We start from the raw sequence: 144,179 nt of genomic DNA, 5'->3' as shown, positions 1-144,179 counted from the left end.
CGGAGATGGGTCAAAGAAGACGCAGACAACAAGCTTGGATTGAAAATTGGGCCACATTTTATTGAAATATTTGCAAAGGGGTAACTAGGACGGGCATCTTAACTGTGTCAGTGGCTAGCTGACACTTCATGGGCGAAAACACACCCAGCCTGAGGGGTGGCGGTGATCTCGCCATCCCTCCGGACTGCCCCTGGTGGGGGAGGTAGACCTTCCGGTGTCACCCCCAACCCGGTGCCGCACAACACCTGGGTGAGTGAGTAGGGGTGGTCTCCCAGGCAACCCTTATCCCCCCGCCAAGCCGCACAACCCATTCGGGGGGCCTCAGGCGTCACCTGTCACCATAAGGTGCCTCTGCATGCACACCATCCCTACTCCCTTTCCAGTTTTGCCCGTCCTAGCCACCAAGTGGAATGTGACCAATGATATAGACTAAATTCCCTTACAGGACACACTCAACCCGCATAACAGTGTGACATAGGCAAAAAAGACTCACAGTCTTAGGCCAATCAGACTGTGAGCCAAAAAATTCCTACATGGCTCCCAAAGGGGCAACCGGCAACAACCCACACTGCTAAGGGGAGGGTGAGAGGGAGCTGCGTCGCGCCAAAGAGCTGAGATAAGGAGGGGGGTTGAGTTTAAGACAACTCGGCCTGCTCCTCCCCGACTGGTGGTGCGACTGGGGTGCACCAATCAGAGGCCCATACGTCTTATCACCCCACCAGCCCTCAATGCCCCCCCCTTTCAGCCAGACAAGCTGGTGCCGGGTAGGGCATTTGCGAGCGGAGATGGGTCAAAGAAGACGCAGACAACAAGGTTGGATTGAAAATTGGGCCACATTTTATTGAAATATTTGCAAAGGGGTAACTAGGACGGGCATCTAACTGTGTCAGCAGCTAGCTGACACTTCATGGGCGAAAACACAGACAAAGGGTGCCTGGAGTCTGGCGGGGCAGGAAACATCCGTGCCCAGCCTTGCAAAGCCCTTCTAATTCAGAAATCTGAGGTGGAGTCCTCTACCCCTCGCACTTTGGCCCAGAAGGCCAAAGAGGAGAGCTTCCCCGAAATGGTCCTAGCAGATAGTCCCTTGTTATGCAGATGTACGCAAAATTGTAACAAGTGGTCCACAGGTAAGGGCCACACATCCTGCAACTGAAGCCCGCACCTGAAGGCGCCAAACTACCTACCTGCTCTCTCGTAGGCAGCTCTAGTGCTGGGAGCTATAGAATTCAGGATAGCGTGTTCGACTTGAGAGCGCCAATCTCCCACAGTTCGTCTGGTATGGGGTCTGGCAGTGGACGGGCCCACGGAGCCAACGCACGGAACCTGTCGATCTGGTTTCATGACAAAGCATCGGCTACAGGGTTCCCCAGACCCGGCACATGGCGGGCACGGAACCATATGTTGTGGCGTAGGCATTGGAGGGTAACTAACTCCATGACCCTTTGGTTTCTAGAGGATAATGTATTAATGACATGCACTACAGCCAAGTTGTTGCACCAAAAAAGGGCGACAGAGTTGGCCATCAAGTCTGCCCAAATATGTACAGCCACATAAATGGGGAAGAATTCCAGAAAGGTGAGGTCCCGACAGATACCGCCGGCAGCCCAGGTCTCCGGCCACTGGCCCAGGCATCACCAGTCTCACCAAATTAGCCCAAAACCAAAGGTGCCAGCCGCGTCCAAATGGATCTGCATGTCGGCTCGTAGAAGTAATTCGCGTCTCCAAAAGGAGATGCCATTAAAGTCCCTCAGGAATTTAAGCCATACCCGCAGGTCCATTCGCATAGCAGAGGTGACTCTGGTGTGATGATGCGGGAGTTGAAGACCCCGCATTGCCCAGCAGAGCCATCGCAGGAATGCGCGGCCGGGGGCAACCACCCTACAAGCGAAGTTCAGATGGCCAACGACTTCCTGTAGTGCTCTAAGGGAGACTTTACGAAGGTGCAAGATGGACTGGAGCTTATTTTTAAGTACCAGCAATTTATCATGAGGGAGACGAGAACACTGTGCGTGGGTATCGAGCTCGATCCCCAAGAACGTCAAAGTAACAGCTGGGCCCTCTGTCTTCTCGTGTGCCAAAGGGACACCCAAGTCTGAGGAAAGGGATATGAATGCCCTAATCAGGTCAGAGCATTGACTGCTGTCCCCGGGTCCAGCAAACACGAAGTCATCCAAATAATGGACCACATCGCCGCAACCCGTCTTGTCCCATATGGCCCATTCCAGAAAGGTACTAAATGTTTCAAACATGGAGCAAGAGATGGAGCATCCCATAGGGAGGGCGCGGTCGATGTAAACTTTGTTCTGGAAGGAAAATCCCAGCAAATCAAAATCCAGAGGATTGATAGGCAAAATGCGAAAAGCGGATTTAATATCACACTTGCCCATCAATGCCCTGCGGCCCAGAGCTCTTATCATGGCTACTGCAGTGTCAAAGGATGTATAACGCACGGAACATAGGTAATCTGGAATTTCATCATTAACCGACTGGCCCTTGGGGAAAGAGAGGTCATGAATTAACCTGAATTCACTGGGCAATTTCTTGGGTATAATTCCCAAAGGGGAAATCCTCAGGTTGGGTAGCAGGGATGAGGAAAAGGGGCCGATGACCCGACCTGACTGAACTTCTTTGTTAATCTTATCTTGCACCAAGCGCCGCATGCTAAGAACAGACCGATGGTTACTGGTCAAATACGGCCTGCACAGGCCCGTAAAGGGGATCCTGAAACCCAATGTAAAGCCCCGTTCCAAGTATATCGCTGCCCGCCGATTTGGGCAACGACCTAGAAGTTGAAGGAGTGGAACAATCTTAATTGGGCTGGGGCCCTTTAGGAGGGGGAGGATGCCCAACGCCCTGTTTTCTGCCACCCCGGCCATCCTTTGGGGGACCTCTCCAACCTCTGGCTCTCGGGGAAGAGGAGCAGGAGTCTTGACCACCACAAAGGGAACACTCATGCCGGAAGCAGCATGGGTTATGGGAGCAGGAACCTTTGGAGTTGAACTCCCAGCACAGCCAGCGGTGTTGAACCCCTGGACCCGCAATAGTCTTGGTGGCTATTGCGGGCGACAGCTTGGCCAGGATGTGGCCGCTGTCGGACCTGTCGCCGAAGCCTGGCCTAGAAGGGGTCATGAATTGGAGCCAAAGGTCCTGGTCCTTCTAGGAGTGCTCGAAAGTCACTTACCTCGTCTCACAGCTTGCTTCGCAGTGGGGGGGAGGCGCTTCTCTTCTCCCCCCAAAATTCAGGCCGGGGGGGGCGCCTCGCCTCGCCCAGCCAAAATTCAGGCTGGGGAGGAGGCGCCTCGCCTCGCCCGGCTGTGAAATAAAAAGTTAAAAAAAAAACGCTCCCGTGATAGGCTACGTGACGATTAACGTAGCATATCACGGCTAGATCTGCAAAGTCAGCCATGACAGGCTACGTTAATCGTCACATAGCCCATCACGGGTGACTTAAAAAAAAAAAAGCACGTACGCAAATGGCAGCCCCCATAGGGAGCCGCCATTCGCGTTCCTTATTTGGTCGCTGTAGTCTATGTAAATCTTTACGTAGACTACGGTGAAAATAAGGGCAATGAAAATAGCGTGTGTGTTTTTTTTACTTTTCTTGGAATGGCGGCGGCGGCAGCCCCTGTCGAAGCCCTGCCGAACCGCCGCTGCGACCCGCCACCAGGAGCGACATTCGGGAAAGGTAAGTCCCATCCCGGGGGGGGTGCAGGGGGCGGGGGGGTGTGGAGAATTTCTCCCCGAAACTACTTCGGGGGGCCGAATATGTTGGCACTTGGCCCCCCGAAGTTTCGGCGAGAAATTCTCTGACACCCCTAGGTCCTTCAGATCCCAGTGCATGGAGGGATCGATGGTGGCCCTCCTTCGGAACGCCTCATCGTAAGCCAGCCATGCGCTCCCCTCATATTCGGAGTAAGCCCTGAATATGTTGAGGTACTTGGTGAGAACCCAAGCCCTCTCAGGGAACCTCTGTTGGAGGATGCCAGTGTAAATTAAAAAGCCTGGCAACCAGTTCGCCCAGGTGCGAGGCACTTTGCGAGTTCTGCTCCGCTCAGGATCCTGGTCACGGGATCTTTGTTGCTGGGTTTGGGCTCATGAAAGAGCAGGGCAAAGACATCGATAAATTCACCCTGCAATATCTTTTCTCTAGTGGCAATGGTTAAGTGAAAACCAATAGGGGAGGACGTAGCACCAGTGGGCATAGATCCACGACTCAGGTTGGCGCATGGGTCAATTGAGGACAACTGTGGGGCTAGCAGGGAAGGAGGTAGGGAAGCTAGGGGGTCACTAACCGAACTGGCAGGCCCTTGCCAAACCCATTTTAGTTTGCTGATTCCCAAGATGTCGATGTTCAATCTTGCCATCTCATGTTTGATCACCTCCAGCTTACCTTGATTCATTGATCTTACATTCTAGGTTCCTAAACAATATTGTTCTTTACAGCATCGGACTTTCTTTTCACCGTTGAGTACTTAGCCCTTAAAGGTCTGGATTTGAATCTTTGTGTATTCAACCCTGCTGGTTATGACCCATAAAGTCCTATATGGGTTGGGACCAGACTACCTTCTCCCATACAAGCATGCCCAGTTCTTAACATCTTTTTTGAGAGGCCCTTCTTTTGAGACCACCATCTTCAGAGGTGCGTGTGGTAGTGACCCATGATAGGGCCTTTTTCATGGCTGCTTCCAGGCTGTGGATCTCCCTCCCAAGGGAGGCTAGGCTTGCTCCCTCTCTGCTGCCCTTCCACCAGCAGACAATAGGCACTTTATTTAAAAAGGTCTTTCGCATATAACTGGGTAGGTTGGGTCGGGTGCTGTTTTTAATTCCCCCTACCCCCTTAATTGTTATGGGTTTGTTTGTTTGTATTTTAATGTATGGTTTTATTGTTTTAATCAATTTGAATGGATTTTGTAAATGCCCTGAATATCATTTTTTGTCAGAAAAGGCGAGGTATGAATAAAATCAGTCAATCAATCAAAATTTTTATGGTGCTGAAGTAAGCATGCCACCAAATTATTTTTTCCTGACAGACTCCTCATGTAGAACAGTCACATGGTGGGCAAGAACACCATAGCCCTCTCCATGCTGGGAGGAGCTGTGCCTACTGAATATGGCTGAAGCAAATACATTAGATTCTTTTTTTCAGTTCATGTTATATCACATTTTACAAAACTTTGCCAAGTTATTCCTATTTAGGAGAGAAGAAACTTGAGACTAGTCTACGCTTTTCCCCTACTTAAGCCAAGACCCAGCAATGAAAGAATTTCATCATATCCTAGGCCTTTGGATGTGTAGCTTCCAGGCTTTTTGCTTTCAGCTGAGCGTCTTAAAGAGACTTAAAGTGCAATCCCAGGCATGCTTAGATGGGGAAAAAAAACTCCTACAAGGCTGGCTGGGGAATGCTGGGAATTATAGGACTTTTTGTCCATCTAAACATGCCTAGGATTGTGCCCTTAGTCTCCTTCAGTACTCTGTGTCCTGGCTTCTTCTGATCTCTCAAGCAACCTTCTTGGCTTCACCAACAACAATATTTTCCCTCCTTGCCAGCTTGAAGAATACACTGTTTTAACTCCCCCTCCCAACCTAATGGCCAATAAGAAGGAAAGTAGAGTTCTATTTCTATTCTATTAAGTTCTGCTCCTTATAAATACTAGATTTTTTTATCCCACTCTTAAGTTTCAAATTCCTGAGCTAACACTGTGAACCTGCTCTCCAGAATAGTCTCTAAACAGAATTCAACCTTTCAACGACTTAGATCAAAACACAGAATGGCTGAAGAGAATCATTCCTTCCTATGAACAACATGGAGAGTGCATGGCATATCTAAATTACTTCTGCATTACTGATGATATTCAAGACTTTCAAGCTTTGTAACAGACCTTAACAAAAGAGATTGTTCCAATTATCTCTGTTTTTTTTTTTAAAAAAAAATGCAAATTGAGATTTCTTGATGGGTAACATAAAATAGAAGTGAGACCACATCAAGAGTGCTTTTTGGCACTCACTGACATATCTTTAAGAAGGCTGGTTCAACGCACCTGTTCCTCCTGAATCTTCTTGAATGTGTCTCTCTCACACACTTTGTTTTAGTTTCTCAGGTTTTTAGCTATGTGCAGATGTGCTTTGGTAACATAGAGGGGTGGAAATATGCAAATGAAGGGACTTTAACACTCTGGAAAACTGTGCAGGCCTTAAGTACAATTTATTTATTTATTTATTTATTTGATGGCATCTAGGACATGCGCACTGATGAACTACATTCAGTGAACAAATTCCAGCAATAGAGAACTTGGATTAGTTCCATACTGACCTCTGTTTAGATATATAGTGGTAAAACCCTTTCATTTCAAATTAAAAGATCGTAAAAAAAAGGAAAAAAAGTCAACTTCTTAGCTGCTTAGCGATATTGGCTGAAATAATTTCCCTGTCTTTTGGTTCAATTTTGTTTAGATATCTTCACAAAGAAGTCTCTTATGAAAATCAATGCCTCCAGTTTGGGGATCCCATCCCCCCTCTTGTCAGTGGTGTGGCAAACATTTGGTAAGTTCATTATGCTATTAAATAATTCTTTGGGGAGGTATAAGCCAGCTATCCAATACTCTGAAAAACACACCCACCTTCTGCTTGGCATGGCAGGAGTCGTAACTGTAGTGGGTGGGCATAAGTTAACCCTATCATCTCCATGTTAGAAGACTGTAAAAAAGAAAAGTCAGCATCTTGACTGCTAAGTGATATTTAACGAAATAATTTCCTTGTCTTTGGGTTGCAGTTTTGTTGAGATATCACAACAATGTTTGATATTCAAAACAATGATGTGGTAGGCATTTGGAAAGTACATTGTATTATTAAGCAATTTTATTAGAGGAATAGGCAAGATATCCAAGAATTTCATAAAATTCTGGAAGAAGACAGCCATCTCCTGCTTTGCACTGCGGGAGTAGTACCCGTAGTGGATGGATTTAAGTTAACTCGTTACACACTTAACCAGATAACAACTTGCATTTATAGTGCTGATCAAGATGGTAGTGGAAATTAGAGAGGTATTTTGTTTTGTTTTTTAATGCATGTCCTGAGGCATCAACTGGAGACCAGCCTATTTGAACTTCGAGGCTTAGGGGAAGCGACAAAATATTGAGCCTGACTGTGATGCTTGAGACCTGACTGTGTCGCTTGAGACCTGACTGTGTCACCCACTAAACAGTTGTCGATTACATCTGTTCAATTTGTAATTGACTGCATGTGTTTGTTTTGAATATGATGTGTAAAAGTGTACTAAGCGAAGTGAAGCCAATGAAAAAGTGTTTTGAAAAACATGCAAAGCTTTTCAGCTTTGAGACTTGCTGCCTCAAAGCAGAGCTGAAAATTAATACTCACCCCCTCTCTCTTATATCAGCCTGTTCCCTTCAAAATCCGTGCAAATTGTGCGTCTGTGCGCGCTGTGTATGCTTCCAAAAAAAAAAAAATTATCTGGCTTCGTAATAGGAACTGTTTCCCCTTGATTTATTTCCCGTAACAGGCGTGTGTATCTCTCAAGAAACAGACTGTTTGTCCAAAAATAAATGGGAGTTCTGGAATTGGACATCCAATTAAAATCACAAATGGGCTACCATTTGATAAATTATCACAAAATATTATCAACAGCTTCACTATCATTATCTGCCTTTTGGGGCTTGTGGGAAATGGAAGTGTCATTTGGCTTCTTGGCTTCTGCATTAAGAGGAATCCTATCACCACCTATATCCTGAGCCTCTCCATAGCTGATTCTGGTGTCCTCATCTCTCTCATTACTACTGCTATATTTGTGATTGTAATAAGTGTGTATAAGAGAAGTTATGTTCTCTCCCTATTCTTTTTATTATTTTTTGAACGATTTTTCTTCACATATTCTACTGCTCAATTCTCCTGTCCGCCATCAGCATTGCCAGGTGTGTGGCTGTCCACTTCCCACTGTGGCATCGATGCCACATTTATCCGCTATTGTGTGTGCTCTGATATGGATCCTCTCCTTCCCGCTCTCTGGAATTCATTTCACTCTTGAAATGACTGAGAGGAAATGCCCTCCTATTACTTCAGCTTATTGAGAATGCTCTGCTTTGCACTCCAGTCATGGTCGCCTCCACTCTGACCTTATTCACCCATGTCTGCTGTAAACCAAATCAACGCCAGCAGGGAAAGCTTGTCACAGCCATCTTTCTTGCACTCCTCTTCTTCCTCCTTTTTGCTTTTCCAGTGAATGCTTTCTATGTAATTCACTCTTGTTATGCTCCCCATCACAGTCTAATTGTAACTGGTTTTGCCTGTGCCTCTCTGATCAGTAGCATCAACCCACTAATTTATTTCTTAGTTGAGAGGAGACAGAGGAAGGGTCAGGCCAGGGTGTCCCTCAAGGCTGCACTCCAGAGGGTTTTCAAGGATGACCAAGACTGTGTGGAAGAGCAGGAGGCCAGAACTGAAACATTATTATGAAGGCCCTTTATGCGCCTAAGACAGTAATAGCCAACTGTGATGAAACGGTATATTGTTCTATGGTTTAATTGTCTATTATAATGTCTGTTTGCATGGTTGATGTGTTATAACATCTCTTGTCTCTTTAAGGTTTTGGTAAGTAGGTGGAAAGGGGGAATTGGAACGCTCAGAATTTAGATACTGTCTCCTGACTAGCTGTGGGGTTTTACTTTGGGGAGAGAGGGAGAATTAGGGATGTATGAAAGTCACTTACCTTTCCGTGGATTATGTTGATGGTGGGGCGAGGCGTTCCATCCCTCCACCCGGAATCCTCGACGGGGGGGAGGCGATCCATTCCTCCCCCCCGGAATCCTCCATGGCCAGCTGTGCTCCGCGGCAGCTCCATGGAGCAGCCAGCCAGCCAGGCCCAGCCCAGGCCAGAGCCATCCGCAGCCAGATTTCCGGCCGCGGAGGGCTGTGGGGGGGGGGGGAACCGTACACGCAAATGGCGACGGCTACAGCCGCCGCCATTTGCGTTCCTTATTTTTGGCTGTCTTAATCTACGTAAATATTTATGTAGACTATGATGGCGAAAATAAAGGGGAATGCAAATAGCGTGGCGGGCGCTATTTGCATCCCTTTTTGATTCACCATTTAAGGTGAATATTTACATAGAATATTTAAATATTTACGTAGGCTAAAATGGCGAATCAAAAACAGAGGCAAATAGCACCCACTACACTATTTGCATTCCCCTTTATTTTCACCATCATAGTCTACGTAAATATTTACGTAGATTAAGACGGCCAAAAATAAGGAACGCAAATGGTGGCGGCCGTAGCCGCCGCCATTTGCGTATGCAGTTGTTGTTTGTTTCCCCCCCAGCCATGATAGGCTACGTAAATCTTTACGTAGCCTACCACGTCTTGTAAAAAAAAAAAACCCACAAGACTGCAAATGGCGGCGGCGGCAGCCAGTCGGAAGACCAGCCGCCGCAGCTGCCGCCGCCCGGAAGATCCGCCCCAGGTAAGTCTTGTCCCAGGGGGGATCCGCGGGGGGGGTGGCAGGCCGTTCCGCCACAGATTTTTGGGGGCCGAATGCACTGGCATTCAGCCTCACAGAGATCCATGGCAGAATTCTCTGCCATCCCTAGGGAGAATAATTGGAGCTGGGTTTGTCTTGAGTGGATAGATAGGGTTTGGTGGCTTGAAGGTTTGGAAGGACTCTGGGCTCTAGCATGGGGGTGAATATCTTCCCCGGGAGGTGGAGGGAGGTTTAATTATTATTTTAAAGACTATTATTACATTGGGTAGAGTAGGCAAGGATTTAATAAAAATATGAAACAACAATTCCTTACCACATGTTACACTAGCTTGAAACATCTTATCCTTTGTAAATAAAGCTTTTTTATTTTATTTTTTTAATACAGACAACATTATTCTCGGTCTTGTTATTAACAGGGAAAAAGTTTGATGATAATAAAAATGTAAAAACCTAGAGTCACAATATCCACAGAGAGAGAGAGAGAGAGAGAGAGAAACTGAAGCTTCTCTCCTAGCAAAGAGGAGAGTGGTGGCAACGACAGTTTTAAAGATTTGTAAAATAAAATAGGTTTTCTCAGCAGTAGGAGAAAAACTGAGAAAATCCTCTGTGGAAGATTTTGAGGTTATTATGGTTGTATCCCTTTTTCACACACTTGCTCTGTGGTTTTCCCTAAAGGAAAAGGTTGAGGGAATATAAATGTATTAAGAATTTTAGAGTGAGAATTTGTACCTGAACCTGTGGAGGTAATAATCACAAGAGGAGAAAGAGTGGATATGCCACACCAACTCCAATATTATACTTTAGTTAAATGATAAATCATAATTTGATTTTGTAAAATAATAATAATAATAATTTCATGAGCAACATCCAAAACTGATGTAAATTACAAAAGGAAAAAAAATGCAGTTTGTGAAAAGATATTGTTATACAGTATTTAAAATTTCTCCATATTCACAATATTTCCCCTTTCCTAATTTACATCAGTTTGGGGTGCTTATGAAATTACTTATGAAATTCTTTAAAAAAATAACACATTAAATAAAAATGATGAACTTTGCATACCATTTCATAAGTTTTTGTATTCCAATATATCAAAAAAGCTTTCAAATGTCCAATACTAAAGATTGTTTCTTCTGATATACTTTTGAGATGTGTAAGCATTATCACTATTACCATTTGCCATGAAATTCTTAACCGGTTTCCCACTCTTGCTTTTTCTAATACTTTGCAACAAAAATGCATTCTGAATTTAACAGATTATTGCCAAGGCACTGTTGATCTCTTCTTTCCAATTGCTCACATTATCTTAATATTATGGGCTGTGGTTTCAGTGGGAAACCTGCCTGTACAATTTCTTTCATTATTTTTACCATAGATTTACAAGATGCAGTGATGTACTTCAAATACCCAAATATTTTAAATATGTTTAAAACTAGGGATGTCAGAGAATTTCGCCACGGGTCTTGGTGAGGCCGAATGCCAGTGCATTCGGCCCCCCAAAATCTGTGGTGGAACGGCCTGCCACCCCCCCGGGCCCCCGCAGATCCCGCCGGGACGAGGCTTACCTGGGGCGGATCTTCCGGGTGGTGGCGGCTCCAGCGGCAGCTTCGGCGGCGGCCGGTCTTCCAACCGGCTGCCGCCGCCGCCATTTCCAGGCTTGTGGGGGGGGGGAAGACATGATAGGCTACATAAAGATTTACATAGCCTATCATGGTTGGGGGTGGGTTTAAAAAGAAACGCGTACGCAAATGGCGGCAGCTACTAGGGATGTCAGAGAATTCCACCACGGATCTTGGTGAGACCGAATGCCAGTGCATTTGGCCCCCCGAAATCTGTGGTGGAATGGCCTGCCACCCCCCTGCCCCCCCCCCGTGGATCCCCCCCGGGATGAGACTTACCTGGGGCGGATCTTCCGGGCTGCGGCGGCTCCGGCAGCAGCTCTGGTGGCGGCTTCGGCAGTGGCGGCAGGCGGTCTTCCAACTGGCTGCCGCCGCCACCATTTACATAGCCTATCATGGCTAGGTTTTAAAAAAAAGAAAAAAAGATGTGATAGGCTACATAAATCTTTACGTAGCCTATCATGGTTGGGGGTGGGTTTAAAGAAAAAAAACACGTACACAAATGGTGGCGGCTACTAGGGATGTCAGAGAATTCCACCATGGATCTCAGTGAGGCTGAATGCCAGTGCATTTGGCCCCCCAAAATCTGTGGCGAAACGGCCTGCCACCCCCCCGCCACCCCGCGGATCCCCCCCAGGATGAGACTTACCTGGGGCGGATCTTCTCGGCAGCGGCGGCAGCTCTGGCGGCAGCTTCGCCGGCGGTGGCAGCAGCGGGCGGTCTTCCGACCGGCTGCCACCGCCACCATTTCCAGGCTTGTGGGGGGGAAAAAAAAGACGTGATAGGCTATGTAAAGATTTACGTAGCCTATCATGGCTAGGTTTAAAAAAAAAAAGAAAAAAAGTGAAAGGCTACGTAAATCTTTACATAGCCTATCATGGTTGGGAGCGGGTTTAAAATAAAAAGTGTACACAAATGGCGGCGGATACGGCTGCCGCCATTTGCGTTCCTTCTTTTTACCGTCTTAATCTACGTAAATATTTACGTAGACTATGACGGTGAAAATCAAGGGGAACGCAAATACCATACCCAGAGCCCTCCGTGGCTGGAAATCCGGCTGCGGGCAGCTCTGGCCTGGCCAGGGCGGGCCTGGCCGGCTGCTCCGCGGAGCTGCTGCGGAGCACAGCCGGCCGTTCGAGGATTCCGGGTGGAGGAACGGAGTGCCTCCCCCCCGGCCAGGATTCCAGGGGGAGGGACGGAACGGCTCCCCCCACACACCATCAACATAATCCATGAAAGATAAGTCACTTTTGTACATCCCTATTTAATTAAAACCCACTTTTTGGATAATGCAATGCCGGTAACATGACTTGGCAAAACCATATATCTTCTTCAGTTTTACTGGTGTCTACTATCACCACATGTATGAATTGTTGTTCTTAATTGTGTAGTTTGAATTATGTGAAGGTTTGAGTCCTACAGAGGCAAGGGAAAAATGGTCAGGCTTAGAGGCCTGGAGCTTTCTGTTGGGACGGGATAACTCTGAGAGGAGTAGTTTCATTTCTCCACTTAAGTTTCATTTCTTCAGGTTTGAAGCAGTACTTTGGTTCTGAGGGAGGAGGATATATAAAGAGAGCAAGAGAGCCAGTAAGAGTCAGAAAGACCAGGCTGCACCCAGAGCATGACCAAGAACAAGTCAGAGAGACATGCAAAGCCTGGAGAGCAAAGACGAAAGAGTGAGCAGGAAGAAGCAGCCTAGAAAAGTCTAAGGCTAGCTAGGGTAAAGGAACTTGCATTTCACAAATTTTATTTTCTTTAATTCCCTTTGTATCACTCAGCTCTATTGTGTAAATACCTTTAGTTGTGATTTGCTAGCTTTAAATTTACCAGTAAACTGTTGTGGCTAAACCCTTCATCTAAAGTGTCTATCACCCATGTCTACAGCCTAAAACCCCACGTTACTGGGAAGGGAAAGTTTAGGGGAAGCTTAGGGGGTCCAGGTCATAAATGGAACCTTGACAGTGGATGAAATGTTTTGTTTCCTTTGCATAAACGTAAATTCTTACAAGTTCCTAAAAGATCATTCTTCATTGCAGCTACTGGGGGAAAAAACACAGAAAGATTTATTTCAGGTCAGAATTCCATTCAAAACATGTGATCATACTTCAGTTCTCACACAAATCCTGTATTTCTTGTTATTATTTCAAAAATATTACCCAGTTCAAAAGTGATAAACTACAGCTAATGGCTGTGGTTCTTAGTTATCCCATGTTTTCATATAACAATACTTAGGGAAATCCTCCTTTCCTCCTTTTTTAATCAAATCCATTTTTACTCAGCCTCATCACTTAGCCTAAAGGAACAACTGCAATTCAATCATAATTCTTTTTTCTCATTTAATTGGCACACAGTAGTAACTTGACAATATCTGATGGGTAACTTCCAACACATAACTCTCTCTCTCCCTCCCTCTCTCTCTCTCTCTATATATATATATATATGTGTGTGTGTGTGTATCTCTCATATATTTAACCAATCAGAATAATCAACATTTTAATCTTCATTCCAAAATGCAGATTGCAGGGGCTGCCAGAAGCTACTCTGTATCAGCACAACCCCCAACCTGCAACAGGGCTATAACTAAACTGCACTGCAGGGTTCTTGTATCCTTCTAACTCTGCCCAACCTGCAATGTGGGGACAAAAACTATAGTCAACCATGCAGGGTTGTTGCAGCACTGGATTCTGAAAGTCCTAGATTAGGAATAATGAAATGAGACGGAGGACAACCATGAAGAACAACGGAACCCCGGGCAACCTCTGAGAGCCAGGAAAACTACCTGTGAGTCAAAGTGGCTTCTTTTGCTGAAGCTAATATGACTGACAGCATGCAACCGTGGTCCCCGCCGATAACAAGAGCACTTTGATAAGCTGTAGAACAGCCGCAGCACAGTGGATGGTGTGTCTGCAGTACCTTCGGAGAAGAAGATAACAGCGGTCTAGAAAAAGATACTGATATGACATATGCTGAGAGAGGAATAGAACGATAACTTCAGTGGCAATGGTGACACTTTCCCCTAGAAAGATGTTGGGGTGGAAATCCCCACCTATGGACTCTGTTCTAAAATGATGCAAACAGTAGAAGGTTTGCTCAAGAGATGGCCGGAGGGTAATTTCACTTCTCTTTCCCATACTATTGTTTGCTTTTCCCTTTCTTTCTTTCTTTCTTTCTTTCTTTCTTTCTTTCTTTCTGTTATTCCAGCTCTGTCTTCCGACCGGCTGCCGCCACTGCCATTTGCAGTCTTGTTAAAAAAAAAAAAAAAAACGACGTCATAGGCTACATAAAGATTTACATAGCCTATCATGGCTGGGTTAAAAAAAAAAAAGACATGATAGACTACATAAAGATTTACTTAGCCTATCATGGCTGGATTAGGTTTTAAAAAAAAAACCGCGTACGCAAATGGTGGCGGCTCTGGCTGCCATTTGCGCTCCTTATTTTTGGCCATCTTAGTCTACATAAATATTTACATAGACTATGACAGCGAAAATAAAGGGGAACGCAAATAGCATAGCGGGCACTATTTGCGTCCCTTTTTGATTCGCCATTTTAGCCTACGTAAAGATTTATGTAGGCTAAAACGATGAATCAAAAAGGGACGCAAATAGCGCCCGCTATACTATTTGCATTCCCCTTTATTTTCGCCATCATAGTCTACGTAAATATTTACGTACATTAAGACGGCCAAAAATAAGGAACACAAATGGCGGCGGCTGTAGCCACCGCCATTTGCGTATGTGGTTGTTGTTGTTGTTTTCCCAGAGCCCTCCACAGCCGGAAATCTGGCTGCGGATGGCTCTGGCCTGGCTGGGCCTGGCTGGCTGCTCCGCAGAGCTGCTGCGGAGCACAGCCGGCCGTTAGAGGATTCCAGGGGGGAGGAACAGAGCGCCTCCCCCCACCATCAACATAATCCGTGGAAAGGTAAGTGACTTTCGTACATCCCTACCCCCACCCCACGAAAGGCACACGGGATGAAGTCCCCACCGCCCCCACCCCACGAAAGGTGCACGAAACGGAGCACTTGCCTGCTCCCGTCCGCACTGCTTTGTGAATGGCGGCTGTCCTGAAGCCGCCATTCGCTTCTTCCTCTTCAGCCATGATAGGCTACGTAAATACTTACATAGCCTATCATGGCTAACACAGGGATGCCATTTGTGTCCCTGTGGAGGCCGTGATAGGCTATGTAAGTATTTACGTAGCCTATCACAGTGGGGGGGGGGGAACCCCAGTGTACACAAATGGCAGCGGCTACCGCCATTTGCGTATGCTGGGTTTTTTTCCCCCTTATCGTGATAGGCTATGTAAATACTTACGTAGCCTATCACAGGAAGGGGGGAACAAAACCCAGTGTACGCAAATGACGGCGGCTACCGCCATTTGCATACACTGGGGTTTTCCCCCAGCCGTGATAGGCTATGTAAATATTTACATAGCCTATCACGGCTCATTACAGGGACGCAAATGGAGGCAGCTACGACAGCCGTCATTTGTGTCCCTGCAGGGCTGCCCAGTGGCTGGATGTACAGCTGTGGGCGGCCAGAGCCGGCCAGCAGCTCCGCAGCTTGGCCGCAGAGCGGAGCCAGCCGGGCAGGATTCCGGGGGGAGTCATGGAGCGCCTCCCCCCTGGTGAGGATTCCAGGGGGAGGGACGGAGCACCTCCCCCCACCTGCGAAGCCCAGCAGAGCTGAGTAAGCGGGGTTTCGTACACCCCTAAATTTTAGTACGGAGATGCAGGGTTATCCTTATTGAAATACTTTTCATTAATTGCTTCATCAGTGTCATTGTTATCATATTATATCCTCATTTCTTAACTGTTTCTTTTGTTTCCTTGTAGTCTTTGCATAGTCTTCCTTACCGTTTCTGCATTGTAGACCAACACTTTTTTTCCCCTTTATTGTTCCTACACTGAGCATTCTCCATCAATAAACCACTTAATTTGATCCAGTTACAACCTTGAATCTCTGGTCCTTCACACTGGTTCACTTTTACCTATTGGGGTGGAACTTCAAACCCAGAGAAACATCCCCAACTTGCAACATGGGTCTAATACCTCTGGGCTTCCGTGTCTGTGGGATTTTTGCAACCACTCAGAGGCAGACCTGCGGCATACAGAGTTGACTACGCTGCAGGGCTGTCATAAGCTGCTCTCTCCCAGCCCTTGCACCTTTCATCCAGCAACATGGAGACAATCAACTATATTTGCTTGGAATTTGCACAATCAGAGCTGTCTATAAACTTTGTCACACTCAGTGGCGGAGTAGTACTTTTTGATGTGCTTCACTCTTCTGGAGTTTGGGGCTGTGCTGGACAAACTGGTGCTCAATCCCAGCTATATTAAAAACTTAGATTCCCTCATGTATTCCTATGGCCAGCTCGTATTTCCATCTCTGGGGACACTCAGACAATCTTCTCAGTGTGTACCAGGAAACTACCTATCCAGAAAACAAGATGGTTCTCTCTAGACTGTATCCATGTATCTCATCATTTATCATCCTTTGCTCATTTCTCTTGGCAGAGTAAAAATGGAAGAAATGGAACAAAGGTCAAAGGACGAGGGCCGCAAACTGCCCACCTTCCACTCTCCTCCTTATGCCCTCTACACTTGTTGCCTTCACTCTCAGTTGGCCTCTCCTCTTCATCTACTGGCTGATCAGTGGTGCTTTGAAGCCTCTGGCCTGCCTTAGCCATGCTGTCCTTTTCACAGATGCTTGTACCCAGCCAGCAATTTCCATTCCACCTTCCTTGTTTTCTTTTACAAATGATCAAACAGCCCATAGCTACTGAGAATTCTCAATCATCATTGGGCTGTTCACTCCCCTCCTATTTAGCTTCTTTTTTTCCTGAAGATTTTTTGTATTTTTTCAAACTGGGGGTTCTCCCAAGCCATACCTATTGGCATGCACCTGAATTTCCTGAATTTTCCAAAGAGAGGTAATTCTATCAAGTCATAGCCAAATCAAAACTGTATTGTAACATTACATTATAGTTGAATAGCCATCATGAATTTGTCCTCTTTGTATACCACAGGTCAAGAAAAGTAGCATCAAGTTCAAGAGATCACCAGCATGGTTAATGAGCAGGGTCAAACAACTATCAGAGAAAAGAAGGTTTCCTTCAGAAAATGGAAGTCTTGCCCAAATGAGGAAAACAAAAGGGAGAGCGAGTTTGTACAAAGGAGGTGCAAGCAGACAATAATAAATGCAAAAAAGGATTTTGAAGAGCATATCACTAACAAGATCAAGACCAATGTAAAGGATTTTTTAAATATATCAGAAGCAGAAAACTAGCTAGGGAGACATTTGGACATCTTGTTGTTTTTAAATTCATAATTTTATTTTGTAAGAGAAGTAGTTTCATAAATAGCATCCAGAACTGATGTAAATTACCAAACCAAAAGGGGGAAAATGCAGCAAAATGCATGTGGTGGGGTTAGGGCAGGGGTCCCCAACTCCCAGGCCACGGATCGGTACCGGTCCATGACCTGTTAGGGACCGGGCCGCAGTAGGGGTATGGGAACCCCCCTTACCTTGGTTCCGTGGGGCACTACAGAGGGGGTAGAAAGAACTAAGACTGCCCTTAAAGGTGACCTAAAAATGATTTTAAGTAAATAAATAATCAGTGCTGGGTCACATTTACAGTGCTCAAATAGAATTTTTCCACCTAATAAGCTAGCTCAGGAACCAGTTGGTGTCCTTTTTTCTTATCAATTACAAATCTGCATTTCTTGTAAGTGCCAAGACAGAGTCTTTATGCTTCTAAGTCTATTGATGATTATCTTGACAGCCAGTAGGAGAAAAAAATATATTCTTGTCTTACAATGGTTGGAGAGCAATTAAGCAAAGACCAAATCAGAGGAGGTGGGGTCTCCTGTAGATCGTCCACTGAGTTTGGAGAGACATTACATTTTTCTTCTGGTCTTGAGGGATGCAAAATTTTATTGGCAAGTTACCTGCCATTCCAGCACAGGACATTTTGCCACTCTTGTCTTCCATTCACTTGACCTGAAGATTCCTGATCAGCATTTATTCAGAGGTATGCAAACATTTCAACTTGAACTTGCCTAAATTTTCACCATTCTTCCCTTGGGGTGCTTACTTCAACAGAAACTAACCTTTTTTTTTTCTTTTTTTTTAACCAAAGTCACTTTCTTCAATCAGCTATCTCTTGACTATGCTCTGTTAAGCTTACAGCTTCACATATCAGGAAAGATCTCCCATTTTCAGTACTATTGGCTATTTCTGTCCCCCCTGCTTTAGAAAGTGTGAGTACCCCCAGCCACTGTTCACTATTGGCTAGTGAGATTGTCTGAGGGGCCCACCAGGATGGCACTGCTGGGAGAGTCCACTGAGGGACAGCTTGCATAAGACACTCTTACACCTGCCACCGACCATGCTGTGGCATTTGTCTTTGGCCCCTTTACATTTGAAAGGTGGAAGGAAGCAAAGGGAACATTCAAGTGAATGAACAATTTAAAGTTATACCTCTAAGCAATAAAATAACATGGTGTGTGTGTTGGGAGGGGGGGGTAGAGAGAGTCAAAAAGGATATGATCGACAAGTGTGGAGTGATCTTTCAACACAAGTCACTGGTTGTGCAGTCCAGGATTCAGAGGTAGCTGTAGTAGGCCTCAGTCATTGACTAATAGTTGGTGATCGAGCAACTGCTGCATGGCAACTGTGGGAGGGAAGAATGAGGCCAGCTGGTTGGCTATTGGGTGAACAGAATGCTGGACTAGTTGGATTTTTGGTCTGATCCAGCATGGATCTTCTTATGTTCTGATATATTTCTATAATACTATTGCTGCTGCAGTAGTTTTTATTTTTATTTTTAGTATTAGTATTATTTTAGACAGCACACTGCTGGCAGTGAAGGTTGTAGTGATTCTGCAGTGATGGGACTCTGCACATGCTCAAGGGCATGCCTTCTTTAACATTATTTCACGTTATGTTCCATACAAAGTAGCCTGACACTACGAGGGTGGGAGAGCCTGTGTGCCCTTGGGGGTTGTGTTTGCAACATCACATATCTCCCCTCCACCACCACCCGTTTTTATGGAGGTAGACTGGAAGCCATCTCCTCACTCCTCTCCCCTCCATCTAAACATATTGCTTTCTTTTAAAAAGATTTTATTAGTTTTCCAAAACAAGATTAAATAAACCAACAGAGGAAAAATAACTAACTAAATAATAAAAAAAGACATTGGATTTAAATCTAATTATTGACAGGGTAGTATGTTTAACATATATGTATATTTTCCCCTTTACCTTACAAACCATGACATAGGTGGAATCGTTAGGCTGCTTGGAGGTTTTCTGTATAATTCTTCACCATAAAATATTAAATTTAATCTATTTTTCATAGCTAAGGGAAGGTTTAACAAATACTGCTGTGTATGTCTCTGATTAGTATATAAAACGAAATCCTGCTATATTGTATAAAATTCAGATGTTTTGACTCTGACTTTGGCTAGTTCCAGTTGATATGTCAATATACTTTCCATACAATATGTCAGTAATATACTTTCAAATTTTGTCATATTTTTACTAGTCACACTTTGTTTTACTAAAGGATTTGTAATAAGGTAATGTATTTGATGAAGAAGCATCCAATTCATTTATATTCCCTGAAGCTCTTCTTCTAATTTTGCTACACTGCGAGGGGTTTTGTTTGTTTTTATAGAAATCTCTCAGTCTATAAAACCCCCTTTGTTTCCATTTTGCATATTGCTCTTGTCTATCTATGTAAGCAAAATTTGGAGGCAACAAAAATGGAAGCCTTGGGGATATTTCCAAGATTTATTTTTCCATGTTTTCCAAATTTGCAAAGTAGCGTATAAAACGGGGTTGTCTACCCATTTCAAATCTTTTCTATTTTTCCCTCCAAATAAAATTTGTTCAATTAATAGTGAATTTTTTCCTGTTGTTTCCATACCTACCCACAGCTTCTCTGATGTTCCTTCTAAATGTGATACCACACTTCTCAACTGATTTGCCTCATAATATTTATGGATACTTGGCTCTCCCCATCCCCCTTGATATAATCTCTTTTGCCTCAGATTGTTTTTGCAAGTCTTGGTCCTTTCCATTGATGAATAAAATTTACTTCTTTTTTTGCCAATGTGCAAAATAATTTAATTTTGGCAGTACTGCTATTTTTAAAGCACTGATCCTGCCCATAATTGTTAAATGTACCTCAGACCATCTTTTGTTATCCTTTTTTATTTGCCCGATCATTGGATGTAAATTTAATTCCTGAAATTTATTTAAATTTGGAGTAGGGATGTACGAATGTCACTTACCTGTTCGCGGATTATGCTGATGCTGGGGGGGAGGCGCTCCATCCCTCCCCCCCCCCGAATCCTGGCCGGCCGGCTCTGCTCCACAGGGATTCTACGGAGCCACCGGCCGGCTCCGCCAGCGGCCGGACATCCGGCCACTGGCTAGCAGGGATGCAAATGGTGGCGGCCATAGCCGCTGCCATTTGCGTCCCTGCAGTCAGCCGTGATAGGCTACATAAATGTTTATGTAGGCTATCACAGCTGATTAAAAACAAAAACAAAATGCGCGTACGCAAATGGCGGCGCCCATGGGTGCCGCCATTTGCGTTCCTTATTTTGGCACGTCTTAGTCTACATAAACATTTACGTAGACTACAGTGAAAATAAGGGGAACGCAAATAGCGTAGCATCTATTTACGTCGCCTATCACATTTTTTTGTTTTTTGTGTTTTTTTTAACTTGGAAATGGCGGCTGTGGCAGCCGGTCGGAAGACTGGCCGCCGCCCCTGCCAAACCGCCGCCGCAGCCGCCACTGCAGCCACCACTGCCAGGAAGATCCGCCCCAGGTAAGTCCCATCCCGGGGGGGCAGGGGGACATTCTGCCACCGATTTTGGGGGGCCGAATGCGCTGGCATTCGGCCTCCCCGAGATCCGTGGCAGAACTTTCGTACATCCCTAATTTGGAGGGATAGTTACTCCTAGAACTGCTGACATTTATTAAATTTGGTTTACTCCTAGGTATTTAAATGATTTGTGAAGTGTTGGGATGACTAAATGACTTTGTAATTCATGTTGCACTTTGGGTTTAATATTTATATATAATATTCCAGCTTTTTAATAGTTAATTTTTAATTTTACGCAACTCTGCCACTGCTCCACACTTGTTGGTCACTCTCATTAATTCTGACAAAGCTTCTTTAGGATTTGTAGTAAGTATTGTGACATCATCAGCAAACATATGTTGATCATATGTATTTGGCCATTTATTTCTAAGCCTCTAATCTTATTATTATTTCTTATGGCAATTGCCATAGATTCTAGAGAGAGAACAAACAGCAGGAGTGATGGGGGCAGCCCTGCTTTGTTCCTCTATTCAGAAGAAATTTTCTTGAATCAAATCCATTTATTCCAACCATACCTTTTGATTTCTGATACACTGACTGTATTGCTTTCATAAAATATTGTCCTATATTTAATTTTTTCATGAGTCCAAATATGAAACCCCATTCCAAATGAGCAAATACTTTCTGAGCATCAAGAAAAAAGATTGCTAATGGCTAATTTTATTTATTTATTTTTATTTTATTTATTCCATTTCTATACCACCCAATAGCCAAAGCTCTCTAATTGGGAGGAGGGGAGTGGGGGAAGGTGCACCACATAATGGCAGATGTCTAATCTGAGTGTTCCATACCTAGATGCTTGGAAACCCTCTAAAAATACAAATCTGATAGCAATGCACAACAAAAACTAATTGAAAAATAAGGACAGCAGATAATTGGAGTAAAAGATCTCGCACAAATCAACCACAGCAAAATGGAACTGATAACATGGCTGCCAAACCTGTACAGAAATAAAATAATAAGAAAACTTTAAACCTCCTACAAGGTAGGGCAAAACTATTAGCATAGTTAAACAAGAGCTGAAGCAGGAATTAATGGAAGGGTGGAGGGAATTACTGCAACCCCAAAATAATCAAGTAGGGATGTCATGAGCACTAAAGGGCAGGTGGAGACTGATGGACTCCCCCATGCTCAGCCTTCTGGACCATGCCTCCTGAGCCGCCACCCCCATTTGCCAAGCCGTGTGAGCCCCCAGCACTTATTGGATCTGTCCACGAGTACTCAGTGCCATCCACTCCCTCAGGGAGTCACCATTTTACAAAAAAAAAAAAAAAATGCCCCTCGTTCTTTTCCGTAAATCTAATCTTATGCAAATGGACCATTTATGCCTGTAATGTTGTGAAGATGGCCCTAACATGGCCACCATTTGTGAAAGATTAGATTCATGGAAAAGAACAAGTCACCATTTTTTTCGTAAAGTGGTGACTCAACTCCCTGAGGGAGCGGATGGCTACCTGACCCACTCACATGTGGCTGCTCGGCAAGCAGGTCTGGGTTAGCGCAGGGGCTCATGACTGGGTCTTGGGGGGCAAGCAGGGGCAGCTACTCAGTGAGCACTCTCAGATCCCAGACAGAGGCGAGTCCGTCCATCCCTATAATCAACTAATGAAATGGGAGATGACATAAAAGGTGTAAAGGGATAGTGAATGAAGCACAAGATCTGAGCAAAGTGCGCCACATGCAAATAAAAGAACTGGAAAAGCAAAATCGAATGATGAAACTTAAAATAACAGATTTAGAAGACAGAAGCAGACATGCAAACATTCGCGTCTGTGGGGTGGTGGAGTCTGTGGAGGGGGATGATAAGATGGAATTCCTTATTGACTGGTTTAACTCCATAGTCCTAGACTCTCCCCTGAATAGAGCAGATATTGAAAGGGCCCATATAGTTCTAGCTCCAAGATTAACAGGCACTTAGATTAACAGGCACTCAAAAGAATCTGCCCCCCCAGAATCTGTGGAGGATCAGAAGACTTACCTCCGCCTCCAGGAGGAATCTTCGCTGGCCTGATCCTCCCTGCCTGCCAGCTCAGAAGTGCCAGTGATACGGCCGCCATTGCCGTATCACTGGCTGGGCGGACTGACTGCGGCTGCAAATGGCATCCAGGACACCATTTGCAGCCCTAAAGGCCTTAGTTTAAGGTAAATGCAGCCAAAAATGGCTGCATTTACCTTAAACTAAGGCCTTTACAGCCGCTATTTGCGGCCGTGCTCTTAATTAACGCGATAGGCTATGCAAATATTTGCATAGTCTGTCATGTAAAAGCAGGGATGTAGCCTATCACATAAAAGCAGAAACTAGGGATGGTCCAGGTGCCCGCTATGGGGGTGGAGTCTGGCAGACTCCTCCCTGCTTGGCCCCGCCAACCCCCATTCACAGACCGTGCAGCACTCACCCGACCCATCCGCAAGTGCTGCATGGTCCACGAATGTCTGACAGCTGCCCACTCCATCCCATTCATGCCTGTAATGTTGCTTAGATCACCCTTTTGTGGCTGCAATCTGCGCAACATGGGAATTCCAGAAAGACCCAAGCCTCTGTTTCAACACAAAATGGTGGCTTGAGGAAGGAGCGGGCAGCCCCAATACACTTACCAGTCGTTCACCAAGCCGTTGAGGGGCTCGCACAGTGTGGCAAGCAGGCGTGGGTGGCAGTAGCGGCTCAGCAAGCAATCAACAACCCCAGACAAAGGGGAGTCCATTCATCCCGAACAGAAACTGATGTTTATGCAAGATCTGAGCTTTGGAAAACTCAGGAGAAGATGCACTCTGCGGCTGGTCACACGAAAGCTGCAGGAAGATAAAATTAAAAATCTCTGGGGATCCCCTTTTAAACTGAGTGTAGAAAGAGAAGATATAACCTATACTGTCACTTCATTCAAGGAGTCACTGCAAATGCTGGAAGATGTAAATGTGGAACCTCCAAATAAGATTGCCACTTGCCTTCTTGGCTTCCACATTAAGAAGAATCCTTTCACCGGCATTGAGCAGGGGGTTGGACTCGATGGCCTTGTAGGCCCCTTCCAACCCTACTATTCTATGATTCTATGATCCTACGTCCTGAATTTCTCCATAGCTGACTTTGGTGTTCTTATCTCGCCTGTGATCATTGCTCATTTGTTATTGTAAAGCTGTATTCTTTTTAGTATTTCTTGATCTCCTTTTCTTCACTTATTCTACTGGTCAGTTTCTGCACTGACAGGTGTGTGGCTGTTCTCTTCCCACTTTGGCATCGATGCCACCAGCCACCACACTTATCCACCATTGTGTGTGCTCTGATATAGATCCTCTCCTTCCTGCTCTCTGGAATTCATTTCACTCTCGAAATGACTGAGAGCTTTGGAAATTTCTCCCTATTGCTTCAGCTTATTGTGAATAGCCTGCTTTGCACTCCAGTCATGGTCGTCTCCACTCTGACCTTATTCATCAAAGTCTGCTGTAAATTGAAGCAATGCCAGCGGGGAAAGCTTGTCACAGCCATCTTGCTTGCACTCCTCTTCTTCCTCCTTTTTACTTTTCCAGTGAATGCCTTGTATGTAATTCAATCTTTTTATTTTACACATTACAGTCAAACTGGTTTAGTGTGTGCCCCTCTGAACAGTAGCATCAACCCGCTACTTTTTTTCTTACTCAGGAGGAGACAGAAGAAAGGACAATCCAGGGTGTCCATGAAGATTGCACTCGAGTTTTCATTGATAAGGCAGACTATGTGGAAGAGCAAAACACCACTAGTAAAACCCAGTCATGAGTCATGACATCCCTTCATGGACATAGCAGAGCAGTGGCAACCATGTTGTTTCTTTAATTCATAATTTCAAAAATAATTTCATAGATTGATGTAAATTACAAAACAAAAAAGGAAAAAAATACAATGTAATCCATGTGGTGGGGTTACTGGGGTTAGATGCTTTTGTAGTACAATGTTGTTCCCTAGAAAAGGATAGATGAAAAATAAAGGACAAGAACTAGAATTTAACAGTGGGGAGAAAGAAACAAAAGGAACATTCAATTTATTTATTTATTTCTGCATGGCCCAATAGCCAAAGTTCTCTGGGCAGTTCACAAAAAGACACATCATAATATAAGAACATAATATAAATCTCTAACATTTAAAAAAAAAAAACCCTTAGATTGCTAAAACATTTACAGTGAGTTACTGGACCTGATAGAAACAACTGATATAAATGCCCCATCATATTGCATCAGATACCTGGGAGTAGAGGACAGTCTTAATCTGGTGCCAAAAAGATGACAGTGTCTGTGCTAGCCAGGTAGGGATGGCGGAAAATTCCACCACGGATTTCAGTGAGGCCAAAAGCACTGGCATTCGGCCCCCCGAAACCCATGGTGGAACGGCCTCCCACCCCCTGCCACCCTGCGGAATCCCCCCGGGACAAAGCTTACCTGGGGCGGAGGCGGAGGCAGCAGCGGCTCCAGCGTAGGGATGTATGAAAGTCACTTACCTTCTGACAAAATTGATTCGCGGTGGGGGGGAGGCGCTCTGTCCCTCCCCCCGAAATTCTGGCTGGGGGGGGGAGGCACTCCATCCCTCCCCCCCTGAATCCTGGCTGGCCGGGTGCACAAATGGCAGTGGCCGTAGCCGCCGCCGTTTGCGTCCCTGAAGTCAGCCGTGATGGGCTACATAAATGTTTACATAGCCTATCACAGCTGAGTAAAAAAACAAAACAAAAAATGCGCATACGCAAATGGCGGCGCCCATGGGTGCCTCCATTTGAGTTCCTTATTTTGGCACGTGTAGTCTACGTAAACATTTACGTAGACTACGGCGAAAATACGTAGCCTATCACGGTATTTTTAAAAAATCTAGCTGTGATAGGCTAAAGAAATCTTTACGTAGCCTATCACTTTTTTTGTGTTTTTTTGTTTTTACTGGAAATGGCGGTGGCGGCAGCTGGTCGGAAGACCGGCCGCCGCCACCGCCAAACCGCTGCTGAACCGCCGCCGCCGCCGCCGCCAGGAGGATTCACCCAAGGTAAGTCCCATCCCGGGGGGGCGGGGGGGCAGACCGTTTCACCACCGATTTCGGGGGGCCGAATGCGCTGGCATTTGGCCTCCCTGAGATTCGTGGCGAAATTCTCTGACATGACATCCCTACTCCAGTGGCAGCAGCTGGTCTCTTGGCCAGCTGCTGTGGCCACAAATGGCGGCCATCGTAGCGGCTGCCATTTGCGTCCTTCCAGGCTGCTGTGATAGGCTACATAAGTATTTACGTAGCCTATCACTGCAAAGAGCAGGTGCACAAACAGTGGCCACTACGCCATTTGCGCCTCTCCTCTTTGCCGTGATAGGCTACGTAAATACTTACGTAGCCTATCACGGCAGCCTGGAAGGACGCATATGGCGGCTGCTACGACGGCCACGATTTGCGGCTGCAGCAGCCCAGCCAGTGGCTCCGCAGACCTGCCACAGAGCAGAGCTGGCCGGGGAGGATTCTGGGGGGAGGGACGGAGCGCCTCCCCACCACCACAGATGCCCCAGCGCGGAACCAGCTAGGTGTTTCATACATCCCTAGTGCCAGTTGGACCTCAGTGGGGAGAGCATTCCATAATTGAGAGGGGGAACACCACTGAGAAGGCCCTTTCTCTTGTTGCCATGTTCTGTTTCTCCCTCGGGCACTCGGAGGAAGGCCCAAAGCCTACTGTAGTCTCTAGGAAGGTTGAATTTGGAAGAGGCGCTCTATCAGGTATTGTGGTCCTGTGCCATGTAAGGCTTTATGTGTTAAAACTAGCACCTTGAATAAGGCTTGGAAACATACAGGCTTTAACATTAAACATCTCAACATTAAAATGGGGCGGGGAAAAGGAGTATATGATCCAGTCTGGGGTTATCTTTCAACCTGAGTCTCTGGCTGTGTGATTCAGGCACAGAAGTAACTGTAGGCCTCAGTCACTGACTCTTAAGTTGGTGGAGGAGCAGGTGCTGAGCGGTAACAGTGGGAAGACAGAATGAAAGTGCTACTGGCATTCTCCTACTGTCTTTTCTCAGTATTCTCCAGGAGCCTTTTCTCTGCCTCTCTCTTCCTCACTGTCCCCTCAGGAACTCTTGGATCAATCTCGCTCTTCCTCACAGTCTCCTCAGGACCTCTCTTCTACCACATCTCATCAGAGACAAAAGCAGTGAGCTCCTGGGATTCCTCCAAAGGGTTGCAGTGCTCAGGGTGACATAGCCGAAACAAATCCCTCACATATCGGAAAACCATCTCATAGCATTAGTTACCAGCTGAGGAGACATTATCTGGACTTTCTGGGAAGGTGCCTGTGGGAAGGAGGACCAGCCAGCTGCACCAGGTGGATCCTGAGCCTGCTTCTGCCCCCGCCCACAGGTACTTCAGGCGGGGCTGCCAGAGGCAGCGCCTCGGCGTCGCGCCAAGTGCAATGCTAAGCGCGCACTTAGCGTCGCACTTGGAGTCGCATAGGATCTGAAGACCTACCCACCTGCCTCTCCAGAGACACCAGCAGCCACAATACCAGCATCAAATAGCAGCAGCAGCAGAGGGCAGCAGCTTTAAAGACAAGGGGAAAGGGGCAAACGTGGACTTTATCTGCTCCTTCTTAGCTGCTGTTCTCTTTTATCTCTTTTATCTTTTATATTCTTTTACACTGTTGTGCTATTTATATCTTAACATTTTAATATGTGCCTGGGAGGACTATTGGGCAACTCAGGGAGTCAGAGAGGTGCCACCATAACTGTGGTCACAGGCAGGGGGAGGTATGGTGTTGGGGGATTAACAGGCCAGATGAGGAGAAGAGGGGCTAGACACCTTACAGCTGTCCCCTCTTCTGGTTCTTCCCCCAACCTGATGGTTCCTGGCGGCCTTACCAGTCTGCCCTCGGGTCTGGTGCTGCTGCTGCTGAATGCCAGGTCGGCCCAAAATAAAATCTCCCTCATCCATGATTTGATTGTGGATGAGGAGGCTGACCTGGCATGTATTACTGAGACCTGGGTGGGGGAACTGGGAGGGGTCACTCTCTCCCAGCTGCGCCCTCCTGGGTACTCGGTGCAGCACCAACACCGACTTGAGGGTCGGTGAGGGGGGGTTGCCGTGGTCTATAGGAATTCAATCTCCCTCTCCAGGCTTCCTGCTCATTCGAGTGCAGATCTTGAGTGCTTGTACCTTGTGTTGGGTACCCGGGACAGATTAGGTATTCTGTTGGTGTACCGCCCACCCCGCTGCCCATCAGACTCCCCGCCTGAGCTGACGGAGGTGGTCTCGGACTTGGTGTTGAGGACCCCCAGGATGATGGTCCTGGGGGATCTCAACTTCCATGCCGAGGCCGCTGTATCCGGGGTGGCTCAGGACTTCATGGCCGCCATGACAACCATGGGGCTGTCCCAACATGTCATCGGCCCAACGCATACAAAAGGACACACGCTTGATCTGGTTTTCTCGACTGGGCAGGAGGATGGTGATCTGAAAGTGGAGGAATTAACATCTGTCCCTTTGTCATGGTCAGATCACTTCCTGCTGAGGTTTAGACTCCTGGCGGCCTTTCCCCTCTGCAAGGGTGGGGGACCTATTAAAATGGTCCGCCCCCGGAGATTAATGGATTCCGATGGATTCCAGAGGGCTCTGGGGGATTTTCCTACTGGTATGGCTGGTGCTCCTGTCGAAGCCCAGGTCGCTCTGTGGAATGCAGAGATGACTCAGGCAGTTGACACGATTGCGCCTAAGCGCCCTCTCCCTCTGAGCAGAGCCCGGCCAGCTCCTTGGTATACACCTGAGCTGAGGGCAATGAAGCATGAGGGGAGATGGCTAGAACACAGGTGGAGGAAAACTCGTGCTGAGTCTCACCGAACACAGGTAAGAGCCCACTATCGAGCCTACTCTGTGGCAGTGAGGGTGGCAAAGAGACAGTTCTTTTCCACCAGCATTGCATCTTCTCAGTGTCGTCCAGCGGAGCTTTTCCAAGTGGTTCGCAGCCTGTTACATTCTGGGCCAGGGAGAGAGACGGTTGAATCCTCGGTAGCACGCTGTGACGGGTCTGCACGGCACTTTGAGGATAAAGTCACTCAGATTCGTCATGAGTTGGACACCACCATTAATGCAGTTCCATTGGTAGAGGCGTTCAGAGCACCGTCTGGTCCAGTTTTATTGGATGAGTTTCAGTTACTGAGGCCTGAGGATGCGGACAAGGTGCTTGGCCAAGTCCGATCGACCACTTGTGTGCTTGACCCTTGCCCTTCATGGCTTATTAAATCAAACAAGGAGGGGTTGTCCGGCTGGGTCCAGGGGGTTGTAAATTCCTCCTTGAGAGAGGGAGTGGTGCCTGCCGCTTTAAAAGAGGCAGTAATTAGACCACTCCTGAAAAAGCCTAACCTGGACCCAGAGGATGTTAACAATTATAGGCCAGTGGCCAACATCCCCTTCCTGGGCAAGGTGCTTGAGCGGGTGGTTGTAGGATAGCTCCAGGCACTGTTGAATGAAACGGATTATCTAGATCCATTTCAATCGGGCTTCAGGCCTGGTTTTGGAACGGAAACTGCCTTGGTCGCCCTGTGGGATGACCTCTGCCGGGAGAGGGACAGGGGGAGAGCGACCCTGTTGATTCTCCTGGACCTCTCAGCGGCTTTCGATACCATCAACCATGGTATCCTTCTGGATAGGTTGTCTGGGTTGGGAGTAGGAGGCACTGCACTACAGTGGTTCCACTCCTACTTGGATGGCCGATTCCAGAAGGTGGTGCTGGGGGATTACTGCTCTGTGCCATGGCAATTGTGCCATGGGGTTCCACAGGGCTCTATTTTATCCCCCATGCTGTTTAACATCTACATGAAACCACTGGGGGAGGTTATCTGGAGGTGTGGGCTGAGGTGCCATCAATATGCAGATGACACCCAGCTCTACCTCTCTTTTACATCAAAACCAGGTGAGGCAGTGACTGTTCTGAATCAGTGCCTGGGCACAGTAATGGACTGGATGAGGGCTAATAAACTGAAACTCAATCCAGACAAGACGGAGGTACTGTTAGTGGGTGGTTCGTCTGCCCGGCTAGGTGATATTCAACCTGTTCTGGAGGGGGTTGCACTCCCCCTAAAGGATCAGGTTCATAGTTTGGGGGTGCTCTTGGATCCAGAACTGTCACTTGAGGCACAGGTGAACTCAGTGGTACGGAGCACTTTTTATCAGCTTAGGCTGGTATACCAACTACGCCCTTATCTGGACAGAGATAGCCTAGCTACAGTTATCCATGCTCTGATAACTTCTCGTCTGGACTACTGCAATGCGTTATACGTGGGGCTGCCTTTGAAAACGGTCCGGAAACTTCAGCTGGTCCAAAATAGGGCAGCAAGATTGTTAACAGGGACTGGCTTGCGAGCTCATATTACACCAGTACTTTTCCAGCTGCACTGGCTGCCAGTCCATTTCCGGGCCCGATTCAAAGTGCTGGTGTTAACATTCAAAGCCCTTAACGGCTTGGGGCCAGGTTACCTGAAGGATCGCCTCCTCCCATATGTGCCTGCCCAGACCTTAAGATCATCATCAGCGGCCCTTCTCCGTGAGCCCCTGCCAAAGGAAGTGAGGCGGGTGGCTACTAGGAGGAGGGCTTTTTCTGTTGTGGCACCCCGGCTCTGGAATGAGCTCCCTAGTGAGGTTCGCCTGGCACCTACATTGTATTCCTTTCGGCGCCAGGTGAAGACCTTTTTATTTTCCCAGGCATTTTAGCATTTTAGCCTTCTAAATTTTTATCTTTGCTGTTTTAAATCTGTATTTTAAACTTCTGCACTGCTGCTAGGTTTTATTGTGGTTGTATTGTTATATTGTGGTTTTAATGTTCTGTATATTTTAAATTGTTTTATTGTGTGTTGTTTGGATTTAATTTTTGTGAACCGCCCAGAGAGCTTCTGCTATTGGGCAGTATAGAAATGAAATAAATAAATAAATAAATAAATTTCTGAACTACTCGCCAGTAATTCTCAAGTGTCATGAAACAGGAATCCAACCCCTATTCCTCAGAGGAGCTGAACCCTTCCCCTCAGAAGAAGTGGTTCCTGAGAAGAGGTTCAGGGAGAGGATTCAGTCATAGAATGTTATCAAGAGGCTTCTACCTCTCAGGACCCAGTTGCCCAGAAGGATCCCAGGGGTCACCTCCTCCACATCCAGAGGAGATTGCATTGCTGCCTTTGGACTCTGAGGGCTCCAGCCATGAAGACATTAACATGCTACAGCCACTCCCAAGTCAGTGCAGTTTGAGGCTGCTAAAACCAGCCAGGTCCCTTTTAGAGAAAAACCCTCAGTCAGTGTGGAGGTGGAGATAACCAGCCTAAAGGAAGCCACTCTTTTATTTTAGGCACAGTCTTGATCTGCTCCTTCTTGGAGCGATGTACAGACAGCTCTGTCTGGCTTCCAGCCTCGATTCCCATCTAGCCTCCCTGTGAAACGTGTCTTACTCAGACCTTGGCTGATGATCTGACCCAACGTACTTCAGTGCCCAGCAACATGAATCTGTCACCATAACTGAGGCAGTGTAGAACATCAGCAGGACCCATGGCCTGAAACGGTAAACTCTGGCAAATAAATACTTGGATAGCAGCTGTAATGTGCATGTGTGTCTCCAGGATTTGACTGAAATGTCCATGACGAAACCCAGAGGGGGATTTTGGCTATTGTTCTGAGCGAGTGGCAAATGTCAGGGTGCCACTTTCCCCATGGTAACTGTACACATCCCTGCCCCCATTTCTCAAGACAGGGATGAAGCATCATTCCAACTTACATTCTAAGGAAGGGGTATTACTGCCCTCTCCCCCACTGATGGCCAACATTTCCCCTTCAAAACGGCTTGAGATCATATCAATGTTGGTTTGTGCTGGTCCATTTGGGAGTGGATGCAAACAGCAAATGAGACTGCAGGTGCATTTTTAATGTTGATTCCCCAAGCCCCCAAGCCCATATTTTGCTCAGTCCTCCAGAAAGGGAAAAGAGGGAATGCATTTTCACCACCTCGTCTTTTGACCTCAAAGCCCTTGCAAGAATTGGGCTGAATTTGAGATGTTTCAAAAGATGGACTGAGCAGTAACATGCACACATTCACAACCGAGTCTGATGAAGTGGACTCTGACTAGGGATGTCAGAGAAATACACAACAGAATCAAATGAGTTCAGATTTCTATGAATCCGGCCTGTGGATTCTGCAACAGAGTAGCTTTTTGTGAGTTATGCAGAATCTGTGGACTTGCAGACTTTTTTAACTGTGTGTGTGGGGGGGCTGGATTTGTGCAAATTCACACTTGTGTTAATGTGCGTTAGTTGCAACTGTACATTAGCGGTAATGCACACTCTCTCTAATGCACATTAGCACTAATGCAGTCTTGTGCAAGTGGAATGAAATTCTTGTACATCTGTAAAAAAAATCCAGTTCGATCAGTGAGTGGATGACGGAATGACAAATTCCTAACAATCTGCAAAACACAGAACGGAATGGATTCAACAAAATCCATAGATCCCTAGCTCTGACCCACAAATGTTTATGCCACAATAACATTGGCTAGCTTATCACAGCTCCCTCTCAAAAAGAGGAAACTATGATCCTATCATAGGCTGTGGGGATAGCAAAACAAAAACCTGAACGAACACTGTAGTATAGCAATGCTTTCAGTTCTGCACTGTTTGGGATTAGTGGAGCAGTCCCCTCAGAATATGGAAATGGCTGGAGAACAGAAAACATAGGCAGGGAAGGGAGTAGGTTGATTTTAAATTTAGCAGTTTTTCAGAAGACATCTGCTCCCTGCCAATACAATCAGTTCTTCTGTAGCATCCTCTGTGTGGCATTCACAGCAGTGGTTTGTCTCTTTAAGTTCAGAGGAAAATATTTTTAAAGTTCCTCTTTTCCTCCCCTGTGAATGTCAGCAGTTCCCCCATAATAAATCCTGCTTCCTGATAAGAGGCACATCAAGATAAGGCAAACACAGAGACTAGATTCATGGAAACAACTATTGTCTGGAGTCCCTTGGATCTGAAAAGAGACTGCGGGACCAAACCAGGTATTGTCACCATAACCATGAGGCACATTTGAGCTTGTATCAATGTAACTGGGAGAAATTCGTTTCAGTTTGGTTTTGATAAGCATTTCCAAATTTGTAAAGTGCCCTTCAGAGGCACGTTCGGTGGTGACCTGAGAGAGGGCCTTTTTGGTGGCTGCTCCCAGGCTGTGGAACTCCCTCCCGGGAGAGGCTAGGCTTGCTCCCTCTCTGCTGCCCTTCCACCGGCAGACAACAACTACTTTATTTAAGAAGGCCTGTAAGTAGGTCTGGTTTTTGGGGTGCTGTTTTTAATATTTTTTCCCCTGCAATTGTTATGTTTTCATTGTATTTTAACGTTTTATTAGTCAGTTTGAATGGATTCTCTAAGCTGCCTTGAGTACCATTTTTTGGAGAAAGGCGGGGTACAAATAAAATTAATCCATCATAATTTTTATGGTGCTGATGTAGGCATGCCACCATTTTTTTTTTTCCTGACAGACTCCTCATGTTGAAAAGCCTCATGGCAGGCAGGAACCCCATAGTCCTCTGCATGCTGGGAGGAGCTGCATCTACTGGATTTGGCTGGTGCAGATATAGTATAATTTTTTTTCACTCACGTTTTATCGGATTTTACCAGAATTTGCACAGTTATTCCTATCTGGGAAATAAAGAACTTGAGACTAGTCTACATTGTTTCCCTACTTACGCCAAGACATAGCAATAAAAGAACTTTAACTAATTTTAGCCCCTTGGATGTGCAGCTTCCAGTCTTTTTGCTTTCAGCTGAGAGTCTCCAGCAAACTCTGTCCAGGCTTCTATCTATCTCTCTATCTCTCTATCTATCTATCATCTATTTATTTATTTATTTTCTATACTGCCCAGTAGCCAAAGCTCTCTGGGCGGTTCACAAAAATTAAATTAATTAAGAGCACACAATAAAACAATATAAAATATATACAACATTAAAACCACAGTATAACAATACAACCAGAATCAAACCAAAATAAAACCTAGCAGCAGTGCAGGGATTTAAAATACAGATTTAAAACAGCAAAGCTAAAAGTCTAGAAAGCTAAAATGCTAAAATGCCTGGGAAAATAAAAAAAAAAGTCTTCACCTGGCGCTGGAAAGAATACAATGTAGGTGCCAGGTGAACTTTACTAGGGAGCTCATTCCAAAGCCAGGGTGCCACAGCAGAAAAGGCCCTCCTCCTAGTAGCCACCCGCCTCACTTCCTTTGGCAGGGGCTCACGGAGAAGGATTGCTAATGATGATCTTAGGGTCCAGGCAGGCATATATGGGAGGAGGCAATCCTTCAGATAACCTGGCCCCAAGCCATTAAGGGCTTTGAATGTTAATACCGGTACCAGTATTAACAATCAGGCCCGGAAATGGACTGTCATCCCACGGGGCAACCAAGGCAGTTTCAATTCCAAAACCAGGCCTGAAGCCCGACTGAAATGGATCTAGATAATCTATCTTGGTATATCAGCTAAGCTGATAAAAAGTGCTCCATGCACTCCATTCTAGTCTCAAGCAATCCTCTCAAATTCCCCAATAACAACACTTTTACGTGTTTGCCAGCTTGATTAATACACTTTTTAAATTCCTCCTCCCAACCTCTTTGCTGATAAGAAGGGCGGTAGAGTTTTGTTAAGCTCTATTTCCTATAATTACTAGATTTCTGCCCCCCTCTGTCAAGTTTCAGTTTCCTGGGCTGACATTGTGAACCTGCTCTCCAGAACAGTCTCTAAACAGAAATCAGCCTTTCAACAACGGGGATCAAAACACAGAATGGTTGGACAGTATCATCCCTTCTCAGGTCTGAACAACGTGGAGACTGTATGGCATATCTCAATTGCTTCTGCACTACTGCCGATATGGAAACATTCAAGAATTTCAAGCCGTTGTTACAGGCCTTAATCAAAGGGATTGTTCCAAATTCTCTCTGGGTTTTTTTTTTTTTAATTTATGCAAAATCATTTATCAGTGGGTAATATAAAATACAGGTGGGACCATAGGGACAGTGCTTTTTTGCACTTGGTGACATACCTTTAAGAACGCTGGTTCAGCCCAGTCCCTGTTCCTCCTGAATCTTTTCAGGAGGAATCTGAATCTTTTAACCACTAAGCTGCGGTGGCTTAGTGGTTAAGACGCTGAACTGCAGACTGGAAGGTTGGCAGGTCAGCAGTTCGAGACCCGAGTGCTGCATGACGGAGTGAGCTCCCGTCTTCAGTCCCAGCTTCTGCCAACCTAGCAGTTCGAAAGCAAGAAATTGCAAGTAGATAAATAGGTACCGCCTTGGCGGGAAAGGTTACAGCGTTCCGTGCACCTCGGTGTTCAGTCATGCCGGCCACATGACCACGGAAGCGTCTTCGGACAGCGCTGGCTCTTCGGCTTAGAAACGGGGATGAGCACCGCACCCTAGAGTCGGACACGACTGGTTGGGGACACCTTTAATATAAAATACAGGTGGGACCATAGGGACAGTGCTTTTTTGCACTTGGTGACATACCTTTAAGAAGGCTGGTTCAGCCCAGTCCCTGTTCCTCCTGAATCTTTTTGAGTGTGTCTCTTTCTTAGACTGTTGTAGTTTCTCTGATTTTTAGCCATGTGCAGATGCTAATGAAGGGACTTAAAGCTCTCAAAACTGTGTAGGTCTCAAGTACAAGATATCTATCTATCTATCTATCTATCTATCTATGATGGCATCTATGTACATGTCCTAGATGAGTTACGTTCAATGTACAAACTCCAGCAATAGATGACTTGGGTTAGTTCCATACTGGCATTTGTTTAGATATATAGGTGAGTATCCAATGGTACTCCTACACAGAGTAGACCCATGGAAGTGAATGGGCCTAGTCTTGGTATGACTGCCATTTGATACTGCCCACAGTGCTAAAAGCTTTTCATGTCCAAGTTAAAACATTGTATTAAAAAAAAAGTCAGCATCTTTGCTGCCAAGTGATATTGGCTGAAATAATTTCCCCGTCTTTTGGTTGCAATTTTGTTCAGATATCTCAGCAATGTCTGATATGGAAAACAATGCCTCCACTTATGGTGACACCTATGAAGTAGTCTACAGTGATGTGGCAGGCATTTGGTAAGTACATTACATTATTCGATAATTTTATTAGAGGTATAAGCAAGATATCCAATAATTGCATACAATTCTGGAAGAAAACAGCCATCTCCTGCTCTGCACTGCAGGAGTGGTGCCCATAGTGGATGGATTTCAGTTAACCAGTTGCACACTTAACCAGGTAACAACTTGCAATTATAGTGCTGGCCAAGATGGTAGTGGAAATTAGAGAATTTTTTGATGACTGTCCTGAGACATACATTGGAGACCAGCTATTAGAACTTTAATGCTTCAGGGAAAGGACAAAATATTGAACCCTCTTGAGACCGGACTATGTACCCACTAAAAGCTTGTAGATTACATCTGTTCAGGTTGTGATTGACTGCATGTGCGTACTTTGAACAGTGTGTGTAAAAGTGTATTAAGCAAGTGAAGCCAATGAAAATTGTTTTGAAAAACATGCAAAGCTTTTCAGTTTTGAGACTTGCTGCCTAAAAAGCAGAATTAAAAATGAATACTTCTCTCCCTCTCTCTCTCTCTCTCTCTCTCATATCAGCCCATTCCCTTAGAAGTCCTTGCAAATTGCATGTGTGTGCGCCGGGTATGCTTCAAAAAGTTGGAACTTTATAAGGATGATTTTTGATTCAACAGATGATGAATTTTCCTGCCAAAGACAGTTGGCCTCCATAGTGAGCACTGACCTGATATATTCGAAACTGTGCCCCCCTTGAAAGCTGAGCTTGGTGGGAATAAAGAGCTATGGGATGTCATGGTATTTCATTAACAACTTTGTACTCTCCAGATGGTTTGGATAACAACGCCTTTCAGCCCCCACCAGCATGAGTAACGGTCAGGGATTCTGCAAGTTCTCATCCAAAATACCTGGGGCCACCAGGTTGTCTACCTCTGCTCTGTAGTCAGGGGAGGGCAACTTGTGCGGCCATCCAGATGTTTTGTCCTACAGCTCCAATGATCCCTCACCATTGGCTGGCTAGGACTAATGTCTTCTGCGCTGTCTAGCTGCTATTATTTTTATGGTGTAATCCTGTCACTCTATATTGGAGGCTTACTGTCATCCGGTTTAGAGCAGGAGAAGTGGTGGAGGCGAACTTCACCTCCCTGCTCTTCCTGCTCTGCATTTTTGCTAGACGGGCTTTTTTGCCCATCTACCTGGGGTGCATCCTAGGATGAGGGATGGAGGCTGGAGAGCCCTGGGGTTGCCACATAAGCCAGCTTCTCCATTCCCCTCCATGCCCATTGAAACACCCTCTTTTCTTGACCTCTGGGGTCAAGTTCCCAACCTTGGAGAGCAGCCAGCATAATTCTTTCCATGCCAGCTGAGAGGGGTCAGACAAGGGGGGAGGACTCAGATTCCCAGCTCTGAGGCTGCAGCACTGTCTACAACCTTGGATCTGGGAATCCAAAATATCCTATGGCCCTGCAGATGCTGTCTAAGGGCCATAGGATTGCTCCCCCAGTTGTTTTTAAGTTTATTGTCTGCTTTTGATATTATTTAACTTAAAGAATGCAGTATTTCTCTCTTTTTTAAATGCCATCTTAAAGGATAGGTCATGTCTTGACTCTTTCCTGCTTTTGCATACATTTTCTTCCCTATAATATAATATAATATAATATAATATAATATAATGACCTAACATCCTTAGCAAAAGGGAAGAGGTATTGTATAAAATAGCAGACAAAACTGGAACAAACTGAAGGGCAGACTCCTCCCTTCCCTTGATTTGTGATAAATAAATTGTTGTGGCATTCTGGGCAATTGATTTTATCTTCTAATTTCCATTTGGGGGCTGTGATGTTTTCACAAGCACTCTGCAGGTCTTGTCTTCTCCATACACTGCAGCATGCTTAATCCAGTTGACATGGTAGATTTCTTGAAGTTACATCAGGATAGCACTGTGGTTGCCTGCATCTAAATACTCCGCCTAGTGAAATGGCACTCTCAAATCTAAATCTGTAAATGGATTGGAGACATTAGAGGAGCTATTTTCCTTCAGCCCTAACCTAGGTCCCAAAACATGACAGTATTTCAAGGTGCTTTTGAACCATACTTGGAAATGGACCAGAACTTCAGAAGTCAGTGGAGCTCTTTAATCACAGGGGAGTTCTGTTCCCAATAACCACTTCCAGTTATCTACAGTTCTTAATCATAGCAGTCTCCAGCACACAGAAGTGGCAATCACCCAAATTAGATGGCGGAAAGCAGGCTTAGGGCTGCTCTCATGCTAGAGAGAGCTCAGGCCACTAGACAGGAACCAGGATGCTGAGCTGGAATGCAAGAGGTTCAGGAGCCTTTAGGTTCTGATCTGGAGGAGTGAGACGGAAGCCCATTTTTCTAAGTGATACAACATGCCGGTTAAAGGGACAGCATCTTTTGGTGTAGCTATTGTCTCCTTCTAGCCAAATTTGGGGCTGTAGGACTTGAACGCAGAGCACTTTGCAAGGATTTAATGATCTCCAGGGGTCAGTAGTCCATCGGTGTCCATAGGGTGAGGTACTGCCTTGTGGTTTGAACAGGGTCTGGATGTAAAATCCGATGCTGGCAGGTCTACTTTAGATGGGAGGGATGTGAATCCCCTTCTTGAAGCTACTACTACTCGGGGACTCTGAGTCTTCAGACACAGGGTCTGAGTCATAAAACCCCCAAGCAGCTATGTTCTACATTGGCAGTAGTGTCCAATCCATGCAGTCTTCAATGGCTGCCCCATGTGTAACACATTGCAGTAGTCAAAACTGGAGCATATCAAAGCATGGATATTGTGCCACACACCACCTACCAATTTAATTGTGCACACACACACACACACAGTGACAGAGACACAGAGAAAGAGCCAGTGATTTTTCTGTGGTTTTCCAGGGAAGGATTTCAGTGACGCGGGAGGGGGGGAGATGGAGTTTGGCACTAGAAGCTTAACTTAATAATTTTACAAAGTGGCTGAATGCTATACTTCCTTTTTACCTTAGAAAGAGAGAGGGGTGGGGGGAGAGAGCTATGTGCCCCTAGGAGTCTGGCAGCCTCCCTAGGCAGCACAATTCCTGGGATGCCCATAGGAAGGCATTCCAGGGCATTCCAAGAAGCATGGCAGGACAAGGAGGCTGCTTCCAAACATACCAGGGAGTAGTGCAAGGCATTGTTTTGTAAAGGGTCATTTTGGTATGGCCCTGCAATGATTTCTTCCCCCACTCAATTCCTGCTCTATTGTGCCAGGGTCTAAGGTGAAGGACTGAGGACCACCACCACCCTGCAAAGAGGGATTGAAGAGCCTCCCGCCCAATAGGAAAAAAAATGAAAGTGAAATTAAAAAGTGATATAAATGGTTCTTCAACCTAATTCCCTCAATACATTGTAATGTGAATTTTATTTATCAAATGTGTATTCCATAAATATCAGTTAAGTAGACCCTAAAGCAATATGACTATTTTGAAACATCATGGATCAAAATGGTTTCTATGGCTTCATCATACGAAGTATTTTCCCTTGATTTCCTTCTCTTAACAGGCATAAGTATGAAAGAAGATTCCAAATCCTTGGATGGAATCCTGACATCTCTTTTGTTGATGTTGATCCTTATCCAAAAATAAATGAGACTTCTGGAATTGGACATCCAATTAACCCCACAAATGGCCCATACTTTGAGACATTATTGCAACATACTCTCAATAGCTTCATTGTCATTATCTGCCTGTTGGGGCTTGTGAGAAATGGAAGTGTCATTTGGTTTCTTGGCTTCCACATTAAGAGGAATCCTTTCACCACCTACTTCCTGAACCTCTCCATCGCTGATTTCGGTGTCCTCATCTGTATTATTACTACAGCTACATTTGTGATTTTATTGGATTTGTATAATATAAACTATATTGTTTTCCTATTCTTTTATTATTTCTTGATCTCTTTTTCTTCACATATTCTACTGGTCAATTTCTACTGGCCGCCATCAGCATCGACAGGTGAGTGTCTGTCCTCCTCTTCCCACTGTGGCATCGATGCCGCCGGCCACCACATTTATCCGCTATTGTGTGTGCTCTGATATGGATCCTCTCCTTCCTGCTGTCTGGAATTCATTTCACTCTCAAAATCATTGGGAGCTTTCAATATCCCCCCCCCTGTTGTTTCAGCTAATTGTGAATGCTCTGATTTGCACCCCACTCATGATCATCTCCACGGTGACCTTATTCATCAAAGTCTGCTCTAAATTGAAGCAACGCCAGCGGGGAAAGCTTGTCACAGCCATCTTGCTTGCACTCCTCCTTTTTGCTTTTCCAATGAATGCCTTCTATGTAATTCACTCTTTTTATGCTCCCCATCACGGTCTAATGGTAACTGGTTTTGCCTGTGCCTCTCTGAACAGTAGCATCAACCCACTAATTTATTTCTTAGTTGGAAGGAGACAGCAGAAGGGCCAGCCCAGGGTGTCCCTGAAGGTTGCCCTCCAGAGGGTTTTCAAGGATGACCAAGACTGTGTGGAAGAGCAGGAGGCCAGAACTGAAATGTTGTTATGAAGGCTCTTCATAGGCCTAAGATAGGCATAGCCAACTTCAATATTCTTCTTTTGTTAAATCATCATTGAATCATGTAAAATAAAAAAAAAGTAATGTCATGACCAATATCCCAAACTGGTGTAAATTACAAAAGGGGGAAAAAAACTGCATACAGGTAGTGAAAATATACCATTACACAGTGTTTACAATTTCCCCCTATGCACATTATTTCCTCTTTTCTAATTTACAACAGTTTGGGGTCTTTTTCTTATAAAATTACTTTTTCTTATAAAAGATAAATGGTTGAATTAAAATGCTGAACTATGCATACCATTTCATAAGATTGTGGGTTCCAACATAAAAAAAGAAAGCTTTCAAATGTCCAATACTAAAGATTGCTTCTTTTCTGAGAAATGTTTACGCATTATAATGTTTAAGCATTATTGTTACTAGCATTTGCTATGAACGTCTTAACCAGTTACTCACTCTTGCTTTATCCAAAACTTTGCAACAAAAGTGTATGCTGCATTTAACAGATTGTTGCTAATTCATTGTTGATTTCTTCCTTCCAGTTGTTCTGGTTTCAATGACAAATCTCCCTGTGTAATTATTTCCATTATTTTTACAATACAATATGCAGTGATCTACTTCTAATACACAAATATATTTAAAACCCATTTTTTTTATATATTACAGCACCAGCAACATGACTTGGCAGAACCACGTATCTTCAATTTTACTAGTGTCTGCCACCACCACATACATAAATTGTGTTTTGTGTTTTGTTTTTTTTCTCTAGATATAATGTGTATGAAATGCTCTGTTTTCTTCGTATAAACATAAGTTCTTACAAGTTCCCAAAAGATCATTCTCCATTGCAGAAACTTAAATAAAGGGAAAAAATATTCCTTTCTGGTCAGAATTCAATTCAAAACATGTGATCATACTTCTATTCTCACACAAAGCCTTTCTAACACAATTTCTTATTGTTAATAATCCATATTGAACATTTGCATTATTTCATGAATATTACCCAGTTCAAAAGGTAAGCCCACTAATGATGTGGTTCGTAGTTATCCCATAGTTTTGTGTGTGTGTTTTTAATTGGCATGCGGTATTTATTTGACAATATCTGATGGGTAACATTTGTTATAACTTAATAAATGTATATCAATGTTTTTCATATATTTAACCAATCACAATAATCAATATTCTGATTTTTATTCCAAAATTGAAGTTCCCAGTGATTTTTTGACATAGAAACATAACTCGAAAGATTTTGAATTTTCTTGAAATTATTTTCAGCATGCTCTAACGAATGGACATGGAGGATTACGAGGAGGAATAGCATTTGAGGTGGAAGGTCCACCTAGGGCAATTGATCTAATACACTGAAATGTCTGACCGCTCTTTTAATATATGTATTATGTGAGACATAGGCTATGGTGGGACGTGGGAGAGGGCCTTCTCTGCTGTGGCAACCCGGTTGTGGAATGCCCTCCCCTTGGAGGCCTGACTGGCATGTACATTGGTTTCATTTTGGCACCAAGTAAAAATACGGTTTTTTACCAAAACCTTTGAGGGTTAAATGCATTTTCTAAAGCAGCACACTGTTTTAACTGTTTTATTGTTCTAGATTTTAATTGGTATTAGCTTGTTTATTGGTTTAAATGTTTTTAGCTCCCTAAATTTATTGTTCTATATACTGTTCAAATTGATTTTATCAGTACACTGCCCTGAGATCTTAATAAGATAGGGCGGGATACAAATATTTTAAATAAATAAATTAAATAAATATATGGACAGACCTTTTTTCTCAAATCCACCAACCCAATAAACTCTTGAACCTCTTTTTTCTTTCATTTTTCATTTTCCCATTGAAGTGAATCCCGAACTCATATTTCTACTTTTGGGGGGCTAGCTGAGATGTGTGTTTGGGGGGGAGTCAGAATGTTGTTTTTAATTAATGTATGTATATATTTTAGTATTTTTATTACACCATGCATCCAGCTGTCTGGATGAGAATCCATATTTATTATAAACTTGTTTATAAAATATAAAGTTACAATTTGGCCCCCAGAACAAAATGTTGCAGTGATTCCCCAGTTTGCATCAGTTACCTAAGTAGGGACATCATAGAATTCTGCCTGAATTTTAAATGGGATCGAATTCTGACAAACCCAGTCCGTGGAATCCTCCTCGGAAAAGGGCGGCCCAGTTGACCTGGACTGGAGCTCACACAGACCCTTTTTTTCTTTGTCCACCGAACGGCGGATTTTATGAAAATAATTACAAAAATAAATCCGTAAACAGGAAATGGAGGAAGAAGACCGTGAACAGCTTTACCCTTTTTACAAGGCATTTTCCGGAATCTTTCTTTCACTGGGGCTCAGTCGACAATGGAAATCCTCCATCTTTTCTGTTTAATGTCTGTGGAGGTCAGGTCAGGTCAGATGAGGAGTGGTGAGGTGAGGTCAGGACAGCTCTGGTGAGGTCAGGTGAGGTCAGGTGAAGTCAGGTGACTGGAAGTTATGTGGGGAATCCCCACAAAGGGCTTTACTCTTACAGAGACTGAGGGCGCGCGAAAAGGATTTTTTGGTGGTACTTACAAAATTATTTATGTAAGTTTGGGGAGCCGAAAAAAACCCAGGGGGGAATCTGGGGCAGGTGGACGGTGGAATGGGGCAGCCCTCAGCTCTGCAGAATTCTGCGGAGCCACTCTGCAAGGATTCTGGGGGGAGGAATGGATCGCCTCCCCCGACTCTAGGGATGTACAAAAGTCACTTACCTTTTCGCGGATTGATTCGTGGGGGAGAGGCACTCCGTCCCTCCCCCCAGAATCCTCGATGGGGGGGAGGTGATCCGGTCCTCCCCCCGGAATTCTGCCTGGCTGGCTCTGCTCCGCAGCAGCTCCGCGGAGCAGCCAGACAGGGCTGTCTGCAGCCAGAGTTCCGGCCGCGGACGGGCTGCTGCAGACACAAATGGCAGCCACCGTAGTGGCCGCCATTTGCGTCCAGCCAGGCTGCCGTGATAGGCTACATAAGTATTTATGTAGCCTATCATGGCAGGCAAAAAAAAAAAAAAAAAGCATACGCAAATGGCAGTGGCTACGGGGGCCACCCTTTGCGTTCCCTATTTTTCGCCGTTTTAGCCTACGTAAATATTTACGTAGGCTATTACGGTGAAAAAAAGGGGAATGCAAATAGCGTAGTGGGCACTATTTGCATTCCTTTTTTTTCTGCCGTTTTAGCCTATGTAAATCGCTGAGAATTTACACAACACCACTAGAATTTCTCCACCAATTTCGGGGGGCCAAATGCGTTGGCATTAGGCCTCCTGGAGATTCGTGGAGAAATTCTCCGACATCCCTACCAGAGAGCTTTGGCTATTGGGCAGTATTGAAAATAAATAAATAAATAAATAAATGAGGCGGAGGACAACCATGAAGAACAATTGAACCCTGGGCAACCTCTGAGAGACAGGAAAACTGCTTGTGTGTCAATGTGGCTTCCTTTGCTGAAGCAAACATGACTGACAGCATGTAACCTTGGTCCCCGCTGATAACAAGAGTACTTTGATAAGCTGTAGAACATCTGTAGCACAGTGGATGCGTCATCTGCAGCAGCTTCAGAGAAAAAGATAACAGCGGTCTAGAAAAAGATATTGATATGACATATGCTGAGAAATGCCCTACCCGACGCCAGCTCGTCTGGATGAAAGGGGGGGCCATTGCGGGTGGGTGTGGTAACAAGACGTAGGGGCCTCTGATTGGTGCATCCCAGTGGCACCACCATGAAGGAGGGGCAGGCTGAGTTGCCTTAAACTCAGCCCTCCTCGCAATCTCAGTTCTCTGGCTCGACACAGCTAGAGAGAACTATAGGTTTGCCGAGAAACAGCGAAGGACACCTGCCTGCTGGAGACCGGCTTCATCATCTTCCCAGCCTAGGGATGTACAAAAGTCACTTACCTGGTCTTGCAGCTTGCTTCGCGGTGGGGGGGAGGAGCCTCACTTCTCCCCCTGAAGTTCAGGCCAGGGGGGGAGGTTTCCCGCCTCGCCTGCCCGAAATTCAGGCCGGGGGGAGGCTTCCCACCTTGCGCGGCTGAAATTCAGGCTGGGGAGAAGCGCCCCGTCTCCCTGGCCGTGAACTTCAAAAGAAAAGTTAAAAAAAAAAAAGCCCCGTGATAGGCTACATAACGATTTACATAGCCTATCACGGCTAGATCTGCAAAGTCAGCCGTGATAGGCTACGTTAATCGTCACGTAGCCTATCACAGGTGACTTTAAAAAAAAAAGCGCATACGCAAATGGCGGCCCCCATAGGGAGCCGCCATTCGCGTTCCTTATTTGGTCCCTGTAGTCGACGTAAAGATTTACGTAGACTACGGCGAAAATAAGGGCAACGCTATTTGCATTGCCCTTAATTTCGCCATAGTCTACGTAAATCTTTACGTTGACTACAGGGACCAAATAAGGAACGCGAATAGCGGCTCCCTATGGGGGCCGCCATTGGCCATACAAGCTTTTTTTTTTTTTTAAGTCACCTGTGATAGGCTACGTGACGATTAACGTAGCCTATCACGGCTGACTTTGCAGATCTAGCCGTGATAGGCTACGTTAATCGTTACGTAGCCTATCACAGGGGCGTTGTGTTTTTTTTTTACTTTTCTTGTAATGGCGGCAGTGGCAGCCGGTCGAAAGACCGGCTGCTGCCCCCACCCCTGACGAAGACCTGCCGAACCACCGCCGGGACCCGCCGCCGGGAGCAACATTCGTGAAAGGTAAGTCCCATCCCAGGGGGGGCGGGGGGCGGCGGGGTGGAGAATTTCTCCCCGAACAACCTTCGGAGGACCGAATGCGTTGGCACTCGGCCCCTCAAAGTTTCGGGGAGAAATTCTCCCCCAACCCTATCCCAGCCACATGAACTCGGCATGCAATCTGCGCACCCAAAGCCTCGCTGACGTTGAGGCCTAACCAGTGCTGAGTAGAGGGGAACTAGTACTTTACGGCGGGGCGTATGTGCTCTGGCACGGCTCCATCGTGGCCGGCACCTCCCCTGCCAGCAGAGGCGCCAGCGTTGGTGACGGAGCACATTGGGGCGCTGCGCCTATGGGCCTCGGCGGTTGTGGCTGGAGCGCACCCACCCCCCCTTCCTCGGCCAGCGCTTGCCGCCCCAGTCGGAGCACTTGCGGCTGTGCCAGCACGTGTCTGGAACGGCGCTGTCGTTCCTCTCTCCTGCAGGGGCGCAGGCGCTCGCGGAGGCCAAGCGCCTGCCCCTCCCTCTCTCTGGTTGCGACATGCCCATACCACCGTGGCTCCTGGGTTGCTGGCCCTCGCAGCGGGGCGCATGTGTGTTGGCTAGGGTTGGCAGAGAATTTCTCCCCGAAACTTCGGGGGGCCGAGCGCCAACGTGTTCGGCACCCCAAACAAGTTTCGGGGAGAAATTCTGTGCACCCCCCCGCCCCCCGCACCCCCCCCCCGGGACGGGACTCCCAAATGTCCCTCCTGGCGGCGGGTCCGGCCGGCGGTTCGGCGAGTCTTCGTCCGGGGCAGGAGCGGCACCCGGTCTTTCGACTGGCTGCCGCCGCCGCCATTCCAATAAAAGAAAAAAAAAACACACCCCCGTGATAGGCTATGTGACGATTAACGTAGCCTATCATGGCTAGATTTGCAAAGTCAGCCGTGATAGGCTACGTAAATCGTCACGTAGCCTATCACGGGTGACTTTAAAAAAAAAAAAAAAGAGCATGTACAGATAATGGCGGCCCCCATAGGGAGCCGCCATTCCCATTCCTTATTTGGTCGCTGTAGTCTACGTAAAGATTATGTATTTCTTATACGTAATACCCCTATTACATATATAATACATATATATTACGTATATAATATATACGTATTACGTAATATATACGTAATATATAATATATACGTATATATTACGTATATAATACCCCTATTACGTATAATGCCAAGCGCCTGCCCCTCCCTCTCCGGCTGCAGCGTGCCTGCGCCGCCGCGGCCCCAGGATTGTTGGCCCTCGCGGTGGGCCGCTTGTGTGTGGGCGCCGCCCCCCCTCAGCCGGCGCTTGCCGCCCCGGCAGGAGCATGGGCAGCTGTGCTGGCGCGCGCTCGGATGCGACGCCAGTTGGCCCATTCCCCTGAGTGGCGCCGGCGATTGCGGTGGCTGGGTGTCCCCCCCCCCTTACCGCGGCCCCGAGTCCCCGGCGCTCTCGGCAGGGCGTGCGTCTTCGTGCGCCGCCCCTCCTGGCTGCAGTTGTGGGGCCGGTGTGAGTGCCGTGCGGCATGAGCGTGCACGCAGCGCTGGTGGCTGCCGGCACTTTCCGGCCTTGGGGGGGTGCCGGCGCTTAGAGTACTCGTCCGCCCCACCACCACCAAAAAAAAAACCATGCGCCCCCCCCCACAAAATTAAAATAAAATAATAATAATAATAAAAAATGAAAAGAAAAGAAAAGAAAAGAAGAATAAATAGTTATTAAAAATGGTGATGATGATGATGATGATGATAAAAATAATTTATATATATATATATATATATATATATATATATATAAATAAAAAAATAAAAATAAAATAATGATTAGAAAACTCACACAGACACCCCCGGCAGCCGCTGCTCCCCGTTGCATGCCCACCGTGACTCCTGGGTCTCAGGCACTTTTGGCAGAGGGCGCCTGTGCTCAGTTGCGGCTCCCATGGCCATCGGCCCTGGCTGCGCCTCTTGGGCAACCCTTTGCGGGCGGCAACCCTTTAAAGCCACTGTGGCCTAGTGGCTGCAGTGTTGAACTGGGGCTTGAGAGACCCTGGTTCTAGTCTCCTTTCCGGGGGTTTAGTTCAGTGCTAGTCCCCTGCTGGACATGCAGAAGCTGCCAGGTCCTGTCCCTGGCATCTCCAGGTAGGGCTAGAAAACCCCTACCTCAATCCCTGGCAGAGTCATCGGGGGGGGCCACAGATTCTTCACCCCTGCCCTATAAACGAATAGAAGTTAAGGGCTAGACACACGGTGTCTTAAATGTAACACACAGAGCCATACAGGAAGAGGATGAACGTTGTGCGCTCACCTATCTAACCGCTGCCAGACGCAGAGGGTCCCCCTCCTGTCTAGCGGTAATGGAGGCGCTGCTGCCTGCTGTCCTGGGTGCCCTGCAAGTAGCCCACTGGAACCTCCTGCTGTGTGCTCCGACCCCTGCCACTTCTACTGTTAAGGGTGGTGGTTTGAGTGTTGGACTGGGTCCAGGGTCCCGGGCCCTTCCTTTTTCTTGCCAATATCGTGCCAGCCTTACCTCAGTTTCTACAGCATGCCCCCCAAGAATGGCCAAGGTTGAAAGAACGGGAAGGGTAGGGCTCTGCCTCCCCTCCCCAATAGATTGCGGCCTAGGCCGGAGTCCGAGTCTGATGATGAAGCAGTCCCGGTAGTGGCGTCAATTCTTCTTGTCTGGAAACTGCTGAGCGTTCTCCAGGGATCCCTTCCCCCTCCCCCGGCCAGGCCTGAGAAACACTCGGTGGTCCAGCTTAAGTGATCGCGACAGCCGACCCAACGCTCACTACTTATTTCTATTTCAGCTCGTCTGGACCCTATTGAAGCCTTCATCTCCTCTTCCTCGGCTTCTGGATGGCTCACCGCCTTCGGTGGAGCTCCTCCATTCTTCGGCCTCCTCTTCCTAGGGATGGCAGAGAATTTCTCCCAGAAACTTCGGGGGGCCAAGCGCCAACGTGTTCGGCCCCCCGAACAATTTTCGGGGAGAAATCCTCCAAAACCCCCCCCGCACCCCGCACCCCCCCCCCGGGACAGGACTTACTTTCGCTGAATGTCCCTCCCGGTGGCGGGTCCGGCCGACGGTTCGGCGGGTGTTCGAGCGGGGCGGGAGCGGCAGCCGGTCTTTCAACCAGCTGCCGCCGCCGCCATTGCAATAAAAGAAAAAAAAAACGCCCCCTGATAGGTTACGTGATGATTAACGTAGCCTATCACGGCTAGATTTGCAAAGTCAGCCATGATAGGCTACATCAATCGTCACGTAGCCTATCACGGGTGACTTTAAAAAAAAAATAAGCGCGTACGCTAATGGCGGCCCCCATAGGGAGCCACCATTCCCGTTCCTTATTTGGTCGCTGTAGTCTATGTAAATCTTTACGTAGACTACAGCGACCAAATAAGGAACGCGAATGGTGGCTCCCTATGGGGGCCGCCATTAGTGTACGCGCTTTTTTTTTTTAAAGTCACCCGTGATAGGCTACGTGATGATTGACGTAGCCTATCATGGCTGACTTTGCAAATCTAGCCGTGATAGGCTACGTTAATCGTCACGTAGCCTATCAGGGGGCATTTGTTTTTGTTTTTTAAACTTTCGCGTTCGCAGCTGGGCAAGGCGGGAAGCCTCCTCCCCGGCCTGAATTTCGGCTGGGGCGAGGCGGGAAGCCTCCCCCCCGGCCTGAATTTCGGCCGGGGCGAGGCGGGAAGCCTCCCCCCCCGGCCTGAACTTCGCGGGGGGAGCAGCGAAGCGCCTCCCCCCCACCGCGAACAAGCTTCGGCGAAAGGTAAGGGACTTTCGTCCACCCCTACCTCTTCCCCGAGTGCACAAGCAACATCCGTTTTCCAATTGGGGATCAGAGCACGGCCGCAATGGATTCAGTCCCGCCTGCTCGGGCATCCACGTAAGTGGCATATCAGATCCCTACGCTAATCTGGCAAGTTGCAAGGCCACTGGCGCTACTCCTTCTTGTAATGGCTTTCACCTGAGGAGGTGTGTGGCTGGCTTATGTCGAGGCCTTCCACAGGAGGGCCGCCATTGACCCTTCCCTGCGCAGGGACCTGATGGACCAGGACTTTTTCGCTCCACTTTGACTCCTTCCCGGCCGTGTTTCGGCGACGGATCTGACAGTGGCCACATTCCCCAGGCTGTCTCCTGCACTGGCCCTCGGCCTTTGGCAGGTCCGCTGCTTCAGCACCACTGTTGTAATGGGAATACAGCCCCCGGGCACATACTCCCAGAACCTGTGCCTTTCTGGCATGAGTGCTGCCTTGTTGCAGTCAGCACTCGTGCACCTCTTGTCCAATGCCTGGGGACTGTAGGGTCCCCCTTGGAAAGGCCGAGGCAATAGAAAGCTGGGTGGGCATGTTGCAGAACCCAGAGTCAGAGAGACCACGGAGTGAAGGAAAAAGAGATTCTTTATTTAACGCGCGGGCTTAAGGCTGGAATCATTTTCAAAGAGCCAGAAGCCTCGATTTACATTAGCACATTGTTTTTATAGACATTGTGACACATATGAAACGGCTCCTCCTCTCCCTCCCGCGTGGGGTTGCAGTCCTCAACATTTCTTCTTTTAGCACCATTGTTTATAATACAAGAACTGGGTTATAAGGTAGCCATGATAAGGAGAGAACAGAAGAGAACAGCAGAGAACAAGATATACAATTGTATGACCTTTGACAAGATAAGGAATTCCTGTGTCTCGTCAGCTTACAACAATATATTTAAGGGAGAAAGAGCTCAGCATGAACATGAAGCATGAGACTGCATGAGGCTACTTAGTCTGACCCCTTCATGGATCACTGCCTTGTTGTGGCGAAGGGGCTTGCGTAACTCAGTGAAGCCATAAGCTATGCCATGCAGGGCCACCCAAGACGGACAGGTCATGGCAGAGAGTTTTGACAAAATGTGGTCCACTGGAGAAGGAAATGGCAACCCACTCCAGTATTCTTGCCAAGAAAACCCCATGGAACGTATCACAAGGCTAAAAGAGATGACGCCGGAAGATGAGCCCCTCAGGTCGGAAGGTGTCCAATATGCTACTGGGGAAGAGCAGAGGGTATTTCCAAGTAGCGCCAGAAAGAGTGAAGCGGCTGGGCCAAACCCGAAAGGACACTCAGCTGTGGATGTGTCTGGCAGTGAAAAGAAAATCCGATGCTGTAAAGAACAATATTGTTTAGGAACCTGGAATGTCAGATCAATGAATCAAGGTAAGCTGGAGGTGGTCAAACATGAGATGGCAAGATTGAACATCGACATCTTGGGAATCAGCGAACTAAAATGGACAGGCATGGGCGAATTTAATTCAGGTGACCATCATATCTACTATTGTGGGCAAGAATCCCTTAGAAGAAATAGAGTAGCACTCATAGTCAACAAAAGGGTGGGAAAAGCAGTACTGGGGTACAATCTTAAAAATGATAGAATGATCTCAGTACGAATCCAAGGCAAACCATTCAACATCACAGTAATTCAAGTCTATGCCCCAACCACTGAGGCCGAAGAAGCTGAGGTTGATCGGTTCTATGAAGACCTGCAACACCTTCTAGAACTAACACCAAAAAAAGATGTCCTCTTCATCATAGGGGATTGGAATGCTAAAGTAGGAAGTCAAGAAATCACCGGGATAACAGGCAAGCATGGCCTTGGTGTACAAAATGAAGCAGGACAAAAGCTAATAGAGTTTTGCCAAGAGAACATGCTGATCATAGCAAACACTCTTTTCCAACAGCACAAGAGGCGACTCTACACATGGACATCACCAGATGGTCAATATCGAAATCAGATTGATTATGTCCTTTGCAGCCAAAGATGGAGAAGCTCCATACAGTCAGTAAAAACAAGACCGGGAGCTGACTGTGGCTCAGATCATGAGCTGCTTCTTGCAAAATTTCAGCTTAAATTGAAGAACGTCGGGAAAACCACTAAACCATTCAGGTATGACCTAAATCATATCCCTGATGAATATACAGTGGAGGTGAGGAATAGATTTCAGGGATTAGACCTGATAGACAGAGTGCCTGAGGAACTATGGACGGAGGTCCGTAACATTGTTCAGGAGGCAGCAACGAAATCCGTCCCAAAGAAAAAGAAATGCAAGAAAGCCAAGTGGCTGTCTGATGAGGCTTTACAAGTAGCTCACGAAAGAAGGGAAGCGAAAAGCAAGGGAGAAAGGGGAAGATATACCCAACTGAATGCAGAGTTCCAGAGAATAGCAAGGAGAGACAAGAAGGCCTTCTTAAATGAACAATGCAAAGAAATCGAGGAAAACAAGAGAATGGGAAAGACTAGAGATCTCTTCAAGAAAATTGGAGATCTCAAGGGAACGTTTTGTGCAAAGACGGGCATGATAAAGGACAAAGAAGGCAGGGACCTAACAGAAGCAGATGAGATTAAGAAGAGGTGGCAAGAATACACAGAAGAACTATACAGGAAAGACCTGAATGTCCCTGATAGCCATGATAGTGCGGTCACTGAACTTGAGCCGGACATCCTAGAGAGTGAAGTCAAGTGGGCCTTAGGAAGCATTACTAGCAACAAAGCTAGCGGAGATGACAGTATTCCAGCCGAGCTATTTAAAATCCTAAAAGATGATGCTGTTAAAGTGCTGCATTCAATATGCCAACAAATCTGGAACACTCAACAGTGGCCACAAGACTGGAAAAGGTCAGTTTACATTCCAATTCCAAAGAAGGGCAACGCCAAAGAGTGTTCAAACTACCGCACCATTGCGCTCATTTCACATGCCAGCAAGGTGATGCTCAAAATCCTACAAGCTAGGCTTCAGCAGTATGCGAACCGAGAACTACCGGAAGTACAAGCTGGGTTTAGAAGAGGCAGAGGAACTAGAGATCAAATCGCCAACATTCGCTGCATCATGGAGAAAGCAAGAGAATTCCAGAAAAACGTCTATTTCTGCTTCATTGACTACGCTAAAGCCTTTGATTGTGTGGATCACAACAAACTGTGGCAAATTCTGAAAGTGATGGGAGTACCAGACCACCTTACCTGTCTCCTGAGAAACCTGTACGAGGGTCAAGAAGCAACAGTAAGAACCAGAGATGGAACAACCGATTGGTTCAAAATTGGGAAAGGAGTACGACAAGGCTGCATATTGTCACCCTGCTTAGTTAACTTATATGCAGAGTACATCATGAGAAATGCCGGGTTGGATGAATCAGAGGTCGGAATTAAGATTGCCGGGAGAATTATCAACAACCTCTGATATGCAGACGATACCACCCTAATGGCAGAAAGTGAAGAGGATCTCAAGAGTCTCTTGTTGAGGGTGAAAGAGGAGAGTGCAAAAGCTGGTTTGAAACTCAACATTAAAAAAACTAAGATCATGGCATCTGGCCCTATCACTTCCTGGCATCTAGAAGGGGAAGAAATGGAAGCAGTGACAGATTTTACTTTCTTGGGCTCCAAGATCACTGCAAACGGTGACTGTAGCCATGAAATTAAAAGACGCTTGCTCCTTGGGAGGAAAGCTATGGCCAACCTAGACAGCATAGTAAGAAGCAGAGACATCACCTTGCCGACAAAGGTCCGTCTAATCAAAGCTATGGTTTTCCCAGTAGTAATGTCTTGCTGTGAGAGCTGGACTATAAGGAAGGCTGAGCGCCGAAGAATTGATGCTTTCGAACTGTGGTGCTGGAGAAGACTCTTACGAGTCCCCTGGACTGCAAGGAGGTCAAATCAGTCCATCCTAAAGGAAATCAACCCTGAGTGCTCATTGGAAGGACAGATAATGAAGCTGAAGCTCCAATATTTTGGCCACCTAATGCGAAGAGAAAACTCCCTGGAAAAGACCCTGATGCTGGGAAAGACTGAAGGCAAAAGGAGAAGGGGACGGCAGAGGATGAGATGGCTAGATAGCATCACGGATGCAATGAATATGAACTTGAGCACGCTCCGGGAGAGAACGCAGGACAGGAAGGCCTGGTGTGCTATGGTCCATGGGGTCACGAAGAGTCGGACACGACTGAACGACTGAACAACAACAACAGAGATATGTGAAAAATACATATCTCTGCACAGAAATACAGGAGGAGGAGCTTGGTAGCCCCATCGAGAGCATCTGGGTTGAAATAAATGGAGCAAAGAATAAAAGGAACCTGGTGGTCGGAGTCTACTACCGGCCACCCAATCAAGGAGAAGCCAAGGATGAAACTTTTGAAAAGCAAATAGCCAATGTTTTAAGGAAGCATGATGTAGTAGTAATGGGGGACTTCAATTTCCCCGATATTTGTTGGGAGACAAATTCTGCAAAACATGGCCCCTCCAGGAAATTCCTGACTTGTGTGGCGGATAACTTCCTCCTACAGAAAGTAGAGGAAGGAACTAGAGGATCGGCTATCCTTGACTTGATCCTAACCAACAGAGATGACTTAGTGGATAAAGTAGCAGTTACAGGAACTCTGGGGGAAAGCGACCATGTTGTACTTGAGTTCTTGGTTCTAAGGGAAGCAAAAGCCGAGTGTACTCAAACGCGTACCCTGGATTTTAGGAAAGCTGATTTTAATAAACTCAGAACAATGATCAGTAAGGTCCCATGGCAAACAATGCTAGCGAGAAAAGGAGTCCAAGATGGGTGGGAACTTTTAAAAAAGGAAATTCTCAAGGCACAATCACAAACAATTCCAACAAGAAGAAAAGGTGGAAGACAACAGAAGAAGCCAATGTGGCTTCACAAAAAGCTTAGGGATGACCTGAAAACAAAAAAGGACACATATAAGAAGTGGAAAGAAGGCCAAGTAACAAAGGAAGAGTACAGGCAGGTAGCACAGAATTGCAGGGATGGCGTCAGGAAGGCTAAAGCGGAGAACGAGGTGAGGTTAGCGAGGGATGCTAAAAACAACAAAAAGGCTTTCTTCAGCTACGTGCATAGTAAAAGGCAGAGGAAAGAAATGGTTGTTCAGCTATTAAATAAGGATGGCAAAATGATAACAGATGACAAAGAAAAGGCAGAGGTGCTCAATTCCTACTTTGGCTCAGTCTTCTCCCAAAAGAGGGTCTATGACCCCCCTGGCAAAGGCGAAGTACAGGCTGAAGGGGCAGGATTGCAGCTTGAGATCGACAGGCATATGGTCAAGGAACACCTCATTACTTTGAATGAGTTCAAATCTCCAGGGCCAGATGAACTGCATCCTAGAGTAATAAAGGAACTGGCAGAAGAACTCTCAGAACCGCTGTCTATTCTCTTTGAGAAATCATGGAGGACCGGGGAAGTGCCAGATGACTGGAGGAGGGCTAACGTTGTCCCTATCTTCAAAAAGGGTAAAAAGGAGGAACCTGGGAACTACAGACCAGTCAGTCTGACATCAATCCCTGGGAAAATTCTGGAGCAGATCATAAAGCAATCCATCTGGAAGCACCTTGACAACAATGCCGTGATTACTCGAAGCCAACATGGATTTGTCAAAAACAAGTCCTGCCAGACAAATCTGATCTCATTTTTTGATCAAGTCACCTCCCTTGTAGACCGTGGGAATGCTGTAGACATCATATACCTCGACTTCAGCAAAGCTTTCGACAAAGTGCCCCATGATATCCTGATGAGCAAACTTGCTCGAAGTGGGCTAGATGAAACAACGATCATGTGGATCCACAGTTGGCTACAGAATCGGACTCAAAGAGTGCTTATCAATGGGACCTTCTCAAGCTGGGGAGAGGTAACGAGCGGGGTACCGCAGGGCTCAGTCCTGGGCCCAGTGCTCTTCAACATTTGTATTAATGACTTGGAGGAGGAGGTGCAGGGAATGCTGATCAAATTTGCAGATGACACAAAATTGGGAGGGATAGCTAATACTTTGGAAGACAGAAACAAAATTCAAAGTGATCTGGATAGACTGGAGTGCTGGGCAGAAAACAACAGAATGGCATTTAATAGGGACAAATGCCAAGTTCTGCACCTAGGAAAAAGAAACCAAATGCACAGTTACAAGATGGGGGATACGTGGCTCAACCACACTACGAGCGAGAAGGATCTTGGAATTGTCGTCGATCACAAGCTGAATATGAGCCAACAATGTGATGTGGCTGCAAAAAAGGCAAATGCTATTTTGGGCTGCATTAATAGAAGCATCGCTTCCAAATCCCGGGAAGTACTAGTTCCCCTCTACTCAGCACTGGTTAGGCCTCATCTGGAGTACTGTGTCCAGTTCTGGGCACCACACTTTAAGAAGGATGCAGACAAGCTGGAGAGGGTTCAAAGGAGGGCAACAAAGATGATCAGGGGACTGGAAACAAAGCCCTATGAAGAGAGACTGAAAGAACTGGGCATGTTTAGCCTTGAGAAGAGAAGACTGAGGGGAGATATGATAGCACTCTTCAAGTACTTGAAAGGTTGTCACAGAGAAGAAGGCCAGGATCTCTTCTTGATCATCCCAGAGTGCAGGACACGGAATAATGGGCTCAAGTTACAGGAAGCCAGATTCCGGCTGAACATCAGGAAAAACTTCCTGAGTGTCAGAGCAATACGGCAATGGAACCAATTACCTGGGGAGGTGGTGGGCTCTCCCACACTGGAGGCCTTTAAGACGAGGCTGGACAGCCATTTGTCAGGGATGCTCTGACTTGGATTCCTGCATTGAGCAGGGGGTTGGACTCGATGGCCTTGTAGGCCCCTTCCAACCCTACTATTCTATGATTCTATGATTCTATGAACAACTTAGTCTGACCCCTGATATGGCTGCTACATTCCCCCCTTAAATGCATAATTTCATTACAATTATAACATTTCTGATAACTATACAAAGCTTTTTGTGACATACATATTACTTAGCTTCTTGTTGGGTTATTAGAGCATAGAGGGCAGCAGTTTTACTAGCTGAGACATAAAACAGATTGGTTAAACAGCACATAAGACAAGGAACGCAGAGACATAACAGTATCTCTATGAACAACACTGGTAGAATTAGGATGAACAATGCTTTAAACTAGCTAAGATCTGGAAGCCAAGGGGTTAACTAATTGAGCTAATTGTTTTGTCTTATTGTTTTGTTAGCTACTATATTGTGCAGCTTGTTGATCTGTTCATCTACAGCATTGCCATTATCAGTTAAGTTAAAACAACAGAGCTTTTGGTGTGTCTCACAACTTAAATGATGAAGAAGGAAGAGATAATCTATACCAGCTCTATTTTCTAGAACTGCACCTCTTAGATCACGCAACTCTTTATTTAACAATAACAATGCTCATGAGGTGGCATTTATGCTTTTGGCTAAGCTGCAAGCTAACCGGATGATCTCCAGACCATCAGCCAAGGCTAAACCTGGAACCCCAACTAGTGACATTGCTAAGGCCAATTTTTTTGAGTCAGAATATAACTGCACATGACTATTACAATTTTAGTTAGTTGGAGTGCTCGAGGCTGCCGTCGACGGATTTTCTCGGGCCACAGGAAAAGAATTGGCACCAGTTCAATTGGCGGCTGAGGCAACATGGGTGGTTATTAGACAAGTTGGCAGGAATGAATGACCAAGTGCGGGAACTGCATGTCTAAAACTATTCATGAGGCAAAAGTATGTGGGCATTATTAAAAGATAGGTTTTGAATTTTATTACAGTGGAAGGTGGCCAGGGATAGCTTTATATTTTCTGGAAAATTTTTGACAATTAAGCATTCATGCACACGTAGTATTTGTTTCTGCAACGATGGGGGTGCGTAGAGTGAACTCTGTAGGGGGTAGGATCTTTGCAACCACGCCCCAATTAGCATTTTGGGAATAAGTTAAACTTACACCATAAACTCTTAATATGGTATCTTTTTGAATTTTCCCAGGGTGTCTACAGACAGGTATTAGGCAAGAGCTAATAAGCCTGTTTGCAGGTATACCTCTTGGCAAACAAAAATGTTTTATTCTCGTGATGTTAGCCAGGTGGAGCCAGTAATTATCAGCAAATCACTGGGACAAACTTTTCCTTCCAGGCACTGGCCCCCCTTTTTGCACCTTATTAAGGAGACACAATGCAACACTACTAACACTACAACATGCATGTTTGATTTTCTTTGGGATCTGACCATACACCGGGCAGCTATTCACCTGGCAAGCTGCAGTAAGGTCTAGTCCCCTTCTTCAATTTTCTAGTTGCAGGTCTGACCGTACGCAGGGGGACAGTCTCCCGGTGTGTTTACAGTAAGGTCTAGCCTGAGTCTTCTTACTGCTTTTTCAGAATGATTTTTAAAGGATTTTCAGGATTTCTGTTTACAGTCTACTCTCCCCCTCTCGCTCTCTTGACTCGTGTCCAATGTATCCAGGGTTTAACTCCAGCTGCTTTCATAGCTGTGGGGGTGGAAAGTATGACAGTTTTCAGTCCTCTCCATCTGGGAGTCAAAGGGTTATTTTTTCCTCTTTAACTCATACTTTAACTCTTGGTTGGAAAGGATGAACTTCTGTGATGGGAATGGCTTATTTTTTAAGACAAAGTGACGACGCTGGGCTTGAAGAACTTCGCTCAGTGTTTGGACTTCTTGTTTAAGGCTAATGTTTGCTTGCTTTTGATGCCGCTCCAGTGTCAATTATGAAGTCAATGTCACGGCCCCTCACAGTCAATGTCACGGCCCCTCTCAAGCTGTCTCTCTCTTCGCCCATTCTGGCCCCTTTGGTTTTCTCTTTTGTGTATCTGATTTATTTTATTTGGGCATTCATGCCACTAATGTCTATCTTGTCTACACTGGACACACTGGTTCTTTTTTAAGAATCTTCTGCCTCTGCCGGGTCTTCTTCTTTTCTTTTTTCGTTTATGTCTTCTTGGGCCTCTGGGTCGAGGGGGGTGTACTGGCGATAGGCATCTGAAAGACGCTCCAAGTACGCTCTGGAGCCTCGGTGGCACCTTGCAGCACTTTAGACACTTTGGTCATATTAATTGACTTCTTCATACCTGCTTTCATGGCTTCTAACAGCAGGGTTTGATACTGGGTGAGGCGCTCTAGCCCAACTTGTGTTTTGGGATTCCAGCAGGGGGGGGTTGCTTACAAGGAGACTTTATTGGGTAACAGCACACAGGCATACTTAATGGTTGGATCAGACAGCTTCTCTGAACCATGAACTATTGGGCTAAATGGGTTTTATACCATACATGTTACCCATGAGGCAACACAACACTAGCAAGCATTTTCAGCATAGGCTAGAAGTGTTTGGTTCTCAGGCACAGCTTCCTGTAAACAACTTCGCTTCCCAAAGTGCTTGATAACACTTTTATTTATTAGTATGGGAAGACAAATTTTTTTTCTTTTTTTTTGCTTTCTTTTTCTTTGCTGATCTGTCTGTATTGCAGAACATGTTTCAAACTTTTTATACAAAACTTTCTGCTCTATGCACCAGCCTTGTCTCTTTATTTGTCTTTTTCAAGTTAAACTCACTTACTTAAACCTTTCTGCCTTACACTAGTCCCAATGACACACATTTGGGATAGGCTCTTCTTCTCCTTTTAGTTACATTTTCTTCATTTTAAAGAACTATTACATTATTGTGGCTACTTTACCCCAGGTAATAAGCTCCAGGCACAATCAGCTGCTTTTAATTTACCCTGGGGGCAACTATGGCCACGCTTCTTTTTTATAAATGTTTTTTTTCTTTGCCTCTTGCCTTTTCTTTTTTCTTTTTTCTCCCTTCTCTATCTGTCTTCTACTTTCTCTATTTTCTTCTTTTCTACTTGCTTTTGTCTTTTCCCCTTGTCATCTATCGGGAACCACACTTAGTATTATTTGGAGTTGCAACTAACACTAATCTGCAAATACCACATATATTTTATGATATCTAAGAAATCATAAAATATACACAACAAACTTTTTCTGCAATTTAACACAATGAATGGAAAACACTTTTTGCATGGTAAGGCATGATGGAGCAGATCCAGCAATTATACTGCTCTTCTGGCTGAAAGCTTAGGGCCCATTAAAATCAAGGGACGGGCATACCCACACACGCAAAGAGTTCTAGGTCACCATTTTTGCATCGGTAACTCCATGCTGCATGAGTTCTGGCAGAAGGAAATCTAAAAGTCACAGATCAAACTCAGCTTGCTGTACACTGAGCTGACTACAAACATAGACACACGGTCTACAGCGATGAGAGTTCAAGTTTATCCAAAGCTTCACAGCACTGTCCATGGCAAGTCTTTGACAATTTAAAATTTTAGTCCATGTGCAGACTGTCTCTAAAAAGCCCAGACATTGATGGAGGCTAACAGAGAAGGCTCTGGGCAATGAAGATGCGATGTTTCCAGCAAAGGCTCTCCACTTTTGCATCAGTTTAAAAAGGGAAAGTGTGGCCCTACACCCCTTCTGACAGACAAGGGCCTTTAACTTTTTAGCAAGGCCTCTGTCTAAACAGAGCGGCACAGCTCAGCTTTCTAGCCGTGATGCTTTAACTTGGGCAACTCTTCTGTAAATTTTATTTTACTTTTGTCAGGTTCTCTCACAGACATTTTAAAAACTTACTCTTTTTTTTTCTTTTAACCTGGTACACGAAAGCACTGAAACACTGAGTGCCGAAACTCAGGACACTGGGGGGTGATGGGCATCGCCTTATACTTGCATTTTTCAGGCAGCCATTAATCTTCGGGGAGGCGGTGGGGTGATTTGCAGGACTTCAAAGGCAAGCTTCTCAGTTTGTTTGTATTTGTAAATCCCAAGCCTAAAACAGGACACGATGAGGTACAGGGCAGCCAAATTCTTGCTTTGGCACGGGCAACAAATAACTCGGGTCAGCTTTCTTCGCTGGGGTCTCAAACAGGAAAACAGTCTTAATTTAAAGTTGTAACATCACTGACAGCATCAGCCAGCCAGCTACACAGATCTCATTGTTTTTTAAGACAGTTGCTCCAATATTTTTTTTTCTTCTCAATCAGGTTGGGTCTCCCAGCTTACACAGTTTATTGAAGCTTTTAGGAGCATGGTAGTAGCGTGATTTTGGCTTGGCAAGGAACATGCTGTCTGGTTTTTCCGTCTCTTCAGCACACACACTTAGGCAGTATAACACTGGACACTCAAATCAGTGAGATTTCTTCATTGCAGGGAATCCCACGGCAAAAGCTTAATGGTTACGCTAGGGGTGGACGAAAGTCACTTACCTGTCCTCGAAGGACGTTCACGGTGGGGGGGAGGCGCTTCACTGCTCCCCCCGCGAAGTTCCGGCCGGGGAGGAGAGGCTTCCCAGCTTCCCACCTCGGCCCGGCCGAAATTCAGGCCGGGGGGGAGGCTTCCCGCCTCGGCCCAGCTGAAATTCAGGCCGGGGAGGAGGCTTCCCGCCTCACCCGGCCGCAAAAGCGAAAGTTAAAAAAAAAAAAACGCCCCCTGATAGGCTATGTAACGATTCACGTAGCCTATCACGGCTAGATCTGCAAAGTCAGCCGTGATAGGCTACATCAATCGTAGCGTAGCCTATCACGGGTGACTTTAAAAAAAAAAAAAGTGTGTACGGATAATGGCGGCCCCCATAGGGAGCCACCATTCGCGTTCCTTATTTGGTCGCTGTAGTCTACGTAAATGCTTACGTAGACTACGGCGAAAATAAGGGCAACGCAAATAGCGTAGCATTTACACTATTTGCGTTCCCCTAATTTTCGCTATCTAAATGTTTACGTAGACTACTAAGACGTGCCAAAATAAGGAATGCAAATGGCGGCGCCCATGGGAGCCGCCATTTGCATACACACTTTTTTTTTTCTTTTAAATCAGCCGTGATAGGCTATGTGAACATTTATGTAGCCTATAACGGCTGACTGCAGGGACGCAAACAGCGGCGGCTATGGCCGCCGCCATTTGTGTCCCTGCTAGCCAGCGGCCAGATGTCCAGCCACTGGTGGAGCCGGCCAGTGGCTCCGCAGAATCCCTGTGGAGCAGAGCTGGCCGGACAGAATTTTGGGGGGGAGGGACGGAGCACCTCCCCCCCCGGCCAGAATTTCGGGGGGAAGGGACGGAGCGCTCCCCCCCCACTCGAATCAATTTCACTAAAAGGTAAGTGACTTTCGTACATCCCTAGTTTTTTTTTTTTTTTTTACCTGGAAATGGCAGCGTCGGAAGACTGGCCGCCGCAGCCACCGTCGACGAACCGCTGCCGGAGCCGCCGCCGGAGCCGGCACCACCAGGAAGATCCACCTAAGGTAAGTCCCATCCCGGGGGGGTTGGGGGGGGCGGGGGCCCATTCCGCCACCAATTTACAGGGGCCGAATGCGCTGGCATTTGGCCTCCCTGAGATCCGTGGCGGAACTCTCGTACATCCCTAGAAATACGCAGGTTGAGAGGCAGAACAGAAGCCACTTTCTGGGAAGCAAAAGTGCTAGAGGGTTCTTGCTTTCATATCCTATTCGTGGGCTTCCAAGAAGCACTTCGTTGGCCACCGTGGGCAGTAGACTTTTGGACTAGTTGAACCCCTGGTCTGATCCAGCAGGCCCATCTTAGGTCCCCCCCTGCCCACGATGAAAATATATTAGTAGTAAAGGAGGGGGGTTCGCATCAAACTCTAAACCACACCCCGTTTTCAAAGGTGATAGTTGCGCCGCCCCCCATTGAGATGGGAAGTCCTGCCCTAGCTGGAAGCCCCATGTATGCAATCAGCTGACTGTGTCATATGACCTTCAGGGTCACCTGATGGGGTTATGTGACCCCTCTACGAACCTGCCATGCCACCGTGGACCCATAGGAATTGGTTTTAGAGCCCTAGGGGGCACGACCGCAGAAATGGCCTGCGGGGCCATTTCCAAGCCATGCCCTGATTGGCCCAGTGGGGTCATGTGACCCCTCCATGAATTGTCAAGCTGCCGTGGACCAATAGGGATTGGTTTTAGAGCCCTAGTGGGTACGGGTGCGGAGATGGCCGACGGGGCCTTTTCCAAGTCGCGCCCGGATTGGTCCTGCAGGGTCATGTGACCCCTCTACAAACTCGCAACACCACTGTGGCCCAATAGGGAGATGTCTTAGAGCCTAGCCCTGTAAGGTCATGCCCCACAACCCCATTGACCAATAGGGACAGCCTTGCCCTCTGAAAAACAGCCTTTTATCATGCCCAGACACGATTTCTGCACAGAGAACGTGGTGCAGCCAAGAGTGACTGAGGGACCTTTGGGTTTTACTCATCCCCCGGAACCCTTGTGCATTCAGCCCAGAAAGATGGAAACTGCACCTATGACACCTGGAGTCATAAGCATTAAACCAGGGAAGGGAGCTGATGTCACAGTGACTGTAACAGAGAGCTTACCTTTAGCTGTATTTCCCATGGGGCAAAGAACTTTTCCTGAAACCAATCTGCCACCATTTGCATACACTGTATTGTTTTGTTTTTGCCCAGCCATGATAGGCTATGTAAATACTTACATGGCCTATCACGGCAGCCTGGCTGGATGCAAATGGCGGCCGCTACAGCGGCTGCCATTTGCATCCACAGCAGCCCGTCCACGGCCAGAACTCTGGCTGCAGACAGCCCTGGCCAGCAGCCAGAGCGCAGCCGCCGCAGAGCGGAGCCGGCCAGGCAGGATTCCGGGGGGGAGGACCGGATTGCCTCCCCCCCCATCGAGGATTCCGGGGGGACGGACGGAGCGCCTTCCCCCACCGCGAATCAACTCCGCGAAAAGGTAAGTGACTTTCGTACATCCCTATTGTAGCCTAGCTTCTTTCTTTTTTCATAAGTTTGGGGTTGGGTTTTTGTGCTGCAACAGCAACTGTGTTGGCAGACTGGCCCCCATTTTGCATTCACCACAATATAGGTGTGGGGGGGCAGTATTTTATCTAGCTGAAAGGAAGAGGTAGAGTTAGTGATTGAGCCAAAATCTATAGTCTAGTTTCCTGAAAGTTTTCTTCTCCCATGAAAGAGGCTTCCATTGTTCTGCCTCATCCTCAGAGTGTATGGAGTTTTTGAGCTTACCTCATCACTGCTACCCTCCCAGCCTACCTGCACCTCCTGATCTGAAAAGGCTCTGTGGGAAGAATTACCTCATAATGCCTTCCAATGGGCTTTAATTGAAGTGAAGGAAGCTAAGGAGGCTACAGGCTGCAAGAGAGCTGATTGTACAATGAAAAACAGGACATTTGCACTCACTCCTTGACCACCTCCTAAGTAGGGATGTCAGAGGATTCCACGATGGATCTCGGTGAGGCCGAATGCCAGTGCATTTGGCCCCCCGAAATCCATCGCGGAACAAAGCCCCTGCCCCCCCCAACCCATGAAAGGCGTGCAGGACAAAGTCCCTGCCGTCCCCACCCCACAAAAGGTGCGCGAAACGGAGCACTTACCTGCTCCCATCTGTGCTGCTTTGAGAATGGTGGCCGTCCTGCAGCTAGGGATGGCGGAGAATTTCTCCCCGAAACTTCGGGGGGCCAAGCGCCAACGTGTTCGGCCCCCTGAACAAGTTTCGGGGAGAAATCCTCCACACCCCCCCGCACCCCTCCCTCCCCCGGGACGGGACTTACCTTCCCTGAATTTCCCTCCCGGCGGCCGGTCCGGCTGGCGGTTCGTCGGGTGTTCGAGCGGGGCGGGAGCGGCAGCCGGTCTTTTGACCGGCTGCCGCCGCCGCCATTGCAATAAAAGAAAAAAAAAAAGTCCCCTGATAGGCTACATGACGATTCACGTAGCCTATCACGGCTAGATTTGCAAAGTCAGCCATGATAGGCTACGTGAATCGTCACGTAGCCTATCACGGGTGACTTTAAAAAAAAAAAAAAGTGTGTACGGATAATGGTGGCCCCCATAGGGAGCCGCCATTCCCGTTCCTTATTTGATCGCTGTAGTCTACGTAAATGTTTACGTAGACTACGGCGAAAATAAGGGCAACGCTATTCGCGTTGCCCTTATTTTTGCCGTAGTCTACGTAAACATTTACGTAGACTACAGCAACTAAATAAGGAACACGAATGGCGGCTCCCTATGGGGGCCGCCATTCGCGTACGCGCTTTTTTTTTTTAAGTCACCCGTGATAGGCTACGTGACGATTCACGTGGCCTATCATGGCTGACTTTGCAGATCTAGCCATGATAGGCTACGTGAATCGTCACGTAGCCTATCAGGGGGCGTTTTTTTTTTTTACTTTCGCGTTCGCGGCCGGGTGAGGCGGCAAGCCTCCCCCACGGCCTGAATTTCGCCCGGGCGAGGCAGGAAGCCTCCCCCCCCGGCCTGAACTTCGCGGGGGGAGCAGCAAAGCGCTCCCCCCCACCGCGAACAAGCTGCAAGAAAAGGTAAGTGACTTTCGTCCACCCCTACCTGCAGCCGCCATTCACTTCCTCCTCTTCATAGCCGTGATAGGCTACGTAAATACTTATGTAGCCTATCACGGCTAATGCAGGGATGCTATTTGTGTCCCTGCGGAGGCCGTGATAGGCTACGTAAGTATTTACATAGCCTATCACAGTGGGGGGGGTACCCAGCATACACAAATGGCGGCGGCTACCGCCATTTGCATATGCTGGGTTTTTTCCCCCCTGCCATGATAGGCTACATAAGTATTTACGTAGCCTATCATGGCTCAATACAGGGACGCAAATGGTGGTGGCTATGACAGCTGCCATTTGCGTCCCTGCAGGGCTGCCCAGCGACTGGATGTCCAGCTGCAGGCAGGCAGAGCCAGCCGGTGGCTCCGCAGCTTGGCCGCGGAGTGGAGCTGGCCAGGCAGGATTCCGGGGGGGAGGACTGGATCGCTTCCCCCCCCCCATCGATGAGATTCCCCACCGTGGATTGCCCGGCGCGGAGCCAGGTAGGTGTTTCGTACATCCCTACTCCTAAGTAAGGTAGCCCAAAAACCCATACCCAACCAATGGGAATTTCTCTGAAATTTCTTCACCATTGAATTTCTTTTCAAAAGAAATTTATTTTCTTTCAAATGGAATGAAAATAGTCGGAAAAAATGTGGGAGAAATGTTTGGCACAGGACTAGGTTCTGGAGGATCTCAGCTGCCATGCAGAGGCCTCTGTATCTGGGGCTGCTCAGGACTTCATGGCTGCCATGACAACCATGGGGCTGTCTCAATATGTCATCAGCCCAACACATGTAAGCAGACACACGCTTGATATGAGTTTCTCAACTGGGCAGGAGGATGGTGATCTGAAAGTGGGGGAATTAACATTTATCCCCTTGTCATGGTCAAGTCACTTCCTATTGAGGTTTAGACTCTCAGCAGCCTTTCCCTTCTGCAAAGTTGGGGGGGCCTATTAAAATGGCCTGCCTCTGGAGGTTAATATATTCCAATGGATTCCAGAGGGCTCTGGGGGATTTTCCTGCTGGCATGGCTAGTGCTCCTGTTGCCGCTCAGGTCGCTCTGTGGAATGCAGAGATGACTTGGGCCGTTGACACGATCGCGCCCAAGTGCCCCCTCCCTTTGAGCACAGCACAGCCAGCTCTATACACCCAAGCTGAGGGAAATGAAGCAAGAAGGGAGACAGCTAGAATGCAGGTGGAGGAAAACTCATGCTGAGTCTGACTAAGAGCTCATTCTCAAGCTGCCTACTCTGTGGCAGTGAGGGTGGCAAAGAGAGATTTCTTTTCCACCACCATTGCATTTTCTCAGTGTCATCCAGCAGAGCTTTTCTGAGTGGTTTGTGGCCTGCTACACTCTGGGCCAAGGAGAGAAACCGTGGAATGCTGTGATTATTTTTCATGGCACTTTGAAGATAAAGTTGCTCAGATTCATCTCATTCTCATTCACCAGAATTAATGTAGGGGTGCACGAAAGTCCCTTACCTGTCCTCGAAGCTTTTCGCGGTGGGGGGGAGGCGCTTCTCTCCTCCCCCCACGAAGTTCAGGCCAGGGGGAGAGGCTTCCCGCCTCGCCTGGCCGAAATTCAGGCCGGGGAGGAGGCTCTTCGCCTTGCCCGGCCGCGAACTAAAAAGTTAAAAAAAAAAACGCCCCCGTGATAGGCTACGTGACGATTAACGTAGCCTATCACGGCTAGATCTGCAAAGTCAGCAGTGATAGGCTACGTAAATCGTCACGTAGCCCATCACGGGTGAATTAAAAAAAAAAAAAGCGCATACGCAAATGGCGGCCCCCATAGGGAGCCGCCATTCGCGTTCCTTATTTGGTCGCTGTAGTCTACGTAAATCTTTACGTAGACTACGGCGAAAATAAGGGCAACGCGAATAGCGTTGCCCTTATTTTCGCCGTAGTCTACGTAATCTACGTAGTTGACTGAATTAATGACCCTGAACTGTACTGAAAAGGTATTTTCTCGTTTGCTTCAAGCGTTAACTCTCTGAAGGGCATGGGACCTACGCTGCTGCCTTCCTGAAAGATCAGGTTGCTGTGCTTCAGCAAAGCTTGCTAGCGTTAGGAGACTTGCTCCACCCAATGAGAACAGGAGTGCTCTCCAGATTCTCCTCAGTGAGGCTGAAGAAGTGATGGCTCCTGGAATTCCTTGCTATTGCATCTAAAGACATACATTACGGAGCAGGAGTCAAGGCAACCTAGTTCAGAGCAGCAACAGCAGATGCCCCACTCCACCCTCAAATGCCGAAAAGTTCATCTGTGGGTTCCTTTGTGTCAGCCCTAGTTTGGGTCCTGGACATAATTCAGCTGAAAACTGAGGGAGAGGCAAAGAGATGTAACTGCGTGGCCATCTCGGTTGGTCAGTCGGAAAAGGCAAACACACATTTTCAACAAGCTGCATTTTTCCACCGAAATTCAAGCAGCAATGGCAGGAAATGTGAGGAAGAGGCATTATCCAGCCTTCCAGCAGTCTTTGGATATCTCTAGTGGTCCTAATGAGGAAAAGTAGCTACTTCCAACCCAGCTCATTCCCTGTACCCCTCACTTTCTTCCCTCTTCCAATTGTCAGCTGACAAATTCCCACCACCACCCTAACTGTCATTCCATGCCTTCTTCAACTCCCCCCCCCCTTACTTGTGCATCCCACACGCTACAGCTAAGCAATCTCCCCTGCCATCCCCTCCAAAGAGCAACTCCACACATGGTTCATTGCACCTGTTTATTAATATCCTCACATATCTTCAAATGCAGGCAACTTTTTGAGACAAAACATTTCGCAACTGAATATGACAGTTTAGAGAGGCACTTTCAAAGCAATTAAAGCAGCAATCCTACGCAGATTTCCTGAGGTGTAAATCTGGCTGAAATCAGTGGGATTTACTTTTCAGGGAACATACCAAGTAGAGCTGTACACAAATGGCCTCTTGAAATTCTCCACCCTATTAGAGGGCAGGGTAACTAGGGAGACAATTTCCCCAGGTTTCTCCAGGGTGGAGAAATTCTCAACAGTTTCTCATAAACAGGGCTCCCCGCTGTTGTAGCATTTCCCTTTCTTTTGAAGGGGTTTTGGGTTTTTTGTGCTGCTACTGAAAGTGGTGACTTTATCAACTATGTTGGCAGGCTGACCCCCATTTTGCATCCACCACGATGTCAGTGTGAGGGGAGGCTGCGTTGTCTCTGACTCCAGGGAAGAGATGGAGCTAGTGTTGTGCCAAAATCTGCCAGTTCCTTGCAAGTTTTGTTCCCCCATGAAAGGGGCTTCCATTGTTCTGCCTCATTCTCAGAGTCCTTTATCATTTATTTGTGTGGTATTTTTGAACTTTCCTAATCACTGCTAGCTTCCCAGGCTGCCTGTGTTTCCTGATCTGAAAAGGCCCTGTGGGAGGAATTACCTCATGAAGTCTTCCCTTGGGCTTCAATTGAAGTGTGGGAAGCTGAGGAGGCTACAGGCTGCCAAAGACGATGGTACAATGAAAGACAGGACTCTCATGCACACTCCTCAGCCACCTCATAAGTAAGGTAAGCACAAGAGTCCTGAACCCAACCCATGAGAATTTCTCCAAACTTTCTTCACTATTACATTTCTTTTCAAAAGCAATTCATTTTCCATTAAATTGAAAGACAATGTTTGGGAAAAAATGTGGGAGAATGTTTTGGCACAACACCAATATATATCCATAATAAGAGCAGCGCTAAGAGATGGAGAAAAAGGCATTCCCAAAATTCCTCTCCAATTCCGATCAAGCCAGAGAAGAATTCCCAGCTTCCGTCAACCAGCTCAGCATATCTTCCCCACCCTCAAATGCCATCCCTGTGACGCTACCTCCCAAATCCTCTCCTTTTTCTTTTTGCTTACCTTGAATTGTTGGTGAAGGGCGAGCAGCAGCGAGAGGAGCAGAGAAAGGGTTCTACCCCCCATGGCTCTCAGTTGCCCTGTTACAGGGACTAATAGCATGATAATACATAGGGACTATGGGAAATATAGTCTCCACAAGGGCTCCTGAAAATGCAGATTTGAGAATCTGTTCTAGTATTCAAGAGCAATTCACAGATGGCACCAGTGGTGTACAGAAGCAAGGGTGATGACTACCCCCCCCCATAAACAAACACAAAGCATCATTTCATTTGAAGCCTACACGGACCAGGCATGATTCTGGTTTGGTCCATAAGGCACAGCCCCCTCCCCAGCCTATTCTTTGGTGCATAGACCAATTCCTTATTTTTCAGAGATCTACAAATGCAATTGCGATTTCTTTTAATCTCTGTTAATCTCACCTTGCAAAATGGACTATGCCACAACACAATTGTTACAGTGCCACAGGTTTTTGTTGTTCAGCTGCCTTGAGAGGCAGACCTTTGGCTGCCTTGTGCGTGTTTCAGAAAAGGGATGGAGAAATAAATACCTGTGCTTCAGCAGCTCTTTCCCACTTTCCCTCCCACCTCACAGTCCATTGCAGGCAGCAGCATTGGCCTTTTTCAAAGGCCATGAAGGGTCAGCTCTCTGCTTTCCATGCCACAGAATCTGTAGTATGCCTCCAGCAATGAAATATGCATTTTAAATATATATTTGAATAAAAAGTATAGCAGGATCTAAAATATTTAACTAGATGGACAAAGCTAGAAGCTCTTGATGCTTATGAAGGTGCTATGACACGGGCTTCAATGGAGGATTCCAGTTCCTCCCTACACTCTTCCTCTTCCTTGAAAATCCTCTGGAGGATGACTTTTGTGCTTTCCCTAGATTGACTCCCCTTCTGTCTCCCAAGCAGGAAATAAAAGATCGGGTTAACACTGCTGTTTAAACAGGCACACGAGTAGCCATATGGCATTAGATAACCAGCCATTGGTTCTATGAGGTAAAAGATATTCAGTGGAAATGCCAAGATGAGGAAGAAGACGAGTGCAAGCAAGATGGCCGTTAAAAGCTTCCTCCGCTGACGTTATTGGGATATAAAGCAGACTCTGAGGAAGAGTGTCAGAGCAGAGATAACCATGAGGGGGAAGCAAAACAGGACATTGACCAAAAAATGGAAATATATAACATAATCATGAGCAAAGAAGATGGTAAGCTGAATTACAGGAAGCAGAAGGAGAGGACCCATGTTAGGGCACTCAAAGGGGCTGACAAATGTGGTGGCCGGTGGCATCATTGCCAAACTGGGGACAGACACACACCTGTCGACGCTGATGACTGTCAGTAGAAGTTGACCACTGTTATACATGAATAAGAACAATGCTTCTGAAAATAATGCAGATAGAAACAAAAAATGGAAGGTATTATTCAAAGGAGCTACAGCCACATTTATATATAGAAAAATTATAGCTGCGACCACGCCAAACCCAAAGTCAGCAATGGACAGGTTCAGGATGTAGGTGGTGAAAGAATTCTTCTTAACATGAAAGCCAAGCAGCCAGATGACAGTTCCATTTCTCACAAGTCCAACAAGGCAGACAAGAACGATGACAATATGGAGCATAACTGTTTCCCAAATGTAATCGAGAGACTGTTCTGGATCACTGGAATGCATCGTATTATTTGGGAGCCCAGTGACATTGTATGATCCAGGATATTCCTTTACAGCTTCCAAAGGGGACAGGAATGTCAAGCTGAAATTGGTCATCATGCACAGCCTCTGTGTTTGGTTTTCTTCTGGTGTAGATGCTCTTGCTGGGAGAAAAGAGATAAAAATGGATTCAGTTTCTTCAGTGGAGCTGAACAAATAAAGATGCCGCTAACATTTTAGTAATGGTAATTGCAAGTTTTTCAAAAGAATGATCAGAGACGGGATAAGGGAGAAATTGGTTTGATCTAATTTTCAGTTTGCAACTTACCTAATTTCAAACTTTTGAATCAACACAATACACAACCCCAACCTCAGTGATCCTTTGGAATTTTTCCAAGCTGTTATTTCCAAACTACATTTTTATAATGATTTTTTTTAATCTGGCTCTCTCCCTTTTTTGTTAAATGATGCTTATATCACTGTGGTCCTTAATGCTGGCAAAGATCATACTCATTGTGCTAATTTTCAGCCTGTTTCATTAATTAATATACTTCTTAAAATATTAACTGCTATTTTGGCTGATAGACTTCAAGTAGGTACTACAACATTGGTCCAAGCAGATCAGATGGGATTTATCAAACGTAGATAGGGAGGTGACAGTCTTAGTCAGTGATCTGATAGCTTTAAACACTGATGCCATTGTTTCTTTGGAGGAGCCTGAAAACACCTTAGATAAAATGTATTGGCATTTTATTTTTGATCAAATGGGCTTCCCTTTAGAATTGTCAAAGTGCACCAGAACTTTATATTCATTTCCAGGAGCTTGAGTTATGACAAATGGGTTGCTGGGGGTGGGGGGATTTCCACTTGAGACAGGAACCAGACAGGGATGTCCACTTTCTCATCTGATATTTGATTTATGCTTGGAAACTCTGACTTGTGCTATTAGACAGAACTGTAACATTCATAGCTTCATGGGACATGATGGTTTAGAATCTTAAAATTGCAAAGTATTATTTACACTTATTATGTTTTATAGTTTATTGATTTGGTTAATGAGGTTTCTTAGGCTTTAGATAAATGAACATCTTTAAAGCTGAGTTTGTGGAGTAAGATAAATATACCTAAGATGAAAACTATACCTCAGATCGGTTATGTTATATGTGGGATTCCTTTATGTATACGGCAATTTTTTTCAGAACATCAATGCTTTGTCTTGTCAATTCTGGGAGGATTCCTCTCCATCACCATTATCTCTTTAAAGGATGCACCTTCCAATTAAAGAAGGTGGATTTGGTTTTCCGTATCTTGCTTTGTATCGTCAGGCTTATCTATTGACTCATACTGAATTTTGGTCTTTCCCGTTTATATCGGATTTTCCACCTTGGTCGGTTTTGGAATCTTTCTGTCTGCTTCCTCTCTGTAAATGGGTGGCGTTAGGTTCTAGGCATGCAAGAACAGAAAAATGGTTCCTCCCACAGTTTCTACTGTTAGAGATGCGTGGTGTACAGTGTCGTGTCAATTACACTTCAATCCATTTGTCATGCTAAATTGACTTTGTGGGGCACTCCTGATCTAAAAAGCGGTAAGAAATTGTGGTACTTGCAGTTGCAGTGTATGTAAGCGTCTAGGTTTGGCCCAAGCACCTTTACAGCTTCAGAGTCTCTGTTGGTATTGGACACACTCATTGAGGCCAGTCAGGCAAAGTGACACATGATCCATGTCTACAAGTAGTTGTTACTGGTGAATAAATACATACAGGGATATGGGGTTTTAAGCAGGAATGGAACAGGGAGCAAAAGTGGAATAGGGAGTTAGATTGTCCCATTTTGCATAATCAGTGGATTGCTGTCTTGGCATCTATAGCTGCCACATCTATGGATCTTAGTCTGCATCTTAGTCAGGAATAACTTGTTTCATGACTATTGGACACTGCAAGATCTGTTTAATAAGGGATTGTCTAGTTCCACTAATTGCTCTCAGTGCAATGCAGCTAATGCTCCTTTTAAACATACGTTGTGGCAATGTCCAGTAGTTGCTTCTTTTGGGGAGGAGGGTGTCATATTGTACTGGAACAGTCTTTAACATTCAGTGACCTACACATTCTTTGAAATTATTTATCTGCTTCATTGAAATTAACAAATGGTCAGTGTGAATAGATTCTCCATGCCCTTTTGACAGCTAAAAGGTTTATATTACAACACTGGAAGGACAAACACACCTCTTATTATTTATGCAATGAACTGAAGACCTTAAAACTCTTGCAATATTTGAATGGCTGGCATTTAGATGCCACCTCTGAATGGATACTTATCTGGATATCTGGTCTGCTTTTGTTGAAGTTTATGTATAATTGCTAGAAAGCTGTATGTTCATGTATTCCATATGTGTTCATTGCTATGGATATATGCAGATCCATGTATGTACAGTATATTTAATAGGGATGTCAGAGAATTCTGTGACAGATCTCGGTGAAGCCAAATGACAGTGCATTCGGCCCCCCAAAATCTGTCGCGGAAAGAAGCCCCCACCCCCCCAACCCACGAAAGTCACGCGAAACGGACCACTCACCTGCTCCCGTCCTCGCCGACTTGTGAATGGCGGCCACAGGTTCTTCATAGCTTGTTCTTCATAGCTGTGATAGGTTATGTAAATACTTACGTAGCCTATCACAGCTAACGCAGGGACACCTTTTGCATCCCTGCGGAGGCCGTGATAGGCTACGTAGGTATTTACGTAGCCTATCACAGCAGACTTTAAAAAAAATGCATATGCAAATGGCAGCGACTACGGCAGCTGCCATTTGTGTTCTGTATTTTTTGCCGTTTTAGCAAAAAAAAAGGGGGGGAATGCAAATGGCGCCCACTACGCCATTTGCATTCCCCTTTATTTCCCTGTAATAGCATACGTAAATATTTACATAGGCTAAAATAGCGAAAAATACAGAATGCAAATGGCGGCGTCCATAGTCGCCGCCATTTGCATACACATTGTTTGTTTGTTTTAGCCTGCCGTGATAGGCTACGTAAATACTTATGTAGCCTATCACAGCTAAATACAGGGACGCAAGTGGCAGCGGCTACAGCCGCCACCATTTGCGTCCCTGCTGCCCAGCGGCCAGATGTCCGGCTGCGGGCGAAGCCTGCCAGCGGCTCCGCAAAATTGCCGCAGAGCGGAGCCGGCCGGGCAGGATTCCGGGGAGGGCGACCGGATCACCTCCCCCCCCATCGAGGATTCCGGGGGGTGGGACGGAGCGCCTCCCACCCCCGCCATGAAAAATTCCACGAAACAGTAAGTGACTTTCGTACATCCCTAATATTTAAAAACTGAAGAAGAATAAAAGTTATCCTTTGGGATTTGCACTTCCCCAAATGTTGCAATGGAATTGAATTCTCCAATCAAAAATTGTATACAGAATGCAGATATGAGGGGGAAATGCACACAGAAATGTAGATATTAGTCAAAGTAACATTCAAAATGGCATCCTCTTGGGATCTGTAATTCATTTTTTGCAAAAATTTCCAAAATAGGCAAAATGGCATACAAAATGCCTGTGTTATGGGGAATGCACACAAAAATGCATACTGATTTTCATGCAAATGTCTTTTTAACAACATCTTTCATTGATCTCTCTTCTCTTCTTGCTGCTTTAACTCTTTTCATGGAGGAAACCGAAGCGGAACACAACGGGATAATTTGATAGCTCATTATCTGTGGTCAGATAGATAATGATAGACCACAGATAGCTCATTATCTGTGGTCTATTTAAAAATGGGACAAAGGCCACTTAGTAAAGGAGGGTCACGGCTAGGGATGTACGAATCCCTTACCTGGTTCTGGTCAGGGCATCCGCTGGGGGGAGGCGATCTTGTCCTCCCACCTGGAATCCTGCCTGGCCGGCTCTGCTCCACAGCCATGCCGCGGAGCCACCGGCCTGGCTGCTCCGCAGCAGGGCCTCCAGCCGCTGCTGGGCTGGTGCGGACGCAAATAGTGCCCTGCGTAGGGGACACAATTTGTGTCCCTACGGTAGCCTATGCTAGGCTACATAAATATTTACGTAGCCTATCAAGGCAGGGACGCAAATGGCGCCCGCTACGCCATTTGCGTGGCCACCTATACCGTGATAGGCTATGTAAATACTTATGTAGCCTTTCACAGCAAAGAGCAGGGGCGCAAATGGCATAGTGGCTGCCATTTGCATCCCTGCTCTTTGCCATGATAGGCTACATAAATATTTACATAGCCTATCACAGTATAGGTGGCCACGCAAATGGCATAGCAGCCGCCATTTGCATCTCTGCTTTAGCCATGATAGGCTATGTAAATATTAACGTAGCCTATCACAGGCTACTGTAGGGACACAAATGGTGTCCCCTACACAGGACACCATTTGCATCTGCACAGGCTAGCATAGGGATGCAAATGGCGGCCGTTATGACGGCCGCCATTTGCAGCTGCAGTGGCCCAGCAGCAGCCGGAGCCGCCACTGCCGCTTCATCCACCGCTACCACCGCATCCACCACCAGGTGGGTCCATCCTGGGGGGATTCCGTGGGGGGGGGAGGCTGTCCCGCCACGGACTTCTTTAGAATCCGGCCTCACTGGAGTCCGTGGTGGAATTGTCCGCCATCCCTAGGCTCTCCACATGATCCAGGATGCTGGAAAATCAGCAGAATTGCACTTTTGGAAGCCCCCTGGGAATGTGGGTTTCTGTCAGGATTCCTTTTACCCCCACTTAGCTTCAAATGCTGAAACATACACAGACAAGAAGCTTCAGTCTACAGCTTTTAATCCATTACTTCACAGAGTCATACAGATGCAAATTCTCAGTGACTCTCAGGCTACAAAGAAATGCCTTCAGGGGGTTCAAAAGGTAGTTATGAAAGTTCCCTGCTGTTTGCAGAGGAAGGCAGTCTCACTAGCCTAACTTAAGGGGCGGGAGGTCCCTTTCTCTTGTGAGGCTTCTAAGCGAAGCCAATCGGGTAGACCGTCCACCCCTGCTTTCTCTCTCTTTGCTCTGTGTCTGCGCCTGGCGTCTATTAGATCAGACTCTCCAAACCCCGCCTACTCCTGTTTGCTGTCTCTCATGGGGGGGGGTGAAGAGGGACCCTCATCTTTCACCAGCTGGACCTTTGAAACCTGAGGAGCCTGCCTAGTCATGTCTGGATTAGCCTGAGAAAAACCTCCCCCATGTCTGGTGGCTCTCCTTCGGAATCTGAACTACTGTTCCACTCCCTGCACTCAGAATCACCCCTGACAGTTTCTGTGTTCCTTGTTTTGAAGCAGCCAAATCGATGACTGATCTGCAGCTTCTGATAGCCTGCAGTGGTGTGGGAGAAAGAGAGAGCAGAGTTACACTAGCTGGACAAGGGTAGGATTGTTACTAAAGATTTACACTAGCATAACTCCAAGTTTATGACACCACAGAAAAGTTATGATGGCAGCTATTGCATAACTTTAGGTCAATGTAAGTCTTGCATCTTTGTAGCTAAGCCAGAGGAAGCAGGAGGAGGGAATTGTTGTTGTTGTTCAGTCGTTCAGTCGTGTCCGACTCTTCGTGACCCCATGGACCATAGCACGCCAGGCCTTCCTGTCCTGCGCTCTCTCCCGGAGTGTGCTCAAGTTCATATTCATTGCATCCGTGATGCTATCTAGCCATCTCATCCTCTGCCGTCCCCTTCTCCTTTTGCCTTCAGTCTTTCCCAGCATCAGGGTCTTTTCCAGGGAGTTTTCTCTTCGCATTAGGTGGCCAAAATATTGGAGCTTCAGCTTCACTATCTGTCCTTCCAATGAGCACTCAGGGTTGATTTCCTTTAGGATGGACTGATTTGACCTCCTTGCAGTCCAGGGCACTCGTAAGAGTCTTCTCCAGCACCACAGTTCGAAAGCATCAATTCTTCGGCGCTCAGCCTTCCTTATAGTCCAGCTCTCACAGCCATACATTACTACTGGGAAAACCATAGCTTTGATTAGACGGACCTTTGTCGGCAAGGTGATGTCTCTGCTTCTTACTATGCTGTCTAGGTTGGCCATAGCTTTCCTCCCAAGGAGCAAGTGTCTTTTAATTTCATGGCTACAGTCACCGTCTGCGGTGATCTTGGAGCCCAAGAAAGTAAAATCTGTCACTGCTTCCATTTCTTCCCCTTCTATATCCCAGGAAGTGATAGGAGGAGGGAATAGGAAATTCCAAATACATAGCAGTGGATGATTGGGAGATTAAGGGAGCAATCCTCCCACCGCTAGTCAGCAGCTACGTGGCCATAGGACATCTTGTTTTCCGGAAAATGACCTCAGAGCATGCATGAAAAATTGTGTACTTCCTTTTAAAAATTTGCACAAATATGCTTTAATCAATGCGAAAAGAATGTGTGCATTGCAAAGATGCACACAACTGATGTGTACAATACATTTGGGAAAATATGCATGGAAATACACATGTGAAAAGAAAAAAAGCCCCAAAGCTCACAGTCTGATATGGATGCAGGTCATAACAAGCTTCAAGATGAAATTCAGAGAACTTTGGTGAGCTCACGTTTTGCTGATTCTCACATCCCTAATCTGAGCAGGCTTTCTCCGAAAAATCTTAAAATGCAGAAGGGACAGGCATATTTGATGCTGAGTAGATGGAGGTTGTAGGAGACAGGGGAAGAATTCCCTGAGATATGGTGATTAGTGCTAAATTAAACTAAATTTAAGTAGCAGTTCATATATAATTTTTACCTTGCATTAAGAGGGGGAGGGGAATGTCCAAAATAACATTGTTCTTGAGCCAGATCACAACACATCTTATCTAAATAAACATGTGAACCTATCCTATACTGAACGAAACCATTGGTCAACTATAATCCATTGTATGACTTTAACTGGCTTTCCAAGCCCTTATCTGGTGTTTCATATCCCTGAGATCCTTTAACCCAGGATGGGTAACTCATGGTCCATGGGTTGCATCTGCTCCCCAGCCTTTTTTTTTTTTTAGGCCCCCATTGCTTTAACATCTCTGCCTAATTTGTTGCCAGGGCAGCAGCAAAAAGAAGCAGCAATTTTGCTTCAATGCAAGGCTTGGGGGGGGGGGGATTGCACCTGATTTGGAAGCAGAATTGCTTTCCCAGAAGCCTCGTGGGAGGGCGGTATTCTGCATGCCTTGTTTTGAAGCAACGTTGCTCTCTTTTTGCCAGCGCTGCCCCACCAAATTTCAGCAGCAAATTCTGCGCTGTGGTGGCAGGGGCGCAAGAGCTAAGGAAGTACAGGTCTTGTGAAATCTGGTCCGTCTGCATTTCCTGGATTGCCAGGTGCCTGCTTATTGATGGGATCATATCTCTTCCAATTTCCCAAATTTGTGCAAATGCACATTTGCAAAAATGTGCACATCTCCCCACACTTTAGCCTATGGAGGAAGTGTGCATTTTCAGCTGGCATTTTTTTTAAAAAAATTACTTATTCTTCTACAACTAAATGTGTGTAAAATCCTGGAAAGTAAAAAAAAAGAAAAGAAAAAAGAAACGCTCTGCAAGTCTGCAGAATCTGTGCAAATCAGGAAGAGCTGCAGTATACGCAGGTTGGATTCATGTAAATTCAAGCTCATTTGATTGCTTGCAGATTTCTCTGGCATCCCAAGTGGGAACCAGTGGGGACAATACAGCCCCTTGACCCCCTCAACGAAGTTGCCCGCCCCTGCTTCCACTGGAGATGCCAGTGGTCAAATCTGAAACCTTCTGCCGGATCTGCTATAACGCTGAGCAACGGCATCTTCCCTCTTGAAACCAAACTCCTTCCAAATGATATTTTCAAGTACCTGTGTGTACGTATGGGTCAGCAATCTGCATATGGCAAGGGGGAGGCAACAGTGGCACACTCTTTTTCTCTCTGGAAAGGCAGGTGACAGGAAAACTTGCCGGAAAAGGTTTGCATCCTTTGAGGGCTGAGAAAAATTGTGATGTTTCACCAAATGCACAAGAAGATGTACAGAAGATTATCAAACCCACAGCTGATCTATGCACAGCCACTGCCAACATCATATGACAGGAGCAAGATGTTCCGTTGGTGGTGGTGAAGATCATCATGAGGCAACTGGGTGCCCTGATCAAGTGAAATGTGTTATATTCATATCCCGCCTTTCCACTTCCATACTCAGGAGAGCCAAGAAAAATGTTGCGCAAGGCAATTTTGTCTTTTAAAAATTCCATTCGATGTCATAGCAAATGTAAGGAAGATCATAATAATCCTGGCTGGACAGCTGGGGTGGTGCTTTTCAGCCTTCCGTCTCTGCTGGCAGCTGGCATTGTCCTAAGGCAGGAACAGTGATGACAAACAGGACTGGGCTCAGACCCCTCACCCCCTGAGGGGAGAGGATGCAGTGCCACCACCACAATCACATGACCCTGAGACCCCCTCCCCGCCACTCTGTCTCCGCCCCCCGTGCCTCACTCTGACAAACATCCTCTCCAAGTGAGGCATTTGAGCCTGGCGAGTTCTGTCAAGAGGCACATTGGCCATTTCCCCTAGTGGCCAGTGGGCCACTGAGGGGTCCTCAGAGTGAGGCTGTGGGCAGGCAGGCAGGCATTTGCCACAGCAGGAAAGTGGCCAGTGGGCTCTCCACAGAACCCACATGCCCTAATACCAGGCTCGATACCATGGAGCCTTCCATGAAACAGTGCTTCCACTTGTTGGCAATGCTGCTCCTGGGGGGCAGGGATGGCTGAGCTTTAAGGCCCAATGCTGGCCAGCAACCACTGAAGGATTTCTGCTTTGGAAAAGGCCCCTCCAAGCCTTCCCTCTCCCTGCACCCGACAATGCCTGATGCCAGGCCTGAGGGCCAGGCTGCCACTTGGAGCAGCACCACGGAAGAGCAGATGCTCTTAGGAAAAAAAGAAATGAGCTGTACTACAATTAGGGATGTTGGAGAAATCGACTTTCCTGAATATTGTGAAAATTTCATCACAGAAACATACACAACGTTTTAAACTGCGCATTTGGGGGGCGTTGCACATTTGGGGGAATTTGTGAATTTTCACACAAGCGAATTTCGGCAGACTCAGAAACTTTCAAAAAAAAAATCTGATTCTGTCAATGGGAGGAAGACGGAACGAAAGGTGCCTGACAATCCATGGAACACAGAGGAAAGGTATTTTCCACAATCTGTACATCCTTAACTGCAATTCCTACTGATGGTGAGCCCTGTTTGCCTGAAACCCTAGAGAGTGGCTGCCAGTCATGGGTGAGTATACCAGAGAGCTTCGGCTATTGGGCGGTATAGAAATGAAATAAATAAAAATAAATAAATAAATACTGGACTCAGCGGACTAATGCCCTGACTCAGTCTAAGGCAGTCTACGTCCTTATGTTCCTAACCAGGGGCACTCTCCTAATCGGCAGCCCTGCGGGTGGCCATCCAGCCTATGCTTAAGAACATGTAATGACGGAGAGTCCACCGCCTTCGAAGCAGTCTGCTCCACTGTCAAACGGCTCATTTCATCAGGATGTGCTTCCTAGTGGTTAGATGAAACCCCTTCCTTGTAGTTTGAGCCCATTGGTTTGGGCCCTACCTAGGGGTGGGGGTGGGGATCCATTTGATTTGCATTTTAGCTTACCTAATTTCACACTTTCAAGCCAACAGGTGAACTGAAACGCAGCAATCCTCTGAAATTCGCACTGATCTGAATTTTGCGACGGAGCACTCCAGTTCAAAAATGCGTACATTAGGGAAACATACACACAAAGATGCATACGCTAGTGAAACCCATATTTTAACATCCATTATACTAGGAAACTCGCTCGCAAAAATTTGAAAATTAGGCAAAATTGCATTAAAAAAATGCAGGTATTGGGGAAAATGCACACAGAAATATCATACACATTTTCAGGCAAACTTTAAAAAAATTCTTAAAGTTTGGGATGAACCGAAGTTAAGATTGCAAAAACAGGAAACAGAGAGAAACAGAAATTAACAGATTCATCCATCCCTATACCTACCCTAAGGAGTAACGCAGAACAACTTGTCTCCCTCATCTATGTGACAGCCCTTCGAATATTTGAAGATTACCTCCTAATTGTCCCTTTTCTAGGCTAAATGTTCCCAACTCCTTCAATAGGACTTTCTTCATCAGGCTTATCTCCAGGCACCACATTATCTTTGGCACCCTCCCCGGGACATTCAGACTTGTCAACTCCCTTCTTAAAGCGTGGAGGGGATCAATTGTGCAAGCTAGAAAGAAAGAGAAAATAAGAATCCAAACACTGTTGCACAAGAATTGCCCCTTGGCCCTGCACCAAACTCAGATTTCATCAGCTTTTTCTTTTCATCAGCTTTTTCATCACCCCAATGATTTACAATCCCTCTCCTATGTTTCCTATGTCTTTGCCTGGGTAAAAACATCAGCAGCTTTGGAGGAGAGGCAAAAGGATAACCAAGGAAACACTTCCAGGGAGTGGGGCTAGGCCCACTGGAACAGAGGGCTATTGTGTGAAGGGGCAGAATATACAGTGGGGTACAGTTCAGAAATTGTTCTATTACTCCAGCTACCTCTCACTGTAACATCTTCACAGGCCTTTGCTTGGTGATGGGGTGGATTGCTCTGTGACACACACTCCTGTATGGTATGCCAGCCACTGGGGCCAAGACAGCTCTCACACACTCTGCCATTTGTATTATTATCTTGCTATCCAGTACTTTTAGATCATCAGCTGTGTCACGTATCATATAACTGCCATCTCCCAATGATAAGGCCACCAACAAATTTCTGCTCTCTGTATTCCCCTTGCACCATCTTTCTTCTAGCCTGGTTTTGCTGCCTGCTTTTCTCCAGAATCCCAGCTCCTGTGACGCAGCAAACAAACACCAGTTTCAATTCATCAACTGACTTTCCAGAAAGTCAGCATTAATTCATGGGGCACAAAGCACATCCAATATTTACTTACCATCTTGTCTCAGGGTGCAGACCTGCTGATTCAAGGGGGAGACCCCAAATAATCATTCCATTTCAGGCCAACGTTCTACTGATGTACTGCATCCCAAAGGCTCAGCAATCAGAATCCAGACTGTTTTCCATCCCATGATCCTTAAGCAGGTTTCCACTTTTGTCCTCCTAGAATGTTCTTGATCAAGAACTGGAAGACTGTGCTGGTTAAAGACAGCTTGCTTGACACGTCTTCCATCAAGCGATGAGCAGTTTCTTCAGAACAAATGGCTTCATTTGTTCTGTATATTCATTTGAGACAGAGGCCAATATACATAAAGCATATACAACATATTTAACTAATTTGATATTGAAATGTACAATAACAGTTCCCTGGTCATAGTCTGCATCCGTCTCTTATGCCAGCTTTCAGTGCAGAAGGTATTAGCAACTGCTGTTCCACAGAAGAGAATCATATCACACTTTTGCATTTATAACAAGTGCAGAGGACCTAGATGCATTGATTTTTGCCAGCCAGCATTCAAGATGCATTCAAGACACATACAAAAAGCAGACGTTGAGACCTTCCCTCACATTTTCCATATTGTACAAAGGAAGGTAGAAAGTTGTTCAATAATTACACAAGCTACAAGAGAGCCAGTGTGGTGTAGTAGCAAGAGTGCGGGACTGGGTGCCGGGAGATCCGGGTTCTAGTCCCCACTCGGCCGAGGAAGTTCACTGGGTGAATTTGGGCCAGTCACAGGCTCTCAGCCCAACCTACCTCACAGGGTTGTTGTTGTGAGGATAAAACTGAGAAGAGGACAATTATGTACTCCACCTTGGGTTCCTTATGGAGGAAAAAAGGTGGGATATAAATGTAATCAATAAATACATACAGGGAAGCTTTGTCAGTAGCAATATAAGGCACGTAAGTTAAGCTAAAGATGAAGAAAGCACCAGCTGTCTGTATCTACAAAGAACAGTCCCCGTTTTATTTTATCTGGGCCTGTGAAAGTATGCTTCCTGTGTCTCTGGGGAGACGATTGTTTTTTAAAAAAATCTATAGATCTTTAGACTCAATGGCACAGTTTGCATGACATGAGGGTGCTTAATAAGTCATTGTGGCTTGTTAGCCACCCATGTGTGTGCTGATCACATACAGGCTCATTTCCCCAATTACCCTCACCAGGTGTGGATTGTTGTGATGTCTGAGCCCAGTGTGGGTGGCTGGCTGGCATGGTTAACAATCCACCCAGAAAACATGCTCCGTTGTAGGGTTGCTTGGTGGTTTCTTAACCACCCTAGCCATTCACACTCAATGAGTTTGGACATCAGGACAACAGCAGGGACGGTTAAGAAGTCACTGTGACTTGTTAACCACCCTCATGCCACACTTCCCCCTGGCCTAGAGAATATGAAGCAGGTAACAGAATGAAGAGGGGAAATTTAGAGGACAGTATGCTCAAAATCCTACAAGCTAGGCTTCAGCAGTATGTGAATCGAGAACTACCGGAAGTACAAGCTGGGTTTCGAAGAGGCAGAGGAACTAGAGATCAAATCGCCAACATTCGCTACATCATGGAGAAAGCAAGAGAATTCCAGAAAAATGTCTATTTCTGCTTCATTGACTACACTAAAGCCTTTGATTGTGTGGATCACAACCAATTCTGGCAAATTCTTAAAGTGATGGGAGTACCAGACCACCTTACCTGTCTCCTGAGAAACCTGTACGAGGGTCAAGAAGCAACAGTAAGAACCAGACATGGAACAACCGATTGGTTCAAAATTGGGAAAGGAGTACGACAAGGCTGCATATTGTCACCCTGCTTATTTAACTTATATGCAGAGTACATCATGAGAAATGCCGGGTTGGATGAATCAGAGGTTGGAATTAAGATTGCTGGGAGAATTATCAACAACCTCCGATATGCAGACGATACCACCCTAATGGCAGAAAGCGAAGAGGATCTCAAGAGCCTCTTGTTGAGGGTGAAAGAGGAGAGTGCAAAAGCTGGTTTGAAACTCAACATTAAAAAAACTAAGATCATGGCATCTGGCCCCATCACTTCCTGGCATATAGAAGGGGAAGAAATGGAAGCAGTGACAGATTTTATTTTCTTGGGCTCCAAGATTACTGCAGACAGTGACTGTAGCCATTAAATTAAAAGATGTTTGCTCCTTGGGAGGAAGGCTATGGCAAAATCTAGACAGCATAGTAAGAAGCAGAGACATCACCTTGCTGACAAAGGTCCGTCTAATCAAAGCTATGGTTCTCCCAGTAGCAACGTATGGCTGTGAGAGCTGGACTATAAGGAAGGCTGAGCGCCAAAGAATTGATGCTTTCGAACTGTGGTGCTGGAGAAGACTCTTACGAGTGCCCTGGACTGCAAGGAGGTCAAATCAGTCCATCCTAAAGGAAATCAACCCTGACTGCTCAGTGGAAGGACAGATACTGAAGCTGAAGCTCAAATATTTTGGCCACTTAATGCGAGGAGAAAACTCCCTGGAAAAGACCCTGATGCTGGGAAAGACTGAAGGCAAAAGGAGAAGGGGACAGCAGAGGATGAGATGGCTAGATAGTATCACCGATGCAATGAATATGAACTTGAGCACACTCCGGGTAGGGATGTTAGAGAATTCTGCCACGGATCCTGGGGGGCCGAATTACAGTGAATTTTGCCCCCCGGAATCCATGGCAGAACGGGGGCCCCCGCCCCACCACACCGCGAAAGCCCCATGAAACGAAGCCTACCTGGCTGCGGCTCTGGCAGTGGCTCCAGCTCTGGAAGCGGCTCCGGTGGCGGCGGCTCCGGCCGCTGCCAGGCTGCCGCGGACGCAAATGGCATCCTGAGCAGGGGACGCCATTTGCGTCCCTCTGGTAGCCCGTGATAGGCTACATAAATATTTACGTAGCCTATCACGGAGAAAACAGGAATGCAAATGGCATAGGGGACACCATTTGCATCCCTGCTTCAGCCGTGATAGGCTACGTAAATATTTACGTGGCCTATCACGGGCTACCAGAGGGATGCAAATGTTGTCCCCTGCTCAGGACGCTATTTGCATCCATGGCAGCCCAGCAGCGGAAGGAGGCCCCGCTGCGGGTTGGCCCGGCCGGCGGCTCTGCAGCCTGGTCGCGGAGCGGAGCCAGCCGGGCAGGATTCTGGAGGGGAGGGACAGAGTGCCTCCCCACCCATTGAGGATTTCGGGGGGAGGGATGGAGCTCCTCCCCCCCACCACGGATGGCCCTGGACAAAACCAGGGAAGTTTTTGTACATCCCTAACTCCAGGAGAGAGCGGAGGACAGGAAGGCCTGGCGTGCTATGGTCCATGAGGTCATGAAGAGTCGGACACAACTTAATGACTGAACAACAACAACAAGAGAGAAAATTTTGGATCTGCTAAAGCTTCCCAAGGCAGACGTCTGTGGTTGGGTCTGCCTCTAGTTCCAGCCCCAAAACGGAGTTCAGGAGCTGCCATCTAACAGAGTAGTCATCTTTTGATTTGAATGGCAAGAGGATTTCTCATCCTCCCTGCAATCAGCTTTGTCATCAAAAACTCTTTGGAACACAACCTTGAAAGATTCTCTGGATCGATGCATCTTTTTCCTCCCAATTAGGAAATAAATTATTGGGTTGATGCTGCTGTTGATGCAGGCACATATTGCACCAAATATTATAGCATATGGAGAAATATTGGCATCGAAGGATAGCAAACTGAGCATAAAACTGAGTGGAACACCAAAGATGAGGAAGAATAGAAGTGCAAGCAAGAGGACAACATAGAACTTCCCTCGCCGCTGTCGGTGTAAGCTGCAGCACACTCGGATAAACAGAATCACAGTACAGGTGATCACGAGGGGAGTACAAACAATGGAATTAATAAAACTAATGATTTGGGGAACTCTATAAGTATCTACATATGTGGTTGAAAATGTGATTCCACCAGTCAGAAAGGACATGGTCCATATCGAGGTACAAACAGCAGTAGACAGGTGTTTTGGCCGGTGGCATCGATACCAGATTGGGAAGATGACAGACAGACACCTCTCAGTGCTGATGGCTGTCAGTAGATACTGGCTACTGGCATATGTGGAAAGAAAACAGGTTAGAAAAAATACATACCATGAGGAAAATATATCATTTTCATCAATGAAAAATAAAACAGAAGATGCCAAGCTAAGGAGGACACCCAAATCAGCTGCAGCCAGGTTCAAGATGTAGGTGGTGATGGGATTTTTCTTAATGATGAAGGTGAGATAACAGATGACAATTCCATTCCCCAGCAGCCCAAATGTGGATATGATCAGAAGAAGAATCTCAAGAAAGATAATTAGATAAATTATAACTTCATTTACATCCTCAACTTCATCAGGGGCTCCTGAAGAGTTGTCTTCTCTATGAAAGCCAGTTACACTGCATGTAAAAGGAAGTGATGATGTCGTACTCAGCTCACTCATGGTGAAATCTCCTGTTCTCATTCTGGTGTATTCTTTTCCCACACGCTGCTCCTGTCAGGAGAAAGGGGGAAAGACAAAAACCTTTCTGGCTCATCATAACCCAGACAGAGGCTGTGGTGAATCTTTTCACAGTGCAATCGTATACATTTTGTTACAGGGTGGCTTATAAATCATGAGTTGACTCCTTCGTCATACTTAGGGTCATATAGAACCATTGAAATCATGACTAACTAATTCATGTGGACAGGGTGTCTGGAGCAGTGAGGCCCACCACCTGTGTACTTGCCCTTTGCCCTTTTGGGTGATAAAATCAGTGGGACTGATGCCACAGCTAAAGGAGTTATTAATGCCTCTTTGTGGGAGGGGGTTGTGTCTTGGGCTGTGCACCGCTTCAGCCCGACCCCCCTTCAGTTGGACTGCAGGCCTAGCTAATGAGCAGGCCCCTCCCTTCCAGCCTCCCAAGGATATATTTTACAGCCAGCTTAAGCCTCAAATTAACATGTATTCTGTTTTTACACACGTATGTAAAATATCTGCTTCATCGTAGGGATGGCATGAGAGTCCGAGGAGGGGGTGGAGCCTGCAGGCTCTCCCCGCCTGTCCACCTGGACCCTGCTCACCAGAGGGCTTCCTTGCCTGCCTCGCAACTGGCAGGAAGAGTGGCAAGGCCGCCCATCATCTTACGGAGCTGCCATTGTCTGCAGAAATTGCGGCTCGGTTACTCTCACATATCTAATGTTCCATCTATGGCTGCCTTAAAGGGGCAATGACCCAACATTACAGGGGGAAAGGGCCCATTACTATAATGTTGAGCCTTTGCTCCTTTAAGGCAGCTGTAGACGCAACATTGGACATGCGGGAGTAACAGAGCAGTGATTTCTGCGTGCAATGGAGGCTCGGTAAGTCGATGGACGGCCTCACGGCACTCCCCAGGCAGTCGCAGAGCCATCCTGCAGCTCCTGCAGTGTAACTCGTGCAGGTGGGCAGCGACAGCAGTTTGTCAATCACCTGAAGGGACCAGGCGGAGGCGGGTCCATCCATCCCTACTTCATCATGGCCAGGGAGAGGTCCCATGCTGTCACAATTACATGTTGAGATTCAGTGTCTTCTTACACTCTAGTATACATATCTTCTTTCTGTGCAAGCTTTAAACAACAAAATACCAAGAATTCTGGTGAGCAATGAGGCAAGGTCAGGGCAGGGGCCAATGGTACACAAAGGAACTGAGGCAGGGGGGGGGCTTGCTTTGTGGGGTCTGCGGCAAATTTAAAAACTGTTACACACACTTGCCTTTTGCCAACCTAGCTCATTGCAGACAGTACATTAAACAAAAACAAAAACCCAGCCACTGAGCTCAACTTGACACCTCCTCAGCTCAGCTTGGTGCCCCCTCAGCTCAGTGCTCTGGGCAACCGTCCAGCTCACCCACCCCTAAGGCCAAGCCTGACTATGTGAACAGAATGCTGGACTCGATGGACCTTGGCCTGATCTAACATGACTCTTCTTGTGTTCTAATGTTCTTATAGCATGCTGATCTTCCACTAGCCAACAGACATCTAGTCTACAGATATGTGTCAAAGCTATCAAGCTAAAACAACAGTTGGGAGATCCGAGTTCTAGTCTCCACTCAGCCATGGAAGCTCACTGGGTGACTTTGGGCCAGGCACAGACTCTCAGCCCAACCTACCTCACAAGGTTGTTGTTGTGAGGATAAAAAGGAGAGGAAGAGGAGGAGGATTATGTATGCCACCTTGGGCTCCTTAAGGAGAAAAAAAGGTGGGATATAAATGTAATCAAAAATAAATAAAAGACATCTGTTTGTTTGAAATTAGAAAGGTCCCGAAACGCTACCTGCCCTTTTGCAACCTCTTTGTTTCCCTGCAAAAGAGGCAGCCGTTTTTCTGCCTCTTTCATTGGCACTTTGTGAGTTTCAGAGACCTTTCTCAGCATGGAGGGCTTCAGTGCTTACCTAAGTGTAAGAAGATGGTGGAGGGGTTCGTATGTGCATTTCCCCCCGTTCTGTCCTCGCAGCCTCTCCGCCTGCTTAAGCTTCTGAAACACCCTCCTGGAGGACTTACCCTGGACTTCCTCCCTTGCAGCTTTCCAGTGCTGCTGCTGCTGCTGAGGGCCTGAAAGTTGAGAGGGGCATTTTTGGTTTTGCTTTGTTGTCATTAAAAGTCCTTTCAACAAGAAGATAGAGGAGGAGGAGGAGGAGGAGGAGGAGGAGGAGGAGGAGGAGGAGGAGGAGGAGTCCTCACTCAGGAACTCAACAAGCAGCAGCATTGGACAGCTCTAAGGTGAGAAATCCTGGCCACAAGGGAGGAAGTCCTGGCATACTGCTGTATGAAATAGAAGGAAACACCGAAGTAAACACTGCTATACCAACCGGATCTCCAACAAAGTATCTAGTGTCCTTTAGCACTATCCTAACAAAGACACATAGACACAACAGTCAACTATCTACCCCATTCCTGCAGCCTCATGAGAAACGAATAGAAGTGACTCCTATGAAATTGTTGAGTGTGCAAATCCTTTGAACATGATAGGGAGTAGCATCCTTCCTATCACCGAAGAGCCATGAGAAAGAATATTATTTATTTATAATAAAGTTTCCAAAGCTAATCAATCTCGTTGGTGAAAAATCCAAAAGATAAATTTTTATATATATATATATATATATATATATATATATATATATATTTAAATTGTGAAATACTAAAAGCAACCTCAGAAACCATAGAAACAATTTGAAAAGCCTCCTAGAGACAGGCTGGAGAATTATCCATCTTCTCTTGGACTCTAGTCCTTGGAGCAAAAGCATCAGGTGTAGGGATGGCGTGGCCCCTGATTGGGTCCGGGAGTCCGGCGGACTCCTCACACACACCTGCGCCCCCAGTCTGTGCCTGCTGAGCCCCTGCCCCCACTCACCGAGCCACCAGCACTCAACTAAGACCCATCCGTGAGTGCCGCAATCACCATTTTGTGGGGGGAAATGGTGATCACGAATATGCGCACATCTAATTGTATGCAAAATGGTACCATGAATGGCCCATGTACGCATGATTACAGACATGAATGGCCCATTTATGCCTGTAATCTTGCATATATGGGCTATTCACGGGCCATTTTGCATACAACTAGATGTGTGCATATTTGCGATTTAATTTTTTTTGCAAAATGGCACTCATGATGCTCGCAAATGGGTCCCAGCTGAGTGCTGATGGCTTGGTGAGTGCAGATTAGGGATGGCGGAGAATTCCGCCATGGATTTCAGTGAGGCCAAATGCACTGGCATTTGGCCCCCCAAAACCTGTGGCGGAATGGCCTCCCACCCCCCGCCCCCCCGTGGAATCCCCCCAGGATGAAGCTTACCTGGGGCGGATGATCTGGCGGCAGCGGCTCCAGCAGCAGCAGGTCTCTCCGCCAGCTGCTGCAGACTCAAATGGCGGCCACCACGCCATTTGCGTAGCTGTCTTTGCCATGATAGGCTACGTAAATACTTACATAGCCTATCATGGCAAGCAAAACTAAAACAAAAAAAAGCATGTACACAAATGGTGGCAGCTATGGCGGCCGCCATTTGCATTCCCTTTCTTTCGCTGTTTTAGCCTACATAAATATTTACGTAGGCAATTATGGCAGAAAAAAAGGGAACCGCAAATAGCATAGTGGGCGCTATTTGCATTCCTTTTTTTTTTCGCCGTAATAGCCTACATAAATATTTATGTAGGATAAAACGGCCAAAAAAAAATGCAAATAGCGCCGACTACACTATTTGCATTTCCGTTTTTTTCGCCGGAATTGGCTACGTAAATATTTACGTAGGATAAAACAGCAAAAAATATGGAATGCAAATGGCGGCCGCCATAGCTGCCACCATTTGTGTACATGGTTTTTTTTGTTTTAGTTTTAGTTTTGCTTGCCGTGATAGGCTATGTAAATACTTACGTAGCCTATAATGGCAGCCTGGCTGGACACAAATGGCAGCCGCTATGGCGGCCGCCATTTGTGTCTGCAGCAGCCGGTCCGCAGATGAAACTCTGGCTGTGGACAGCCCTGGCCGGCTGCTCTGCGGAGCTGCCACGGAGCACAGCCAGCCAGGCAGGATTCCGGGGGGGAGGACCGGATCACCTCCCCCCATCGAGGAGTCCAGGGGGAGGGACAGAGCGCCTCCACCCCCACCGCGAATCACATCTGCGAAAAGGTAAGTGACTTTCGTACATACCTACTACAGATACCAGAGATTAAACCTGGGATCTTTGTCATGTAAATCATAGAAGAGTAGAGTTGGAACGGGCCTATAAGATTGTCGGGTCCAACCCCCTGCTCAGTGCAGGAATCCAAGTCAAAGCATCCCGAGACCAGGCAATATGCTAATGACAGCTGCCATTAGCCTATCGTTGGGAGAAATACAGACGCAAATGGTGTATTGTATGCCACTTGCTCTGTAAAGAACTGTGTTTGACCTAAATACAGCCCTAAACAGCTGCAATTAGGTCAAAGTCAGGGTTTTACGGCCGCAAGTAGTGTCCAATGCACTATTTATGTCTGTATTTCTTCCAGGGATAAGCTAATGGCAGCCACCATTCGTGTATCGCCTGGTCTAGGGAGCTGGGGAGCTGCTCCGTGTGAAATCCTCTGGGGCCGGAGGTAAGTGGAGCCGCTGCACCGCAGATTCCAGAGGAGTCCACGGAGGATTTCCTTGCCATCCCTACTCTGGGATGATCGAGAAGAGGTCCTGGCCTTCCTCTCTGTGACAACCTTTCAAGTCCTTGAAGAGCGTGTACATGTTATTTTACTGAGTTTTACGTGTGTACACAAAGCACATGTTGTTTTACTGAGCTGTAGATTCAGCAGCCCTGAAGCAAAGCACAGGAAGGGGGGGGGGACTCAAAGCTTCGCCTCCCTCCCCTCCTCCTATAGCCACCTGGGCACCTTCCAGGTCTCCAACCGCCAGACCATATTTAGGAATGTACAGGGGGCTATTAGGGGGAGGTGAGACACCGTTCTGCCAGTGGTTTCCACTCTGCTGGTGCACATTCCCATTGAGTACAAAAGCTGAAGAGCCAATCCTGCACAGTTGCTTGCTGGTGACTTGAAATGGTGGTGTGGGGAGTGGGCGTTGACATTCATATTTTATGCTGTTTCAGCGTCTTGTATCCAGTGCCTTGAGCAGTGATACAGAGAGGAAATGTGTTTTAAAAACTCATCTTTTTAAAAGCAGAATGGATTCTAAGGAATACCTCTAGAAGTTCCACAAACATAAGAAACAAGAAAAAAAATGCACGCAGTGGTAGAATCAACTTTGCACAGTATTCCTATCTACTCAGAAGTAAGTGCCATTGAGTTCAATGAGGCTTACTCCCAGGCCTTAGAAGCTTATAACCTATTTGTTGTAAGCAGCAGAGGAAGAAGTTTGATTTTGTAGTGGCACTCACCTTTTTTGAAGCTTCGAGGAGGGAAATGGTTGGGAGAAAGAAGAAGATGCGTATGTAAGGGGCACAAGGCTTCAGATTTATATATAAGTGGATTTAGTTACACCCCCTCCACCTCTCTCCACCAAGGCAGTATCTGGACAAACAGTATTGACCGTTATCAGATTAGAACCCAGAGGAAGGACATAGAGGAAGAGAAATGGTGCACGAGTTGCGAAAAGGGATGATCTTAAACCATCGAGTGGAGAAAATCCTGAAGTAACTTGTATGAGCTGCCTTGAGGTTTGGAGGTGGTGGGATACAAATAAATCATTACATAAAGTTCATGCATAAGTCCCCCCCCCCAAGCATCATCTTGGATGCCAAATCAAGGTTAGCACAGTTGGGCTATGATTGGAAGCATGAGGTTATTATTACTGATCTGTATCACTTTTGCATATATTCACCCATTCTGTTTTTGCATTAATCTGCATTTTTTTTTCTTTTAAACATCCATTTTTCCCTTTTGAGATAAAAAATGTAACGTGCTGCATTCAGGAATGAATACAGCTCCTTGACACCCCCACCCCTGCTTCCACTGGAGATGCCAGTAGTCAAATAGGAAACCTTCTACTGGATCTACTATAACACTGAGCTGTGGCATTTTGCCTCTTGAAACCAAAGTATTTCCAAATGAGATTTTCACATACCTGCGTGTACATATGGATCACCAATCCTTATATGCAAAGGGGAGGCAACAGTGGTATAGACTCTCTCGCTGGAAATGCAGGTGATGAGAAAACCTGCAGAAGGATTTGCATCTTTTGAGGGCAGAGAAAAAATGTGATGTTTCACCAAATGCCCCACAAGATGTACAGGAGATTATCAAACACACACTTAATCTACGCATAGCCACTGTCAACATCATATGACAGGAGCACGATGTTCTCTTGTTGGTGGTGAAGACAAGATAGTCACTGTGTGAACGTGGTGCATTATTTTGCCTCTACAAACAGGAATGGCTGCCATTCACTTCTATAGGGGGTAGCTAAAGTGTTGCATTGGGGGTGAAGAGAGAAATGCTGGAGTTGGGGGACACAGAGGGAAAAACAGCTGTGGGGGAGAGGCAAAAGGATAACCAGGGAAACACTTCCAGGGAGTGGGGCTAGGCTCACTGGAGTGGAAGGCTATTGCGAGTGGATGGGGGGAGAAATGACGAGACGACACAGATCAATTTGGGATAAACTGGGCCACATTTATTAATACATTACGATCTGCGATCTGCGTTAATCGTTACGTAGCCTATCACGGGTGACTTTGGAAAAAAAAAACGCGTACGCCGCCATTTGCGTTCCTTATTTGGTCCCTGTAGTCTATGTAAAGATTTACGTAGACTATGGCGAAAATAAGGACAACGCAAATAGCGTTGCCTTTATTTTCGCCGCAGTCTACGTAAATCTTTACATAGACTACGGGGACCAAATAAGGAACACAAATGGCGGCGCCCTATGGGCGCCGCCATTTACATATGCACTTCTTTTTTTTTTCAGAGTCACCCGTGATAGGCTACGTGACGATTTACATAGCCTATCACAGCTGACTTTGGAAATCTAGCCGTGATAGGCTACGTAAATCGTTACGTAGCCTATCACGGGGGTGTTTTTTGTTGTTTGTTTTTTACTTTTTTTTCGCGGCTGGGTAGACGGGGCGCTTCTACCAGGCCTGAATTTCGGTGGCGAGGGATGGGGCGCCTCCCCCCTGGCCTGAATTTTGGCCGGGCGAGGCAGGGCGCCTCCCCCCCTTGCCTGAACTTCGGGGGGAGAACTGAAGCGCCTCCCCCACACCGTGAAACAAGCTTCGAGGACAGGTAAGGGACTTTCGCCCATCCCTCGGTTGGACTAGATAATGGTGATTCCCGGCCAGCAACACCAAATCAGCTGCAAGTCTTCCCAAGCTTGAAGAATCAGGGCCTTGCCTTTCAGCAGGCCTAAATTGTTCCCCCCTAAGTGCAACACTAGAATCTGTGGGGGAACCTTCACCAGCCCTTGCTGAAATAAAGTGGGCAGGAGGCGCTCCCAACGTATCCCGGGTCTGCCCAATAGCGGCTATTCATCACTGAGCTGAACAGTGATGGGGTACAGTTTAGAAATCATTCTATTAATCCAGCTACCTGTCATACTTGTAATTCTAACATCTTCACAGGGCTTTGCTTAGTGATGCAGTGGATTGCACTGTGACACACACTCCTGTATGGTATGCCAGCCACTGGGGCCAAGATAACTCTTACACACTCTGCCATTTGTATTTTTATCTTGCTACACAGTACTTTTAGATTGTCATCTGTGTCACATATCATACAACTGCCATCTCCCAAAGATAAGGCCTCCAACAAATTTCTGCTCTCTTTATTCCCCTTGTACCATTTTTTCTTCTAGCCTGGTATTGCTGCCTGCTATTCTTTAGAATCTCAGCTCCCAGCAAGCAAACACCTTTTTTTTTTTAGCTTATCAGCTGTCTTTCCAGAAAGTCAGCATTGATTAATGCTGAACACAAGCACATGCAAGATTTACTCACCATCTTAGCTCAGGCTGCAGACTGGCTGATTCAAGGGGGAGACATCAAATACTCATTCCATTTGGGGCCAACATTCTACTGATGTACTGCATCCCAAAGGCTCAGCAATCAGAATCCAGACTGTTTTCCATCCCATGATCCTTAAGCAGGTTTCCACTTTTGTCCTCCTAGAATGTTCTTGATCAAGAACTGGAAGACTGTGCTGGTTAAAGACAGCTTGCTTGACACGTCTTCCATCAAGCGATGAGCAGTTTCTTCAGAACAAATGGCTTCACAGGAGACAGAGGCCAATATACATAAAGCATATACAACATATTTAACTAATTTGATATTGAAACGTACAATGACAGCTCCCTGGGTCATTGTCTGCATGGTCTCTTATGCCAGCTTTCAGTGCAGAAGGTATTAGCAACCGCTGTTCTATAGGAGAGCATCATATGACACTTTTGCATTTATAACAAGTGCAGAGAACCAACTCTAGATGCATTTTTGCCAGCCAGCATTCAAGATGCATACAACATGCATACAAAAAGCAGAAATCAAGACCTTCTGTCACAATTCCCATTGCGTGCACAATACAGAACGTTGTTCAGTAGAGAAAGTCACAAGTCACAATATTGCCAGTAGCAATACGTTAATCTAAAGATGAGCCAAGCTTCTTCACCAGCAGTCTGTATTTACAAGGAGCAGCCCACATTCTGTTGTTGCATCCGAGCCTGTTAAAATATGATCCCCGTGTCTTGGGGGCAGGCAGGGGGGGGGGGAGATTGAAAGCATTTAAAAAATATATTATAGATTTTTCCTTTCAATGGCCAATTCCCCTGGACTGCAAGGAGGTCAAATCAGTCAATCCTAAAGGAAATCAACCCTGACTGCTCAGTGGAAGGACAGATACTGAAGCTGAAGCTCAAATATGTTGGCCAATGGCCACCTAATGCAAAGAGAAGACTCACTGGAAAAGACCCTGATGCTGGGAAAGACTGAAGGCAAAAGGAGAAGGGGACGGCAGAGGATGAGATGGCTAGATAGCATCACCGATGCAATGAATATGAACCTGAGCACACTCCAGGAGAGAGCGCAGGACAGGAAGGCCTGGCGTGCTATGGTCCATGGGGTCAGGAAGAGTCGGACACGACTTAATGACTGAACAACAAAAATGTCTCTTTTTAACAAATCATCTTGGATGCCAAATCTAGGTTAGCACATTTGAGCTAGGATTGGATGCCTGAGACGATTCCTGGGCTATATCACTTTTTCATATATTCACCCCTTCTGTTTTTGCATTAATCCCCATGTTTTCTTTTAAAAATGCATTTTGGTACTTTTTACCCCCTTTGAGATGAAAGGGTAAGTTGCTGCATTCAGGAATGAAGACGGTGGGAGCAGAGAGACTGAGAACAATAAACTGTGGCTGTTGTGAAGAAGAGGCAAGGAGAGAACCAGGAAAATATTGCCAGGAAGTGGGACTAGGACAGGACAGCTGGAACGAAGATAGGTGTGGTGAAGCAATGGAGTGCACAATGATGACGCAAGATTCTAAGTCCTCTTCTTACCTTTTCTGCCCACCACGTTTGTAAACTTTAGCACATGTTTGCAAGTTTAATAAATAGGGATGTGAATGTGATGGATTGTGTTTTGCCTCTATTGCTTTCACAGGCCTGTATGGTATGCCAGCTACCTGCATCAAAGTAGGTGGTATGGTGATATCTATTTCAAAGTTCTACACACACAGAGAGAGAGAGAGAGAGAGAAAATGCTTTTATATTCTCAACTAAGTTAGTGAATGTTGCAACCAGTCTCTACAGTCTATCACATTTTTTGAAACAATGAAGTAGAGATGCTCTCAAATAGAATGCAAAGGTGATTTTGCAGTGCTGCCTATGGTGGAACCATGCTTGAATGGAATGGAGACCTTGCTGGGTCAAACTAACTGTTGTCTTTAATAAGTAGCATGCAGCTATGTCAGTTCCTTTTTTTCTGCTCGAAGGTAAGCACAAGAGATCGAAACCATTCTGCAATTCTTTACTCCAGCCCCACTAGAGCCACACTGTGGACCCAGTCTGAAGGGTCACAGCTGCAATTTCTGTAAAACAAACAAACAAACAAAAACACCTTCATTGAAACCAATGTAATGCAGTAGGTTCTTCAACTGAAAAAAGGTCAGAATAAAAACTAAAAATGTTACTAAAAGGGATGGAAAAATACTCAGCATACACAAAACAAGTTTATTTATTTAAAATTATTTTGAAGATGCCTTTGGGTAGAACCCGGTAGAATATATAAAAATTCATAACAAAACACATCAAAGTCATAGACAATGAGCAAACATCATGATAAAACAACTTTTAATCTCCATAATCACAACCTATGAACAGCGAAGTCACTAAGGGCACAATCCTATGCATGTTTAGACAGAAAAAAAGTCCTACAGCTCCCAGCATGCCCCAGCCAGCTTGGCAAGGGACAGGTTGCACCTCACAAAGGATGGGAAGAATGTGTTTGGCCACAGCATGAAGAACTTCATCAGGAGGGTTTTAAACTGGATCCTGCGAGTAAGGGAGATATACAGTTGGGGGTAACAATGGACGTAGGCTCATGCACCGCAACAGAGAGAACAGCTCTAAGAGCACCCAATAATAGTCTTCAGACACATGTAGGAAGAAAGGCAGACTATGAAGCACATGGTCTTCAATGTGTATATACTAATGCCCAGAGTATGGGAAACAAACAGAACGAACTTGAACTCTTAATACAAGAGGGAAATTATGACTTGATAGGTATAACTAAGACTTGGTGAGATGACTCTCATGACTGGAATACAGCAACTGAAGGATATAACTTGTCCAAAAAGAACAGGAGAAACAGAAAGGGATGTGGGGTTGCACTGTATGTTAAAAATACATATCTCTGCACAGAAATACAGGAGGATGAGTTTGGTAGCCCCATTGAGAGCATCTGGATCAAAATAAATGGAGCAAAGAATAAAAGGAACCTGGTGGTCGGAGTCCACTACCGACCACCCAATCAAGGAGAAGATGAGGATGAAACTTCTGAAAAGCAAATAGCCAATGTAAGGAAGCATGATGTAGTAGTAATGGGGGACTTCAATTTCCCCAATATTTGTTGGGAGACTAATTCTGAAAACATGGCCCCTCCAGGAAATTCCTGACTTGTGTGGCGGATAACTTCCTCCTACAGAAAGTAGAGAAAGGAACTAGAGGATCGGCTATCCTTGACTTGATCCTAACCAACAGAGATGACTTAGTGGATAAAGTAGCAGTTACAGGAACTCTGGGGGAAAGCAACCATGTTGTACTTGAGTTCTTGGTTCTAAGGGAAGCAAAAGCTGAGTGTAGTCAAACATGTACCCTGATTTTAGGAAAGCTGATTTTAATAAACTCAGAACAATGATCAGTAAGGTCCCATGGCAAGTGACTCTAACGAGAAAAGGAGTCCAAGATGGGTGGGAGCTTTTAAAAAAGGAAATTCTCAAGGCACAGTTACAAACAATTCCAACAAGAAGAAAAGGTGGAAGACAACAGAAGAAGCCAATGTGGCTTCACAAAAAGCTTAGAGATGACCTGGAAACAAAAAAAGGACACATATAGGAAGTGGAAAGAAGGCCAAGCAAAAAAGGAAGAGTACAGGCAGGTAGCACAGAATTGCAGGGATGGCGTCAGGAAGGCTAAAGCTGAGAATGAGCTGAGGTTAGTGAGGGGTGCTAAAAACAACAAAAAGGCTTTCTTCAGCTACGAGCATAGTAAAAGGCAGAGAAAAGAAATGGTTGTTTCTACGCCTCCCCCCCCCCACCGCGCAGCAGATCCGCAAAACAGTAAGTGACTTTCGTACATCCCTAATTGTTACTCAGCATGGTGTCTCAGACACCAGGGAGAGATGGAGATGGACACAACCTATATGCATGAGAGGATGTGGGTTCTTTTGCTTGTTGTTGGTCTGCATTGTGATTATCAAGTGGCTCACATGACATTGGTTGCATGCTACACTTCTAGCATCTGGTGATCATGGTGTGTATTGAAATCTGAAATTATCCCCCTGTCCCAAGTTAGGTTAGCTAGGTATTTGGAAGATATTAGCTGGATATTCTGCTCGGTCAATATGTATTTATTTGTTTGTTTGTTTGTTTATTTACAATATTTGTACACCCCTCCATATTTAGAACAATAAGGATGGCAAAACGATAACAGATGACAAAGAAAAGCAGAGGTGCTCAATTCCTACTTTGGCTCAGTCTTCTCCCAAAAGAGGGTCTATGACCCCCCTGGCAAAGGTACAGGCTGAAGGGGCAGGATTGCAGCTTGAGATCTATAGGCATATGGTCAAGGAACACCTCATTACTTTGAATGAGTTCAAATCTCCAGGGCCAGATGAACTGCACCCTAGAGTTATAAAGGAACTGGCAGAAGAACTCTCAGAACTGCTGTCTATTCTCTTTGAGAAATCATGGAGGACGGCTGAAGTGCCAGATGACTGGAGGAGGGCTAATGTTGTCCCTGTCTTCAAAAAGGGTAAAAAGGAGGAACTTGGGTACTACAGACCAGTCAGTCTGACATCAATCCCTGGGAAAATTCTGGAGCAGATGATAAAGCAATCCATCTGCAAGCACCTTGAAAAGAATGCAGTGATTGCTCGAAGCCAACATGGATTTGTCAAGGACAACTCCTGCCAGATGAATCTGATCTCATTTTTTGATCAAGTAACCTCTCTTGTGAACCGTGGGAATGATGTAGACATCATATACCTCGACTTCAGCAAAGCTTTCAACAAAGTGCCCCATGATATCCTGATGAGCAAAGTAGTTCAATGTGGGCTAGATGAAACAACGATCCGGTGGATCCACAGTTGGCTACAGAAATGGACTCAAAGAGTGCTTATCAATGGGACCTTCTCAAACTGGGGAGAGGTAATGAGTGGGGTACTGCAAGGCTCAGTCCCGGGCCCAGTGCTCTTCAACATTTTTATTAATGACTTGGAGGAGGAGGAAGTGCAGGGAATGCTGATCAAATTTGCAGATGACACAAAACTGGGCAGGATAGCTAATACTTTGGAAGGCAGAAACAAAATTCAAAGTGATCTTGATAGGGTGGAGCGCTGGGCAGAAAACAACAGAATGACATTTAATAGGGATAAATGCCAAGTTCTGCACCTTGGAAAAAGAAAACAAATGCACAGTTACAAGATGGGGGATACGTGGCTCAACAACACTACAAGCGAGAAGGATCTTGGAATTGTTGTCGATCACAAGCTGAATATGAGCCAACAATGTGATGTGGCTGCAAAAAAGGCAAATGCTCTTTTGGGCTGCATTAATAGAAGCATCGCTTCCAAATCCCGGGAAGTACTAGTTCCCCTCTATTCAGCCCTGGTTAGGCCTTATCTGAAGTACTGTGTCCAGTTCTGGGCACCACACTTTAAGAAGGATGCAGACAAACTGGAGAGGGTTCAGAGGAGGGCAACAAAGATGATCAGGGGACTGGAGACAAAGCCCTATGAAGAGAGACTGAAAGAACTGGGCATGTTTAGCCTTGAGAAGAGAAGACTGAAGGGAGATAGGATAGCGCTCTTCAAGTACTTGAAAGGTTGTCACAGAAAGGAAGGCCAGGATCTCTTCTCGATCATCCCGGAGTGCAGGACACAGAATAATGGGCTCAAGTTACAGGAAGCCAGATTCCAGCTGAACATCAGGAAAAACTTCCTGACTGTTACAGCAATATGACAATGAAACCAATTCCCTAGGGAGGTGGTGTGCTCTCCCACACTGGAGGCATTGAAGATGAGGCTGGACAGCCATCTGACAGAGATGCTCTGACTTGGGTTCCTGCATTGAGCAGGGGGTTGGACTCGATGGCCTTGTAGGCCCCTTCCAACCCCACTATTCTGTGATTCTATGATTCTATGCTGGGAGTTGTAGGACTTTTTTCTGTCTAAACATGCATAGGATTGTGCCCTAAGAGAAGGCGACTTGTTGGAAGCATGTAGTCTACTTAGGGATGTGAGAACACATCCCAGTTCAGGTTCTCCGGGCACCCCCAAGCTTTCCACCTGCTCACTGGCCCTCTGGACTGCAGTTGAGCACCCCGTCCGTGCTCAACGAGCAGCCTGCAGCTTACACGGGCTTGTTCGCCTCTGTGCCAGTCGCCATGGTTTTAAAAAAATGGTGATCAGCAGCACTTGCCCATAGAGCTATACACAAAATAGTTCTGTGAACTAGAGCCTATGGGCGATTCACAGCGCTTATTACATATAAATCTATGTGGGCCTGGGCAAGTTGCGGGCTGCTCATCGAGCGCAGAGGGGGCACTCGACTGCAGCCCAGAGAGCCAGCAAGCCGGGGGAGCTCGGCGGGCACAGCTCGGCGGGCACGGGTGCCAGTGGTCCGTCAAATTTGTGGACCAGAATGGATGCCCACAACATCCCTAAGTCTAATGCAGAGGTACATGATGAATGAATGCTAAACATGTTTTGACTCTATACCCTTTTTCACATCAGTGCCACATGTAAGGATTAGACAGACTTCTTCAAAATAAATTCAGATGCCGCTGTGTCTGGCTATCAGGGCACACGCTTTCAAAAGAAGAATTATGAAATAAGTTTTAACCTCTTACTTGTACTGCCCTCATCATATGTATATAAACATCCATTCACTTTATAGTAAATGGGACTCACCAAATAATTGAAAATAAAATACTGTAAATGCTCCTCTGATTAGATCAGGTAAGGGTGCAATCCTATGCATGTTTCAACAGCTGTAGGCCTTTTCTCTATCTAAACATGCATAGGATTGCACCCTAAGTCTAGGTAGAAACACTTCCAATAGAAAAATCCCAAAGCAGTTATATATCTATTAAAAGAACAACTTATTCCATATATCAAGAGAGGGCATTGGGCAACATGCAGCCTTTTGACTGCAAGCAGCCCATGCTGTTCCCTGCTGCAGCCACCATGGCTGCCCAAAATGGGGAGGGGGGGGAACAGAAACAAAATAGCATCTGGAGCAGCCATTACAGACCAGGAATCATCTCACGCATCCAATCCTAGCCCAAATGTGCTAAGCTTGATTTGGCATCCAAGACGATGATTTGTTCAAAAGATACATGCATGAACTTTATTCAGTGATTTACTTGTATCCCACCTCCTCCAACTCTCAAGGAAACTCATACAAGTTTGTTTGCAGAATCAGGGACTCTAGTATTTGAAATACATTCCAGGTTAGAGAAAGAAAGTTCAGATGATATATGTGGAGAAGTTTTTCCACATCAGAATTACGTGGTTATGCCCATCTCTAGTTCCATTCTTTCAAAACAAATGTAGAAGGTGAGGTTTAAGAAGTTATCAATGAATTTGAATGTCCGAAGGATTTCCACCCTCGCTGCAATCATCATTGTCACTAAAAACTCTTTGCAGCACCACCTTGAATGATTCTCTGGATCGACGCATCTTTTTCCTTCCAATTAGGAAGTAAATCAGTGGATTGATACTGCTGTTGATGGGAGCACATACTAAAGGAATAATTTGTGCCAGCATGGAATGATTGTTAAAATAAAAATATTCAATGGTCAACAAGGCACTGAGTGGAACACCAAAAATGAGGAAGAAAAGGAGTGCAAGCAAGATGACTGTGTAAAACTTTCCTCGTTGCTGTCGATGTAAACTACAGCAGACCCTGTTAAAAAGGATCACAGTACAGATGAGCACAAGAGGAGTACAACAAAAGAAATTGATTACACTGACTATCTTGAGAATTATGAGATTCTGAGGGACTATGCCATGTTTCATAGATCTGCTTGAAAAGATAAAAAGGTGGATTACATAGAACAAACAGGACATTGTCCATATCAAGGCACATACAACAGCAGATAGGTGCTTTGGCCGTTGGCACCGATACCAGATTGGGAAGAGGACAGAAAGGCACCGCTCAGTGCTGATGGCTGTTAGCAGATGCAGACTAGTGCCATGTGTGAAAAGAAAACAGGTAAAAAACAAACTGTACCACATGGGAGAGAAATCAGTGTCATCTTCCAACTTCAAGAATATCATGCAAAGTGCTGTACAAATGAGGACGCAAGAATCAGCTGCAGCCAGGTTCAAGATATAGGTGGTGATGGGATTTTTCTTAATGATGAAGCTGAGAAACCAGATGACAATTCCATTTCCTACCAGTCCAAATATGAAAATGATTAGAAGAAGAACTGAACAAAAAAAAAACAGACAGTCTGTGACTGTAAACTCATATGAAAGATGAGGTGCAGTATCATTTGGGAATGCAGAAAAGTTGTATTGTCCATCTATGGTATAGACTGAAGCAAGTGATGATGAGGTACTCAGTTCAGACATAATGACAAACCTTCATTTGGATTCTGGCTTCTTTCCCCACCAATACTCCTGCAAGTAGAAAGAAAGTCAGTTGCTCATGTTGACTATGTCACAATTTGTGGCCACTCATTCTTGACCTAAGATATATCTACCTGGACCTTCACAGCACATCTTCAAAGCCCACCTGCCACTTCTTTGGAAAACAGTACTACTAGGAGAAAACACATCCCTTTCAGCATCCACTGCTTTCCCCCTCCAGGACCCACATGTCAGGAATGAGCATGTCTGGCAGCTCAGATTCAGAATGAGAACAGCCAGAACAGAGGGAGGCACCCTCCCAAGTGAGCCCAGATATGGCAAGACTTTCTTCCCAAGATCTTGACACACAGATGGCCCAGTCTGAATGGTTCCCCCTTTCCTCCACCATGTAGGGATGTACGAAAGGGACTTACCTTGTCCCGCAGCTTGCTAAGCGGTGGGGGGGAGGCGCTTCGCTTCTCCCCCCGAAATTCAGGCCGGGGGGGGAGGCGCCCCGCCTCGCCTGGCCGAAATTCAGGCCGGGGAGAAGCGCCCCGTCTCCCCGGCCGCGAAAGAAAAAGTGGGGGGGGGAAAAAACCCGTGATAGGCTGCATAAATCTTTACGTAGCCTATCACGGGTGACTTTGGGAAAAAAAAAAAGTGTGTACGCAAATGGCGGCGCCCTATGGGCGCCGCCATTTGCGTTCCTTATTTGGTCTCAGTAGTCTACGTAAAGATTTACGTAGACTACGGCGAAAATAAGGGCAACGCTATTTGCATTGCCCTTATTTTCACCGTAGTCTACGTAAATCTTTACGTAGACTACAGGGACCAAATAAGGAACGCGAATGGCGGCTCCCTATGGGGGCCACCATTTGCGTACGCACTTTCTTTTTTTTTTCAAAGTCACCCGTGATAGGCTACGTGACGATTAACGTAGCCTATCACAGCTGACTTTGCAAATCTAGCCGTGATAGGCTACGTTAATCGTTACGTAGCCTATCACAGGGCCGTTTCATTTTGTTTTTTACTTTTCTTGTAATGGCGGCGGCGGCAGCCGGGACCCGCCGCCGGGAGCGGCATTCGTAAAAGGTAAGTCCCATCCCGGGAGGGGGCAGGGGGGCGGAGAACTTCTCCCCGAACAACCTTCGGAGGACCAAATGCGTTGGCACTCGGCCCCCCGAAGTTTCGGGGAGAAATTCTCCCCCATCCCTATCCCTACCACCATGAGAACCCAGGTTTCGGAGGAGGAGAGCAAGGGCCATGATTTGAGGGATGCTAGGGTCCATCACAGAGCGAAGCAGGAAAAGTTAGGGGCAGATCTAAGATACTCCACCAGGTTGGCCACTCATGATAGCCAATGTAGGATGAAGCCACCCTAAGGGAGGGGCATCCCCGTGAAGCTAGTCTGGCCAAGAAGTTCTTGCCCAGACTGCTAGCAACTTCTCTATCTTGCACTTCGTCTCCTCTATTAATATTCGTAGATGTGTGGATTCGCTGTTTCAATGCAGTCTGAGAGTTTCCTAGAATCTGCATCTGTAAAGAAGCTAGTCATTAAGTAATACAGAAGTGCAGCTTGAAGCCTTGTTTTCTGGAGTGTGTTGATTGCAGAGGGAGAGGATGAAGGAACGTGACACCAAACTTGAGCTGCTTTTCTTCTAGCTCATGTTCTAAACACTTGTTTGTGATGGGAATAAAGATGTTGGGGGCGAGGAATTGAAGACAAATAACAAGTGGTGAGGAATGTTATGTGCCTCCTCCCACTCACAGTATCTTCACTGGATAGCCCTGTTTTGCAGAGGAAAAGTGGTAGCCAGTCTTTAAAGACACATACTGGAGGTGGAATGATTTCTATGCTTTAGAACAGGGGTGCAGAATCTCTTTCAGCCTGAGGGCCAGATTCCAGTGGTGGGTGGGTGGGGCTGAAGGTGAAAGGGGACTGGCCAAATGTAAAGGGAGTGGGGCTAACTACCCAAAATACCAGTTTATTTTAGATTAAAGGTCTTATTGCCAGTAACTCAGCCTTAGGAGAGGCATTTCAACTTCTTAGAATGGGGGGAAAAACTAGTGCTGTGCCTAAAATTTCTCCCACATTTGTTTTCAACCGTTCTCATTCAATCTGACAGAAAAGAAACTGCGTTCAAGAAGAAATTCAAAGAAGGAGAAATTTTGGAGAAATTCTCATGGGTTGAGGTTGGCTTCTTGTGCTTACTTACTTATGAGGTGGCTGAGGAGTGTGCATGAGTGTCCTGTCTGTCATTGTACAGTAATCTCTGTGGCAGCCTGTAGCCTCCTCAGCTTCCCGCACTTCAGTGAAAGCCATGATGAGGAAGACATCATGAGGCCATTCCTCTCATGGGGCTTTTTCAGTTCAGGAAGTGCAGGTGGCTTGGGAGGCTGCAGAGCAATGGAAAGATGTGTAATAGAGAGTGAACACACACACAGCACCCAAGCTCACCTTGTAGGGATTAGGTGAACTCAAAAATACCACCAAAAGAAATTCAAAATTTCTTTGCTTTGGGCTATAAACAATGAGCTACTCAGTGTCAGGTGTGTGTTACCAGAAAGGCCAAAACACCTGTGTGATGAATAAGCCATTTACATAGTAGTAGATGGTGGAGGAAATAAAAACCCAAAGGACCCCCTTCACCATTAACTTCTGTGTAGACTGGGATTGTGATGTGCGCTACAGCATGGTGAAGTAGGACCTATGTCCATGCTGATCCAGGGGATCCTCAGCAACAGAAGGGATGTGAGTTTGTGTATCTGTTTTCTTTCCTCTTATGTTGTATGTGACTTCTCATCTCTCTCTGAATAACTCAAGTTAGCAGGGAACTTTCCAGTGTGTTCATAATGATTCAGATCAGGCAATGAACACACTGGAAAGTTCCTCTGCCAACTTGATTTATTCAGAGAGAGATGATAAGTCACATACAACATAAGAGGAAAGAAAACAGATACACAAACTTACATCCCTTCTGTTGCAGTGAACTTTGGGGGACCATTTTTGCCATATATCTGTAGATTCCCCAATAGTTCAGGGACAGCCAGAGGAAGATCAGAACATTATTTTCTGAGAAAGTTCAGCCCACCTCTAGAGCCAAGTGATAAGATCTTTACACCTAAATGTTCGTAACTAGAAGCAGAGTGGATGATCCATCCTCTTACCTTGGGCTCCAGTGTTTGTATCCGGTGGTACATTATAAGTGACAGAGACACAGCTGAAAGCCAACCAGAAACCAAGGCTTGATCAAGGTGCCCTGGAATACTGGCTAGCAACAGGAAATGGATCCATCATAGCCACTAAAAGAGAGAGTATATGGTAGATATGGCAGAGGAAAGAACAGCAAATGCAGGGAAAGAAGAAGGACCAGACAGAGGGAGGCCATGGCATGTGCATTAGAACAGAGGAACCTTTTTAAACTGCATCAGGCCATTCGTCCATATAGCTGGGTACTGTCTGCTTTGGCTTGTGATAGCTCACCAGGATCATGGGGTGGAGGAAGTCTTGCCCAGCCTTTTTAGTTGAAATCCTTTGACTGCAGATGCCAGAGATCAAACCTGGGATCTTTGACATACAAAACATTTCTTCTATTACTGAGTTATGGATTCCACCAGCCCAGAACATAGAGGCAAAGCACAGGGGAGGTGGGATTAAAAACATGTGAAGTAGGAAATAATCCAAGGGGCCAGGGAAGAGAATATGGGTGAACCAGGCATCGGAAGGGAGGGGAATATATTTTAATCGTGGGCAGGGGGGGACCTAAGATGGGCCCTGCTGGATCAGACCAGGGGTTCAACTAGTCCAAAAGTCTACTGCCCACGGTGGCCAACCAAATGCTTCTTGGAAGCCCACCAACAGGATATGAAAGCAAGAACCCTCTCCTACTTTTGCTTCCCAGAAAGTGGCTTCTGCCTCTCAACCTGCGTATTTCTGATAGCCATTATGACCAGTAACAATTGATATCAGAGCACTCCAATCATTCAGTTGAGCATCCCAGAGAGCAAGAAGTCTGGTTAAAGATCAGACTGATGGGGATGAGGCCATAATCCTGTTCTTTGCAAGCAGAAGATCCCAGTCCCAATTCCTGATGTCTCCGGTTTAAGTAATCTTAGGTAATCAAGCAGGGAAAGGTCTCTCTGCCTGGATATCTTGGAGAGATGCCCCCCTCCCACCCCCAGTCAGAGCAGAAAATACAAGGCTAGATGAGCTGATAGTCTGACAAGGCAGTTCATATGTACTTTCAAGATCACATTTTTATTGTGATTTCAGAAATGTCTTAGAGAAATAGAAAAGGCTCCAGCGCGTTGTATCTTTTATTCAGTCTCTCTCTCTCTCTCTCTCTCTCTCTCTCTCTCTCTCTTTAAAGTGACCTATTTTACATATGGGTGCTTTGAAGTAAATACCTGCCCATATGTAAGTTGGAATTGTACAGTCCCTGTGCAAAGGTTCTGTCACCTTTATTATGAATGTCTGAAACAGCCCAAAGGCTTTGAAGATCACAGGAAAGCTTCTTTCCTTCCAAATCTCCCTCACACACCTATACACATAGCCAGCATTTAAGCAAACAAACAAGCCAACTGCCATTCAGTAAGTAATGGTTATGATATGAAGGATGCTGCAGTCACCATCTGCAAAGAACAGTGGGGTGCTCATTTTTTAAAAAAAAAAATCCTCTCGTCTCCTAAATAGAGAAAAGCATTGGCAGACGTTAGAGTGCAAACACTTCCGGCCAATTCATGCATTTGGCTGTTCCTGTATTTATTTATTTATTTATTTATTTATTTATTTATTGCATTTATACCCCGCCTTTTTTTCCTCTTGCAAGGAACCCAAGGCGGCTTACATTATCCTCCTCCTCTCCATTTTATCCTCACAACAACAACCCTGCAAGGTGAGTTGGGCTGAGAATGTGTGACTGGCCCAAAGTCACCCAGTGAGCTTCCATGGCCGAGTGGGGACTAGAACCCTGATCTCCCAGCTCCTAGTCCAACACTCTTGCCACTACACCACACTGGCTTTAAAAAAGCCTGCTTAAACTGGCCACATTTCTTTGGAAGAAAACAGCCAATTGTGAGTGGAGATAGGGAAATAAAGAGATGGACACAAGTGTTTGGAGTCAAATTGGGCCACATTTATTGATCAATCTGCAAAGGGGAAAACCAGGACGGGCAACTAATCTGTGCCAGCAACAAGCTAGGAACTGTAATGGGCAAAAACATTCAAAGCCTGTAGAGTGGCATCGCATCTCGCCACCCTACAGGGCTACCCCTTTGGGGGAAGGTAGGCCTACCCCAGTCACCCCCTCCTGGGCTGCAAAACACCAGGTGGGTGAGGTGAGTTGGCCTCACAGGTAACCCTTATCCCCCTGATGGACTACAAAACCCGGAGAGGGAGGCCTCAGGCATCACCCATCACCAAAACAGTGCCCCTGAATGCTCACCATCCCTGTTCTCATCCGCATTGCCCATGCTAGCAGCTCATAGAAAATGTGGCCGGAAAAACCTAACAGTCAGATCAAGCCAGATTTGCCTGAAGGACACACGCACCCGTTTACAGTGTGAAGTAGGCAAAAAGATGCACAGCCTTGGCCAATTAGACTGTGAGCCAAAAATTCCTACTCACAGTTAGACTGTGAGCCTAAAATTCCCAAAGGGTGACCAACCAAAACCCACACTGCATAAGGGACAGTGGGAAGGAGCTGTGCACCCAAGAGGCATTTGGGAGGGGCGCAGAGAGCTAAAAGCACCTCTCTGTCCCCTCCCACCCTCAGTGGCACCACCAGAGACCACCCAATGGTGATCGCCCACTTCTCCTCTCCCGTCCACCTCCACCCCCCACCCACCCATGGCCAGGCAAGCCAGACACAGGGTAGGGCATTTGCGCACCCCCACACCCCCAAGATGCTGTTGGCAGCAAACAGCAACTTCAGAAGCAAAGGATCACTGGGGTGAGGTGGTGGTGGGTTTCAGCAGGAAACTGCAGTAGGGGCCACAGTCCAGATCCGAAGTGTTTCGGAGCCTTGTGGTGGCTTTTTCTTTAAAAAAGAGTTCAAGCATTTTTTTTTTTAAAGCAGAAATACTGTTACATGTAGTTTGGCCCTCAACTTTCTCCTGATGCAGCACTCAGGCACATTCTGCAAGGGTGATCCCCAGAGTCTGTCTTATTTCCCCATATATATATCTACTCAAGCGATATTGAAGAAATCCTTCAGGAAAATGCCACAACCGCATAACACGTGAGCAAAGAAGATACTGCGTGCACAAGAATCAAGATGACACAGAACACCTGTAGAAGTTCCACACGCATTAGAAATAAGTTGTGCGTCGCAGTGGTCAAAATCACTTTCCACAGTATTCATGTCTACTCAGGAGGAAATCCAACTGAGTTCAATGGGGCTTACTCCAAGGTAAGTGTGCTTAGTGCCACACCCTTAGAAGCAGATAGCTTGTTTGTTGTAAGTAGTGCTGGAAGGAGTTTAATTGTACAGCAACACTCACCTTCTCAAGTGTCAAGGGGGGTGGAGTGCTGGGAGAAAGAAGAAGATGCATATGTAAGGGGGACAAGACTTCAATTATATAAAAGTGGAGTTAGTTACAGCCCCTGCTCCTCCCTCCACCAAGGCAGTATCTGGACAAACAATACTGACCGTTATCAGATTAGAACCCAGAGGAAGGATATAGAGGAAGAGAAATGGCGCACAAGTTGCAAAAGGGGATGATCTTAAACCATCAAGTGGAGCAAATCCTGAAGCAGCTTGTATAAAACTTACTTACTTACTTACTTACTTATTTATTTACAATATTTATATACCACTCCTGATCAGAAGATTTCGGAGAGGTGAACAACATGATAAAAGAATAAAACAATGGTTAAAAGAGTTTAAACATTTTTTAAAAAAGACAAACCCCAACAAAGTGGAGTTTAACAAACCACGACTGGTCATGCAAGGAAGGCCTCTTGAAAGAACAACGTCTTCAGGAGGCACCAGAAGGAACACAATGTTGGCGCCTGCCTGATCTCTAAAGGTAGGGAATTCCACAGGAAGGGGGCCACCACACTGAAGGCTCTTTTGCTGGTGGACTCTAACTGGGCCATGATTCTATGTGGAACCACCAGGAACATGCCCTCGGATGACCTCAGTGACCAGGCAGGTTGGTAAGCAAGGAGGCACTCTCTCAGGTATCCTGGTCCCAAGTTGTTTAGGGCTTTGTACACTAGTACTAATACCTTAAACATGGCCCGGTAGCGAATAGGCAGCCAGTGCAGTTCCCTCAGCAAAGGATTTACATGCTGAAAAGGGGCAGCTCCCGACAACAACCGAACTGCTGCATTCTGCACTACCTCCAGCTTCCGGACCAGCCTTAAGGGCAGCCCCACATAGAGCACATTGCAGTAGTCCGGTCTTGACATTACTAATGCCTGTAACTGTAAAACCTGTAAATTGAGGTTTGGAGAGGTGGGATACAAGTAAATAAATGAATAAAGTTCATGCGTGTGTCTTTTCTTTTAAATCATCATTGTGGCTTTCTTCACACGGAGCTTTTATCCTGCGATTGAGATTGCTCCTTCACGGAAGTTTGCAGGCTCTTTACATGATGCCGTGATCCTCCAAGGCATCTCCTGCACTAAATGCCCTTTGTTCCATTTTTAAGTAGATCTCAGATAATGAGCTATCAAATTATCCCATTGTGTTCTGCTTGAGTTCCCTCTGTGAAAAGAGGAAAAGTGGCAAAAAGAGGAGCAACATCAATGAAAGATAATGGAAGACTCAGGTATGGGGAGAAGGAGGGGGGAAGCGGAGTGGGTAAAAAAGGGAGTCGTCGTGATCCTGCATTTAAAACGGAAGCAGAAAGCCCCATCTTAAATGCAGAAATTTAGGACGGGGTAGGGATGCCCCTTGGATGCAAAATCAAGATTAGTACATTTGGGCTAGGATTGGATGCATGAGACTATTACTGATCTATATCACTTTTGCATGTATTCATGCATTCTGTTTTTGCATTAATCCACTTTTTCTTTCTTTTAAAATGCCTTTTGGTACCTTTTTTCTTTTCTTTTCTTTTTTTTTAGAGAGAGAGAGAACGTTAGGTGCTCCATTCAGGAATGAAGAGAGAAAGACCAACAAGATTGTGGGGAGGGAGAGACTGAGAATGATAAATGGTGGCTGTTGTGAAGAAGAGGCAGGAAGAGAACCAGGGAAATATTTCTGAGAAGTGGGACTAAGACAGGACAACTGGAGCGAAGGGATAGCATGCACAGTGATGGGCCAAGACTGTAAAGTCCTCTTCTTACCCTTGCTACCCACAACTCTTGTAAAATTACACAGATCTTTGCTAGTTTAATAGCTGAGGATGTGATGGACTGCATTTTGCCTCTACTTCTTTCACAGGCCTGTGTGGTATGCCAGCTGCCTGCATCAAAATAGCTGGTTGTTTGTTTGTTTGTTTGTTTGTATACTGCCCAAAAGCCGAAGCTCTCTGGGCTTTTAGCTGGTAAGGTGATATCTGTTTCTAAGCTCTCTCTATATATATATATATGGATCTTTTTTTACCCTTTTAGTACAAACAAAACAAGCTAATTTTGACCCTTTTTATGCTCCAGAGGTGCTCTGGATGCCAATTTTATGTATTTATTTTTATTTTTCTGGCAATGCATGGGGAGGGGAGATTGTCGCCCGTGAGGGGCAGTCGGGGGAGGGGCAGAATAGCCCCATACCTCCCAAAGTTGCCCACCCCTGCCTCAATAATATAGCACAATAAGCCTCACCCATGTGCAGAGGGCGAATTCTATTTTGGAAAATCTCTTGAGCGGATTCCAGTGTTGAGTGGCGCTGAAGTCTGTGCTTTCTAAGCCAAGTGAAATACGTGACAGAATCCCAGAGCTTTTCAACACAAGACATTTATTCTGAGCTTATCATTCCCTACTTACATATGGTTATGAGTAGCGCTATGCCGAATTTTTCACTCTGTTTATTTTCGACTATTCATTGAGGGGTAGGGGTGGACGAAACTCACTTACCTGTCCTCGAAGCTTTTCGCGGTGGGGGGGAGGCGCTTCGCTGCTCCCCCCGTGAAGTTCAGGCCGGGGGGGGAGGCTTCCCGCCTCGCCCGGCTGAAATTCAGGCCGGGGGGGAGGCTTTCCGCCTTGCCCGGCCGAAATTCAGGCCGGGGAGGAGGCGCCTCACCTTGCCCAGCCGCGAACTCAAACGTTTAAAAAAAAAAAAAAAAACGCCCCTGTGATAGGCTACGTGATGATTAAGGTAGCCTATCACGGCTAGATCTGCAAAGTCAGCTGTGATAGGCTACGTTAATCGTCACGTAACCTATCACGGGTGACTTAAAAAAAAAAAAAGCACGTACGGATAATGGCGGCCCCCATAGGGAGCCGCCATTCGCGTTCCTTATTTGGTCGCTGTAGTCTACGTAACGATTTACGTAGACTACAGCGACCAAATAAGGAACGGGAATGGCGGCTCCCTATGGGGGCCGCCATTATCCGTACGCACTTTTTTTTTTTAAAGTCACCCGTGATAGGCTACGTGACGATTTACATAGCCTATCACGGCTGACTTTGCAAATCTAGCCGTGATAGGCTACGTTAATCATCACGTAGCCTATCACGGGGGCGTTTTTGTTTTTTTTTCTTTGATTGGAATGGCGGCAGCAGCAGCCAGTCGAAAGACCGGCTGCCGCTCCCGCCCCGGACAAACACCCGCCGAACCGCCGGGCGGACCCGCCGCCGGGGGGACATTCGGCAAAGGTAAGTCCTATCCCGGGGGGTGTGGGGGGTGGGGGGGTGCAGAGAATTTCTCCCCGAAACTTGTTCGGGGGGCCGAACACGTTGGCATTCGGCCCCCCGAAGTTTCGGGGAGAAATTCTCCGCCATCCCTAGACACATGCCAGAAGCCATCTTCCTGCTCCAGGGAGCCGCCATTCTAAAAATGGTGACTCCCTGAACAGGAAGATGGCTGCCAGCACATTTCCCAAGGACCCAGAAGCTGGCAGCAGTGACAATGACAACAACTCCCTGGAACAGGAAGATGGCTGCCAGCGTGCATCCTGGGGGCGCAGGTAAGGAGCTGGGAGCGTGCATAGCATGGATGGGACAGCAGAGGGGGGGCAGGATTCGGCCATCCAAATCCCGCTTTGGCTCCAGGGACCGAAGTGGTTCAAGGATGCCCCAAATCAGCCCGAAGCAAATCGAGCCCGCCACAGAAGCCCTGAAGCAGCAGCCTCCGAGGCAGATCAGGGGTCCTTGCACAGCCCTAATTAAAAGTCATTTTAACAACAAGAAGAAAAATAATAAGGAAATAACAATAACTCCTTGCTCAGCTTTCAGGCACACAGCAGGCAACCGCACTGGAAAGCCCCAAGGGAGGAAGTCCTGCCGAAATCTTCTCGGACGCTTTCAAAGAAGCTCAAGAAGCCAGAGAGGCTGCAAGGACAGAACAGGGGGAAATGGGAAAAGAAAAAGTACATGCACACACACCCTTTGGCCACCTCCATACAGTAAGGTAAGCACTGAAGCCTTGTTCGCCTAGAAATATCTCCAAAATGCTCATCAACTCAACAAAAGAGGAAGAAAAACCACTCCCTCTTTTTCAGGAAAACAAAGAGTCTAAGAAAAGGGCAGGTGGGGTTTCAGCACAGTACAGTTTATAGGTTCTTTTGACAATGCTGTGACCCTCCAGTTCTGCTTCTAGTTTTAAACAGCACTTAGGATCAGAACGAAGGACAATGTCATCCAGGATTCTGTTTCCACAGTGGCCAACTTGATGCCCACAGGAAATGAATGCAATATAGTACATGTTCCTGAGAAACTCGGATTGACAGACTTTCTGTATCTGATTCTGAGGTTATATAGGGATGTGCAAATGAGCAATAATCAAGATCACTAGGATTATTAATGACTTGGAGGAGGAGGTGCAGGGAATGCTGATCAAATTTGCAGATGACACAAAATTGGGCAGGATAGCTAATACATTGAAAAACAGAAACAAAATTCAAGGTGATCTTGATAGGGTGGAGCGCTGGGCAGAAAACAACAGAATGACATTTAATAGGGATAAATGCCAAATTCTGCACCTAGGAAAAAAGAAACCAAATGCACAGTTACAAGATGGGGGATACATGGCTCAACAATACTACAAGCGAGAAGGATCTTGGTATTGTTGTTGATCACAAGCTGAATATGAGCCAACAATGTGATGTTGCTGCAAAAAAAAGACCAATGCTCTTTTGGGCTGCATTAATAGAAGCATAGCTTCCAAATCCCAGGAAGTACTAGTTCCCCTCTACTCAGCACTGGTTAGGCCTCATCTGGAGTAATGTGTCCAGTTCTGGGCACCACACTTTAAGAAGGATGCAGACAAGCTGGAGAGGGTTCAGAGGAGGGCAACAAAGATGATCAGGGGACTGGAGACAAAGCCCTATGAAGAGAGACTGAAAGAACTGGGCATGTTTAGCCCTGAGAAGAGAAGACTGAGGGGAGATAGGATAGCACTCTTCAAGTATTTGAAAGGTTGTCACAGAGAGGAAGGCCAGGATCTCTTCTTGATCATGCCAGAGTGCAGGACACAGAATAATGGGCTCAAGTGACAGGAAGCCAGATTCCGGCTGAACATCAGGAAAAACTTCCTGACTGTTAGAGCAATACGACAGTGGAACCAATGACCTAGGGAGGTGGTGGGCTCTCCCACACTGGAGGCGTTGAAGACGAGGCTGGACAGCCATCTGTCAGGGATGCTCTGACTTGGATTCCTGCATTGAGCAGGGGGTTGGACTCAATGGCCTTGTAGGCCCCTTCCAACCCTACTATTCTATGATTCTCCCAACATCATCTCACCACTCACCTTGTGCCTGATGCTCATTTGCATTTGCGGTAGGGATGTCGGAGAATTTCTCCACGAATCTCCGGGAGGCTGAATGCCAATGCATTCGGCCCCCCCAAATTGGTGGAGAAACGGTCCGCCACCCCCCCCGCCACCCCCCGGGATGGGACTTACCTTGAGCGAATGTCCCTGGCGGCAGTGGCTCCCGGCGACGGTGTGGTGGCAGTGCGGCAGCGGCAGCCGGTCTTCTGACCAGCTGCCACCACCGCCATTTCCAAGTAAAAAAACAAAACCAACAACAAACGTGATAGGCTACGTAAAGATTTACGTAGCCTATCACAGCTAGATTTTCAAAAAACACCGTGATAGGCTACGTAAATGTTTACGTAGCCTATCACGCCTGACTTTGGGAAAGAAAAAAAAAAGAGCGTACGAAAATGGTGGCGCCCATGGTCACCGCCATTTGCGTTCCTTATTTGGGCACGTGTAGTCTATGTAAACATTTATGTAGACTACGGCGAAAATAAGGGCAACGCAAATAGCATTTACGGCAAAAATAAGGGCAATGCAAATAACATTTACATAGCCTATCACAGCTGACTGCAGGGACGCAAACGGTGGCGGCTACAGCCGCCGCCATTTGCGTCCCGGCAGGAGAAGAGGTTTCGCGGCCGGAGGGATGGGGCACCACCCCCCCGGCCAGAATTTCAGCCAGAGGGACGGGGAGCAAAAAGTTTTTTTAAAGGTCCACAAAGATGACTAGATTGCTTAATCCACATATGTGAATATGGGTTGCTTATAATATATCAAGAGTCTGAAGTGGGGGTGGAGAGAAACAACTCTCCTCCAGTCTACAAAAACTTGCTTGGCTGGTTGCATAGAGGCAATCATTAGTCAGGGTGTTTCCACACTAGGAATCGGATGCAGACTTACTTAGGGTGCAAACCTATGCTTGTTTAGACAGAAAAAGCATCTTAAAACTGCCAGCATGCCCCAACCAGCCATGGAGTTGTAGTACTTTTTTCTGCCACAACATGCATGGGATTGCACCCTTACTCATGCTTGGAGTATTTCAGTTAGTCATAACTTACTGGTTCCATTGATTTCAATGGATTTACTCTAAGCATGACTGTATCCAACCCTAGGCACTGAGTGTGGAATTGACATACTTTGTTCGTTTATACTCACAGAATCATCAATCAGTGCCTCCCCCCCACCGCGAAGCAAGCTGCGGGATCAGGTAAGGGACTTTCATCCATCCCTAATTTGCAGTCTCTGCTTGCTCTGTGCAATTGGGGAAAATGTGCAAACTGAGCAATGGTCGACTGTGAATTTTGCGCAACTGTTCGATCTGTGCAAATTCCTAAATGTATGCAAATTCCTTAATTTATGCACAGTTCCTAAACTTACATAAATGTCATCCATCAAGTAAAGGTGATTCAGTTGATGGGAAATTTTTTTGCAAATTATGATATTTGTATAAATTTAGGAAATTTGGGTACATTTAGGAGAGGCATTGTGAACAGGGGGTGCTTATATGTTTTGCAGGCAAAAACAAAATTGTATACATCCCTATTATATATAGCTATCATGACTAGTACCCATAGATATTCTTATCCCCTATGAATTTGTTTAATCTCCCTTTAAAGCCATGTAAGTTGGCTTTAAAGCCATGTATGTTGGTGGCCATAGGGATGTTGGAGAAATCTGCCATGGATTCAAATGAGGCTGGATTCTTTTGAATCTGGCCTAGGAATCTGTGGCGGATCAGCACCACTTACCTTTGCTTCAGGAGGATTGGAGGCGGAACAGCACTCAGCTGCTTCTTGCTGGCCAGAGCTGTTCGCCTCCTCCCTGCAAATAGAGCCGTGAATCTTGCATATAAGCCTATGGACAATAGGCTTATATGCAAGATTCACAGCTCTATTTTGTGTATAAGTCTATGGGCACATCCTGCCAATTGCCTTTTTTTATTTTTAAGGAATGGCGATCGGCAGGGAGGAAGCGAATGGCTCTGGCTGGCAGGGGACAAGGTAAGCGGCCCCCAAGCCAGGCTCCCCCCCCCGGAATCCTCGCGGGGTGGAGGCGCTCCAGAGGATTCTGGGGGGAGAGGAACAGATCACCTCCCCCCCACGGATTCCCCACTGGAACGGACAGTGGGGAATCCGTACATCACTACACTGTGTGGTATGAATTCCATTGCTTAACTACAGTATATGCTTTTGTCTGTCCTGAATCTCCCACATTCAGCTTAAATGGATGACCCCAGGTTCTAGTAGTCTGAGAGAAGGAGAAAAGTGTTCTCCTTACATGGAGAATGTTGCTGCTTTTGAAGTTAAATAGCCCAAACTGCAATAGTATGGATGTGGATACACACAGTACAGAACTGGCATGTGTGTGCTGGTTTAAGTTTGTGGTTTGCTAGTCACTCAAGTTATGGCAGGATCACGGGGCCTTAGTTATTTCAGATGAGTAGCTGTGAACAACTGTGGCAGCAAAATCACCAAACAGGCCTGTGTGGTTCCTTAAAGGTTTCTGATGTTACTGTGGCATATGATTTTGGGGGCCAGAGTTTGTGCTTCATAAGAAGCACAAACTGTTATTCTCAGCTGGCAAGTGTGTAGAGCTTTCCACCTGATCCTGCAACTATAAGACAGCAAACCACACTAATGAAACTTGACACATGTGTGCATACAATTATGGATGGACCCACCCCCATCTGGGTTCTCCAGGTCCTGCCCCAGCTCACTCATCCCCAGACCCACGCTCGAGCCCCATGCCCACTCGCCAAGCTGCCCACTGTTACTCGGGCCCCGTCTGTTCTGCCGTGATTGCCACGTTTTGAAAAACATGGTGATCGCAATGCTGCGCACATAGACTTATACACAAAATGGCACCGTGAATTGCCCATATATGCAGGCGGCTTGGCGTGTGTGTGTGTGTGTGTGTGGGGTCAAGCAGGGGCAGGACTTGGTGAGAGCGGTTTGGGGGGCGAGGGTGCAGGCGGTTCACCAGAATCCTGGACTGAGACGGGAGCCCGCACCATCCCTACATACAATCAATGCACACATCTGCCTCAGTAATGTCTGGAGCTGAAAAGACATGAAAGAACTGAAAGCTGTGGCGAACTGCGAGTAAGTGCTGGACCAAAGGCTTTGGTCCAGTGATATTTGCATGTTTCAAGTAGGGATGGGGTAGGAATTAGTTTGATTCACATTTTAATGAGCACTTGCCTAATTTCACACTTTCAAACCATTCTGCAAAGTGCAAACCAAAACTCAGTTATCTTTCAAAAAATCTGACTTCCCACATTTTGCAATAGAGGTCTCTAATCTTCATCTCTGGGAAGTCAGGTCCCAACAGCTTTTTGTTCCCGCTCATGTTGGAAGCCACAGGCTGCCAAACAAACTCTGCAGTCGACGTCTCCTGGATTTTAGGAAACAGCTGATTTTGATTTATTGGCATGCTGGGAAGACTATTGAAAAAATTTTAATCCACCCCTCATAAAACAATATAAGATTATTATGAAATGCAAATGTTAAAATATTAATGATAAATAATTAAGAATTGGAAGACATAAATAAGTAAGAAGTAGTAGCTGTATTAAAGAGAAGACAACACAGGTTCACAAGCAAGTTCATAATGAATTCTGGGTAAATGGCATAAAAATAATGATCAAGATTACTTGGATGATATCCAAGGAGAAAATGCGGATTTAAAGCCTTGTCAATGGCCAAAAAGCTATTTGAGGAATGAACAGCTATGGGACTGCATTATTCCAGATCAAAAGTATACTGAAAGTTCTTGCTTATCAATTAATGAGCAAAAAATATTGTGTAAGGTGTACACATCAAAAAGCTTGATATACAGATGTCTAGAAAAATTTATAGAATTAAGTTTAATTGGCCAATTTTGAGTAAGGAGTTATCTTCTCAAAGGTATAATTCAAAATTGATCTTATCTGTCCTAAAAGGTGGACATGTAGGCCTTTTATGTACTATTTTTTAAGAATGTTTAATAATGAGATAATTCAGACTGTGAGCCCTAATTTATGGGGCAGTTGATAATATTAGTGATGACGTAATTTCTACACAAAAAGGGCATAAATATTGCTGTTTTTAGAATGTGGGAGCTTCTCCTTAGAAGCTCACCAAGTCTTTCAGCTCAATAGCCTATTCAGTATTGAATAGGGACCTTGGTACTTAGAAGGAGATATCTCCTTTTTAAGGTGTTAAGACTAGAAGTCTAAGAACAAGAAATGGTCAAGAATTTTTTTTCAAGCTATTAAAATCTAAGGATCTTTAGCTAAGCTCTGTTTAACAACAAGAAATGTTTATGTGTCATTATATGCACAATATAATCTAATGTTATAAGCATAATTTAATAAAAAATAAAACATGGGTCAAAAAAAGACTTTCCTGTACTAATTCTTGTTAGTACAAAACCTAGATTGTAACCCATGAAACAATCCAAGGTGTACACTTTGTTTAGAAGTATTTAATCTGCTATAGGTGTTAAACGGCAGCTAAATGCTCCCTAAGTACTGAACTATAACAATGGGTAGCTCAAACAAAGTCCCAAACCATTTATGCCAAATCGGCCTTTATGGAAAAGGCTGAGCTGCCATTTTGTACAGAATGGCAGCTTGCAGGTAGAGTGGGACACCACAGGCTCCTCGCGGGGTACCCACGGACTACCCGGCAGCTTGCCATGCCCAGTGAGTTAGGTTGAGGGGCCAGGGGGTCCGGTGAGCAGGGCACAGCATGGAGAGGGGTGAGTTCACCCATCCCTACTTATAACCTCGTGGGACAAATGCAAGCCATCAAGCACTGAGCCTCATGCTAATTGCTGGCATGTCTTCTTCTGCTTTGCTTTTATATACATGTTCAGTAGGATGGCGGTGTGGCACAGCTCAGCCCAGCACCATGAAGAGAGGTGCTGGGTGGGGCTGCAGCCTCCACCATCTTCCTTTCCCCAGAATGGTTCTTGTCACAGTGCTGGCTGAGTGCTACCTGCCTGTCGCCTTAGGGAAAAAATATTTTACAGGGGGAGGGGAAATAAAAAGCGAATTGCCCAGCTGCTCCCTTTGTCCCTGGTGCCGGCCTTGCTCCTGCGTGTCTGAGTACTGCTGATCCCTGAACAAGCAAGATTATCACTTTCTCCTGTGCATCTTCTACATCGGGGTGGATTACATTTCTTTTTTGGCCCTGAGCAAAAAGGTCTTGAAGTGGGTAGGGCAACTCTTACTCTCTCAGTCAGACACAGACCATTCATACACCCCCCACATCCCTACACACACCCCATTCACACATACACGCGCGCACGCGCACACACAGAAATCGTTCTCTCTCTCTCTCTCTCTCTCTCTCTCTCACACACACACACACACACCCTTCATACTGTTGCAGAATTTAAGCCTCCTGCTTCTTCCTTCCCAGCCACTGACCAGAGACCGCAGTTGGATGCTTTATTCAAAGCAAACACCAAGGTGTGGTACAGTCAAGAATAGCTCAAGACTGGACCCTGAACAATTAGCTTACACAAAGTTTTATACGCACATGAAAATATACATGGACAGGACATTCCTCTCTAATGTGATTGGTCTTCAAGATTGAAACATGTCAAGCATGTGCAGAAGCATCAGCTAGCCTTTCCCCTTGGGGGTGCTAACAGTCAACTTACGCTTGCCTTGCAATGCAATATAATGAAAAAGGGAACTTATAGAAATCATTTTTCAGCCAGAAGAGACATGCTTAGCCACAGATTTATTTTAGACAACTTGTGTTTGCGGTTGTCTGCTTTCAGTTACCTTTAGTCATTTCAACAGTTGAAGAAAGGGTTAAGCAGCTTTACGTTCATTATTAAGACACAATCAGCTGAAATGACAGAACAAAATGGAGGCACAGAGGCTAAGAGATTTCTGTCACAATACATATGCATCTCTCTCTCTCTCTCACACACACACACACACACACACACACACCCCATTCACACACAGGCACACGCAGAGGCACACACACACACACCATATATACCTACCAGTCCAGAGCAATGTGGCCTTGCAGGAAGAGACCTGGTTTCTTGCTGCCTGGCACGATTGCTTCGCTGTTCTCTCTCTTGCACAGGAAGAGGGGAACCCTCTTTCCCTGTGCACAGAGAGACATGCAACTGATTAGGCCATGGAGGAAGAGACTGGGTCTCTTCAGCAATCCCAGATTGCTCCATTTTCTCATTGCCCTTTTCTCCCCACTCGCAGACAGAAAACAGATGACCTCATCTTTTCCCCCATCGCCAAATTGGTTGGTTTCGGGAGGGGGGTCCTCCACCAGGACTTTGGTGGACCAGATGGGGAGGCCTCACAGGGCAAATCTGGCCCACAGATCTACGAGTGGGCCTTTTCCTATGTAAGACAATTCCGCCTTACACCAGGCCTATGTCCATGCAAGTGGCTGGGGAGAGAGAGAAGACATTGGAGCACGGCTGGCCTTAAGGCTTTCAGTTTGGAGCATGGGAGGGGGATTTTCCAGCTGTTTTTTACACGCTGTTTTGGCCACCACAGGGACGGGACTCTGCTACAGCCCATTGGGACCTGTGCCTTTCTGGACTTAATTTTGCCCCTGCATAGGCCACATGCAGCGCTTTCTTGGACCTTTTCGTACTGAGGCCTGATTTTGGCGTCTGCATAGGCTGCGCTACCCGTGCAGGCTGCTTTATGCCCCAGTCTTGGGCCTCTCCTTCGCGAGGCATTATTTTGCTACCATATAGGCTGCATAGTCTCCACATAGGCCACGCCACCCTCATAATCCATGCTGCAGCCCAGGCCAGGGCCTTTCTTTTGTGGGGCCCAGTTTTAACCCCACATGCAACAGCCTGGGTTGTCCCTCTTCCATGGGGCCTTTGTGGCCTTCTGCACTTGGGTCTTACCTTGTTGGGCTACCCTAGACTGATCTGGGCCCTACAGTCTCTGAGGCGACCCCTGTTAGACCTCTGTGTGTGTATAGGTTCTATCCTTAATAGCCTGATTCTCCAGAATGTCATTTGACACTGCTAATCGATTTATTATATTGTCCCTTTAACACAGTGCTGGCCCTCCTACTGCCTTAGCTGGGGAGCTGTCCTGCCTGCCGCCACTCACGTATTTGAACAGTATAGGGCAGATGACATTCATCTGTCAGATACTGGCAATGACACTGGATCTGCAGCAACGCATACGGGATTTTCATCCTAGGCAGTTGGGAATAGAGGATCTACGTTAGCTTGTCCCTCTTCTCTGTGCAGGGTTGGTTAGAGAAAGATCCAGTTAGGTGAGCACCCTGACACACCTTCATATGTTTTAAAACTGATATTAGGCACTGAGCAATCAGGCAGTTTACACATGTCATGTGTACTTTGAGCAACTGGGTGGATTTGGTAGGCAGCCAAAGATCATTGCATGAACGGGATCCATGGAGCGCCAAACGACATGTAATGTTAAATGTCTGGAAACATTTCATGTGTATGATTTGTATTCTTTAAATACAAGCTATGAGGTCCCAAAGAGAATCGGGGCTATGGCACACCCAGTTTCCCCTCATATGGCAATCCTTCCTAGGTATGGCATGGTCACCTGACTGGGTCCAGGAGTCTGTCAGACTCTCCCACCCACCCCCCACCCCTGGCTCCAGAAAGTTAGAGTTTCTTGCAGAATCTAGTTTCTCTCTCTGACTGTGCATGTCTCTTGTCCGGATGCACAGTTTATTGTATTGGAAATGATAACATCCACACATGAAAAGGAACTTGCTTAATAATTTTCTCTGAACCCCAAAGATAAAGCACTTTGGCAGATAACACACAGAGGACGCTACACAAGAACTGATTGTATTTTGCAGTGGGAGACTTCTGAAGAACTGTCCAATTTGAAAACAAACCACCTTGCCTTGCCTATATTTTATCTCTGCATCCTGATGTTGATAGATACCTTCTCCCCCTCCGCCCCCCCAGCAAAAAAAAAAAAAAAAATCCAGTAGGGGCAATGTTCGCAGACAGGCTGAAAGGGAGGTGGGCTTTGCCTATTTAAGGCAGCTCAGCCTAGCACCAGGCCTACTTCTAGTGGTTGGGGAGAGGTCAGAATATTCCTGGCCTTGAGGCCTTTGGTTTTGAGCACTGGTGGACTGAAGGGGATTTTCAAGCTGCTTTTTTTTACAGGCCCTTTTGCCCACCTTTACTGAGCATGTGCAAGAATATTCCCACCCAGAATTCTTAAAGAAAAATATACTAGTGGGTTGCACACAGGCCATGCTATATCCTGCATTGGGCCTTTTCCCCCCAGGCAGTTCATGCCTCTGTGGCCTGTCCTTCAGACCTATCTTGTTTGGGCTTACATTCAGGTGGGCTGATCTGGGCCCCAGGGCCCGTAAGTCTGGCCTCTATTAAGCCGGGGGGTTGGCGGGTGTCTGTCCATAATATTGCTTTGGAGCCTTGTTCTCCAGGATGTAATTTGGCACTGCTAATTGATTTCTATCACCCCTTTAACCAGATCCTTTTGAGGCCTCCTTTACTAATGTTATCATGCCTTCTGTGTAAGGCCTAAAAAGGGGAAAGCAAAGGCTTCCAGGCCCAAGATTCTGGCAAAACACCCACTCCCTACACCAGGAAGTAGGGAAGATGGCTGGAGTGGGAGAAGAGAAATGTTAGTGGTGAGCTTCACAACAGAAGTAATACCCATGGCCATCTAAAGGAGGCCCCCATAAGACCATTAAGTCGAAAACCTCCTACCTGCACCACTGCCACCTAGCCCAGTATGGTATACTTAGGACATAATCCTATGCATGTTTAGACAAAAAGAAAAAGAAAAAGTCCTCCAACTCCCAGCATGCCCCAACCAGCAGGGAAGTTATAAGGCTTTTTTCTGTCTAAACATGCGTAGGATTGCACCCTTAAAAATTTAAGACAGCCTAAAGTTTTAGTTCCTCTTTCCTCCTGGACACGTCTGTAGGGCTGTTCCCTCTCCCTCTCTCTCTTCCCGTAGGCCTTGGAACCAAGGCAGTGTGGCATGTGGCTCTTCAAAAGTTCATGCTTTTTCTCATGTACAGCGATAATGAAGAAGCTTCTTCTGTGTTGCATGGAGAGTAGAGCCTAGGAGTGGACTGCAAAATGAGCAGGGAAGCTCAGCTCCTGCATGTATTTGCCACACCCAAGGGCCATGCCAGTTTTGTGCTTGTTTTTTAAAGATGAGGTTTCAGTGGAGGCTGCTGGTGGCTCTGATGTCAGCAGGGCACTGAATCCGCTCCAGGTTTCAGTCAGAACCTTGGAGAACTCTAAAGGAGTTCCCCAAGGTGCACCTTGGTTATGTGGAGTTGTGCATTTATCCCATTCATAGAATCATAGAATAGTAGGGTTGGAAGGGACCTACAAGGCCATCAAGCCCAACCCCCTGCTCAATGCAGGAATCCAAGTCAGAGCATCCCCAACAGATGGCTGTCCAGCCTCGTCTTGGATGCCTCCAGCGTGGGAGAGCCCACCACCTCCCTAGGTAATTGGTTCCATTGCCATATTGCTCTAACAGTCAGGAAGTTTTCCTGACCCAGAATCTGGCTTCCTGTAACTTGAACCCATTCCCTCTTTTCACTTCTCATTATCACACTCACATGCACTGTAGCAACAAGGAAATGCAAGAGTTCCCTCCCAGCTGTGAAACTGATAAAACACAAATGTACATTCTGATTTGCCACTATCGCGTTGCAATTTTATTTCCTGTATTGTATTGCAAACCCATTAGACATTTGACCTAGTCAGATGTGATAGGTTAGAAGCAGAAGATCAACCCAGAAACTCAAGGGTAAGATCTCTCCCCAGTGGAGTAGAAAGCCTGGTTTCGTTTATGTACAGCTTCTCCTCTGTTCTCCTGTGAGAAATGGAAGCTCGGAAAAGCCAGCCCCACCTCCTTCCACTAGTGAGGAGAAGCTGTGCTGCAACGGGAAGAGAATTTGGAGGAAAGTCAACAAACTTTGAATAGTAATGAAAGCTCATCCAATCCCTTCCCTTTCTGCAAAGGGAGGGAAGAATTTCTAAGCTACTTAAGATATTCACTCCTGTTTTTCTTTCTATAATTTCCGGAGGCTGAACAACGAGGCTGCGAAGCCTGTGATCAGACTGCCTTTTTGACTCAAAGTCAGCAGGGAAAGATTGCAGAGTCTGATGGCTGGAATGAAATCACAGCATGCATTCACAGCTGAGAAAACAGACTGCCTATGGTGGGAGTAAGAAAATGCTTTCTTTTTGCGGCAGAATGCCAGAAGACCACTGAAAGGTTAGTATTTATTCCAGACCCATTGTTTAAGACTGCTTGTGAGGATCTGGGGCTGTTTAGCTTACAAAAAAGGCGAGCGAGGCAAGACATGATAGAGGAGTACAAAATTATGCATGGTGTGAATAGGGAGATATTTTTCTCCCTGTCTCGTAGTACTAGAACCCGGGGTCATCCCATGAAGCTGATTGGTGGGAGATTCAGGACGGATCAAAGGAAGGGCTTCCTCACACAGCGCAGAGTCAAACTGTGGAATTTACTTCCACAAGATGTAGTGATGGCCACCAATTTGGACGACTTTAAAAGGGGATTGGAGAAATTCATGGATCAATGGCTACTTGTCCTGATGGCCACCTCCAATATCAGAGGCAGTATGCCTATGCTCACCAGTCGCTGGGGTGGTGGTGGTCCTCTGTTAGCCTGCAATCGTTTCAAGCCCACTGACAAAAATGAAAAGTATGCCTCTGTATACCAATTATTGGGAAACACAACCAGGAGGGTGCTGTTGCGCTCACGCCCTGCTTGTGGGTTCCTGGTCGACAGCTGGTTGGCCACTGTGTGAACAGAATGCTGGACTAGATGGACCCTTGGTCTGATCCAGCAGGGTCTTCTTATGTTGTTATGGTCTTATGTGCTATGGCAGTAATGGGGAATGTTGCTGGGCTGTGATGTTGTTGGGCTGTGATTCCCATCATCTCTCACTATTAGATGTGCTGTCTGGGGCTGATGGGAGTTGCAGTCCAACAACACCTGGAGGATCACATGTTCCCCACCCCTGTTCTATAGGAGGGTGGGCGAAATCTTCCAAGGTGGCAAAAGACTTCAGTAGTGCTACAGTTATTATTACTATGATATCCTTTCTTGGCCACTCTTCTATCTGGCGTTGCCAATGCCAACTGATCAGGGGGATGGAGAGCAACCAGACTCATCGTTTGTATCTGTAAAAGTGACTTAGTGTGCAGGAATCAGCTGGTAAAAGTTTTCATACCATGAGGAAATGTTTATTGCCTGCTGGTGTTAAAAGCAGAAGAATGGTTGGAAGGATGGCTTCCTTACTTGTGTTCTTTGCCTTTTGCTCCTAATTTCTTGCCCAGATACCATCAGTATTTGGGAATATTCTGCCGTATTGATGACACTTTTGTGATGTCTGAATTTTGGGAATCAGTCACACAGGTAGCAAGCAGTTGGTATTGGGCCAGAATTTGTATTGTGTGGGCCAAGTAAAGAAAACTCCATCAGTGTGATCCTAAAAATGTTTACTCAGAGGTAAATCCCAAAGATTTTAATGGGATTGACTTCAAAATAAATATGCTTAGGGATGCCTATGTGTCCTTCAGATCTCAGCCATTTTATTTATTTTAAATATTGATATCCCAAAGTTGTGTTCCGTTTTCAGAAATCCCAAGGCAGCTCATGTCACAAAATATAAATCAATTATATTGACACACACCAGCAACAGCAAAGCAAGCACAGTGGATTTAAAAAAAAAAAAAAAAAAGCCGAGGGGATATTAAATAATAAACTAGCTAGGCCAGTCTTTCCCAACCTGGAAAGTGTTAGTCCTACATAGAGTAGACCCATTGAAATGAACTAGACTTAAGTTAGTCCCATTCATTTCAATTGATCTACTCTATGTAGGACTAACACTGGATTCTACCCCTGGTGCACTCCAGATGGGTTGGACTACAACTCCCAGCATCCCCAGAAATGCTGAGCTAGCCCAGAAATGAAAAAGAATGCCAGAAACTTGTATTTAAAAACCATTGAGGAGGTAGCAAATAGATCTCTCTGGGTATGGAGTTCCATGCCCACGCTACTACAAGAGAAAATACCTTCCCCCACATCCCAACGAATAACATCATTGATAGTGGCAGGATAAGGACCTCAACCTTATTTATTTATTTATTTATTTCATTTATATCCCGCCTTTTTTCCTCCAAGAAACTCAAGGCAGCGTACATGATCCTCCTCCTTCCTCCATTTTATCCTCACAACAACAACCCTGTGAGGTGGGTTGGGCTGAGAGTCTATGACTGGCCCAAAGTCACCCAGTGAGCTTCCATGGCCGAGTGGGGACTAGAACCCGGATCTCCCGACTCCCAGTCCAGCACTCTAGCCACTACACCACACTGGCTCTCTGATGATCTACCCTTAATACTACATTTTCCAACTGATCAGAAGAGAACCTGGTGTCTCTTTTTTGTGCTTTTAACAGGTCAAGCTTTTCATGGCATGGAGATCATCAGTACTGTCTGCTGTTCTCACATCTTCACAGCAAACGGCTGCTAAAAGGCTCATCGAGAGGGCCTTGTTGAAAAAGTTGGCAACTGCACTATCTAATGCAGCAAGGGAAAAGCTCTATGCCAGAGGTGGGGAAACTTCTTTTTTCCCTGGGGGCCATACACCATTGGCGCCAGTGGTGGGCGGGGCCAGAACCAGAAATGGGAGGGCCCATCGCCTTACTCTCCCTTTCTGCCATGGTGCCACCCCCTTCCCTGCCTCCCCACACAGTGGGCAGCCAGGGGAGGGACACATTGCTCTTGTCAGAGGTGTGAAGCACTTGCTTGCAGGGGTCTTTTGAAATTAAGCTGACGGTAACATGCAGCCCTAGGGTGGAAGGATGCCCACTCTTGCTCTATGTTTTTCCCCCCAACTGAGTCAGGACTCCTAGAGCCAGTGGTGCATCTGGGTAATGTTAGACCCTGGAGGTAATGGTCTTACGCCCCCCACCCTTTAGACGGCCATGTGTATTACTTCGGTTGTGAAGCCCACAACGACAATTTCTCCCCTCTGCCATTCCATGCTTTACAACTGCTTCTATATTCTTGATAAAAAGGTAAAGGTAAAGGTGTCCCCAACCAGTCGTGTCCGACTCTAGGGTGCGGTGCTCATCCCCGTTTCTAAGCCGAAGAGCCAGCGCTGTCCGAAGACGCTTCCGTGGTCATATGGCCGGCATGACTGAACACCGAGGTGCACGGAGCGCTGTTACCTTTCCCGCCGAAGCTGTACCTATTTATCTACTTTCAATTTCTTGCTTTCGAACTGCTAGGTTGGCAGGAGCTGGGACTGAAGACGGGAGCTCACTCCGTCACGCGGCACTCGGGTCTCAAACTGCTGTCCTGCCGACCTTTCTGTCTGCAGTTCAGCGTCTTAACCACTAAGCCACCGCAGCCTAATATATTCTTGATTAGTTACAAACAAACAAACACTATAACAACTGTTTGCCAACCCTGCTTTTAAAAAACCCCACTCTGTGCATGTGCAGTTTTGCATTTTAAACTCATTCCAGTCATAGCACCGTTACAACTACAGGAATAAAATAGAGTTTGTTTCTGGTGCCATGATGCCCTTATCACCTGCCGCTTTCTGGGTGAGCATTTGAGAGTTCCCTGGGCTGCGGTGCCTGGACTTTGGCCCGACATCCAACCCTAGCTGCACATCTCCCCAGACCTAACAGAAACAGAACTGCTGTGTGTTGAGTCATAATTTGATTTACTTTCACTGCCACAGTATTGCAGAGAGGGAAGTGAAAGGTATTAAATATTTGTTTCTCAGAGAAGCACATTGTACTGAAGCTGCTGTTTTATAGTACGCATTTATTTTATGTAGCGTGTTTGTTACACAATAGAAAGACTTTAGCTATTATCTTTTTCATGTGTGTCTGAGTCAGAGTTGCTTCAGCAAACACCTTATAAAAGGCATTTCCAGGTTTTGAAGATTGAGTGTGTGTGTGTGTGTGTGAGAGAGAGAGAGAGGGGGGGGCACCTCAGAAAAATTGGTCCTCATGTGACTTTAACAGCAGCCCTACACACAAATTAAATATCCATACAAGGAAAAACTTCGCCTTTTAATGTTCCCCATGTTAGGAGAAAGGCACAGAAGTGTTAGAGGCACAGTGGTTGGGTCCGTTAAAAAGCTGAGATGACTAGGAATGTATGAGATATTCGTTTCAGTTAAATTTTGAACAGAACTTCCCCAGTTCTCACCTCCCAGAACTGAAAGCAGACCCAGACACAATCTGTGGTTGAAATCCATGCATTTTCATGCTTGGAATGCGATTCATGCCACAAAAACAAATGTTCAACAAAACGTGCACAAGCATGCTTCCATCAGTGAGGAAATATACATACATTAAAAAATGTACACAATTGATGCATACATTTGGGAAAATACACACAGAATTATGCCTGAATTTTCATGCAAAAAGAGAAAAATATAAATATAAATATGATATAGCCACGAGCTCCAAGGTGGAAATCAGAGAACCTTGACAAGCTTCAATTCTGCTGATTCACAGTTCTCTAGAGGTGACAAATCTTTCAGCTTATATTCCTGATTTTTCAGTGTTTTATTTTAACTATGGAATACCTCTTCATTGCCTCTTGCCTCCAAAGCCCTCTGTAAATCATACTGTCAATTCCTGAAGGAGAAGTTATCAATGGATACTAGTCCTGATGGCCATGTGCTACCTCCAGTATCAGAGGCAGTAAACCTATGTACACCAGTTGCTGGGGAACATGGGCAGGGAGGTGCTGTTGTACTTATGTCCTGCTTGTGGGTTTCCCATCAACAGCTGGTTGGCCAGTATGTGAACAGAATGCTGGATGGACCCTTGGTCAGATCCAGCATGGCTCTTCTTATGCTTGTTCAGACAGGGAGAAGAATGCAGGGGATGCAACCTGCCTCCTGCAGCTCTCAACATAGTCCAGGAAATTGTAGGGCACCTCCAAATAGCCTCGGCAATGCAGGCACAATGGGCAAAACAGTATTTATTGTTTTGGAAATATTTAGCCTGCCCTTCCAGTGCCCATGCACCATATGGAGTGGTTCACAATAACTGAAAACCACAAGACAAGCTAGAACCAGACATTCCGTTAAAATACACAATACAAATACAGGGGCAATACAGTTCCTTGGGTGAAAGAGCTAGTCCAGCGATGAAACCTCTCCCACACTGTCCCCACCAACTCACTTTCCTAGGGATGGGTGAGCGAGTGACGTTTGAGCTCACCAAGATTCTACAAACATCAGCACCCTGCTTGTCTCTCCTCAATTGGTACTCGCATTTGCGCTTGCTGTTCCTTCTGTGCAAACGGGAAACTTGCACAAAACAAACAGCCATTGAATGTGCAAGTTGTGCAAGCCAGTCCCAAATGTGCGCGAATTTCCCCAATAGACTAAAGTGTGGGTGATTTTAAAACGTGCACATTTTTTAAATGAGCACAAGACTGAACAGGGAAATGGGCACAAATCGAAAACGAACACATATTTGAGGGAGAGGGCTAGGTGAGCAAATCATGGCAGTTCCATTCATTCACTCGACTCCACCATCCGCTCTCTCAGTTTAGAGCATTTGGTTGAGTGAGCTGGGACAGTGGTCAGGATCAGTGACAGTGCCCAGCAGCAATGGTGGCAATGAGGAGGTGGCCTCACTGAGGGAGGAGTCAACTGAAGGGCCCGTGCTTGACCCTCTCCTAAGCCTGGAGCCATCAGTGCTCACACTATCATTACTCAGGCAGAGCAGCAAATGGCACCCCCCCCCCAACCACTGAGGACCAGGTGCATAGTACCCAAAGCCAGGCATATTATTATGATACATGAGGCAGAAAATCCCACAAGCACCTCTGACAGTAGAAATACAATAATAATAAAGTAAATAACTAACGATTTGCTGCCCTTCTAAGAGAACCCAAACCTGCTGCCTGAGGTGACTGCATCACTCTGCCACATGGTAGGACCGGCCCTGTCATTATATCTCACTTCTCTCCTTCACGGACCTTGCCCTCTTCCTCACTTTCTGTATATGCCCCCACCTCCCCAAACAAGATGCTGTCAGTTGTTTCTGTTTTGTACACCATAGGGCCTTGTTGCTCCACCCCACAAAGGAAGATTTGAGACATTTTATTCAAACCATGCCCCAGCGCACAACTGTGCCAAAGTCATAGCACAACTATGCCAGGGCTTTGCACGGTGACCCAGGGCATGTGAACTGTCCTGAGCTGTATTTTTTTAATCAGCCCAATCAAATGTTCTCTGGGAGAAAAATACCATATGAAACAACAAACAACACAGGAATACATAAAAAATAAAGATATATAAAGAACAGCCATAAAATCTAAGAATGAAGTCTCTAAAATTGTAATCTCACTGTTAATGGTCAGTCAGCATAGAGTGATTGGACTTGAACCACAACCTAATTCAGTTGTGAAGCTAGCTCAGTAGTTTGCGGGCAAATCACCATTTCTCAGCCTGACCAAATTTGCAGACTTTTTTATTACTTATTCTATATAGAGAATTGGTACCTTTCAGCATCCCCAGGGTGTCTGACAAGCCATGCAAAAATAATGAACAATAAAACCATGGATCAAACCATTAAAACAGCTAAGTAAGACAGTATGACCATAAGGTCATCACAGTGGAATAAAACTAATTTCAACCACAGTTTTCAAAGGTCTGAGAAAAGAAAGGACATGTGTGTAAGTGACAAGCATGCTTCCTAGGGGAGTGATCCAAAGGCGGGGAAGAGAAGAAGAAGAAAATATTACAGCACCTGTGAAGGTTTGAGGCCAAAGAGGTAAAGGGAAAAGGGGACAGTCTTAGGGGCCTGGAGTTTTTTGGGGGGAGGGTGTAGGGATGGCAGAGAATTCCGCCACAGACTCAAGGAGGCCAGATTCTAAAGAATCCGGCCCCCCAGAGTCCGTGGCGGAACTGAGCACTCACCTCCACTTCCCCCCAGAATCCGTCTAGGTCGGATCCATGTCGGCGTCAATCCTGTAGAGCCAGCCTCCTGCTCTGCCATTTGCATCCCTGTTCATGCAGTAGGCTACGCAAATATCACGTCAAAAAACAGGGGTGCAAATGGCGTAGTGGACACTACTTGCGGCCATAAAGCTGGTAGATTAACCTAAATGCAGCCATAAATGGCTGCATTTAGGCTAATCTACCAGCTTTACAGCCACAAATGGCGTCCACTACGCCATTTGCATCCGGAGACTAACTTACAGCGATACAGCACGGCAGTGGCTGCCGGCTGTATCAACATTCGGCAGTGATGCAGAGCAGGCGGCCGGCTCTGCAGGACTGATGTGGAGAGGAGCTGGCCTGGACAGATTCCGGGGGAAGGGACAGATCGCCCTCCCCCACGGGCGAATTCCCCTGCGGAATGACAGGTAGGGACTCCGCCCATCCCTAGGAGGGGGTAGTTTCATTTCCCTGGTTTAATTTTCATTTCCCCAGTTAAGTTTCATTTCTTCAGTGTTGAAGTACTTTTGGTTTTGAGGGAGGAGGGTATAGAAAGAGAGCAAGAGCACCAATAAGACCAGAGGCAGGAGACCAGAGCAGGAAGAAGCAGTCTGGAGAGGTCTAAAGTGCAGCTACGATAAAGGAAATTGTGTTTTGCAACTTTTATTTCTCTTAATGCTGTTTGTATCACTCAGCTCTATTGTGTAAATACCTTTAGTTGTGATTTGCTTGCTTTAATTTACCAGTAAACTGTTGTGATTAAACCTGTTGGGGAAAAAAAGGTAAGGGAACTTGAGTAATTCAAATTCTTATGGCCCTGAGGAAGGTTTCTACCAGTATGCCTTGGGCAATTTGCTATTTCATTCATGTTCCCTATTATTTTTTAGTCCCAGATTGATGCTTGCCTCTTTTTCTTCCCCGTCTTCCAAAAGTGGGGTACCACACCGGAGAAGGCCCACTTTCCTAACCTTAGAAGGCAAGGGCCCCCAAAGACGATCTTAGCATACTGGCAGGCGGGCTTGTATGGGAGAAAGCAACCCTTTTTGTACATGAGTCCCAGCAAGCTGGGTTGTGGTTAGAATAAAATTAATAACCCTGTGTTGGCCATCCCAACGTTCTTGGAAGAAGGGTGAGACACCAGTGAAGTAGATGTCACTAATTTACTTCCCTTCTCTGCAAACAGGATTGTGCAATGAAACAACATCAGCCATTTCATTAAGAATATGATGTGGAAAAGCAACCTTCCCCTGATGGATAAGGGAGAGGAGAACAGTGGAGAATCCAGTGATGTTATGTTCTATGGCAATGTACATGGCTTTTTAAGGTTAAATGAACCAATCCTCCAGAGCATCACGATCTTTATTTGCACATTTGGACTGTTGGAGACTGGAATTGTCATCTGGTTTCTCAGCATCCGCATCAAGACAAATAATCCCTTGACTACCTACTTCCTGAACTTGGCTGTAGCAGACTTTGGCACCCTCACTTTTTTGCTTGTTTTTGCTAGCCTTTCTGTTACTGAGTACTATCATAAATTAGCAACAAGCACCTTATCATTAAAGATGCCAGTGGTTTTCCTCTTCCTCTTTGCATATACAACAGCCTTGTGCTTCATGACAGCCATCAGTGTGGAGAGGTGTCTGTCTGTCTGCTTTCCAATCTGGTACCGATGTGACCGGCCAAAATACATTTCTATTATTGCTTCAGTTGTGATCTGGTCCATGACTGGCCTGTTGTTTGGAATAATGTTTATATTTTACTATGTCGGTTTATATGAAAGTTCTGTCATGATGATCGAGATTATCAGCACTGGGAACATTCTTATCCTCACTCTTCTTATGGTCATCTCTACATTGATACGGTTCACCAGAATTTGCTGCAACTCACAACAAGATCAGCCAAGAATAATATGGATTACCCTTCCACTCACATTCATTTTCTTCATCTTCTTTGCCATTCCGGTCAGCGTCTACTACTTCACAGACTACTTCTGTTTTACTCTCCCTCCTGCATTCATGTTGATCAGTTTCCTCCTTACCTCTTTCAATAGCACTGTGAACCCTCTAATTTACTATGTGGTTGGAGGCCAATGGAAGCATTGGAACAGGAAGAGAATCAAAGGATGAAGTAGATTCCAGTAGGGATGTCAGAGAATTTCTCCACGAATCTTGGTGAAATTGGTGGAGAAACGGTCTGCCCCCCCACCCCACCCCAGGACGGGACTTACCTTGCTCGAATGTCCCTGGCGGCGGCGGCTCCGGTGGCGGTGCGGCAGCGGTGCGGCGGCGGCCAGTCTTCCGACCGGCTGTCACCACCGCCATTTCCAAGTAAAACAAACAAACAAACGTGATAGGCTACGTAAAGATTTACATAGCCTATCACGGCTAGATTTTTTAAAAACACAGAGATAGGCTACGTAAATGTTTAGGTAGCCTATCACGGCTGACTTTGGGGGGGGGGAAAAGCGCATATGCAAATGGCGGCGCCCATGGGCGCCGCCATTTGCGTTCCTTATTTTGACACGTGTAGTCTACATAAACATTTACGTAGACTACGGTGAAAATAAGGGGAACGCAAATAGCATTGCCCTTATTTTCGACGTAGTCTACGTAAATGTTTACGTAGACCAGACGTGCCAAAATAAGGAACGCAAATGGCGGCGCCCATGGGCGCCGCCATTTGCATACGCACTTTTTTTTTTTTAAGTCAGCCGTGATAGGCTACATAAACATTTATGTAGCCTATCATGGCTGACTGCAGGGACGCAAACGGCGTCGGCTATGGCCGCCACCATTTGCGTCCCGGCAGGAGATGAGGTTTCGTGGCCAGAGGGACGGGGTGCCTCCCCCCGGCCAGAATTTCAGTGGGGAGGGACGGGGCACCTCCCCCCCGGCCAGAATTTCGGTGGGGAGGGACGGGGTGCCTCCCCCCCACCGCGAAGCAAGCTTCGGGATCAGGTAAGGGACTTTCGTCCATCCCTAGATTCCAGGCTGTAAAGCCATGATTTTCATACCATGTTCTAGGGAAGACCAGGGTGAAAATTATCATGAATTCCTCTTCTGAGAAATCCCGGCATTTCTACAAACATTTATTTTATTGAATATTTATAAGCTGCCTTCCTGGACCAAGTCCACCCAAGGCAGTAAACAAAATAAAAATAAACAATGGAACAATGAAGTATTATTTCTTTAAAAAAATAACCTTCAAAATACCACCAAAACAAAAAACAAACAAAAAAAGAAACAAAAAACACACAATTTGAGGGTCAGTGTTTTACAATGCAGCAAACTAGAAAACAACCAAAATGTTATATTACCACTGTTTCTTAATAAAATGCAATTAAAGTATTACAATGTGCAATTGAAGAGCATATTGGGAGTGTTTTAAGCACATTTTTCTGTCCAGTGTTTGGAGGTAGCTTCAGGATGGATGAGGGCGACCAGCCTGAAACTTAATCCAGACAAGATGGTTAGGAGGGTAGGGATACTGACTAATCTGGATGGAGGCTTGCAACCAGTCTTAGACAGAGGTTCACTCCCCATAAAGGACTAAGTACACCATTTGGGAATTTTCTTGGACTTGGCACTAAGTGGGGAAGCTAAAGTGGCCAGGAGTGCTTTTTACCAGATTAGGATGGGATGCCAATTGAGAACCAATTTGGAGAGGGCAAACCTCGCCTCAGTTATCTACGCTCTAGTGACATCCAGACTAGACTACTATAGTGTGCTGTACATAGGGCTGCCGTTGGAGACAGTTCAGAAACTTCAACTGGTACACAATGAGGATGCTTGAGTATTGGTAAGCGCTAGTCTATCAGTTTATGTGACAACCGTAGCGTACCAGCTGTGCTGGTTACCAGTGCATTTCCAGGCCAAATTTAAAGTGCTGTCTCTGATCTTTAAAACCCTAAATGATAGGCTATTTGAAGGACTCAGCATCTCAGAATGCAGGTGTGCTTAGCAGTCAAAGCAACTAAGCTGACAGGGATAGCGTTCTTTTGGTAGTGGCCTTCGAGCAAGTCCTAAAAGCAGGAGTGTCAAACATGGATTGGTCTGGGGGCTGGATTTCCCCTCCAGACCAATCTGTCAGGCTGTCCTGCTATGGCTGGATCAGGCACAGAATTAGGGCAAACTAAGGGGCAAGTCAGTCAACAGGCAAATGTCAAGCATGATTGAATCAGTCCAGCAAGAGGGCAGGTCAAGCAAGAGTAGTCAGTAAAGAGGCGAGGGTGAGAGCACGGTGTTGTTACCAGTAAAGACAGAGAGTTCCAAGAGAAGAATCTGAAGGCCAAGATCAAAGCGTAGCTAAGCATCCCAATACAAATAAAGCCCCAAGAGCAGAGCCAAGCAGGGCTTTAGAGGTCCACAGCACAGAGGATCAGTCATGAAGCAAGGTCAGGGATACAAGGCACTGGAACTGGCAAAGTAACGTTTTTCCAACAATGGCCAGACTGGAACGGAAGGTTAATGTAGCCTGAGCTTCCAGAGCACCACCCAGGGCTCTGCTGCTCTTAATCATAGGCCCTACTCATGAGGAGTCCTCTACTCATGAGAAGCCCTCCTTTGTAAATGGGAACTCCTCATCACAGGGGTTCCTCTGGCCTGCCTCTTATAAAGACAGTGCTCACAGGGGCTAGGGGATTGCTCAACCTCTGCCTCAGAAGCGGAGCCCCCCCACCTCTTGCAAGGATGGACCTGCCGCCATCTCTGCTGAGGAAACAGCCTCCTCCGGGCCTTCTGACATAGCTGCTGTGTGTGTTCTTCACTTCTAGGAGTTCAAGCTCCTCCTCTGAGAAGGATTCCTCCAGTGGGGCCATGACACAGGCTGGAGGGTGCCAGGGGATGAGGGCAGCCCCCCAAACCTCTGCCCCTCCCTGGCATCAGCTGGTCCCAAATACTTCACTTTCCTCTGTGCAGAGAGAGGCATGCAGCTCTGTGCCTCCCTGTGCATGGAGAAAAGGACTTGGCCAATGCTTGAAGGAGCCGCTCCTCCAAGGATCAGCCAAGTCCCTGGTGCTCCTCAGCCCGATGGGAAGGCGAGTGGCACATGAATGTATTTCTTTGCCTTTTTAAGAAACACATATAAAATCTGGGGTGGCAGTGAAGCCCTGACCATTTTGCCATATAAACTGAGTGTGCAGTCTGAAGCATGTCCCAGAATTCTTGAAATATACAAGGGTCTAGCAGAAGTCCTTTCTCACCACCTGCTGTCTGATCTTTTTTAAGGGAAGATGCCAGGTGTAATCCTGGGTGACCCTTTGTATGCAAGGCATGTGCTCAGCCACTGAGCTGCAGTGCCCAAAGAACCCCTGTGTTCAGCATGCAATGGAGGAGCTGTGATGAAACAAAATGGAAGACACCCATGTAAATAGCTTACACAGTGTGCAGACTGCTTGCTGAAGGAGTGGTGACCAGGGATGGATGTGTCTCTCAATTTTGGTTTCTCTCCATTTCTCATTTTCCCAATCTTAAGTTTGCTTTGTTCAGTTACACATTAGATTGTGATTTATCTGTTTTTAAAAGTTTGCATGAAAATGCATGTTCGCTTTTGTTCTCATTTCTCTTAATACACACAGTTTTGTACCTAATTTTGCCTAATATATGCATTTTTTGCTAGCAATAGACCCTAAGAAAAATGCCATTTTGAATGTTGTTTCCACTAATACACACATTTTGTGTGCATATCTCCATAATATGTCTATTTTTGTGTGCATTTTATTAGAGAATTCCATTGCAAGAATTTGAGAAGTGCAAATTTCAAAGCATAACTGAATTTCCATTCATATGTAGGTTCTAAAATATGAATTAGGTAAGTTCGCATTAAAATGCAAACCAGTCCTGCCCCTATCTCTACTGGTGCCAGTGTGAAGCCTTGATGCTTAGAATAGATGAGAGAACAGGCTGCACAGTAGCTGAGGGACTCATAGCGTGCTTGGTGGTGGTTGTTTTTAGAACAGCACTTATATGAGACAAGCTGGCAAACCAGAGTTCCACTACAAGCATTTTTACATTTTCCTGGAAAACTTGAGCATGTGCAGATAGCAGAGAACTTCCACCTCTGGGCTCAGTTCCAAATCGGTGTATAGGTCTGGTGCCTGCTCTGATCAGTCTAAGGAAGGGTGCTTTGGGCTATAGGAAAGGAATCTATTCTTGCACTATGAAGCTTTCCTCTCATTAAGAAAGCTTTCTCTATCATGTCTGCATATCTGTACCACACTTTTCTTTCTTCTCTTCTCTTTAGCTCTTTTTGGCTCTCCTGGGGTTTGGAAGAACCCTTGATCCTCCACCCCATTCTGGACAGGAGCTGTGGATTTCTATTCAACTAAAATGTTACGTAATTAAACAGCTGGGCAAAAGGTAGAGATGATGGACAGATCTTTCAGTCTTGGTCTCACTGAGATTGTCAGCTTTTTTGAGATCAGGGTCATTCCGTCTCATTTCCACATGAGCTTGTGATTCCGTACAGAAATGCATACTTTTGTGCACATTTTTCATAACATATGCATTAATGTATGCATTTTGGTGCACATTTTAATGTACACATTTTTTCCAAGTACTTTACATTGTTGAAATGCTATCTTGCTTGCACTTTTCTCAGATATATGCATTATGTGCACACTTTCCCCTAATATGCACATTTTTGTGCACATTTTTTCCCAAGATGAGCAGCATCAGAAAGCTCACAAAAAATGTGGATTTCAGAACACAACTCTGTCTCAGCTTGCTGAAAGGCTCAGGAGTTAAATCCATTAAAACACATATACACACCCCACAGAAAAAATTCTCACACATCCCTAGGAACAGCCAAGTAATGTTTGAACTTAGAATGGGCAGGAAGAAGTATTAGCAGTGCCTAGAAATACGCCTGGCTGACTGAGGAATGCTGGGAGCTGTACAACTTTTTTCTGTCTAAACATGCATAGGATTGTGCCCTAAATGAGTCATCCTTGCATCATGGCTCCACCCCGAATGCCCTTGCCCTGAGCAAAGGTTAGCTTTCACTGAAGCTAAATAGAGACAGTGCATACAGAAAAGAGAGGGCCTTTGTTTCCTGCAGCATTGAGTGAACTGTGATGCAATGCTAGGCCAAAGTTTTCTAATAAGTGTTTGCAAATTATCTATTTTGAGCTCCTCCTGTAGCATTATAGCAAATATGTTGCCACATGATATTAATGAGCAGTGTTATTTCAGTAATTCATTTGGGATCTCCTTTTAATTCATTGAGCCATTCAATTAGATTAGACACCTTCATGCAGAAAGCATGCGTGATAACGCAAACTCTGGCAAGAATTAATCCAAAATCCAGCGTCTTTCTTTTGTGTATGTGTGTCTCCCTGTTTCTTGTTTTGTGTGTGTGTGTGGCATTGGGGCTTGCTGTCATTTTTGCATCCCCCATGATACCCAAAACCTAGCATCATTCATTCCAGGTCATTGTGCGTGGTGAAATGGCAGTTAGCACACACACACAATGGCTGAGAACATTCAGAGAGTATTCTGCAAAATGGCCCTGCTTTGAGGGAGGGGTCATGAAAAACAACATGCTCAGATATTTTCTCAGAAAAACCTCTCTTGAGAAATTTCAGTTCAGCTCTGTGTAATTTTGTTCTGTAAATGTGCTACCACTCACATCAAGTGTGGACTGTGAATTATTATTATTGTCATACAGAAACAAGTTCTGTCACAGATTGACATCTTCTGGATGTGTTTTAAAATGGATTCAGGGTAGTGTGGTGGCTGGAGTCTTAGGTCCATGGTACTCAGGAGGTTCAAATCCCCACTTAACCATGACTCTCACTGGCTGAACTTGGGCCTGTTATCTCACAGCCTAAATAAGCTCACACAGTCATGAGGTGGATTAAAATGGTGGGGGTGGGGAGAGAGACCTATGTAGGCCTGAGTTCTTTGGAGGATATTGTTGTTGTTGTTCAGTCGTTCAGTCGTGTCCGACTCTTCGTGACCCCATGGACCATAGCACGCCAGGCCTTCCTGTCCTGCGGTCTCTCGTGGAGTGTGCTCAAGTTCATATTCATTGCATCGGTGATGCTATCTAGCCATCTCATCCTTTGCCGTCCCCTTCTCCTTTTGCCTTCAGTCTTTCCCAGCATCAGGGACTTTTCCAGAGAGTTTTCTCTTCGCATTGCCAAAATATTTGAGCTTCAGCTTCAGTATCTGTCCTTCCACTGAGCAGTCAGGGTTGATTTCCTTTAGGATGGACTGATTTGACTTCCTTGCAGTCCAGGGGACTCTTAAGAGTCTTCTCCAGCACCACAGTTCGAAAGCATCAATTCTTCGGCGCTCAGCCTTCCTTATAGTCCAGCTCTGAGTTCAACAGAGAAGTTTGTAGAAATATTGCCATTTTCCCCTTTACTATGTGCAGATAAACAATGTAAAGGATCCCACTGATTTCAATGGGATGTAGATTGGGCTAAGAGCGGTTGGGACCAACATATGCTTTGCATTGGACTGATGATGTGGTTCAGGATGAGGTCAGTGACCAATCATATCTCACACCTTCTCTGCTGGCCCTCACAGTGTGATTCATTTATCATGCTTGTGCAGCAGCAGCTCAGTCTGCTGACATCTGAGATAATTTGTTTATTTATTTATTTATTTATTTATTTATTTATTTATTGCATTTATACCCCGCCTTTTTTCCTCTTGCAAGGAACCCAAGGCGGCTTACATTATCCTCCTCCTCTCCATTTTATCCTCACAACAACAACCCTGTGAGGTGGGTTGGGCTGAGAGTGTGTGACTGGCCCAAAGTCACCCAGTGAGCTTCCATGGCCGAGTAGGGACTAGAACCCTGATCTCCCAGCTCCTAGTCCAGCACTCTTGCCACTACACCACACTGGCTCTCATAATTACAAGCATTTGTCTCTTCATCCTTGTAGATCTGCACATGTCACTCCCTTAGGAGATAAGTACCTACATGTGAACTTGTGTTGAGCTTGATTCACAAGGCTTCATGTGCTACATACTCCCGCCGTCGTTCCCTCCCCAGGAACATTAGGAGCCCTTTTGCACTCCTGCCTTCCACTGCCCATTCTCCCTCGGACAGTCACTGCCAAGTCTGGGCTCTCAAGTAGATCAGGCAGTACTTAGGTTCTAACATGAGAAGTGCTAAAGCACAACTCTGCTTGGAAGCTACGGCCTTTGTTGATGTTTTACCTCTCATCCCACAAATATTGGGGACTGTTGAAGCTCTGCATATGCCAGAGTCCCTCCATTATGTTTCACATGTGTTTAGGATTCCTGAGAAGAGCCAGTCACGAGCAAGATAAAGATCCAACTGCTGCTGTTTTCGTCTTTCTTTTTTAAAGATATAAAGATGAGGTGTTGGAAAATGCCTATGAAATCAAGACAAAGAATACACATCTCTCCCCTCTATTCAAGTCCTGAGATAGCTGTGTTCTACTCAAAGACAAGAACTGAGAAATAAGTCCTGTAAGGTGATTGATTACAAGGAAGGTAACTGTGTAATGATGCAATGTATCCCAGGCAGGCTGACTAAAGTTGCACATGTTTGGAAGGCTGAGGATGGGATGGAATAACTACAGGTACACTGAGTAAGGAGGTACCAGATACAGCTGAACACTAAAATCTTCACCATGCAGGTTCCTGGGAACCATCCAACATGCTGTTATGACTCACTGCAGCTGCTGAGAAGTGCAACTAAAAATAATCTGGGAAACACTCCAACTGCATTTGTCCAGAAGAATGTGTCCTCTCACTTGTCCTACCAGGCAAACTCAGTCCAATGACTAAGCCAGAAAGCAAATGGGAATATTTTAAAGAAAGCATTCAAAAGGCCCAAAGTTCTCTTGACACACCCACTCACTTGATTGTTCATCCCCTTTCCCAGCTATAGTATGTCAGCCTTCCCCAGCCTGGTGCCCTCCAGATGTGTGGTACTACAACTCCCATCATCCCAACCAGCATGCCCATTGGTTTATGGGAATTGTAGTCCAATACATCTGGAGGGCACCAGGTTGGGGAAGGCTGATATATAAAACACCAGCTGATAATGGATGAAGTCTTCTCCTTTTTCCGTGCTACTTTATTTCTTTATTTCTTTATTAAATTTATTAATCGCCCATCTGGCTGGTCACCCAGCCACTCTGGGCGATGTACAAGTACATAATAGAACAGTTTAAAATAATAAAATTCTACAGTAAAACATCATTTTCTAAAAATACCCTAACCCACCCCAAATGCCTGCCTGAACAACCACGTTTTTAATGCGCAGTGGAAGATCATTAAAGAGGGGGCATGGCAGGGTTCCCTAGGGAGGGAGTTCCACAGAGAAGGCCCTCTCCCTTGTCCCCACCAATCTAGCTGATGGGACAGAGAGAAGGCCATCCAAGGCTGATCTTGTTAAGCGGCCTGTCTGGTGTTGCTGGAGGTGCTCCCTAAGGGAACTGATTCACTCCATCCTTAAAAGGCAAGCATTCATAATCTTCCCCAATGTTAGTATTCGACTATTACTTAGAGTCTCCATAGCACATAACTAGCACAAGGACTGAAAAAGCAAGAGGCAGCCAGAGGTTATAAATATGAAAACATTTATGCCTGACACGAAAATCATACTTCTAGGCCATCAAGCCAGGAAAACCTCACTACCTGATTATGACATAGGTTTCCTGCTTTAGCTTGAATGGATAGGTGACAAAACAACAGTCATGAACCAGCACATACATGTTTGTTGTCTAGTACAGCCACACCCACGAAGTTGCAGTTTATTGGCTATTCAACGCCCCAAAACCAGCTACTTTGACCTACTGTGCCACTTTCTTGTCACTTCTACTCAGTGTCTTAAAGGAGTGCAGAGCACAAGCCACGGAAAGGGAGAAGCAGGCTGATTTTAAGCTAGGTGGTTGTGTGTTTTTTTAAGTGATGCCTCTGCTTCTGGGATACAATCAGCTCTGCCTGCACAGCAACCGTTGCACCTTCCTGGATGTAGGAAGTATCGTCTTTCATGATTGTACTCTACCTCTCTGGGTTCAGAGAAAGATACTAACACACCATCTTCATTTCGTTCAGTGACTATTGGCTGTTCCTTTTTCTACATAATACTTTCTCCTTCTTTGGAAGAGGCATTCCAGCCATTAAGCAGAGAAGCTTTATTGATCCATCAAGGAAATCTAACCTTCTGGACTCCTTTGGCTGTTGAAAGAGACTGCTGGACCACACCTGGGACTGTCACCATCACCACCAGGTATGTCTGAGGCTTCTTGGAGTGCAGGATTCAACCTGCTTTAATAGAATTGGGATTCTGCTACTTTTCAGTAGACAAAGGGATACCATGAATTGATGCATCTTACAGACTGTAGCTCTTGCTGCATGCCATTTCCAATCAAGGGACTGGGGAAAAATTTGTTCAGTTTGCGTTTTCATGCAAACTTCTCTAATTTCACAGTTTCAAACCAGTATGTGGACCGGGACTCAGTTATGCTTTGAAATTTGGACTTCTCGGCATTTTGGAGTTCAGAAAAAATTGCATACAAAAATGTGTAAATTAAGGAAAATAATGTCCAAAATGCATTATATTAGAAAAACAATTTGCACAAAATGTGTACGTTAGGAAAAATACACACAGCAATGCATGTATTAGGAGAAGTGTGCACAAAATGCTTTTGAATTTTCATGTGAGCTTTAAAATAATTCTCAAGGTTTGGGACGAACCAAACTTAAGGCTGGAGAAATTCCCAAAGTTCAAGACAGAGCGAATTTAGGACTGGAAAAATGAGAAATCATGAGAAACTGAAACTGACAAATTAATCCATCCCTATCCCCACCCTCCTTTCCAGTTTGATAAAAAGCTGCCTTATCCCTAGTCTGACAAGGGAGTCTTCCCCAACCTTACTTGGAGATGAAGAAGATTGTTTATTTATATATTTGTGGCATTTGTATACTACTGAATATAGTAAAGTCCCTCAGCGGTTCACAAGATTAAAATACATTTAGATTGTACCTGGGACCTTGAGCATGTACTCTACCACTCAGCCAGAGTATTTTCTTGTTATAGGAAGGTACCCACTTTCAGGGCACCCAGACATTGTTCTCCTACCACCACCAATTTGGTGTGAGTCAAAAGTACTCAGTGTTTCTCAATGTGTAGCTGGTTTGTCTGTTTTCCTTCAGGATCATTTCCAACTGTAAAATGTGCATAGACTACAAAGGCGCCCCTGAATAATCGGCAGCTGATTTTTAAATGGTTGATTATTTTAAGACAAATTACTTATACTAGTTGAAGATGGCAAACGGTATCAGAAGAAGCATGCAGACATCACCTAAAAATAAAGTATGATTTTTCCTTAGAGATATTGTGTGTGTGTGTTTCCTTTGAGCTAAAGTGTGTGTGTGTGTGTGTGAGAGAGAGAGAGAGAGAGAGAGAGAGAGATGATCAAGGTCTATACAATTTTGTGTGACGTGGATAAAGTGGACAGAGATTTTTAGATTGTATTTCTCCCCTCCCCCCCTTCCCACTGCCATAATATCAGAACATGCAACAGAGTTGTGTGGCATCTTAAAGCAAGGGTAGCCTTCTCTGCAGATTCTTGTATCTTATTATGGCTCTGCCAACATTTGGCTTTTGGTGATTGATTCTGGCCCCCATTTGATTTTTCCCATGAATACCAACCCCTTCATGGAAAAATGGCCCCCCTCCCCATCTGCACTGACTGGCAACCGCTCTCCAAGTTTGTAGACAGGGGACTTTTCCAGCCCTACCTAGGGATGCTGAAGAAATTTGAGACTGGTTGAAATGAGCTTGGATTTCTAAGAATCCGACCTGCAGAATCTACTGTGGAGCGCCCCCCTCAGGCCATGCAAAGTCCAAGGACTTTCGGATGATTTTTTTACATTCCTGAAATTTACACGTATAAATCCATAGAAAAATACACAAGTTTCTGCTGAGGAAACATTGAATGGAATGGAGGACAATACATTAACTGTTACGTGCTGAGGTAAATTATGTAAATACTTACGTAAATATTTATGTAATTATTTCTGTAGTTTTCCGCATTACGAAAAAATTATTCGCATCCCTCTGTGGGTGGATGACAGAACGAAAGGTGCCTGACAATCCGCAAAACACAGAGGAGCAGATTTTACACAGTCCGTACATCCCTAGCCCTACCTGGAGATTCCAGGGATTGAACCTCCTTTAGTATGCAAAGGAGGTTCTCTACCACTGAGCTACAGCTCTATGAAGGACATGTATCTCCTTCCAAAGCTGAGGTTAAATGTCCCAACTACTCCCAAATGTGCCACTGCCATCTTATAACTTGGACCAAGCTATGAGCTGTAGCTCAGTGGCAGAGCACCTTTGCTTGCAGAAGGTTCAAGAGCATTTCTAGATAGTTCTCGGGTTGAAATCCTGTCTGAATCACTGGGGAACAGCTGCCAATCTGTATAGACAATACTGAGCTAGAAAGGCCAGTGGTCTGATTTGATATTATTATTTATTTATACCCCGCCTTTCCCCCAGTACTGGGACCCAAGGCAGCTTACAAAAATTAAAACATATACAATTAAAACTTATGAAAATATACAAAAGTTGAAATATAAATTAAACAACAATACAATCACAATTATATT

General features: G+C 46.0%; 3 protein-coding genes, 1 long non-coding RNA gene and 4 pseudogenes across 15 annotated transcripts; 4 read left to right on the top strand and 4 right to left on the bottom strand.

Moving 5' to 3' along the window:
• Positions 1-7,019: 7,019 nt before the first annotated feature.
• On the top strand, positions 7,020-8,466 carry LOC146346550 (mas-related G-protein coupled receptor member H-like; annotated as a pseudogene).
• A 14,846-nt stretch (positions 8,467-23,312) lies between these two features.
• LOC146346549 (mas-related G-protein coupled receptor member H-like) lies at positions 23,313-27,190 on the top strand (annotated as a pseudogene).
• An 8,825-nt stretch (positions 27,191-36,015) lies between these two features.
• LOC146346548 (mas-related G-protein coupled receptor member H-like) lies at positions 36,016-40,589 on the top strand (annotated as a pseudogene).
• Positions 40,590-68,614: 28,025 nt separating this feature from the next.
• Positions 68,615-85,120, bottom strand: LOC146346546 (mas-related G-protein coupled receptor member H-like; annotated as a pseudogene). The gene is made up of 2 exons (XR_014789960.1): positions 85,047-85,120; positions 68,615-70,195 (listed from the first exon to the last, which is right to left on the bottom strand). The product of XR_014789960.1 is annotated as a mas-related G-protein coupled receptor member H-like (transcript).
• On the bottom strand, positions 76,068-82,830 carry LOC146346547 (uncharacterized). Its single transcript, XR_014789961.1, has 3 exons — positions 80,945-82,830; positions 80,070-80,843; positions 76,068-78,313 (listed from the first exon to the last, which is right to left on the bottom strand). It is a non-coding gene; the product is annotated as an uncharacterized LOC146346547 (long non-coding RNA).
• Positions 82,883-93,871, bottom strand: LOC146346545 (mas-related G-protein coupled receptor member H-like). 9 transcript variants are annotated; one of them, XM_084848711.1, is made up of 5 exons: positions 93,370-93,871; positions 91,506-91,616; positions 87,351-87,510; positions 86,390-86,526; positions 82,883-85,432 (listed from the first exon to the last, which is right to left on the bottom strand). In XM_084848711.1, the coding sequence occupies exons 4-5, from the start codon at positions 86,453-86,455 to the stop codon at positions 84,389-84,391; spliced, it is 1,110 nt and encodes a 369-aa protein (XP_084704837.1). In that variant the 5' UTR covers positions 86,456-86,526; positions 87,351-87,510; positions 91,506-91,616; positions 93,370-93,871; the 3' UTR covers positions 82,883-84,388. The 9 variants fall into 9 exon arrangements, with proteins under 9 accessions (XP_084704837.1, XP_084704839.1, XP_084704836.1 ...); XM_084848713.1 differs by lacking the exon at positions 87,351-87,510; XM_084848710.1 differs by lacking the exons at positions 91,506-91,616; positions 93,370-93,871 and adding an exon at positions 90,820-90,862.
• Positions 93,872-100,719: 6,848 nt separating this feature from the next.
• On the bottom strand, positions 100,720-101,740 carry LOC146346544 (mas-related G-protein coupled receptor member H-like). Its single transcript, XM_084851414.1, has one exon. The coding sequence runs from the start codon at positions 101,719-101,721 to the stop codon at positions 100,720-100,722; it is 1,002 nt and encodes a 333-aa protein (XP_084707540.1). The 5' UTR covers positions 101,722-101,740.
• Positions 101,741-123,318: 21,578 nt separating this feature from the next.
• LOC146346543 (mas-related G-protein coupled receptor member H-like) lies at positions 123,319-132,773 on the top strand. 3 transcript variants are annotated; one of them, XM_084848708.1, is made up of 3 exons: positions 123,325-123,369; positions 123,650-123,840; positions 131,762-132,773. In XM_084848708.1, exon 3 carries the CDS (start codon positions 131,802-131,804, stop codon positions 132,702-132,704), a length of 903 nt encoding a protein of 300 aa, XP_084704834.1. In that variant the 5' UTR covers positions 123,325-123,369; positions 123,650-123,840; positions 131,762-131,801; the 3' UTR covers positions 132,705-132,773. The 3 variants fall into 3 exon arrangements, with proteins under 3 accessions (XP_084704833.1, XP_084704834.1, XP_084704832.1); XM_084848706.1 differs by adding an exon at positions 126,053-126,206 and having other exon boundaries at positions 123,325-123,840; XM_084848707.1 differs by having other exon boundaries at positions 123,319-123,840.
• Positions 132,774-144,179: the final 11,406 nt, after the last annotated feature.

This window comes from Heloderma suspectum, chromosome 4 (genome assembly GCF_057233095.1).
Source record: "Heloderma suspectum isolate Gila_16-S chromosome 4, 16-S_ref, whole genome shotgun sequence".
Lineage (NCBI taxonomy): Eukaryota > Metazoa > Chordata > Lepidosauria > Squamata > Helodermatidae > Heloderma > Heloderma suspectum.
Note: the sequence above shows the minus strand (reverse complement) of the source record. Positions and strands in the feature narration are given on the sequence as shown.

Excerpts from the sequence above, each read along its gene's own strand:
- LOC146346544 (XM_084851414.1), bottom strand. The coding sequence starts at position 101,721 with ATGTCTGAACTGAGTACCTCATCATCACTTGCTTCAGTCTATACCATA.
- LOC146346543 (XM_084848707.1), top strand. The coding sequence starts at position 131,802 with ATGATGTGGAAAAGCAACCTTCCCCTGATGGATAAGGGAGAGGAGAAC.
- LOC146346545 (XM_084848711.1), bottom strand. The coding sequence starts at position 86,455 with ATGGGACCTCTCCCTGGCCATGATGAAGTAGGGATGGATGGACCCGCC. Across the intron at positions 85,433-86,389 it reads CCTCCGCCTGGTCCCTTCAG|GAGCAGCGTGTGGGAAAAGA; the intron begins GTGATTGACAAA and ends TTCTCCTGACAG.